The sequence below is a fragment of the Python bivittatus genome, unplaced genomic scaffold, assembly GCF_059951505.1.
Source record: "Python bivittatus isolate LINGU-HERP-01145 unplaced genomic scaffold, Pbiv_v1 ctg000560_np1212, whole genome shotgun sequence".
NCBI lineage: Eukaryota > Metazoa > Chordata > Lepidosauria > Squamata > Pythonidae > Python > Python bivittatus.
The window spans coordinates 2,089,436-2,232,017 of record NW_028277083.1 but is presented as its reverse complement, the minus strand read 5'-3'; the positions used below and the strand labels follow the sequence as shown (position 1 = coordinate 2,232,017).

At 43.2% G+C, this 142,582-nt stretch overlaps 6 protein-coding genes across 8 annotated transcripts; 3 read left to right on the top strand and 3 right to left on the bottom strand.

The window, feature by feature from the left end:
- The first annotated feature begins 23,085 nt into the window (after positions 1 to 23,085).
- On the top strand, positions 23,086 to 28,163 carry ZFAND2A (zinc finger AN1-type containing 2A). The gene is made up of 7 exons (XM_007443035.4): positions 23,086 to 23,308; positions 23,873 to 23,964; positions 24,114 to 24,208; positions 25,216 to 25,347; positions 26,559 to 26,710; positions 27,118 to 27,186; positions 27,736 to 28,163. Exons 2-7 carry the CDS (start codon positions 23,910 to 23,912, stop codon positions 27,752 to 27,754), a joined length of 522 nt encoding a protein of 173 aa, XP_007443097.1. The 5' UTR covers positions 23,086 to 23,308; positions 23,873 to 23,909; the 3' UTR covers positions 27,755 to 28,163.
- A 2,632-nt stretch (positions 28,164 to 30,795) lies between these two features.
- CHLSN (cholesin) lies at positions 30,796 to 120,128 on the top strand. Its single transcript, XM_088147952.1, has 5 exons — positions 30,796 to 30,943; positions 35,173 to 35,332; positions 104,222 to 104,427; positions 118,807 to 118,888; positions 119,751 to 120,128. Exons 2-5 carry the CDS (start codon positions 35,201 to 35,203, stop codon positions 119,928 to 119,930), a joined length of 600 nt encoding a protein of 199 aa, XP_088004078.1. The 5' UTR covers positions 30,796 to 30,943; positions 35,173 to 35,200; the 3' UTR covers positions 119,931 to 120,128.
- GPER1 (G protein-coupled estrogen receptor 1) lies at positions 44,497 to 48,780 on the bottom strand. Its single transcript, XM_007443067.4, has 2 exons — positions 48,335 to 48,780; positions 44,497 to 46,263 (listed from the first exon to the last, which is right to left on the bottom strand). Exon 2 carries the CDS (start codon positions 46,014 to 46,016, stop codon positions 44,856 to 44,858), a length of 1,161 nt encoding a protein of 386 aa, XP_007443129.1. The 5' UTR covers positions 46,017 to 46,263; positions 48,335 to 48,780; the 3' UTR covers positions 44,497 to 44,855.
- LOC103057955 (uncharacterized) lies at positions 52,037 to 61,087 on the bottom strand. Of its 2 annotated transcripts, none has more exons than XM_007443068.4 (2): positions 60,869 to 61,087; positions 52,037 to 55,473 (listed from the first exon to the last, which is right to left on the bottom strand). In XM_007443068.4, the coding sequence occupies exon 2, from the start codon at positions 55,445 to 55,447 to the stop codon at positions 54,419 to 54,421; it is 1,029 nt and encodes a 342-aa protein (XP_007443130.1). In that variant the 5' UTR covers positions 55,448 to 55,473; positions 60,869 to 61,087; the 3' UTR covers positions 52,037 to 54,418. The 2 variants fall into 2 exon arrangements, with proteins under 2 accessions (XP_007443130.1, XP_025031961.1); XM_025176193.2 differs by lacking the exon at positions 60,869 to 61,087 and adding an exon at positions 57,592 to 58,264.
- On the bottom strand, positions 66,515 to 101,833 carry GPR146 (G protein-coupled receptor 146). Of its 2 annotated transcripts, XM_088147941.1 has the most exons (3): positions 101,428 to 101,833; positions 80,744 to 80,865; positions 66,515 to 70,129 (listed from the first exon to the last, which is right to left on the bottom strand). In XM_088147941.1, exon 3 carries the CDS (start codon positions 70,079 to 70,081, stop codon positions 69,080 to 69,082), a length of 1,002 nt encoding a protein of 333 aa, XP_088004067.1. In that variant the 5' UTR covers positions 70,082 to 70,129; positions 80,744 to 80,865; positions 101,428 to 101,833; the 3' UTR covers positions 66,515 to 69,079. The 2 variants fall into 2 exon arrangements, with proteins under 2 accessions (XP_088004067.1, XP_007443131.1); XM_007443069.4 differs by lacking the exons at positions 80,744 to 80,865; positions 101,428 to 101,833 and adding an exon at positions 72,903 to 73,184.
- An 11,231-nt stretch (positions 120,129 to 131,359) lies between the features above and the next one.
- LOC103060913 (cytochrome P450 2W1-like) lies at positions 131,360 to 142,512 on the top strand. The gene is made up of 9 exons (XM_015890347.3): positions 131,360 to 131,874; positions 135,993 to 136,155; positions 136,815 to 136,964; positions 137,073 to 137,230; positions 139,242 to 139,415; positions 139,976 to 140,117; positions 140,657 to 140,841; positions 141,058 to 141,199; positions 141,879 to 142,512. The coding sequence occupies exons 1-9, from the start codon at positions 131,659 to 131,661 to the stop codon at positions 142,064 to 142,066; spliced, it is 1,518 nt and encodes a 505-aa protein (XP_015745833.2). The 5' UTR covers positions 131,360 to 131,658; the 3' UTR covers positions 142,067 to 142,512.
- The last annotated feature ends 70 nt before the right edge of the window (positions 142,513 to 142,582 follow it).

Below are 142,582 nucleotides of genomic sequence, written 5' to 3'. Positions count from 1 at the left end.
AGGAACTCTGTGTGTGTGTGGGTGTCTCCATACATACTCTGTCCCTCTCTTTCTTCCCCCCCCCCCCAAATATTCTCTACTTTGGCCTTGGACAGAAAGTTACTAGTCAACGTTTTTCTTCTTGCAGGGCCCATTTTTGTGCAAATAAATCTGTTTCGCTCGCTCTCCCCGCCAGCCCCCATCCCGTTCCGAAGGGTTGCTTCCTCTCCAAGGGGGGGGGGGGGGAATTACTGTTTTGAAGTAAAAGAGGCGAGATCAGCCACTTTGGAAAGCACATTAACAGTTTCCAAAATCTATATCGCTACTTAATTAAATATGTTATCCTGTTTATAGGATCTGTGGCTAATTATTTAGAGTCATTTAATCTACTCAATTTGCACGTTAATTAAACAGCATCGAGTGGAGGGGGGAGCGCTCGCTGGCGGCAGCCGCCTTGCTTTAAAGGGGTGCAGCGCCCTCTAGAGGCTGCCCGCCCGCCCTGCAGCTCCAACCTCACCGAATTGTAAAACTTTGCCCTTCAAAGTGCTGTTGGTGGCCTCGGAAAACAGCAGGCAGAAATTAAAATACCTGCTCCTTGATAGATGTAGAGCCGGGGGTGGGTCTCTAAGCAGGACAATGAAGCTACATCAGAAAGCACTGCTTTTAGGGCAGGGTTTCTCAATCTTGGCAGCTTTGGGATGTGTGGACTTCAACTCCCAGAATTCCCCAGCCAGCAAGGCTGGCTGGGGAATTCTGGGAGTTGAAGTCCACACTTCCCAAAGCTGCCAAGATTGAGAAACCCTGTTTTAGGGGCTCAGAAGCAGGATGGGAATAGGGTGTGGCTGCTTTTCAAGCCTAAAAAGCTTCGAACTTGGCCTTTTCTTCCCCTTCCCCCAGAATAACCCCCCAAAGGAAAGTTCTCGAAGACATTCGAGGGGTCAACTTCCCAAGAAGGGAGTCATAATACTTTCCAGTCCAGTGTCCTTTCCAGGACAAAAGAAGGGATTCATTTCCTAAGTTCATCTGGTTCTTGGAGTTGAAAAGACGATCAAGAGAGAGGCTGCATGTCTGGGCCCCTCATTTCCTTTTTGAGTATTTGACACACACGCACACCTGCACGTATGCTCAGGGAGTATATTTTTCCCTGCTTAGTCGCCCATTTTACTCTCTTCTTGGGGAGGGTAGCTCACGATGAACCAGGGGCTGCAATGGTGCGGTTGGATTTAATGGTTCTGGCCCCGTCTCCCTCCCCTCCTCCACACACAGTGATTGGATTCCCACAAAACGCTTCTCCTTCAACTTGGCGAAACACCATTGTTTTATCCGTGGAAGATGTAACGTGCCTAAAAATAGCAAGGTTGTCTGCGGGGTGTGGTCAAAAAAGTCAAGATGTTGGCCATGGCAGGGTGATTCAAGTTCTGCCCATTTTTTATCTATGTTGTGGTGGCCATACTGACTTTTTGACCACGCCCTGGGTATCCCCTGAAGCCAAGAAGGGCTTAAGGTAGTGGTCTAGTTGACTGCGTGCTAGGAAAAGTGCTGGGTTCCCACAATTTTCTGAACCTGGAGGCTCGGAGGGGGTTAAGAAAGTCAACACGGTAGCTTCCATGGTAGTCAAAGGGAAAGTTCAAAACTATTTTAGGTTCAAAAAGCAGCCACACCCTCTTCCCGTCCTGCTTCTGAGCCCCTAGAACAGTGTTTCTCAACCTTGGCAGCTCTCAGACGCGTGGGCTTCAACTCACGAAGCCATGAGATGGAAGCCATGCCCTTCTTTATTGTAAATTGTGGCTGCCATCTTGACTTCTGACACACACACACTCGAAACTCATCCATCCATCAATGGATCACGTGGGCTGCATGATTGACTGCTCGGGCTTCTCACAGCACTAAGTGTCCAGAAGCGAAGAACATTAAGGCAGACCAGGGTTTGGGTTTGCCCAACATGGGTTGCTGAATCAAGGAATGGTGGCACAACCACAGTTGGGTAAATTTCTATTGCCCGCTAAGCCAGCAAACCATGGTTTATAAGCCACAGAATGTGCTCTGCTGCCTTGGCTGAACTCAGATGCTCCTCTGCAGCGTCTCAGACCAGAATCTCCAGGCTTTCTCAGGAAGATGGTCCCGCACTGTGTTGGACTTCAGCTCCCATAATCTCCAGTCGGTCTGTGGATGTCTGCTGGCAGTACAGTTCAATGGGCAGCTGCTATGCTGCCTGGGGAATTCTGGGAGTTGAGGTCCACATATCTTCAAGTTGCCAAGGCTGAGAAACACTGTGTTAAGGTGTGTTGACACCCACAGCTGAACTGGGTCTGGGGAGGGCAACCCACAAAACCTGGTCAACCCCCCTGAAGGCGGCACCCCCACCACAGAACCCCAATGGACCCCGAGACCCAGCTGAGCTGAACCCTTTGATGACTCGCCGGGTCGCCTGGAGCTTGGCAAGGTAGAGGTTTGTCCCCTCCCCAGCTGGCAAGTTCAACCACCGGCAGAGGAAATCGTCTCTGACTCCTTCCCCTCCCCCCCACTGCTTCCGCCTCCCTTGGAGGCTGGAGGGGGCGTGTCTCCCCTCCCTGACCCCCCTCCCCACCGCCTTTTGTTTGCTTTGATGCCAGGGCCCATGTTCGGGCGTAAAAACCTGTCCACCCCCAGCCTGATTAACTGATAAATTATAAAGCTGCCTGTCTCCAGTGCCTCTTAATTGTTTTCCCCCATCTTCCACGCCCCCTTCCCTTTCTCTTTCTTTCTTTCTCTCTCCCACCCCCCACTCTCGCACCCCCCCCCCGGCCGTGCTCCTCTTTCGCTCCCATCTGCCTCTCCGGGTTTCGCTTTTCTGCCTTTGTCCTCCAGTTCACTATTGACACTTCTTCATCGCCTCTCCCCCCCAGACCGCCCCCTCCCCATCCGATGCTGCTACCCGGCCTCCCATCACCTTCTGCCCCATTAACCCATCGGCACGAGCTCACAATGAAGAGCAACCTGCTTGCGCAGCCTTTATTGAATCCTATTGTTCTGCAGGGCTGGCTGTCAGAGGCGGGGGTGGGGGTGGGGGTGGGGGTCCCTCCATTTTAAAGGACGTTTCTTCATTTCATAAAAATGAGCCACCAAGCAGGACCCTTTTACTCAAAAGGAGGTCCCCCCAAGGTCAGTGGAACTCCATCCCCACCCCGTCCATCCTTTAGGTCTTGAAGGGTCAGGTTCTCCTCTACCGCTGTCAATGCGAACCACATCTGGACCTGGTCTGCAACAAAATGATAACCGTGACTTAAGAAAAGGGACAAATTAAATCAGGCACAAAAATATATTTGTTAAAGGAGAAGGAAAAGAGGTAGAAAGGACATTGCTCAGTTCAGTGCTGATCTGGGGACTTTTGCTGGCATCTCCAAGAGGTCATTGTAGCAGGATGTCCCGAAGGATAGGTGCCACCACTGAGAAGGCCCAGACAGTGGTCTGTGGCACTTGGCAACTACAGTGAGATCAACCCAGATGGTCCCTGTGATCCTCTCAGTCTGACGAGAGGGCAGACCACCAGGCACTTGAGGGTCCAGGGGTCAAGGTCCTTGGCAGCCAATAAAGTTGCTTCTGCAGAGGTGGGGTATGCATATAAATGGGTGGTGCAATTCCTCAGCATTAGAAACCAATGCAGGAGAATCCATTGAAGTATATTGTCAGCTAAGGATGAACAACAGTAGCCAAATCTGGCTTTGGACCTAAATCAGCAGCCCCAACAGCTTAGATTCACTTAATTTAGGACCTTACTCCCCAATGCAGGCTCAGTTCAATTATGGTTTGTTGAGTAAACCCCAACTGGCTGGCTTGTACAACCCTCTAAACTGTGACTTGTGATTTACAAATGGCAGTTGGTTATATCAAAACCCAGTTAACCAGCCAAAACCCAACTTCCACTTCCAATGAATTCAGCTGGGTTTTCTTCAGCTCCCCATCTCTAGGAAGATTGAGGGAAGTCATAGTGGGAGGGTATGCAGAAGATCAGGAGCTGAAGGGTCACCGTCTCCAAGCTGAAAGAAACCAGTTGTGGGTGATGGAGGAGGTATCCAAAAATGGAAAAGCTCACCTTCTACTTAAGACCCTGTTACCAGTCTGACATGTCAGTACCTGGTCTGATGTCTTATGGTAAGGTGGAGAACTTCAAGATCTTACTAAACTACGACTCCCATCTTCTTTAGCACTGATTGTACCAGCTGGAAGGTCATAGTTCAGCAACACCTGGAAGTACTAGTTCCTCCACCCTGTGAGATTCAACTTTTCTAAAGGGAAGCATAGACTGGTAGAAGATAGAGTCAGGAGTGTAAGTCTGCAAGGCCATGGATTTGCTTTCCTCTAACTATCCGACATAACAGACTACAATCTGCATAATTTCTGGTTAATATAGTTGATGGCAAGCTGGCTGGGAATTATCTGGAGGGCAACTTTAATTAATGAGTGGCTTGTTCAATAAACCATTGTAACAAGCCATGACTTAGCATAATGTGCAAACATGGGTCAGTCTGTGGTCTACCTTATCTCTGTTACCAAATATGGTGAGAAAGCAGTAGAACCTGCTTTGTTCGTTTGGTTTAGTGGGTTGTCTGAATGTAGCCTGTTGGGTTTGACTCAAGGAACCATGATTAAATGCTGGTATAATCTGACAGCATGGCAGCCTTTCAGGCTGTAGGTAGGAAAAGCTATCTTTTCTAGCGGTTCTTTTGAGGAAAGCAAGAATGAAAAGAAGAAGAAGTGGAAATCAGAAAACGGATCAATGACCAATCGTAAGGATCAATCTTCCCTACCGGACGTACAAGTGGGCTGTTGTTTTCACCTGTGGGTTTGGGGAAGAGATTGAACGCCCGGCCCCCAGCAATTCAGAACTTCAGATTCAGAAGTAGCAAGCATTGTTCTAGAAAGAAAATAAACTTAGATGCATCAAAGGCAGCAACTCCCCACTTCAAGGCAGGCTGGCTTTGGTGGGAATCTATGTCTAGAAACAAAAATAACAGATTCAGTGCTTATCCGGCCCTTCCACCCCCCCCCCTTTGCAAATCCTTAATGCAGGCCAAAGACGGCTGCTGAATCTGTCCCTCTTTAACCCAGAACCCCTTGACTTTCTGGCCCTTGCGCGGAAATCTAAAATTATTCCCCTGGATCTAAGAAGTAAATAAGAAAAGGAAAGGCAGTGGAAGCTGGGGGAGGGGGAGGGGGAGAACGAGATTTAATTCTGCTTATCACAATTGGGGAACATCTCTTGAATTCCAAATTTAGGTCCAGGCGAAAAGAAGAAAGGGGGAGAGAGAAAGGGGGGGAACCAAGCCGAGTTCCCAAAGCCCCATCAAGGAGAAATCACAGAGCTTTTAAAGAAGGGATTAAGAAAAGTGGTCACTTTTGACTCAGTGGGAAAAAAAAAAATCTTTCCTGACAGTAATGAAAGCTTGGATGATATAAGTATCTTCTGATTCACAATAGCAATTAATATGGTAATATTCTCCCATTAAAGATGCTAAGATGGAAGTAGCAACTTGGATAAAACATTTAATGGGGGGCCGCGAAGGCCACTGCGTTTTGCCAGCCGTCAGGTAACAATGTCAAAAGAAAGAAGTGGCAGGAAGGGATGGGGGGGCTGTAAAGAGGACCCCTCTCTGTTTAAGAGCCATATTCTGCCGACTTTCTTCAAGGACAAGAAAGGGGGAAGCCACTCCTCCGAGCCCCTTGCTGATTTTATACCTGACGTCCTTTTTCTACAGATTTATTTCAGCCTCTGTTTAGCTTTTTGCTTTTTTTTTTTTTTAAAAAAAGTTCTACTCTATTTTTTGCCCCAGAACTTTTAATGTTAGAGGAACTCATCAACAGTCAATTGAAACGATCTAATTGCAGTGAGGCACATGATCATCAGAAAAGCATGTAAGGGTTTTTTGGGGGGGGGTTAATCATAAATTAATGGCTATTTATGACTACAGTGAGAATTCATAAATGCAGAGCTGCCCATCGGAATCCAGGCAGAATTGCATTAGAACTACCAGCTGACAAGCTTCTGGACTTCTGAAGCCTACGTGATATGAAGAACATCAGAACATAAGCCGTGCCCTGCTGGATCAGACCCCTAGCCCATCTCGTCCAGCAGTCTCTCTTCCCAATGGCCCACCAACTACCCAAGGACTGCCACCAGTCTCTCAGCAGATGGCCTTCGGAAGCAATCCCACTGCCATCAAGGCTGAGAGCCATTGATCTCCAGAACTTCCATGAACTGGTCCAGTCCTTTTTTGGTTCTAGTACTTTGCGAAGGACAAAACAGCTTCTCCTTGTCCACTTTATCCACACCATGCATAATTTTGCACACAGTTGTATACAATGTTGTAGCCAGTTCCCCCGGTCATGCCCATAATTTGCCAACCGATTGACCATCCTTGCTTGTTTAATCTGGGAGCTGGATTTTTCTGCTCCACCATAGCTGGAACAACCTCTGTTGGGTTGTCCAGCTCTTGATCTTGGAACATGCCTGAATCTTTGAACCTTTTGGTCTTTACTTCTCACCTACCACCCACTTTTGTCACCTCTTCTCTTTCTTGACCTTATTGCTAACCATTTCTCAAGATGCTTGAGAAAATTCTTCGACTCTTTGGCCTAATTTGTTATTACCCTTGGTCAGCTACTGGAATTTATTTTGTTGCTTGTTGTCCAGAAGCCCCTTAGAGCCAGTCACAGAAGGGGATATTCTTAATGCAGTGTTTCTCAACTTGGCAACTTTAAGATGGGAGGACTTCAACTCCCAGAATTCCCCAGCCAGCTGGCTGGCTGGGGAATTCTGGGAGTTGAAGTCCACCCATCTTAAAGTTGCCAAGGTTGAGAAATCCTGTTCTAAAGCACAGCTCTTGTGAACTCTCATTTCAATTCTATCTGCATTTGTACCATCTTACTTCCCCACCCCCACAATATTTCCTACCCATCTTGGTTACCTTTATGTTCTTTTCTGGACAATGAATGTACTTCCAAACAAAATAACAAGTTGTAGCTTTATCCATCATTTTTATTTTCAAGCGGAGGCATCCTTGAAAAGAAGGATGGATCTGAAGGCTGGTGTTTTGCTCTGCCGGCTTCCTATTTCTTTCTATTATTTTGTACATGTTCTGTATTAATTCGTCAGATGCTATCTTGCTTATTTATATTGTATTGTCGTTTTAGGTTGTTATTTGTTTGATATCGTGAGCCACCCAGCTTTGTTCTGGAGTTGGGTGGCACCGAAATCTAATCAAATAAACAAATTTGAATAAAAAGTTAAAAATAAAAGTCAGGCGGGGTGAAGAATTGGCCGGTGTCTATACCTCCCAACAGAGTAAGCATTCTATGTGACAGTTAATGGCGACCTTGAATCCTAGTCTAGCCCCAAGTCGCAAGGTAAGCGGAGAGCAGGCCAGCAGAATAGCACCTTGGACAGCTCCAGATGGGAGTGGAACCAGCAGAGATGTTGCACCACTTCAGGCCCAGGGTGAGCAGAAGGTTGAAAATGAGTTGCAGGAAACTCTGAGTTGCTAATGCTGTGGGAGGGTACATTTCCTTTCATGGTGTTCAGGACATGATCCACTGGAACATAACTGAGGAAGAGGAAGGAGGCTTCTTGATCCATCTTGTCAATTGTACTAGGCTTGGAGGAACAGGAAAGACAGAATGAGAATCTTGGGCCTCACTGTCTGGATGGATGTCTGTGCATGTGGGTGGGTAGAGCTGTCCTTGAAGATCTTGATGCAGTATGGCTAGACCCACACGCACACACACATTTTTCAGGCACATTGCCCCAAAACTCAAGGACCTTCCTGGGAAACAGCTCGATTTTCATTAGTCCGGCGTTTGTGTTTCTTTAGCTTGGTGGGAAGGCATTAATTATTTATATTTAATTTTCTGGGGCTTGAAGGGGCACCGTTGGCAGACACAAACTCTCCCCAGCCAGAACCATGGTTAAACATTCTTTCCCCCCTCTCCCCCTCCTTCGGCTTCCTCTCGAGGTTTCCATCACACTGCAGTGTAGCCTCACCTTCACCGGCCTTGCGGATCACCCCCTCGGCTCATTCTCACCTCAAATTCTTCCGGCTCGTAATTTCTGGATATTAAAAGCAGTTATCATGGATGGGCTTAGGTGAATGAAAGCCAGGAAGTTTTTGTGCCCTTTCCCCTCCTTTCCCCTTTAAACTCCCTCTCTGGAGGGTATCAGGAAGCTTAATTCATTCATAGGTGTGTAGTGCTTTGAAATACTACAAGAGGGCAAAGTGTTATTATTGTCTCTGACGAGTCTCTTGATGGTCTGTGTTGCAGTAGGAGTCCATTAGCTTGGTTAGGGGCACAGAAGGTTGGCCTTGCACCCACATGTGTGTTTTATTGATAAACATCCTTCTGCAGTAATTAAAGGGGGGCAGGAAAAAGGGGGGGTTAAGTCTCTGGGTAGTTCATCTGCAAAGGTGAAGCTGCGCCATCGTTAGATTCTATCAAGACCTTGCCAAGCTCTTTGCTGTAGCCTTCTATGTTTCAAAGGAAGGAAGCAGGTTATTCGGCGTATAATTTCCCATATCTGAACACCTGCAGGAGACAACGTCGCGGGAATTAAAATCCCAGCACTGGATATTCTTGGACCTTTACGGAGGTCACCTGTGGTCCCCGCAGGCTGGGAATTCTGGGGCTTGCAGTGCCAGCCACTCAGGAGGTCTCAGACTGACCCCAGGCATAGCAATAAACCTCAACTCTCCAAAAAGGCCACTCAGTATTGGAGAACTTGCTTGCAGCAGAAACTCACAGACACCACATAGCTAGATTAGCTACTGTACTACAGTCAAGACAGGAGCTGAATGTGCACAGATGTGCGGACTGTAGAACATCCATGTTAAGCTCTATTTTTCTGCTCCAGGATTTAAATCCTAGATCTTTTCTTCCTGCTTCTCAGGGCAATGTAGTTGTTCTCTTCCTGGCCTTGAGGTTCGAAGACCTCTGGGTGATGTTTATATAACGGTTGTGTCTAGCCTGAGAACCACTGGCTGGTTCCCACCTTCCTAGCTCAACCCTAACTCCAGGAGAAGGAGAAGGAGAAGGAGAAGGAGAAGGAGCAGGAGCAGGAGAAGGAGAAGGAGAAGGAGAAGGAGAAGGAGCAGGAGCAGGAGCAGGAGCAGGAGCAGGAGCAGGAGCAGGAGCAGGAGCAGGAGAAGGAGAAGGAGAAGGAGAAGGAGAAGGAGAAGGAGAAGGAAAACCAATACTATCGCCAACTAGCTCAGCAGTGTGGTGTAAGAGGAGCGAAGGCCATGCTGCAAAACCAGGTGGGACAAAATCCATTCTGCGGGAGAGCTTCAGGATTTGAAGCAGTAAAACAAGTATCTTCACCGTCTGAAGGGCTTAAGGCCCCCATTTCATTATTTAACTCCCCCAACTGCAAAGTAGGATTCCCAGTTTTGCCTCTGCCTACCCTGGGGTTGCTCTGGGTAGCGTAGAAGGAGTGTGGGTGAGCCCCATTGTTTCTGCAATCCTACCTTGGGGAACGTGGATCCTTTCTGGCCACTGTTGCCGGAACGTGGGGTACCACAGGCAGGCCTTTCTCTGTGCCTTCTATCCAACGAAATAGCAAGATCCTATTTCCCGATGTGGATATCAGCGGCCCCAACGTTAGGATATCACACGGGTTCATGATAGCAGAGTCAGCACTGGGAGGAAACAACAACCTGTGACTGAAGCCGTTGGATGGCGTAGGCAACCCGGTGCCAGTCGTATGTTTGGGACTTCAGCTGCCACCAGCTCTGGACAATCCGTCAGTGGCAAAGGATGGTGGGAATCCAGGATATCCCGCAGGGGAACCCCCCTTTTCGTAAAAACAGCAGCCCTTTTTTCCAACAGACCCTAAACCCTAAACCGTCGAATCAGCAACCTCCTTTTAATAACGTCTTTGTCACAAGGATGGCTCAGTCATTAAATAAACACATATAAATAATTGAACACTTTACCACGTTTTATTAGAAGCAGATGGCATTCATTGGGTTGACGCAAGACTAGCTGGAGAAGAAGGAAACAGCCTCCTCTTCTGCGGCTCTGCAGCTGAGTCGTGGGCGGCTGCCAGCTAACCTGAATCATAGGCACATGAAACGGGCCCAAGCCGGTTGATGGAAGGGGACACCCTACATTCCAAATGTTCAACATTCAGAAACTATGACTCTTTTCAGCCAGCCAATGGCAGTCGTACGGCTAAGTTAATGTATGGCTTATCTGGCTCAGTTTAAGGCGCTGCGCCCTTGTGAACCAGGATTTATGGCTTAGCATATCGCATTAACTTGACTTGTTGCGTCGTCTTCAACAAACCATGATTTAGAGACATTTAGACTCAGGCTAAATGTTGCCGTGGATCATTGCCTTAGCACAGCTTTATGCAATAATTGTTGGCCCATCAATGGGTATCTGTATTTTCTTTACATATTTGACTTACAGGTTGTCCTCATTTAGCGACCACAGTTGGGACCGGCAACTCGGTCATTAAGCGAAGCAGTCGCTAAGCAAAACCACAATGGTGCTTATGATCTTCCTCCAGCTTTTCCTTGCTTTACGGACCTGCAAAGGTCATCAATGCGAGGAGCGGTTGTAAAGATACTTTTTCACCCCCGTCATAATTGCGAACAGTCACTAAATGAGGCAGTCACTAAACAAGGACTGCCTGTATTTATTTATAAGACGTAGAGGGGGCCCCCGACTCCAGTGAACTCTGGGCGGCTTATGCTAGGATGTGCTTTAAGATAACAACACATGCCTCTCTTGTTGGCCCCACTAAGCCTGAAGCTTTTAGTGTTCACGGTGCCTCGAGCCTTGGTGAAACAGAGGCGATGGGGGCTCTGTGATCTCACCTTGGAAGTGGCCTGGCAGTGCATTCCCCAGGAAAGATCAAGTTGCAAGGAAGCCTCTCCATTTACTCCTTCCCCAGCGCCGGGAGGGGGAGGAGGCCCACCGTCTGAGCGCGTGTCCCACAGCCATGGATCAATTAAAGTTGTCGACATGTTGGCATCTCCCTTTTCAAAGATCCCAGTGAGATTTTCTAGGATCTGCAGACCGCTCCAAGCGAACGTGGCAGCCGCGCTCAGGACTGCCTGCGGAACCGCGTGCATGTTTTAATACTTAATTGCATAATTGCCTTTGAATTCCTAAGTAGCTTTCTCCAACGTTTGGAGCAGGCACTTTCTTGAAGGGCTCTGGAAGCAGACTCAGCAGAAGCCTAAATTTAAGCCCTGCACTGAGGGATCCTTCGATCTCTGAAGGGGTGCTTCATGACGGGAGTATGGTTTACTCTCCGTCGACCGTGGCATGAGATTGTCCATGACCCGGCATTTACAACCCCAATTAACATTCTGTTACGGGGGAGGGTCATATTTTTCCAGAAATCAGATATGGTAATTTGGGAATTGGGAAAGGCACATATTCCCAGCAAAAGGAGCACAGATTTTAAGGAACAAAGGCCTAGATCTGTGGGGGGGGTGTAATTAGACTTCTGAATGGGTTCTGAAAGGAAGAACAGACAAAAAGCTGGAGATGAAGCATGTGAACCCAGTGAACATCTTGTCTCCACCCTGAATTTTAGGGGTGGGTGGGCTGTGTCTGGGTTCAAACATCAAGGAAACCGTGTTTTTTAAAAAAACTATGAGTTATTAGTACACCACAATGGCTGGTTCTGTACTATATGCTAATCATAAAACCAATCTACCCTCTGGGGGTGCTGGTGTGATAATATTAAATTGTAAATCTTTCCCAGGAGTGAGATTTTCCTTCGTAGGTTTGTGTGTCGTCTTGGCTTTTTGGAGGGGCCTAAAGGCAAGTCTTCACGCATCTTCATCTTGTCGGTTTTAGACCTGGATTCCATAAAATCATACAACAGAAAGGTTGAAAGGGATCTGGGAGATCAACTAGTCCATCTCCCCAGTTCAGGAATCCATAGCTACGGCGTCCGCGCGGCTGTTTCAAAAAGAGTCCGCCGGCTCCTGAAGCACCCTAATGCAAGGTGAAACAGCTCCTATCCTTGGAAAATTATTTCTGTTAGCCAGTTGAAACTGACATCCTTCTAACTTGAATCCATTGTTTCCTGCTCCTCCAGAACAATTGTGAACCATCCAACCCCTTCTTCTCCTTGGTAGTCCTTCAAATTCCAATAAAAGAGAGTCTCTGTAGCTCAGGGTTGAACTTCCTGCTCTCTGTGCTTGGTTGTTTGCTTGCAGACGTTTCATTACCCGACTAGGTAACATCATCAGGGCGAGGGAGGGTGGGGTCTTCTCCCTGTTTATATACAGTCGCTTGCCCTGCCTTAATCTCACCACACAGGGACAGACTCAACCGCAGTTTCAGCTGGGAAACTGTGAGCATCCTAGACCAAGCTAAATCCAAAAACGCGAGGGAATTCCTGGGAGCCTGGCACTCAGACACATCAGCCATCAATTGACACACAGAGGTAAACCACATTTACACGCCATTCAAAACAGACTAACAAAAGCTAAGGAGGAAACAAGACCAGAACACATTCTTTCCAGCAGCCAACACCCGGATAAGCAGGGATTAACCCCAGACAAACAATCAAGGAAAAAACAATACCCTAATCAAGGAACTGCCAAGGAGAAAACACAGCCCACCAACACTGGCAGGGCTGCTGTATATAAGCTGCTGTATATAAACAGGGAGCAAACCCCACCCTCTCTCGCCCTGATGATCTTACCTAGTCGGCTCACAAAACGTCTGCAAGCAAACCCCCAAGCTCAGAGAGCACCAAGGACTCCACAGTCCTTCAGATGTTTGAAGACAGCTGAATCGTCTCCTGCTATCTACAGAATCATAGAATGAAAGGTTCAGAAGGGCCTAAGCCATGATCTACTTTAACCTCCTGTCCAGCACAAGAATCCAGCTATCTGAAGATGGCCCTCCAGCAAAGAAGAGTTCAGTATCCCCCAAGGCACCTGTTCCATTGTTGAATAGCTCTTACCAGTATGCATCCTTTTCTTACATCCAACCTTCCTTGCCATTTAAGTCTCTTGTTCCTTTTCCAGTCTTCTGGAACTATGAGCAGTTCTGCCCATCTTCTCCATGACAGTCCTTCAGAGAGCTGAAAATAGGGATCAGATCTCCCTATAGTCTTCTTTTCTCCTGACATACCCAACCCTTCTAATTATTCCTCGTTCTTCCTTTCAGGCCCTTCCTCACCTTGACACATCCTCCAGTTTGTGAGTGCGCTTCCTCAAATGTGGTGCCCAGAAGTGGAGGCATTTTCTAAGTGGGTTTGTCCAGAGCAGGACAGAGAAGATCAGTGACTCAAATCCAGCCAGTTGTTGTCCTTTTCAACCTTGACTGACTCTTCTGCAGAGTCCTAGATTGGACATATGCTCAGAGGCACCCTTAAGTTTAAGTCTGAGATATCCACCCTGTTGGAGCTATTCTTCGGTGGGGTTTAATCTGGCTCCAGGTAAAAGCTTCAGGGTTTTACTAAAAAAAGGTAAGATGTCCAACTTTTATGACTTTTCAGTAGAAGACAGGTCCAGCTGTTTGGCAGCAGGAAATGAGAAGTCTTTTTTTCAGGGCAATATTATTCTTTGTCTTGGGGGACACGCTCCACAATGTAGATCAGCCCAAGAGGAATGAGCTGCTGGGGGCCACGACTCCAACTGGCGGAATTTCATTTGAGTGGAATGCAAATGGCGTTACAATTTTTACCTAATTACTTTGCACACCGTTAGCCATGTCCTCTGCTCCCGTCTAAAACGGGGTAGTTTGCTAGCCGCTTTTAAGGGTCAGAAGTCCTGGACTCCTACCTTATTGAGATGCTCGAAAGAAGACTGCAAGAGTCTTGTGTAAGGTCACGCACCCCTACACGTGCTCAAGTGTGGCTCCCTGGCATTTGTGTCTTGGAGAAACGATTGCCAAGTTGGAGCCACACAACCAGTTATCTCTTAAAACACGGCGCATGTCCATCTACGTCTCTCTACATCCCAAGCACACCTGGCTCGCGTGATTCCATTTTGTCACGTCCTATATTTATTATATCCAAGCCCTGCAGCAAATTGCTTTACAATTCTGAGCATTAAATATAATTTGTCCATATTCCAGGCCGCCTTTGCCATTATGAATTTTTTATCTGGCGCGCGCTCTTCAAATTATCGGCCATCAGCAAAAGTTTACTGTTGTTGCTAAAATATCAATTTGGCACGAGACTTCCAATCCGACACTGTAATTGCAAAGTTACATTTTATGATTACAGGGAGACTAATAGCTAATAATAATGGCTAATAGGGGGGAGACGGTGGACCTCAGGATGAAGGAGGCATTGCTGCGCTCTGCTGGTAGAATTTTGCCCGGTTTTTGACAGCCAAATTCTTGCCCAGCTGAAAAGATTGGACGATTTTACCATCAATTCCACTAGCCCGCGATACGCCGCGTGTATTGCTTTTAAGGAAGAAGTAGGCTTTTTTGGCAGGGTGCAGACTCCACCGTAAGGCATCCTGGGTTTGTTTTATGTTGATTTAGTATGTTGCATGGAACAGCAACCGTGTAAGCCGCCATTCACAGGTAAACGTGCTGGGTAGACCCAGCCCAATGCATTTTGCTTAATAAATCACGGATCGGCGGATCGAGTCTTAGCACGATGGGGAGGTAACTGTTTGTTTAAATAACTTGTGATCTGTCTTTGAAGCGACAGTCTCCAAAGCTAAGCAAATAAGATGCGGGCTGGATTCACACAACTCACCAAGCCAGGTTTGTTTTAAGGATGGTCTTTTTAAAACCCCATCATTTGCGGCATTCATACCACACGCCAAGCCAGAATCAAAGATTTACAAACTAAAACTGGCTTTGCACAACCCAGAAAACCCTCCGTATGGGGGTCAGGCCGTTTGGAAGCCTGGGTGGGTTGATCTATGATGACACGATGATGAGTGTTATTTTTGGCTACCCGTGTTTTCTTTTAATTTACGTGTTGTGGGTTTAAGTTTCGATACTGTGGTTTTATTTTTAAACCTTGTCCGCCTCCCAGAGTTGCTGTGGCGAGAGGAGCAGCGGCATAAATCAAAATAAATTTTAAAAAAGGGCAAGCCCAGCGAATTGTGGTTTAGCATAGGAACGCTGACATCGTGGACTGAGCACAAGCCGAGGCTTGTCTTCTTCTGCTTCAAAGCAAGGCTAGCAGAATCAGAAAAGGAATCATTATGGAAGCAGGGAAAGAAGCAATAAATGAAGCCTCTCTAAAGATCCCACCTTTAGTCCTTTCAACTATCCTCTTTCACACCAACTTAGAAGCCGTTAGGTGAGATTCCTCCCCACCATCTTCTTCCTTGTCCCCCCCTTCCATTCCCCTGCTTTTGATTTCACCATTCAGGTTTTTTAAACAAGACTTTTTACTACAGGACAGTCTCCCCAATAAAGGATCTCCAGCTATTTTTCTTATTTTTTTGGACATGCACGTGTTTAAATGGATTTTTTTTAGGCATTAGCTTTATCTCAGGGGTGTCCGCAGGGAGGGGGGCAAAAAAGTCAAGATGGCAGCCCCAACCATGAGATCAACCCCCCCTTTTTTACAAGCGTCGTGATGCACCTAAATAGGGGTAGAACTTCGATTGCATGGGAGTCATTGCCCTCTTGACTTTTTTGAACCCCTACCTGCAGGCACCCCTGATCCCTGGGGATTCATCTGATGCTTTGACCCCTGGGAAAGTACCCGTATGCATGTGTGGACGCAGACTGGCTCATACACCCATAAGTTTGGGGGACCATGTCCTTGGCATAGAAATCTTTTGATACCTGTAAAAGAATTCCCTTCACGGCACATATTAGCAATCTCAAACTGAGGCACGCCGGGCAATGCAGGGGAGAGAATCGCCCTCATGTTGGCAATACTTTATAATAACCCAAACAAACCACGGTGAGGATCCGCAGCTTCGGTCCCGAGAAAATCCGGAATGGAAACTCTCTCCAGCGAGGAAGTGCTGCCATCTAGTGGCGGACGGGTGCAAGTGCAGCTCAGAGCTGGCAGGCCGCTGAAGGGGGGACCGCAGCCCCCGCCTGACTCCGTCTCAAACGCCTCTCCGAAGGCCTGTGAGGCTGTTAAGCAGGTCTTAATTCGATCAGAGGCTGCAGGTAAGAAGAAAGAGAAGCGGGGCAGACACGAAGGATGCTGTGGCTGGAAGTGCTCCTGGAAGGAACTATTTTCGCTTCTGGAACTAATTCGTTAATTCGTTCGTTCGTTAATGAACTAATGGATTGGAATGATTAGGAACGAATGAGTTGTGAGCCCGCGGGCTGATCCGAAGTGTGAAACATTAGAAGAAACCTGCTGAATTGGGCACAAAGTCCATTGAGTTCAGCCTCCCGTGGTCCAGGGGGTTGATTTCAACTGCCCTCCCTATCCAGTTGTTGATTCTCAGGGTATTCCCATCCCCTATTAAGGCTGCTGTTCCTCACCTGCTCCTGCAGCACAGAGCTCCGTACACTAAGAGGGCCCCTTCTCTTCACTCTGGCCCTCCTGCCTGTTTCTCAAACCAGGGGCTCAAATCCTTCTCCGTTTCATTCTCCCAACCCCGCGCATTGAGGACTGGCTTCATGATTGATTTGATTGATTTTGTGCCATCAAGTCGGTGTCGACTCTTAGCAACCACAGAGATAGGTTTTCTCCATGACAATCTGTCCCTAACCTGCTCTTTTGGGTCTTCCAACATTGCCCCCCTCGCCACTGCAACTGAGTCCACCCCCCCTGCTGCTGGTCGTCCTCTTCTTCTTCTCTTCTACCTTCCCCACCATCAGAGCCTTCTCCGGAGAGCTGGGTCTTGGCATCATGTGTCCGAAGTGAGTCTGGTCATTGGTGCATCACTGGGGAACTCCGGGTTGATGTGTTTGATGATCCATCAGTTTGTTTTCTTGGCTGTCCATGGTCATCTCAGGAGTCTTCTCCAACACCAAATTTCAAAGTTCCCCCAATTTTCAAACCACACTCATCTTCTTCCAGTCCAGCTTCCCTTAATATATATTCCGCATATAGTTCGAATAAATAAGGGGAGAGAATGCAGCCTTGTCGCACTCCTTTGCCAACTTAGAGCCACTGAGCCAAATCTTACAGGTCCACTTCTTGAAGGCAGGAAGGGACAACACTGATCACCTTGACAGCCAACAAATGTTGCCCCAGAGATTAACGGCTACCACCTCCCCCTGCCATTTAACCAATGCAAAGAAAGACAAATCAGGAATTTGGGCTCCAGAAACTCAAGTGGGTTGCAACAGGGATGTAGGATGTTTAAATAAATAAATTTAATAAATACATAAATTCCTGCTCTAACCCAAGGGATGGCAAAGTGGTGTCCGTGCAGATCTTCTGCCATGGCTTCACCGGCATTTCTCACCCAGCCAGCCTCTTCCTACATACACAGTAACAACAGTGAAAGGGTTTCATAGTTTAGTATCTAATACAAAGAGTTCCCAGGTTAAGAATGCCTGGTTTAAGGATGATCCGTAGTTAAGAATGAAGCCTATGGTTGCAAAATTCGAGTTAAATACACAATGATTCAACTTAAAAACGCAATGGTTCAAGTTTATTACACGATACTACTTATACAATATTATATAATAATACTGTTCCAACTTACATACAAATTCGACTTAAGGACAGACCTTGGGAACGGAACTTGTTGTTAAATGAGGGACTACCTGTAAACTGCAGAAGTTCAAGGGGGAAATTGGGTCTGGGGAAGAAACACATCTAGCTTCTGAATCACCACTTAAATCTGGGGTCTCTAGATGTTGCTGGGCTCCAACACTGTTAGCCATGTTGGCTGGGGGTGATGGGATATGGAGTCCAGGAACACTGGGGGAAGGAACATGGGGTTTCTTCCATAATGGTCTACCCTTTGTCACACTTCTGTGACAAATGTCATCTCCTCGTCCAGAAGGCTTCCAAGAGACTTGGCCTGTGAATTTGTGTGCATCCAGGAGGAGAGACAGGGAGAGAGACCAACAGCTATTTTCAAAATAATGAATCTTAAGAAGGCCATTAAAGTTGTAGACCGCCTCGTCATTATTTCTCTTTAAAGTTATTTATTAACCCAGAATTGCTATTCTCATATTTCTCTTTTATTTGCAATCTCCCTTGGGCTAAAGCGTTATATATTAATCTTGCAGGTTAGCATTTCTTTAATGGTGCTTCTGGAGTTATATACTGCCCTTAATTTTATTAGTTTGTGTGGTATATTAAATTATGGTAAAGAAAATGTGCAGAAATGGAAATAGAAGGATTTTCCCTCCCTCGTGCCAAGGGTGGATCTGAATCCTCTTATTTACCCAAAAGCTGGAGATCAAAGAAAGTGATTTGCAACACTGAAAAGGTAAAAGTAAAATCTTTTTTTGAGTCACATCTGGCTCCTGATGATTGTGTGGACAGGACTGTGTGGTTTTCCAACAATATGGAAGTGATGTGCCAATGTCTTCTGGGATGGTCTCTGAGTGCCCCATCTCACCTACAGTCCTGGGATCTCCTCGTGGCTCTCCTCCAAACGCTAACCAGGTCCAACCACTCTTGGCTTTTTTAAAACCAGTCAAGGTTACCTGGGCATTCCCCCTGCAAAAGCCGTTAGTGACTTGGGGAGAAGTGACACGAAGGGTCATCTTCCACATAACCCCAAACTGAAGAGGGTTTTGGTTGGTGGATGGTAGGACCTGTAGTCCAGCTCCAGGGTTCCAGATTAGGGAAGACTACCTTATGCTGTGAGTTTTACTATGTTTTGACATCTAATGATTGTCGGTTGGTTGGCTGCTTTGATTTTGTATCGGTTATATATTTATCTTGGCTAGAGCAAAAAATCAAAGAACAAAAGAAAGGAGCATACATTGCTACCCACTCTCCTCCTCTCTCTGAGAAAATAGTTTTGCAAACAGAAATATCCATTTCAGTGCCCTCACGTTCAGAAACTCTGTGAGATCCAGCCTTAGATCAACATTTACGGCGTCTTTGGAAGACCTGCTGAAGTTCAACAAAGGCAGGTTTGCTCTTCAGTTGTGCGCCTCGGTAGAAAACTCTTGCCCTGAAAATCCACGCATTGTCCTCCTTCTTTCCGCTCTTCTTCCACCTTCCCTTTTGCTGCAACACGTGAAGGATAAAATTCCAAACACGCTTATCTGGGAATAAGTGTCATGGAGCTCAGTGGGACTGATGGACCCAGGCTTTTGCTGTTAATTGGGCTTTAGGTGTTGAAATAGTGTATCTTTCTTTAAAAAAATAATTCCATCTCTTATTAAACAACCACTTAGGCTTGTTGTACAAGAAGGAAGGAGGAGAAGGTAGGAAGATAGGAAGGAAGGAAGGAAGGAAGGAAGGAAGGAAGGAAGGAAGGAAGGAAGGAAGGAAGGAAGGAGACAGAGGAAGGAAGGAAGGAAGGAAGGAAGGAAGGAAGGAAGGAAGGAAGGAAGGAAGGAAGGAAGGAGAAGGAGAAGGAGAAGGAGAAGGAGAAGGAGAAGGAGAAGGAGAAGGAGAAGGAGAAGGAGAAGGAGAAGGAGAAGGAGAAGGAGAAGAAAGGAAGGGAGACCTGATTTTAACTTTGCCCCCTTCCAGTATTTCTGGCTGCAGGCCTGGTTTTCTCCTCCTCCTCCCTTAATCCCAGGCTGCCAGGACATGTAACCTGCCCCCCTTCCAATTCACGCTGGCTCTTGCTAATTAAATTCTGCTTTCCGAGCACTTTCCCATTTGCCAAATCCCTGCAAATCATCTCTAACTCTTCCCACTCCGGGGCTGCTGAGCCAGCCGCTGTAATCTCTCCCCTCGTGTGATCTTTTCCGTGAGCCAAGCCAGGGCTGGCGCTTCCTTCCAGATCTCAGGAGCCCAGAACGTGTCAGGAGAAGGGAGGGGGTCTAAAAATAGACCTCTTAAGACCCGAGCTAATTTCTAATCCTCGTCCGCTTTTAAGAGGCCTCTGCCTTGGCCAGATGGGCTCCGTCTCTGTTTGGATTTAGGTCCCCAAATCCGCTGCACAAGCGTTGTCTTTGTTATCTTCCTGCGGGCCCCTCCTCTATCACACCGCACAACCCATGATCCTGGTCTCAGCCTGGCTAAGAACTTGAGCCAAATAGTGCTGCGGTGCAGGGTTTCCATTCTTCCCCGTCTCCGCTTTGTAAGGGACTCATTTAGGCTTGGCTCCCAGGGAGGGCAATTTAGGCTGAACCCGTTGTCAGAAGGCCAGGAGGGGTTCTGCATCCCACCACCATTAACAAGGCGGGTGGGACCCCCTTCGGAGGAGGGAGCTGGCCAACAGGTCAGCTGCACGCAGCAGCAGGGAGCTGTCCAGCCCAAGGGTCAATGTTCAAGAAGGCCAGGAGCTGTGTGGTCTGGTGGTGAAGGGCCCAGGCTAGAAACCAGGAGACGGCGAGTTCTAGCCCCACCTGAAGGAGGAAAGCTGGCTGGGTGACTTTGGGCCAGTCCCTCTCTCTCAGCCCAACCTCACAGGGTTGTTGTTGTGGGGAAAATAGGAGGAGGAAAGAGGGTGAGGTATGTTCGCCGCCTTGAGCTATTGATTAAAAAAATAATAAAGGCGGGATTAAAAAAATGGAAATGGAAAGCAGGGCAGAACGAAGGTTGACAGCTGACGGCTCTCCATCTTCTCCAGAAGCACCAAAGGGGTCCTGATTCATGGGTCTACTTTGTTTCCCAGCTTCTTCTCCCAGGCAGAAACCAGAAACAGGAGGCCTTGCGCTGGAAGGTGTGAGCTGGCTTCACGTATCGCACTGAGCCCACAATGGCGGGGTTCACCCCACACCCAGAGCCACAATGCTTTGTTTGGGTTTAGCAGGGCACAGAAACCCAAGCCCTGTGGCTTATTCAACCAGCTTGGGTTCAACAAATGGGCTTTGCGTGATGTGCGAAGCCAGGCAGATACGTTCACCACAAGAGGAGCAGATAAAGGGAGTGGGTGACCCCAGATAGCCAGGTGAGGCTTGGGCCTTAATCTGGGGTCTTATGGGTTCCACTGTGCACAGGGACTCCTCAGGTACCCATCAAGTTAAAAAACTTAAAGGATTCAGATTTGAAAGGGAAGCCCAGCACCGGCTCTTCTCCAGCTGTAAGAGTCCTAAAGCTGGATCAGGCCAAGGTTCCTGTTAGCTTAGCCTGTTGTTTCGCACAGTGGCCCCCCAGATACCTCTGGGGGGTTGCAAACAGTTGAAAATCCTGGCCACCATAAATTGTGCCCAACATGCCCTGATATTGACAGGAGACCCCGTCTTCGTCGTCTTCTCCTTCTCCTTCTCCTTCTCCTTCTCCTTCTCCTTCTCCTTCTCCTTCTCCTCCCCTTCCCATCTGGTCAACCCACACCCATGCTCCAGGGTGTTAAACGTGGCTTTATTCCAGCCTTTTAAACTCGCCTCTTTGACATTTTCATCAGTCCTGCACCTATTTTATATTTGATGGTTCTGCTTTACTGGGACCCCCCTCAAGAACATCTTCACACGAGCATGCAGGACAGACATTATAAACCCTAGCAGACTGCAGCATTATAGAAATGTAAATAACTAAATCTGGCATGTATCCCTTCCTTTCGTAGCAGGGGTAGCTTTATTTCTGATGCGCTTCGTTCAGACAGAGAGCAACACAACTGAAACCATCCAATTCAATTAGCAATGATACAATAACACAGGATGTAATGAAATAATAAAGTCAACAACTCAAAGTAACAAGGAAGGATTTCTTTTAAACCGCTTCATAGGAGAAGAGCAGGTCTGGGGCTTTTTAACACAAATTGTAAGTGATTTGCCATGATTTTTTTAGAACTGATTGTTACTGATTGCAGACAACAGCTGATGCGTCTTTTTGTGTGAATGTGACATCCTAGTTCCTTGTTCATGCGGATAAAGAAAAACATGTTTGGAAGGAACTAGAAACTTTGCGCACCTTGTTTATCCGGGTGAGTCACAACTCGTGTTTATCATGAGTCAGAGGTGGGTGAGCAGGATGTGCGGCAGAAAGCAGCAACTGCTTCGTCATCCATATGGTCCTGCTTCCTGAATTTATTGTCAAGTTCTCTGGCACTTTCCAGATGTGTTGGACTTCAGACACGCCATAGCTTTAGGCCACAAGGTTTGGCGACAATGACGATCTATCTATCTATCTATCTATCTATCTATCTATCTATCTATCTATCTATCTATCTATTTCTAAATCAAAGGTATACGCCGGCCATCTCACTATATCAGTGACTCTAGGCGGCTCCCAAATAAAAACGATAAAACAACAACAACAAAGTCTGGACAGTGGGCATTGCAAGACCTGGAGACAGCAGAAGAGAAGAGAAAGAACTGGAGAAAAATCACAAGAGAAGTAGAACGACTGTGGGAAACGAAAGCAAAGATTGTACCAATAGTAATAGGTGCCTGGGTGCAATCCCAAAACATCTGGAGCACCCTTGAAGACCATCGGCAATGACAGAATCACCATCAGCCCATTGCAAAAGGCAGCTTTACGTGGGACAGCTTATAACCTGCAACGACACCTTGAACACCATCGGACCACAACGTCTGCCTATCTCAGGCCCTTGGGAAGGACTTGATAAGAGGATAAAATGCCAAGTCCAGTCTAAACATCTGGCTGACTGGGCGACCAACAATAATGATATTATTATATTTTGCAATGATACCTTTAATATTATTATACAACGTCTGCCTATCCCAGGTCCTTGGGAAGGACTCGATAGGTGGACAAAAATGCCAGACCTATTTGCAGGTCTGTCAGCCACAGAAAGTGATGTACGCGAGATGGGCAGTTACAGAAATCAAATTAATTCTTCTTGTTCTTATTCGGGGTGTCCGGACTAGCGAGGATAAGCAAGCAAGGGCTGCTTTTTCACGGCCCTTGACCCACGCGCTAGCCAAACACGCGTCGCGGGGTCCCGGGTTCAAATCGCGCCAAGCGGCTCAGCCCGTCGGGCGGCCGGGCCAGAAGAAATGCTGACTCACGCCTAGGGCCGCCAGGAGGCGGGGCGCCCTGATTCAGCGAAAAGCAAAGCCGGGTTGGCCGCGATTGGCCGGCGAGCGGGTGACGTAGACAAGGTCTGCTCTGATTGGGCAACCGGGAGGCGGAAGTAAAATATGACTCAGCAAAAACGCGCTGGGCTGTATAAAGTGTTGGAGCGCGGCGGGGCTGGACACGGATGTTTGGTGTGGGTCGTGTGTGTGTGTCAATCTATACAGACGTCTCCCTTTTCTTCGGCCCCTGCGCAACTAGCGCCGATCCTGCGAGCTTCCGACCCCGCCCGCCACCCTCGGGACCTGGGTTGGAGAGAACAGGCACGGGAGTGCGTTCCCACGGCTTGCTAAGCCCAGTGGGGTTGGCTAAGTATGTTGTGTGAGCCCGTTCCTTGGGTAAATCCTGCCCCTTTTGGGTAGTTTAGTAAGCTGCGGTTAAACTACTTATGGGATGGTAGTCCTAGGTTGGGTTGGGTTGGGTTGGGTTGAGTTGGGTGGTTTGTTGAGACGTGCATTCAAATCTTGGTTTATTCCTGTTTATTAAGTGTCTGGGGCTGCCTGAAGCTGGGTGAGGGGGAATCAGTGGAACTTCTTGGGAACTTTGGGGGCTGGTCGTGGTTCTTTACCAGCAACGTTCAGCCTGGCCCTTGGTGGGGCTGGTCCTTCCGTACAGGAGTGGCTGCCGCTGAACCCACATTAGTTGGGTTTGCACCTAGCGCTGAGTTCTGAGGGGTTTTCATTGCCTTGATCTTACCCTACCCTGTAAATGATCACGGTGGGGGTTTTTGGCAAATGATGGCAAAATGAAATGATGGGTTAATGGGGTATTTGAAGTCAGCTATTCAGCAACCCTGGTTAAAGCAGTCGCACAGTGTGTGAATCCGGCTGCTCGTGTCCCGTGGGGAAACCAAATCTACAAAACCTTTCCTTCTAGGAGACCGTAATTCTGGGAAGTTGGGGGCTTCTGGAGAATGGAATTCCCAGACCTAGGAACACACTGCTGTGAGAAGACCTGCAAACAGCTGGGTGCGTGCCGATGTTTTCCTGCAAAGCGCCTTCTGTAAGGGGTAACAACGGCTGCCCGAAACCTTCGTGGTTTGGGGAGAGCAAAAGGCGCTGGATCTCTTGTGTTAGAACAAGACCCACGTTAACATGTTTGCTGTTTTTCTCCAAAGATTTTCTTCCTCTGAAATGTGATGCGTGTGAGAAGCTCTTCTGCAAAGACCACTTTACCTACAGCCGACACAACTGTTCTTCCGCATACAAGAAGGTGATTCGTATTTATGGCATTGGGAGTCTTGCGAAAGGGGACCGGAGTGTGTCAATGCACAGCGAGTTGTACAAAAACGCTGTTGTTGAAACCGTGTCTGAACTGCTCCTCGTCCGTCCTTGCGCTGGTGGGCTCTAGTTGGGTGTTAACGCTGGCATTATTTCAGGCTGGTAACCTAACTCCTGGTCTACCGTTCGAAATTGTGATGAAGAAGCAGAATAATAAAAAGTGGAGAAAGGGCATTTCTATAGCCTTGTGGTGGTGCTGGAAGACGTAAAGAAGTTAAAGTCTTAAATAAGGAAACAAGTTTATCTATTGCTTTGATAAGAGGCTTTTTTTCTTTTAAGAATGGTGTCCCAGGACCTTGCTAATTGGCAGAATGTAAACCCTAATGATAACCCTCTGGGGGAGATGGGCGGCATATAAATTTAATAACTAAATAAATGCCCATAGAGTTACTCCAGGGGGCATGCTAGGGACAGGTTGAAGCAAGGCCTGGGTTGGTCTACAGTCCAAAGAGGTGGGAACGTTCATTTACTCAACATGCTTTTTGGAGGTCTCATTCTGACACGCTGGTCTCTGTCAGGTGGTAGGTTGTGGAAACAGCTCCAAATGGAGTTACTGGCAAATCGAGCCAAACTCCGTTGGACAATCCATAAAGTTACTTCTCTTGCTGAGTGCTTTCAGACAGAATAGGGGTTAAAAGTGTGAAATGGGGTATCCTAGTTGATCTTGAGTTGGCATGCTTTGCCTCATCTGCAAGATGCAAATTATAGTGTCCAAACTGCATTGGCTTTGTGCTGGTCCTAAATCAAGCGAGCTAAAGAGGGTTGGCGGTCTTGTGCAAGCCCTGCTAATTAGCTAAAACTTGCACTCAGGTTCCTTGGCCTAGAATCCAGATTGGCTTGAAAGTGCCCCATCACTTCAAGCGGGGAAGGCGACGTTCGCCGTTCCCCCCCCCCCCCCCCCCGTCTTTGCTGACTTCAACCTGATGATTTTTGTTTTAGGATGTTCAGGTTCCAGTCTGTCCTCTTTGCAATGCTCCCGTCCCGGTAAGAAAGGGAGAGTTGCCAGATGTAGCGGTGGGAGCCCATATGGACCGGGACTGCAAACAGGATTCTGCCCAGCAGAAGCAGAAAGTAAGGAATTTCTTAGACGTGTGAACCTCTTGAAGGCAGTTCATCTTGTCGCTCTTGGTTCTCTCTTCCTCTTGCCTTGATGGAGCCTTACAAGATATCTCTCTGTCTTTAGAAAGTGATTTGATTTTGCTTAATGACTAATTTGAGCTAAGGGCCATGTTCCCTTAAGGAAAAATGGAAAGAGGCTGGAGGTGAATGAGCGCCCACCACCTTTTCTCTACATCCTTTACCCCATCTCCATTTGCTCCCCTAGACACCTTCAGAAGAAGAGGGTCAATTCACAGATCTCATTTTGGGGTGGTTTACTCAAATCACACTTTGTCAAGCAAGACTTGGTGACTTGATTTATTTATTTTTTATTTATACATAGACTTATCCCTGCCCATCTCCCCGCAATGGGGGACTCTGGGCGGTTTACATCAAGTTAAAACAATAAATACATGATTAAAATTTATAAGAAGACAAACACATCTACACAGATGGAAAGAAGAGGAAAAAAAAATTGATTCACACCTGAGCCTAAACTGTAAATGAGGATTGGGCACGATGACGTTACCATGCCTGGTGACAAAACTTCTGCAGGAAAACAGCCAAGCTCAGAGAACATCAAGAACCCGACAGTTTAGCCTTGAGCAGTGATGGGGAACCTTTTGGGCTCGGTGTGTCAAAAATTCAGAAAATGCCTAACTTGACTGCTGGCTTGTCGTCCCCCACAAACAAAAAAACAATTCTTTACATATTTATTTTAAAAATATGGTCCAATCGTGTGGTGCTATGTATTATATAAAGAAACGTCAAATAGTTACAAAAATGAAATATGAGTAAAACAAACTCAGTTTCTTTGGAAATTCAAACACAGAATAGTTTGGTGTGTCACCCAAAATGTTGTGGCATGTCATGTAAAACACAGTAGAACCCAAATGCCACAGAACAGGTGAACACAGAAGTCTTAAGATTAGGTGTGGCTGGAGGTAGCATTGGAAGCCAATCGATTTGTATTTTTATCTGGATTTGGAGATGTCACTGCTAGTGGCTGAGAACAGTTCTATGAGGATGCCAAATTCACATTGGGGTTGGGTCTGAACTCTGAAATCCCGGCCCTGCATTTTACTAGCAGTCCCACCTTCCTCAGTGGGCCTACTGCTCATAAGGTGTGCTGAGTAGTGGCGTTTCGCCCACCCTGGTTCTGATTTGATGCCCTTGGTGTTTAGATCTTCACCAACAAGTGCTTCAGACCAGGCTGCAAGAAGAAAGAGATGATGCAGCTGGTTTGTGACCAGTGTCACCGGAACTTTTGCCTTCGGCATCGGCATCCTTTGGACCATGACTGCCAGGGACGCGTTTGGGCTGCCTCGAAAGCTGGGTAAGGCTACTGAGTGGGGAGGCATGACAGCCTTCTTTCAGGGCATGTTCCAAGTGGCATCTCAGTGGTTTACAAAGCTGGTTCAGTCTTGGGAGAGAGCCATGGGACATGGTCCATCCAAGCTGGCTGAGGAATGGAAGGAGTCTGTTATCAGCGTGGCCGCAGGTTATCTTGCAGCGATCCTGCCCCAAACCTAGCAACAGCATCCTTGGATGATGGCACAGCTTAGTTAACGTTTATTCATTTATTTGTAGGTTGTGGGATCCTCAAAACAGCTCCAGGTGGTTTACGAATAATGCCCCCCCCAAAAGTAAAAACAATAGCATAAAAGTAATAGACATACCAGATAGCTCAATAATAATTATTAGGAAAATCAATGTCTTAAATGCGTATTAACTTCCTCTCAGGTGTGCAGCTGTGATGAGGTCCCTGGAATCCAAGAAGATTTCTCCCAGCTGCCAGTTTCTACAAAACAGGTAAGGTTTGATCTTCTCTGATCGGGAAGTAGTCCTATGCTCCGGACGTGCCCTGTTGAAACTTTAGTTAGTGCAAAGCGTTGTTATTGATTTCTGAATGTGCCCAAGTTAGCCGGCCAGTCTGTTTGATTCTGTGCCATCAAGTCACTGTCCACTCTTAGTGACAAACAGCTATTTCAACAGGAATTCAGCAGGACATTTTATGATCTTTCCAAGAAAAGTCAGCTGTTGGCAATAAATGGGCACAGAAGATTTCACTCAGTCTGATTACTTAGACAAGCAGCTCTCGTGGGTTATATTTATACACCTTGATTTGCTAACGGCATAAAACGGCAAGGACTTCAATGACCGGGTTTTAGTATAATAGAAACTATTTAAATTAATCCATTATGGTGTAACTCCTACAGCCTTCCCCTGTGAAAAGAAAATATTACACTTGTCTAAAATCCAACAGGAAGGAAATAATAGTGAGAATAGAGGTTATGAACTGTGCAAGAAATATTTGTTCATAGCTTCTGGCTCCCTAACTCCATTTTCGTTTTGTTTCAGGTGCGAAGCGCAAAGCTGAGGTCTACAACCTGGATCTAAACCTACCTCGAGCCTGTCTATTGCTGTCTGTCCATCTTTAGCTTTTAAAAATGCACTGTACCCTTTTGCACATTTTTGATTAAACTGCCTCCTGGTCTTGTAATGGTGGTTGGCTTGGATTCAAGTCACAGAGAACTGCTGAAACGGACCGAGGAGGCACATGTTTGAAGGAATTGCAAGATTGCTCACTTTGTCTTGCCCAGGATAATGGTCATCGCAGATTCCTTGGTCCCAAATGAAGTTCGAGAAAACCTGAAGCCTATAGGAGTAGATCTGGTCCATTCCAGTATTCTTGATGGCTGGAAAAAAAACCCCCGCATTTTCTAAACTTGAAATGAGGGCAGATGCTTATTTCTAAGAATCCTTAGCCCAGTGTTTCTCAACCTTGGCCACTTTAAGAGATGTGGACTTCACCTCCCAGAATTCCCCAGCCAGCCATGCTGGCTGGGGAATTCTGGGAGTTGAAGTCCACATCTCTTAAAGTGGCCAAGGTTGAGAAACACTGCCTTAGCTCATGAATGTTACATATTGCTCTCCTGAGCAGGAAGAAGCAGCATTAATTTAACTTTAATAAAATTTAGCTTTTGGCAAACCTGGAAGGAGCAACTGATGACTTGATAACTTGCATTTTAGTCAGGGCTGCTTGCAAATTTAATATTTTCAGCTGTTTTTATGTCTTTTCTTTAGTTCTGTGGGTCACCCAGAGTCCACTGCAGTTGGGCGGCCAATCCATTGAAATTAATAATAATACCAGAGAAAGCTCTGCCAAGGAAGAACTCAGGGGCTGGAAGAAAAGCAGGATGGGTGTCCCAGTCCTGCCAGGCTCATGGTTTCAGGACCCTGATTTTTTGGAAGGAGGTCAGCCTGGGTCTAACCGCGGCAGTTAGATCTGCTATTGCCGAATGGTGCTGAGGTGTGCGTAGAGCTGCGTGGCTCTTTAATGACATTTTCCAGGTTATTTTGCAAAGCCACAGCAGCTACCATTCAGGGTTTCCAGTCGCAGGGAGCTGGAATCCGTGGCAAATCTCGGTGCAACCCAAACCATGCATTTTGGATGACGGCATAAGCCCCGAGCTTGGGTAAAAACAGCATATGCTTTCTCGGTGTGTCACGCGAACACAGCGTGTTGCTGTGTTTGAGCGGCACGCTGACCTCTAGACCGGTGAATTTATTTTTGCCTGGCTTCGTGTACCAAGCTTCTCTGGGTGGTTGATTTATGACCATGTCATGCAAAGGGAAAAAATTAGGTTGAGTCAATGCAGGGCAGTGTCACGCAAGCCTAGCGTTGCTGTGCGGCTAACTCCTTGCGTGGTTCTTGGGGCTGAAGAGGAGGTACACCCTGTGTTGGGTTCACACGGTCAGTTAAATCCTGGTTTATGGAATTAACTGCTTTCTCTTAGTTTGTAAAATGCATGAGCCGCACCGCTTAGTTTGGAGGCAAAAAATGGGAACAGACGCACTGTAAAACCAGATAAGCTACAAGTAAGTCTATTTGCTTTAAAGATGAGCCGGTCAGAGTACGTTAAGCGCTCCCGCAGCACTTTCAGCTGGATTGTCAAAACCCAGTTGCTGTTTTCACGCAGCATTATGCTTATTAAGATTTATAACACTGCCCAATTCAATCAGTGTGACTGGGCAGTGTACGGCATAAAAAACAATGAATCGAGGGAAAATCCAAGCAATACATAATACATAGCAATAAATAATGCAGAATGTAAATAGATCAGACACCAACTTCACGTGGTAGTGTGAGGGGTGAGCTGAGATAAAGGCTACAAAGGGCCAATTTTAGCCTTGTGGGTTGTGCAAAATTGGCTAGTGTGTGTTCCATTACATTTAGCCCAGTGTTCCTCAAACTTGGTGACTTTAAGACCTGTGGACTTCAACTCCCAGAATTCCCCAGCCAGCCTTGCTGGCTGGGGAATTCTGGGAGTTGAAGTCCACAGGTCTTAAAGTCACCAAGTTTGAGGAACACTGATCTAGCCTGTTGCCTTCTACAGACCAGACACTCAAATTCCAACTAACGGGCATATTGAAAATGGCTCAAACGATACAAGGATTCCATGGATGGGAGCGGGAAGTCTCTTATTCAGTTTCACTGGATTTATTCTGGCAGAGGCATGGAGTGATTTTTCAGGTATGAGATCCCTGCTGAGTGAAGTCTTTCTCCCCAACTTGGAAAGGGGTTTTATTTGCAGTATTTGAATAATCCACAGGGTGTCACCACCCACAGAACCGGCTGATTTTCAAGCTGCTGAGTCTTCAAGCCTGTGCAAAATTCAGCCTCCCTCAAATACAGATGGTGGACAGGGGTGTTGAACTTCTTTTAAACTTGGTTTCCCCCCCCCCCCCCGGCTGCTGCTGAAGTCAGAAAGAGGTGGGTTAAAGGCAAAAGATTGGAAGAGAAACCATACTTATCTATATTATTTTTAGCAGTTTTTTCCCCTTTTTGTGTTTAGTATTTATATATAACACAGTGGAGATTTTGGCACTAAGTTCAGCAATGTTTACTTTTTTTTTATACCGTAAAAGCAATTCAAATTTAATTTAGATTTTAAATTCTGGGAGTTGAAGTTCACCCAGCTTAAAGTTGCTGAGGTTGAGGAACACCGCAGACTAGGGGGGGAAAAAACTTCTGCTACTGCTGCTTTTTCAGCAAAATAGGAATTTTAATTTTCTTTTTTTGGTTTGCTAAAAGGCAAACTAGACCCGGCTGTCGCGCTTCTCTTTCTGATGGTTCTCGGTCATTGATTGTAATTGCTCCGTCTAAAAGCTTATTCGGGTAGAATGTGCAGGACAGCCAATCAGAAGGGAGGGAGGGCGCACGCGCTCTCCGCCCCCTAGGCCTCGCCTCGCTCAGCCGCGCTGGCGTCACTCGCTGATCGCGTCAGACTCGTCCCCGCCGCGTGCCGGCTGAGGAGGAGGAGCAGCGTCCGTCCGGAAGAGTCGAGGCGGGGCGGGCCTTAAATCGCCGCGGCCACTCCTGGAGTTCCTGCCCGCCCGGTCGCGAGACGATGGACAGGTGGTGCACCCAGTCAGAGCGCGGGGGCGCACGAGCAACCAATCGGGGCTCGAGGGAGGGACGGTGGCGCCCAGAAGGAAGCTGGGCGGGAAGAGGCGGAGGAGCGGCTGCCGACGAAGCAAGGGAGGCGGCCGGGCTTGAGCCGAGGTGGGTGGCGGTGGCGGCGGCCTGAGGCCGTGCGAGCGGATAGCTAGGGGGTCCTCCGTGTCCCAGAGGCGCGGACCACAATCCCCATCATCCCCAGTCGCCGCCCACGTGCTCCTCGCGCGAGCACGTGGGCGGCGTTTGACGTTTCAGCTCGTTTCTAGCTCGTTTCTCTCCTCCTCAACCTTCACAACAGCCCTGCAGGGTCGGCCAGTCTCATTTTTCCAAAAAAAAAGAAAAAGGGTTTTCCTCTGTCCAAGCTACGAGGCAGCCCCGCCTTTGCGGGGAAAGGGGGGGACTCCCCTCCAGCAGAGGGGGCCGCGCCCGATACTGCTGGACTACAACACCCATAAGCCCCAGCCAGCCCAGTGAGGGAGGCCAAGCACACTGCCGCCCCTCCAGTATTTTAATTTACTTGTCGTTTCCCCCCCCCCGGATGACATTGTTACAAATCTTGATCTGTGGTACTGTTTTCATATAGGGATGTTTGTCTGTTTATATATGTTATGTATATAGAGATATAGGGATAAAATAAAATGGGGTTAGAGATGATTAACATTCTGTCATTTAGAAAGGTTAAGTATTGAAAATAGAGAAAGGAAAAGTAAAAAAAATGTCTGTCCATGGGAGTTACAATTTAAGATGTCAAAATTACAGGTGTAAAATAATTTGGCTTTTCATCCAAGTTAAGTATGACATTAAAAAAACTGCTGCCACTCACATCAAAGTATGGATTGTATAATAATAGCTTCTGTCTTAAACCAACTGCTTAATATTAAGACCTCTGTTGTGTTGTTATATATATATGTGTGTGTGTATCCACATTTATATATATAAAAATCAAATTTATGTGCCTGCCCATCTCACAAAAAGTGACTCTGGGCGGCGTACAACAGTCCAATAAAACATATAAACAATCGTTACATAAAACCATTATATAGTAATTATTAAAAAATTAAGACTATAAAAACAACACTAAAACAGAAAAGGAAAATTTAAGAGGTTTAAGGTTTTCTGTCTGCCCGCCATGTAGGTAATACTGCAAGCGCAAAAGAGTGCAGGTAGGAAGATCACGAAACCTCTTAGAATTGGGGCGTTAGGGTGCCAAACCAGGTGTACCCCAATAGGATGCCAACCTATTTTCATTGTAATGCTTACACTGGGAGAAACCTCTTTGCATTCTCCTGTGTGATCAAGTTAAATGCAAGTCTAAAAGCTCCATTTTTGTAACGTCTGGAGGGAATGGATATATGGAAAAGGGGACTGAACATTGTCTTGGAAAGGTTTGATTGATATTACATTGGAAATCTGGAATTAATTGTCCTCCAGGAAGATGGAGTTACTGACCCTGAGAGTAGCAGTCCTCCTTACATGATACACGTTACACAGCAATGGGGCTAGAGGCATGTTGATTAGTTTCATCATGCTTTGCTCCACAAAAAAGATAGGTAGAAAGTATCTTGCTGACAGCATGTGAAGCTGGATAATAACATAGACCCATGTATTGGAGGTTGGATTGGGGTCAACACAGCATCTGCCAAAAATAATTTTGAGGAAAAGGAATACATTACAAAACTATACATAAAAACTCATACCTTTTTACAGACCAGCATTAGTAGGAGCTGTAAATGAAAAATATTTCTCACAAGTCTGAAACATTTAAAAGGAAATGACATCTCTGTTTGTTTTTTACTAACAATACAGTGAGCTGTAGTTTTTGCAGAGGCAGCAGGTTCAGGTTTGACTGGAAACATTTTAATCCAACTTCTGGAAACCGAAGGAAGAAGTACAGTCAGGACCAGAAATATTGGAACAAGGATAACTGTTTTGGCATTTGGCCTCTGTACACCACCACATTGAAGTTGAAAGGAAACACCCCCAGATGGGAGCAAAGTCAGGACTTTCAGCTGTAATTCAAGGGGTTTGACAAAAGTGGGGCACTAACCATTCAGGAAGTACAGCCAGTGGCATACACACACACACACATACACATCGTTGGTGGCTCATAAGTGATGGAACGAATGGCTGACAAGCAGCTGCATGGCCAGGTGTGGCCTGTTTCCTGGGCACCCCATGACCAATCAAGCAGATAAAAGGCCTGGAGGTTCTGAGTGTTGCATTTAGTAGCTGTTCACGGGAACTCTCAACATGAGGTCCAAAGAGGTGTCCATGCGAGTGAAGGAGGCCATCATTAGGCTAAGAAGACAAAATAAACCCATCAGAGAGATAGCAAGAACATTGGGAGTGGCCAATACAACAGTTTGGAACATCCTGAAAAAGAAGGAATTAACTGGCAAGCTCAGCAACAGCAAAAGGCCTGGAAGACCACAGAAGACAGCTAAAGTGGATGACCGCAGAACTCTGCTCATGGTGAAGAGGAACCCTTTCACAACATCTAGCCAGGTCAAGAACGCTCTTGAGGAGGTAGGCATGTCATTGTCAACATCTACAGTCAAGAGACGGCTTTATGAATGTAAATACAGAGGCTTCACAACAAGGTGCAAACCACTAGTAACATTCAAGAACAGAAAGGCCAGATTAGACTTTGCCAGCAAACAGCTAAAAAAGTCTGCCCAGTTCTGGAATAAGATTCTTTGGACTGATGAAACCAAGATTAACTTGCACCAGAATGATGGGAAGAGAAAAGTACGGAGCAGGAAAGGAACAGCTCATGATCCAAAGCATACCACATCATCTGTGAAACATGGCGGAGGCAGCGTTATGGCATGGGCATGTATGGCTGGCAGTGGAATCGGGTTACTGGTGTTTCTTGATGACCTGACTGCTAATAAAAGCAGCAGGATGAATTCTGAAGTGTACAGGGCTATACTTCCTGCTCAGAGTCAGCCAAATGCTGCCAAACTGATAGGACGCTGTTTCATATTGCAGATGGATGATAACCCAAAACATACAGCAAAAGCTACCCAAGAGTTTCTCAAGGCAAAGAAGTGGGATGTTCTTCAATGGCCAAGTCAGTCACCTGATCTCAGCCCAATAGAGCATGCTTTTCACTTCCTGAAGACAAGGCTGAAGGCAGAAAGACCCACAAGCAAGCAGCAGCTGAAGGCAGCTGCAGTAAAGGCCTGGCAAAGCATCTCGAGGGAGGAAACTCAGCATTTGGTCATGTCCATGGGTTCCAGACTTCAGGCAGTCATTGACTGCAAAGGATTTTCATCCAGGTATTAAAGATGATCCTTACGTTTGTAATGATGTTGGTTTGCTCCGTTACTTATGAGCCACCAATGATGAGGGCGTGTCTATGCCACTGGCTGTACTTCCTGAATGGTTAGTGCCCCACTTTTGTCAAACCCCTTGGATTACACCCCCCTGATTTCGCTCCCATCTGGGTGTGTTTCCTTTCAACTTCAGTGTGGTGGTGTACAGAGGCCAAATGCCAAAACAGTTCTCCTTGTTCCAACATTTCTGGTCCTGACTGTACCTTCTCCAAGCAGATGGGGGAATAATTATACAAAAGTAAAAGATTTGCTGTGTTAAGGAAAAAAAGCAAGAATTGGCAGACCATAGAGAGGCAGAACACCAACCCTAGCTGATGAGGAATGCTGTCACTTTGGTTTAGCTACATTTCAAGAACCAGACATTTCCTATTCCTGCTGTATCCTGGTGAACTTGTAAACGCTTTTGAGAGTTAAATGCAACATTAGTGCAACCAGCCAATCAACGTTGCTCCCAAAGGCAAACTCAGTTCAGGTCTCATTTGGCAAGTTTGTGTACTTAAGTGGATTCTCCATATTTACTTTCAAATATGCATTTATAAATAATGTAAAAAAACAACAACCCATGTCTTTGCAGCAGTGGTTTTCAAATTATGTTTTGTAGAATCTTCACGGAGAATATTTTTGGCATACCGGATTTCCTGAAATAGGGTTTGCCTTAACACAACCAGGTTGCAGAGGGGGGTGGCTGCGTCCTTGAATCTGTACTTTATTATTATCCAGATTAAACTGAATGCATATTCTGGCCTGCCCATCTACTACCTCCACCGTCACACATAGATGCTTAAGACCTCATTAGCTAGCTGATGAGACAATTATTCTAAAGAAAGGGTTTTTTTGGGAGGTTCTTTTTTAAAAAAAGATGAGCTTTTAGAATAGGAACATTGATAGCGCAATTGTGCAGGGTTGTTAAATTTTTGGTGGGGAAAAGATTTGATTTGTTCTGATGATAGAGTAGCTGTCTTTAACAGGTATGATTTCTTTTATTATTTGTTCTAGAGTTGAGAGTCACAGGAAAACTGCTGTGATGAAGACAGAAAAGAAAAAGCATCTTCCACCAGAAAAGAGGAAGGCGGAACAGAAAAAGAAATCAAAGCGTCCAGAGCCACAAATGAAGCAAGAGACAGATGAACCTGAGCTGAAAAGACATAAACTAAAGGTAAGTAAGTAGGTATGAGTTCTTTGAACTTACAGGTATTTTCAGCTGCAGATGTAAATCCTCCTGGTTCGGAAATATAGGCATGCCAACATTTTATAATTTTTAGAATGCATTGGGATTATTGACACGCCATCTATGTTTTTTCCGTTTTCTAATCTGAATGAAGAGAAGCTGAAATGTAAAGTGGACTGGGGGCCCTGTTAGCAGCACTGAGGTGCTAAGAGAACTTGTAGATTAGCCTTAAACTTGTAAACAGGACCCCAGCTCTGACTTTAATATCTTTCTTAGCTATCTGCAAAACTCATGCACATCGTGTTTTACAGTTAGGTGAAAGAAGAGCAAACCAGACATCTTAAGAATATTATTATTATCTCTTACAGTATCTAATTTGTTCTATGCCTAAAGAGACTTTGTCTAGCAATCATTTAACAACATACAGTAGAAATAAATAGATGTATGTGTATTTAGGATATACATACGCCCACAATTTGTTAAAGATGTCTGTGTACAAATGAAATATTTGACCATCTCTGTGTGCATTCAAGTAAAACAAATGTGAGTAAGTTTGGTTGGCTATGTTGCTTAATGTAATTATGCACATTTACTTGGCATCTGTGTTACTAAAAGTTACACCTGAGATCACAGCTTTGTAATTTGCTCACTCTGGACTATTGGAGCATCTCACGCTTGCAGAACGCAAACGGAATATTTACATTTAAGTGTTCTTTGGCCATCTCATTTTCTGCATATTTGCTATGAACCTTTGTGTTATCCCAAGGTGGTATAATATTCATACAGTTTCTAGAACTTTTTTTTCCTCCGTGTGTTAAAAATGCGGCTTACAAAGCAGTCATCCGATGTACTTAGTCCCACAATCTGGCTTTTGTTAGCAGGACCTGGTTGACCAGTTCTGACTCTCCTGCTGGGACAAGAGGAAATGCTTGATATCCCCCCTGCTTCCTAGCCCCATAGGGACTGGGCTGTGCCTTTGCTGAGTAGAGGGAAAGAAGAGCTTGTGTGAATTTATGGCACATTGTTTGTTGCAAGTTCATGTGCGATAGAGTGGTAACACAGAGCTTTGAAAACTTCCAGGATATAGCAACTAAAGTGTGTGATCAGTTAAAAGGATGGATGTGTAACTGGACTTCTTGTCTCCTTATGGGAGAAGTGTTGTGCCTTGGTTTCTCTAAAGAATGTTCTTGCTAGATGGGCAGAAAACCAACGTTCTTGTTAATTTTGAAGCTAGGAGGTGATTTGGTCTATGTTTCTCTTGTTAATGTGGGAAGGGGTTTCAAGGATTTGTTGTTGTGTTTAGCTGAAAGTTGCGCAGCTGGGCCTGACTGAGAACTTTCACTAAAGTGCAGAATTCAAAATTGTCATGGATTTGGCGCAAAGCTGCATGAAAGCAAGATGAAATGTTTTGTGAGGAATGTTGACCATACGGCCTGTTAGCATAAAACTTTATGGTTTTAAGTTTCTCATTTTTTCTCTTCAACTCAGGATTTTGTCACTCCTGGCATTGACTAGGCATAATATTAATCTAATGAGCTGAGACTTGCTGACCAGTTTCAAACCAGAAGCCTTGTCTATTCAGAACTTCAGCTGTCTGCTGTCTGTAATGCTCAAAAATCATTATGGCTATTTGGAAAGCAAGAATTCCATGTAGGATTATCATGTCAAATATTGGCACCTATATAAGTTTTCTAAATAAATAAATAAAATTACCTCTCATATTGTGAGGTCAAGGCAATTGAGTGTGAGCATTGTGGTAGTTAGTGAGAAAGATCTTAAAATTTGTAATTGCTGATGGGTTTTTTGGGAGATAGATTCCAAAAAAGATTGATGTTTGGCTAAAACTTGTTATTCAAAGCTGTCCTGTTTGTTGTGAACACTTGCTTGCTTTTCAATATTTTGGCATCTGTAGGCTCGGTACTGTTCTCTGTCTCCTGTCAGCAACTGTTCAGGCTTTATCATGAGTATACTCTACCTGGAACTGCTGACAAACACTAAATTGGCCCAATTTCTTAAGAAGGGCAGCTAAATACAATGGTTTGGGAATTAGAGTCAGTTATTGCTTTGCTATGTTGCCTACTTAAGTGATCTGAGAAATTGAGATGTTTAAGGAAAAAAGCCTTGCGTCCTTTTGCGCCAGCAGAGCAAGATTGAATAACCTCATTTTCTATAACTTAATGTAGCTGGATTTGCAATGTTGCAGTGACTTTCTTAAAAAGTCAGCTTTTTGTGTTACTCTAATCGTTCTCTCCCTCCCTAAACACCTTTGGTTGTTGAACAATTAGGCCATCCACTGTATTAGACCTTCTCTCAAATTAGACTACTGATAATATTAGATCTTCTTTTAATACCACCTATCTTGCCATCACTGAAGCAATGAGCATGAAACTGAGCAAACTCCGGGAGGCAGTGAAGGACAGGAAGGCCTGGCGCGATATGGTTCATGGGGTCATGAAGAGTCGGACACGACTTAATGACTGAACAACAACAAAAATTTTGCCATGAGTGTATGGGTTTTGGCCAGTTGTTTTTTATTAGGGCATTTTTAGCAAAGAGAACTAATAGATCATTGCTCACGATTTTTGTGGGACTTTCCTCGAACCTCACATGATTCCTCACCCTTAGAATTATTGGTTATCATTTCTATCTTGATTTTGCAGGGCCCAGCTGTTCTCAAGGCAGCGTCACTGGCCACAGTCGGCCAAGTGTTGTGTGAACTCGTCCTGGATGGCAGCCCTACTCTTTGCATCAAGCAAGAGAGGAGAGGCCAAAGCCTGTGAAAAGAAAGAGTTGGAATAGCTGCACCTCTTTCATTTGTAGTCTTAAAGGTAGAGAATGAATCTCTAGAGCAGTGTTTCTCAACCTTGGCCACTTGAAGATGCGTGGACTTCAACTCCCAGAATTCCCCAGCCAGCATGTTGAAGTCCACGCATCTTCAAGTGGCCAAGGTTGAGAAACACTGCTCTAGATACTGTATGTCACAACCCAGTTTATCACTGATAACTTACCAGCCTTCTCATGGCATAAGTAAGTGCTTTAAAACAAGAACTGTCAGAGGCGGAACAACTTCCTGAAGATACTGGAGACATGAAGATGCTTGCTTTTTATGCATAACTTAACTATAAGGGAGTGTGATTCCTTTGCTACATAAAGGGACTACCAGTTTACCTTTGCTGCCTTGCTGCTAGATCGATACACCCTTCTGCAGTGGCAACAAACGCAAGAAAGTGTGGAAAGTTTTGTCTGAAATATTGTATATGCAGAGATTAGGCTGAATAATTTTGCATTCCTTTGAATATTTTTGTAATGGGCTGAACAAATTTCCCAGGAAGGCATATTCACAGCTGGGAAAACAGTTCCTACTTTGAAAATGGTTTTCCCAAGCGAAAGGCTCGCATCTCCAACTGTTTCTGATATAAACACAATATTTTGTGTACTGTTCAGCAGAGTTTCAAAAGGTTAGGAATTCAGGCTTTGCCAACAGACCCCACCACCATGTCTATAAACGTTGGGTTGTGTTACCATTTTGTAAATCAGACTGTTCAACATGCGGACCAGTGAATAGGAATGTTGGTTTCCATTTTGTTCTCGATGGCTGTTCCATCAACTATGATGGCAATGCATTTTGAAACGCCTGGCCCTGATTCAGTTAGCATTTGCCATTTCATTTGCATTGGTGTAAACGTTATGTGTAGTCTCTATTTTTAAATAAAACTCCAAATCAGACAATAGTGGAGAAGCATCAACATTAAAACTTTTGAAGTTCAGAGGCAGTAGTGCATCTCTCTTCGTGGAGTTTTGCTTCCAGAAAACAATCCACCACGTTGCGTAGAATGAAAGAACTAAGCCAATAGTTGGTCTTACCTGGTATAGACAGCTTCTTGAATACTTCTTTGCTGTATTTAGAATTATAAATTTGTGATAAACTTTGTGCTGTGTGATACGCGCAAGGGAATATTCCCCAAGACTACCAAAGAGTTCTGCTTGATATGAGCATGAAGAGGGAGACAATGAACTTAGAGCTAAATGATATTTTAGTCATTTGAGTTACTGTAATGAAATACCATAGGTGATCATTTCTTTATCTTAATAGCTTTTACTGCAGATCCTTTTCCTTTTTACCAACCAGCATAAATGATGTAAATAATTTCTCTGTTCTTTGTTGCTTGTACAACCACAGAGTTGTGACCTCTAAGCTCACATCGTTGGTTGTGTTAAAGAGCTGGGGTGTATTTCTGGCTTAGCTATGGTATATTTGAAAGTGCAGTTAATACTCGTTTCTTTCTTTTTCTGTTTCTCTTTCAAAACCCCATGGTTCTGTAGAGCTTGGGGATGAGCTGTTTCATTTGATCGCCCTGTAATATTTCTACAAGCTTTGCAATAACGATTTGTTGCCGCAGGTCACCGCAGCCACTATGAGATAAGGCGATAACCTGCCGCCTCTGTGCCTCAGAACAAAACAGAGCTGGCAGCTTTCCTTTGTCACCAACCAGGACGGCTTGATCAGCAAACTCATGTTTATTCTTAGCCTTTGGTGCTGCTGTATCCCTGAGTGAGGAAAAGGGAGATAAGTGAAGTGTAAAATAAAGGGTTGTCATCAAATTTGAATCTACCATTTGATGGGGGAGGACATACAGAGAATTGGGGACCGGAGGTAGCTTAGTTCTTAGTGACAGGGCCTTTGGTTTGCAGAACAAAGCCCTTAAGTTGAATTTGTTAGCTCCAGTTCCTCAACTAGTAGGCTAGTGGTCCAGCTGTTCAGTAGTCTTGGCATATTAAAGGGCAATGAATTAATGGGCCAGTATCTCCTAGAGTAAAAAGCATCTGGCGTAAAGAGTAAATAAAACCCTGGTAGCCCTCATTCTGATTAAATCGGAGCCTACAGAGAGGGGCTAGGGAGCAAGAAGACAGGTTGATGGCTGCAGCACCATGGGAAGCCTTCTCCAACACTTTTGGAATCCTCTCTGAGATACCAGCCTTCCTCTGTAAACTAGAACACTTTTAAAAGGGCAGGCCACTGTCCTGAAACCCAGCATTCCCTTACTCCTCTTTATGTACAAGTTTCCGTCCTGTCTGTTTGTCTAGGAGTTCATGTTGGGCCTGCCGTGGGCATTGATTCATTGCTTTTGTGGATCGTGGAGTTCTTAGAAGTGGCTCCTGGCTGTTCCCAGGCTATGGAGGTTCATCTGGGGTGCAGGATCAGATTCAGAGGGAACCTTCAGCATCTGAGATTAATGCAGTGTTTCTCAACCTTGGCAGCTTTAAGATGTCTGGAGTTCAACTCCCAGAATCCCCCAGCCAGCCATGCTGGCTGGGGGATTCTGAGAGTTGAACTCCAGACATCTTAAAGCTGCCAAGGTTGAGAAACACTGGACTAATGAGTTCTTCTGCAGTGGTCCTAGGTCCTGTATTGCTTCCATTGGACACACTCATTCCTCAGATCTGTATGTGTGTGTGTGTCCAGATCTGTGTTGGGCTTGGGGGAACGGCATTTACATTACCTTAACATACCTGTGGAGGTTGGAAATGAACTGCTTTATAGCTTGTACCCGCTGAATGGGAAATAAAATGAAGCTTTGTGTTGCTAGCGTAGTTCACAGCAGGCAGTGGCTGTGGTCTGATTGAGCACGGAAACTGGTGCAGGTTAAGAATAAGCACTTTAATGGTTGAATTTAGCTAGCCATACATTTCATTTATTGCTATTCGGGAAGTCCCGTTGATCCTTTTGGCTGAAGATCTTGAGAGACCGCTGTAGGGACTACCCCAGGAACCGTTGTGATTGCTTGATCGCTCTTGGGCAGTGGTCTTCAACTGCACTCCCTTGGCTTTTCTCTAAACCAGGCTTCAGTATATTGTTTTATCTTCATGCATAATTGTATCAAAAGTAGCCGCCTTGTTAAGTTGTCTCCTGTCATACCTTTTCAGATGTCTTCCGCAAAACCTGCTTTCCAGTAGTGTTAGATGTGAGTTGCTTCCCTGGCCAGGGGATGACTTTGAATCACTTCCCACATACCAGACTTCTCACAATCCCAGGCATCTTTCTGCAGATAGGTTTTCTCATGGGTTACTTCCTTACTGTGTTGTTCTTCGAGAACTGGGGGTGCCATTTGCTGCCTTTTCACAATGCTGTAACGTCTTTGTGTCCTTCACAATAGTTTCCCCATGGAAGAAAGTTTTTAAGATGATCGAAATGTATCTTACATTCGTTGTGAAATTATTGTATTTCTGTTATTCTCTCGTGATCAGCCCACCCTGTGACCAGCCCACCCTGGGCTCTTGACTATTCCCAAGTGTTCCACAAACAGCTTTGCTCAGTTAGATAACTGTAAGTAGAAAACAGAGCATGCTGTTGGTTTAACATTCATTCCTTGCAACTCTGGAAAGTTGCCAGACTAGGCTGGCTGAAGGCATCTTTCTGTTCCTCTTTTTCAGAAACTTTCCCACCAAAAACAAGAGGTTGCTTTATTCTTGATCGGGACTAAGCGACTGTAGTTGCACTTAGATCCCATTGAAATTGCTACAGGGTTGAATCATAGCTTACGTTCCATTTGATTTCATTGGAAAATAGGCCTAATTAGTTTGACCTGGATCTGGCTGTAGAATACTAACAGAAACAACCACAAATGATGCTTTAATGCAGTGTTTTAGAGTGTTTAAATCTTTGACGCTTCCTTATATTTTACTGTAAAGAGGGCAGTATTGCTATTCATATGACAGATGAAGTTCAAAGAGCAGAAAAAATGGTGGCTTGTCAAAGGCCATCAGTGAGCTCTCGCTGACTCTCTGCTTTTCATCTAAAGATGAGGTTAGACTGTAGATTATCTCTTAGTTCTAGACAATGCAAGCTCTCAGCTGATTGTTAAGTAGTAGCTGTGAATTTAAAAGTGTGTGTGAAGGCTGTTGAGCACAGTAAATGCTGAGTATTAAAAACACGTATGAAAGGGTGGTCCATAATGGTGGGAGTTGCACAAGTCTTTTGTACTTTGCAGTGACACAGATGTAACCCAAGTGACTATAACTGTGCACCAAATGTTTATTCCTTTTTGTAAACCTTTTCCTAAGGTTTTAGTCCAGCCTTAGCTTGGTATCTTTTTTGTAAGAAGCAGCAACAGCTTATTAAATGCATATGCTGATCTTACATTGCTGCGATACCCAAATTATTAACCAGGTTTGGACCTGCTTAGAAGATTTAGTGCCGTGAGAACACGTAGAGTCGCCCGATCACTTAGTGATTTTTAGGTTCAGATAGCCTATCAACCATTCCAGCTTTTTCTTTATGCCTCCTATCTTTCAGCATGCCAGCCATGCCTTTCATGAATGAGGACAGCAGTCAGGACCCATAATGCACAGACATTGAGAGTCCACAGCCCACGCTGGAGAAGAACCTTGGAAGGAGTTTGAAGTCTGCCATACAGGAATGCTCTGAAACCCTCCCCAGATCTACCTCCACCCTCTGCTCAGGCTGAGGATCAGCGGGGCAGGCAACTTCACTTGTGCTAGTATTACCAGAGATGCTTATAAGCCTCCACGGAGGGCCATTCTCACCACCCCCTTCCTCAGAAGTATTTTCCTAGCTGCTGTTGGGGCCGTGCAGTCCATTAGTGAGAAATACGAGGAGGTTGAAATCTGGGTCTCGAAGTCCTTAAGGAGCCAGTGAGTTTTTTACACAAGGGCCCACCAAGGTTCCCTTTTCCCTTACATTCCAGGTCTTCAGTAGAGTGGCCAGAAGGAAGGGATTCAAATCTAGCCGGGAGCGTGCTGCATTTGCTGTGTCAGAATATGCTGAAATGATAATGTTGTGTAAACAATCCTTAAAAATAGCTTAGTGTCCAAAGAGGAAAGTGGATCTGGTACTGGCCTTTCAGTCTGTGAGCTTGTTCGCATGGTATCTTCTGGAACGTCTATTGTAGACGTCCATGTGGAGATCCAAAATGTGCTTCAGGTCTGTCTGTCTCCTCTCTACTTACAATGCAGCCCCTAACCCAGGAAGTGTCTCATGCATTGGCACACGGTATTGATGCCATGATCCCAAAAGCAGAGTATGGTGGCAGGATCCAGGAGAACCTGAAGAATCTCCTGATCCAGAGTCTGTACAATATTTAATCATCATCACCATTGTGGGGATGGAGACCAGGAACAGCTGCTAGAGGAGTGTTTTCATTAAGATGGCCTGAAGCCACCACAGAAAAACCCACCCTGAAAGGTTTGTTTTCCTATTCAGGCCTCCCAGGAAAACTTGCAAAGAAGCAAAGTGAAGCAGGACCCCCACCTAGACATCTTTTGCCATTCCAGTGCTGCTGCAAAGCTCTTGTTGACCCTGAGCATTCAATTAAAGGAGAGGGAAGTATTCTGAAGAGTGACAAAAGATGTGTCCTTTGTCCTGGAAAATCCCAAGCAGTGCAGGGAAAACAGTGATTTTTTTTTTTAATCTCATCGTGTACTCTTTGGGCATACTTACTTCTGGATGTTGTGTGCTTGAGCAATTCAGTTCTCACTTCTGCCCCCTATTTTGCCTCTCCCCTTCTCAAATGTAGGCTAACACAATGGCCTTGCACTCTCTTCCCACCTTCTGGTACCCATTTACTTTTAATCAAGGGATTTGAGGCGGAATTGAGACCTGCTACAGAAAACAATGGAGAAAGCCAAGATCCAGCATACGTACAGTTCTCCCAGTAAATTGCTCCCATCAGTAAATTAACAAAAAAGATAAGAGTTTGTATTGTGTATTAAATATGAACCTGGAATGTTCCACTCAAGATAAAATAAACCTTATTTCCACGGATGCAACTGTTAACAGCATTCTGTAAGTCCAGTGTACAGGTGGTCGTTAGATCATTTTTGCATCTTTTTCGTTTATTTTGCAAAATGTTGTTAACCTGGTATGTATGTAGAAACAGTTACCTTATTTGGTTTACAAACCGATCCATGTTTAGAAGGAAGTTGGGAGAACTGGAAATCAAAACACATCGGCTAACCAGTTTTTAAAATGACCACCGGAGAAGGGCTCCACTCTAAACCTTGATTGCTTTTCTGTTTCCCTTAATTCAGTTTATTCCACCAAATACATCTGTCTAGGTTTTGGATCATGTGTTGAACTTTATAGCTGCTTCCTTAACTGAGTTTGCAAGATGATATATATGAATGGAAAACCACTGACTTCTCTACATCTTAATATCAATACCTTCTATTGAATTTTTTCCAGGGTTACTGCAATTTTATTATATTTTCTAGGGCATCTAACATAGATCAGAAAGGTAACAATATTCGAGAATTGTATTATAGTTACATTTTTCCTTAAGTAATTGTCTGTTCCCTTTTCCTTGCGTATACAGATGCAACTGACCTTCTGTGAGGCTTTTATTCTCCTCCATAATTAAAGCAGTCCTGAGTACTGTGTAATGTTTTACATGTTGTTATAAAAACATTGTGGATAGGACAAAGTGAGCACTTTTTCGGTTAGTAAGAAGCACGATGGACAGGGTCTGTAATGGTACCTTTGATACAGGCTAACCTAAACCTCTGATTGCTCAGTGCTATCCGAAATCACCGATTTCAGTGTAGCGTGACAAAGGCGGTTTAAAATGGACACCTTGGTTTTTTGTTCAATATACAACTTTAGTTTGTCTCTGAAAGTTTCACCTAGGAAACTATAGATAAGTGGGTTCAAACAGCTGTTTGAGAATGCTGCAAGATTGACAATGTGCCCTGTTAAGGGATAGTTATGTCTGAAAGACTGGCCCCTTGATGAGGATTCCTCTGTCTTTTGGAGAAGTTGCACGCTTATGAAGACGTTTTCCGGAAGCCAACAAATGAAGAAGACGAGGACAACAACAAAAATCATGCGGAGAGCTTTCTGTCGGCGAATGCGCAAACTCCTGTGTTTGTGGGCGCTGATCAGAACTCTAACAATTAATGAATAACAAAGGCCTATGATAGCGAAAGGTATGATAAATCCTAAGGTGATTTCTAGCCACTGAATTTCCGCTACATCAGCAAAGCAGAAGTGGATTTCCCCGGAGTGTTGCAAGTGGACAGCTGTGAAGGGCACTAATGCTGCAGAAATGGAGGCCAACCAGATGAGGCCACAGCTCAGCCTAGCGTGCTCCATGGTGCGGAACAAGTTGGACTTCATGACTTTGGCTAGGGCGATGTACCTGTCGAAGCTCATCCACGTTAGGAAGAAAATGCTACTGTACATGTTGATTTGCAGGAACAAGGACATGAAAGTACAAATGATGGTTATGTCATAGTATTTTTCATCGAGATTAAAAACTTCAATGAGGGAGTCAACAACTAAAATGAGATCTGCTGCGGCAAGGTTTATGAAGTACAGGTCTGGAATGGTCATCTTCTCGCGAAAACTGATGTTCACCACTAAAATGAGGATGTTCCCAACAAAGCCAACGGGAAAGAGGAATATTGTGTACAGGCATGATAGGAAAAGACCTATAACGTATTGCTGCTGTTCTGACTTGTCGACAAGGCTGAGTGTTTGACTTTCGTTGCAAAAACGTGAGCCATTGAGTTCAAAGTAGGTGCTGTTACAAAGCACCGGAGATGCAGGTCCTGCGTAAATTTCTGTGGTATGATTCTCTGCGAAGTAGATAAATTTGGATTTCTGTGCCAAAGCGTTGAGATTGGTCGTGGTTCCAAAGAGATCTGCAGAGATCATGATTGCAGCATTTAAAGCCAAAATCAGTTAAGATCAGACTGTTCAGAATTTCTTTGTAAATGTACTAATCCTCAGTATGATGAGTGCCTGTGAATTCATGTTCTGTAACACAGGAACTTTTTGATAGCCATGGTGGTGGCTTCGGATACGTGCATTTTTTCTTCAGTGGAAGACTTTCCTATTGTTTGAAAGATGCAGAACCCCATAGGGCTGTTTCCTTCTCTTTTGTACGCAGGGAGTAGCGGACCTGCAATTAATGAAAAGAGAAACTATTAATCTCATATCTGGAAAATTGAAAGCATCCAACATATATAAACATAAATGACCTTGGCATCTGTTCGTGTAAACTCAGGGTATTGTCTTTGTGCATCTAGTTAGATGAATCACACACGGCGTGGATGTGCGTGTTAAGTGCAGAAAGTGCTAGACAAACAAGCTTCTGACGCTTCTAGGAGTTCCACTTAGCGGCAATATGAAAATTTCTCTCTGTGTTGCTCTTTCAAGGAAAGGATAACAATCAGAAGTAAAGCAGATTTTGGGAGAAACAAGAGATCAACTTTCTGCTGAACTGAGTTGTTGTTGGTTCTTATAGATAATTATATAACTGTTAACAACCCGTATTATCTCCTGCTGTGGCTGAAAAAGTGACAAACCTTTACAGACCAGAGAAAAATATGGGGTTTTCCTGTTTTTTTACTTTTTTTTTTTTTTAACTCATCGTGAATCTGCTTTTTTTTTTTTTAATGGAATTTGTCTCAGCGGTGGACATTTTTAATTGTGCTTCAGAGACTACCTGGAATCCATCTGAAAAGGTATCTTAAGTAGCTGCTGTTTCTATTAAAATCTCTCACTCTTTTACTGTTATTTTGAAAAATTAAAATTTATAACAAAAGGAGCTATCCAGACTACTAAACTTTTCAACCACAGCATGCAGAGTGTTTCAGCAAAGACACTGAGCAACAAATTTTGCCAGCAAAAACATCCTTATGGCATTTCAAAGGAAGAGAAGATTGTTTTACTTGGTATATTCTGTTTGTCCTAAATGCATCTGAGCTACAGTTAGTACTTAACTGTACTTAAATACTGCTAGTACTTGTTGATTGGGACTTTCCACCTTGTCCCTCTGAAGTTATTATTAGATGGTGGAATATTGTTTGTAGTTCTGATTTCTGGCCGTGCCTTGCTTGGGAAGAATGTAAAGTAGGTTCTTATCCTATTATATAATGGCATGCAGAAAGTAGCTTCATGGTGGGCGGGTTTTTTCTGCTTTATTTCAAGAAAAAAAATAACTTTCTTACCTAAAAACTGGCTGTAATGTCTGAATTACTATGGAGCTGTCAGTGACCCAGTTTTTAGATGAAGGCATTCTTCCAAAAATGTAAAAACCTTGTAAAAGCTTGATTTGCTGACAGAGGGTTGAAGAATAGCACATCTATATTTTAACCTGGTTTTTTTTTTTTTTTGGTTGTCTTATTCCTGAAAGGGTACCATAAATCCTTTTTATAAACAACTGTAAAGTAGACTAAAGTACGTGTTGTTTTTTTAAAAAAAGAATATGTCAAATAATGCTGCTTCAGTGACAGTCTGTTTATGCACATGATGTGCAAAAAACCCCTGCCATTTCAGTAATGTTCCTTACTTCCAGCTGTCCTTATGTTCATTTATTTTTGCATTTATTGTACACTGCTGGGCATCCATAAATATTAGCTGATCCAGAGCTGGTAGGCTGGTTTATATTCAAGGGCAGCATCTCTGCATTCAGGTAATTGAAATTAATGTTATTCAGATGACACGGGAGTATACAAAGGTATGGTTCAGCTAGAAATGAAAATGTATCTTATGTTTTGTTTTTGTGTTTTTAAAAAAACATGCTTCAAAGCGCTGAAATGGTTTATGGCCACAAGTTAATATCTGATACCAAATTCTACCAATAAAAAAAAATGTCACAGACGTTTTGGTTTCTGCCTTTTCTCTCCAACTTAGAAAATCCTGCTGAAATTTAACTCTGTTTCTGCTGACCAGTTTTTTTTCCCCTCATCCGTTGAATATGTTAATCTGATTTTTAAACTCATTTCAAGAACCGTGAGCTGTTTGCATTCCTCCTCTCACTTTTCCTTTCTGAACGCCTGTTTCAAATAGAAAGATAAAGCCAGATGCCATTACACCGACTCTTAACTAACAAAGTAAACTTCACTTTAACATCTGCAGCTCTTTTGCGGTATGCAAGTATCGCACCCGTGGGCAGAAGGGCCACGAAAGCGAGAGGAAGAATGCTGATCAATACCTGAAAAGGAACAAGTCAAGTAAGATTGTCCTACCCTCGCTCGTGCATCCAGTTTCCCTTCTGGATCGCTGGCATGTTTCCGTGAACTTGAAAGGTGACTCCAGATCAGGGGTTACTTTTCAAACCCGGCCGTTCTCGAAAATCCCGACCTCATCGTTCCGAGCGCCAGCCGCGCTTCTAAATCCTGATGCAGCAGGTGGAAGTTGCTTCCTCTGTCTGGGGAGGAAGCCGGTTGACAACTGCATGACCCCCACCTGGTGGCTGCCCAACCAGGAGCGATCCGCTGCCTGTGGGAAAAGAAGGGTTGAGCAGCGAGGCTGAATCCTGCTTTCTGAGTGGAAGAGCAGCCAAGACTGAAGTCCACCAGCTCTCTCTCTCGCTCCCTCTCTTGAGAAAACGATGCTCCCTTCTCTGTTTGCCATGCTTGTGTCAAATCCCTCTTTTCTTTTTTTTCCCTCTTCCTTCAGCACAGCAATAAGCTTTCTCAGGAAGGCAGATGTCAATGAGGTTTCCATACGCAGTGAGAATTTCAGGCATGCTGACTGGAAGGTCTTTTCATCAGGAGCCCCCTTATGCCCAGGTAGAACCTCAGATTAGCATCCAGTATTCCGCAGGGTTGCACCCCTCCTGCAGATCCACTAAGGTCACCCAAATCTGGGCCATCAGTAAAGAGGCCATCTACTGGCTTTCTGGATTTTTGCAAGCTCTGAACTGGTAGCTGATGGGTCCTGCCTTGACTAAGCTGTACTGTATCCTTCATCACAAATGGCATCTAAAACGAAGGGGACCTATAAAAGCAATTTGGGGTACAAGGAGGAGGGGAAGCCCTGTGATGCTAAGAAGCCCAAATCCCGCTGGGTATGTCTCGCTCCTTATGCTATCACTGCAGTTTCTCATACCCAAGTTATAAAGTTGAAGACAAGAGTCAGATTGAGGATTTGGGGGAATGGAGAAAGCACCCCAAATTCTATTTGTCTGTTTGGAAGGACGAGAGAGAGAGAGTGTGCCATTGAAAGTTTCAGCATCCTTTGAAGTTATCTTTCTCCTTTTCTCTGATTTAAAAGTGAGGTTCTTAGTTTGAGGAATGACACAAACAAATGCAATTGCGCATTTAATTTTAGCTTTCACAATGCCTATTGACCAAAGCCCACTCCCTCTTCCACCTCCGCCCTTTTGGGCTTTAATTAAAACTTCCCTCCTCGGGCTGTGGTCTAACTGTTAATGCAGATTTCGGAGAGGTAGCCATGTAGGTTATTGCTGTAAAAATAACAAATGGTCTTGAGGCACCTCAAAGACTAACAAATGTATTATTGCATAAGCTTTTGTTGACTAAGATCTATGAAAGCTTGTGCAATATTACATGTGGTAGTCTTTGAGGTGCCTCAAGACCATTTGTTTTGATTAATAGACTGTATAGTTTCCATTATCTGTATTCATAATGGAGGAACTTTCATATCCTCCGTTCTTCTAGAGAGATGGTTGTGAAGTTTCCTACTTTTTGGAAATCCTTTCTGTGTTTACCCGTCTGCCGGAGATGATTTACTATGAAACTTCTGTTCTTTTTATAACATTCTGAACATATTCTGGAACGCACTATCTTGGCTTGTTGGATCTTACTGCTATCCCAGTTGAACTGTGGCCACATCCAAGATGTCTTGGCCTGCTACACGTTATAAAAGAAAAATTAGTAATGGAAAGGACCTGATTTTCAGTACAGTTTGTACTGTTAACTTTTCTTATTGAGATTCCTGACAAGCTTCTGAAGAAATTCAGAATCCCTTGTTTAGGGACATTAAAATATACACTTTTCATATCTGTTTCATACCTGGCTGTAGAAGATGATAATTCTTGACTATGTACTTTTTTCTAAAAGTTAATTGGTTTTACTTTTTAAATAAAACCCTTTAAGACAACTAAAAGTAATGCATATCAAAGGTATAAATTGTTTTTGGTTAGAAAGTAAAAGTTGCTGTTAAGACTTGGTAGCATGCCTTATTTATACTGCATCTTATATTTTAATTTCTTGATTATTAACCTTTGCTCAGTCTGCTCTGAAAGTGGACTTTCTAAAATTCAATTTTTGAAGTCTAGCCATGTGTGTATTTTCCTCTATTTTGTCATATATATTAATTTTGTCCATGTCTCTAGCAAGAAAGGCTCTGCTGTTTGCATGAGTGGCCACTTGGCCAGGTCTCAAGATCTTCACTGTTGCTTAGGAGAGTCCAGAGGTGGGCAAAAAAGTCAAAGAGGGCAGCTACGTGGAGCAATTGAAGTTCCACCTGTCTTATATGTCCATTGCAAATTTTCTTTCTGGTATTTGTATAATGAAATGCAGGGAAATTAAGTCAGAAGCTCCATTGTGAGAGGTCCATTTGGGCCAATTAGCAATCCGGTGTGTAGTATGTCTGTTCTCATTTCCCAAGTGTTAGTGTTTTGGTTTTCTGAAGTGGGGGAAACTTTCAGGCTCCTTGCCATGCATTGATTTCCATTTAGTTCTCTGTAACATGTGAAGCATTAGACCCGCTCACTAGGTGTAGAATAAGAAGGAAGAACAACTCCATGGAGAGCAGGAATATTCAGGACTATAAATTCAGAAGTTCTGGAGAAGGAAGGCCATTGGGGGACCCAACTTTGATGCTTTGGCAGATATTCACTTAATGCTGCTGTTGTGACTGATTTGGTGTTCACTAGTGTGAAGGCCCCAGGTCCTGCACACAGTGTAACTCCATGTCTCTCAACCTTGGCAAATTGAAGATGTGTGGACTTCAACTCCCAGAATTCCCCAGCCAGCCAACTCAATTCTGGGAGTTGAAGTCCACACATCTTCGAGTTGTCAAGGTTGAGAAACCCTGGTGTAACTGGTTGCTGAGGTTGTCAGAGCAGATGTTCTTTGGTCCGCTAACATTAAGATCGTGTTTCCTTGAACCCAGCCACGCTAGGGGTGGCTCCTCTTTCTGGAATGCTCCCCCGCCCCCTGCCCCAAAAAACCTTTAGGCCTTAATAGTAAGAGACTAGCAAAGACCTGTATTTTCACCCAGACCTGTAGGAACTTGGGATGAATGGTTCCTATTGAGTTTTTCCTCCCCTGCCCCTCTTTTTTTAAAGGAGTATATTTTTTCACGTGGCTCTACAATATAAAATAACCTCTAATGGGCAATAGTGATGGGTCCAGAACACAATACCCTGCTTGTATTGGCTGCAGATAACCGTCGCAGCTGATCTCTAGACCCACTGAAATGTACTTCCCAGATATTTATGCTCCAGACGTTGCAGGGAAAATGGGATATTAAAAGAACATAGGCTCCAGGTAAAGCACTAATGCGAGCTCACTGGGCTGTTGGTGTACTTAGTCTAGTAATTCTCACTCATCTTAGTTTGGATATGGGATATGTTTTTTCCCATTTAGCTTATATGTTACTATAATCGCATTTCCTTAATTGCCGCAGGAAAAAAAGCCTGGCGTATTTGAATTGTAGGCAGCTCCTCTTTTTTTTCCCTTTTTTTTTCCATGACAGGGAACAAACATCTGAATGCTAAGAAGCTTCTAACATCCTGTTTGTGCTTGCTAGAAAAATGACTTCTGGGTGGGTGTGACCACTGAAAAATAGTATATTTAAATTCACAGTTAAACGTCGGCAGAAACATTTGTGTCTTATTTTTAATCGCATTGGCACACATGGAAGCCCATTGTTTGCACTCCGTTGTGCAGGATAGCAAAGCAGAAGTTACGCACGAGCTGAATTCTCACTGGGATCTCGAAGTAAAAGGAGCCTACTTAATTCCTGCCATGTTAATTTTTAGTTTTATTTTACTTATCTTAGAACTTCTAACCGGTGAACAGCACCTCCCTGACAGTCTTTGTCATATATGCCCTTGCGAGTTGCATGAGTACGAATGACATCTCAGAAGCAGAGGCAGGATTTTGCTAATTGAACAAACTTCACTTTTCTGACAGGTTTTTAAAGCTCCAGGCCCCCTCCTGGCATACACACTTACTACACCACAAGCCTAAGATCGTCAGATACACGAGATTTCACAGCCTTTTGCTCTCCAGGTCTGTTTGCCATGCTGGGGAATTTGGGAAGCTGTGAATAATCCCAATTTATCTGGAGGACAACAAGGTGGGGAAAGCCGCTGTGCAGGATATATGATAAAGTGCAGGGGTAGTTTTAGTCATAACCCATTTTTAAGTTGGTGTGGGGACACAAGATTAGTAATGATAGTAATGAATTAATGAATACTTGCATAGTGTTATAGCATATACTAGCATAGTAATTGATTAATGCTAGTAATTATAATTAATTAATGTGTAGCATATGGTGCTGTCCCCGTTTGTAAAACTTTACAGAGGAGCATAAGACAAAATGGAAAATTACTGCTTAAAAGTTAAAAGTGCAAGGAGATTTATTTGGACTGTATTTTAGCTGGGGCTGAGGAAAGATGCCAAGCAAAAGAATTTGTGGAAAAGCCAAAGTTTAAGGAAGCATCTGTCCCACAAGGGTCCTGATGAGGTTAGGAATTATCTAACTTTATTTTTTTTGTAACCAACATTCAAGTTCTGAATTTTTTTCCATGGGGGGGAACACTTGTTTTTTTTTTCTCTGTGTGTGTGTGCGTGCGCTAATAATGCACAGATCTGCACTAAGGACTGTGTCAACTGGTTCTATAATATTTACTGAATTATTTAGGGTACACAGTGGGAGGAGAGAAGAGAGAGAGAATGAACATCGAAGCCAGTCAACGTTTGCAATAAAAAGAAAGGGTTTGATCCCTTTATTCTGCGGCTAAATTTTTAGCGGTGCACTTACACTCAACCTCGCGTAAGTGGTAGCATGATCTTCTCACACAACTCTCTGAACTGCATCTAAAACACTCAGCACCAGCTGACTGCAGCGTTGGCCATGCTGGATGGGGGTCACCCAGGGCACCAGGTTGAAGAAGGCTGATGCTAGACCACCCTCCATGCCATGTCTCCCTATTTACCTCCCTGCAATGCTGTTTATCGCTTCGCTTAATGAAAGAGCCCTTGTCCTGATCGCCTTTGGGTTTTTCTAGCCGTAACTCCTGGCCCGATTTCCATTTTCCCTCCACGATCACTTTTAAGGATCGGAAGCCCCATAAAGAGGTCCCGGGCTCCATTTTTTAGTAGCTTATTCCATCTTAGCATGGCATTTGCCTTCATCACATCGGTTGGGCTCTTTATCCGAATTTAGCAAATATACCTAAGCTTGTTCTCATCGCCGAGAATGAGCCTTCAAGCCTGGCACCAGCTTTTTCTTTGTAAAAGCGATGCGCTTCCCCCTCGTCCCTCTGCAAACAAGATTTTTCCTTTGTCGTTGACACAGCGGTATGGATTTTCTCGTCGTCAAGCTCTCAGCCGCGTACCGGCAAATGACAGTGTCCTTTTTGCAGTGGGCAGTTAAGTTTCAGCTCCTTTTACGGTGCTCTTTACCCTGAACGACGTCTTATCCAACACAGCTGCACGCACATCTGTTTTACAGGCAGCATTGCTTGGCTTTGCACGTCGCAAAGCCTTTTAGAGGCTTACACACTTTCTCGGAGTCCAGATTTTGAAAACTGGGCTCTTTCATGGGCTGGCTTAGATTTTTTTTTTTTTCCAATTTATCAATACTCACTGAATAAAGGAAAAGGGCTGTTTTTATGGGTTGAGGGGACTGAGGGTTCCTGGCGGTGGTTGATGCTTCTCAATCGAGTGCTATTAAAGGACTGTGGTCATTCTTTAGGGAACAGCCTTTCTCTTTCTGAAGCTTGTCACCCCTTTGGTTACGGTCATGTTCATTCACTCCGTCTTATTGATCCTGAAAACAGCCCCTCTTAAACTTCAGTAAACTCCCCCCTGCAAAAAAATTGATTACACAGAAATGAAATGAAGGCAGATTTTTCTTCACGAGCTCAGTTTGTCCATCGACCAGCCTATAGGAACAAAACCCCAGCATGTAACGAAACATGAGCAGTGTTATCGGGATGGTAGCCCTCAAAAGCCCCACTCGAGAAAAACATCAGGAGTTGAGTCCCACGTGACGAGACAGGAAGACCTTCCATTTCTTTCTGTTTTGTATACATCAACTGATAACGTTTACTATTTTGGAGAGTGATGTCAGTGGGATCTAATTTCAGAGGGTCCAGGTTGAGTTTCTTGAATTTCAAGAGACCTGTTGCTCTCGCGTCTCCTCCTACACGTGGTGGTGAGATTTTTTAGGGTATTCAGTAGGGTGGTCCTGTATGGGCGATGCAGGCAGAGGAGGATCACCAAACTCACACAGCTTTCGCCAAACAAAACCACTTCCGCAATATTCATGACCAGCTCATTCTGGGGTGTCCCTATGTCTCCCTTGATCTTCAGGCTGGTCCTGGAGAGGATCATGATGTTATAAAATAGATGGCACACCAACCTAGTTGTCACCATAACTAAAATGGCGGAAAGAGGATAAGTGTTTTTTCCTGAGCGATGGCTATCCGGCCGAGTCTTTTTAACGAACGCTAGAACGAGGCAGAGCAACTCGAACAAAGACGGCGCACAGAAGCCAAATGTAAATTTAATAATCTCATATTCAGGCCATACGAATAAAGGATCCAGTTGGCAGTCTGTTTCTGCCTGGTAATTTTCTATGCCCAGCAGCGCACTCGGTATTAACGCAAGACAGGAGCTGCACATCAGTACAAATCCGACACACACCTTTGGGTTTCGGTACACTTTGCTGATGAAAGCGTTCTGGGGCGGGTGTCTGCTAAGGAAAAGGTTGAGCACCATTAAGACGAGCAGGTACTGGGAGCAGAAGTAACCCAGGCTGAAAAAAAAAGACAGCGTTCCACACTTTATGTAGGAGAGCTTGAGATAGGCAGGTCGCACGGCGATTGTGAGCGATAAAAGGATGAGGAAGATGCTGCTGATGGTCTGGGGGAAAAACAGGACATCTAATGTCTCTAGGGTGCGACTCCGGTAGTTCTTAATGCAGATCCCCAGGATAACGATGCCAGCTAGCAAACCAGCTGGCACAAAGCACGCAATATACGCGTGCATAAATCTCGATATGACTTGTTGTGAGAATATAATATCTTCAAAATTGGTGGACGGATCTTTGCTCAAGCTTGGGTACTTCATCCACGTCATATTGTGTGGCAACATTCTTGGGACTTTGGGCAGCTCAGGAGCTGGAATGGAAGAGAGAAGGTTTTTTAAAGGGTGTTAAGCCACAAAAAACTGGGCAAATCTGCCCCAAAGCCCCCTTCCCTGGGAGGAAGAATTTCAAAATGTAATTCCAAAGCATTTCTAAATGAAGACAGTGGAGTTACGTGCCATCTCCGAAAGGGAAGGATGATTTAGAAATATATAGCTGAGGCCCTCCTTGCAGCATGGAATCTATATTAATTCTGTTTCCAGCTCCAAGACTGATGTAAATGGCTTAACGTTTAAGACAAATAGAGCCACATTGGAGCTCCAGTAATAGAATGGCAACAGGACGTGGATCCTGGAAGAGTGAAATTTGTCTACCTTTTTCCTCTCTGTTTCTGTGGCCGTCCTGGATTTACTACACTGGTGGATCTTCACATTCCAGCGGTACAAATACTTTTAATACAGATCCTACCCTTCCAGGGCATCTCTGCTGAGTTTCTGTGCTGATGGTTGGTGTTTCAGAATAATATAAAAAAAAAAATACAAATCTGTAATAACAGAATTTTAGCATTACTGATCGGTCCCTACCATTTTAAATACCACGTAGGCCTCGTCATGGAGTTATTAGGTGTTTTTTTTAAGGTAATTTATATAAACCAAAAGCTTTTACCTGATTATGCTGTTAGTTGCTAACTACGTATATGCGTATTTATGCTGATAGCCGTTATAAATTCCTAAAGTTAAGAGTTTCTTTAGGTGAAACTGGCAGAAAAGACACGTAATGACTCAATCCAAAGGCGGCCATCATGATTCTGTTACCCTGAAAAGGCAACCCATTTCCCTTTAAGCAAATAATGGACTGTACAAAAGGATTCATTAGCTGTTTGTTCTGCAGCAAATGACTGCAATAAATACAGAATGCCTAATTTTATAGGCCACCTAAAAGTGCCATTTGTTCGTTATCAAAAGGTGATATTCATCTACTTCATTAGAAGAAATTGGTTGCCAACATTAGTTTAGTTTTTTCTTTTTTTCTTTTTTTAACAGTATGGCTTGTGGTGCAATAAGATGAGCATTTTGCATTTAATACTGTGTGGTGCTTTACTGAGTAATCAATAGCATCCTCTTCTCTTCTCTTCTCTTCTCTTCTCTTCTCTTCTCTTCTCTTCTATTCTCTTCTATTCTATTCTATTCTATTCTATTCTATTCTATTCTATTCTGTTCATTTTACTAGCCAGTTCTGCTGCCCAAGCTTCATACCAGCTTTAGAAAATGACTTTGAAAATCTGTTGTTGAGAGGTAGCGTCTGTTGGCGTGCCACCGTACACATGCCGCTACATCCGGTAAGGGTCAAAGCAGCTTCCCTAAACCCCAAACCCCAAACAATGCAACATTAAAATAGAAGCCACCATAACCACAAAACAGGACAGCTGCCCCCTTTGTCAGCTTTGCCCTTTCGATTTCTTTCTGTTTCATAACAAGCGTTTTCGTCTTTGCGTCCATCTGCAAATCTAAAAGAGGAGTGTCTTCACGTTTGCTCAGCGGCATGCAATACTGATTGGTTCAAGCAGAGCCTAGCCATACAATACATCTCAGGGGAACCGTGGTCCGCCGTCTTATCACGGGTTTCCATACAGTCTCATCTAATAATGGAAGGAAGTGCCTGTATAATGCTCATGTTCCTTGAGTTCTGTCACCAATCCTGTGCTGCCCTAAATTAAGTCACATCATTAATTTAAGCCTTTAGCCCAACGGGCATTGAAGGACATTGATGAAGACCTCAGCTGCTTCAGGGCAGGGCTCGTGTATGCAAACCTTCTGCTTCTCACAGCGACCCACCAGCAGAGCATGAAAAGAATAACCATCTGCACACACCTGCTGCCTCTGAACTTGAACGATTAACTTTGAAATAAGCCCTGTTCAACCCAGTGGGACTTCTTAAACGTGCAGCCTTGCACAGAATTGCGCTACGAGTATGTCAGCATTTCGAAATATTGTTTTATGCGAAAATATGTCCAGCGAAAAATGCCTCATGGTGACTTTCAGCAGCTAAGGCCCATCATTAAAAAGGCAAGATCAGGGGCACCAATTTTCTGTTGACTGAATATGACCGTGTATGTTGGTCTTAATTGTCCTTGAAGTCCCATTTCTCTTACCTGCACAGCAACCTTTTGTGGTGCGTTGGGATAAGGGTGAGCAACCCAGGTTCTTCAACAAGGCCGTCTAATAAGCTTTGTAGGAAATTGCCTTTGTATCTCCCCAGTCCACGGACAGCATTTTAGCCAATCTGACTCTCTCAGTCTCCACAGAGGGAAAAGGGGATTCACTTTCTGGTTGTAATAATCCCTAGGCAACCCTTGGAACAGTCCCTGTGGTTGCCCTCTTGCTCTGCTTCACAGGGTGCTTGGGAGGAGGAAACGCAAGGCTTGGCAAGTTCATTGGCAGAGAGTGGATGGCGTCTATGGAATAGTTTGGCGTACTGTGGATTCCGTTGATAAGAGTTTGAAATAACTGTCTGCAGTAAGATAAAGACCTGAGCGGCTTGCTAACATCAGAAGGGCAAAGATAACTAAAATTGGCCTGCTTTTTGGGAAGAGAAACCACACGCAGCAAATACAAAGCCTTGTCTGTTAGGGTGAGAGCAGTTTGGTTTTTGCCCTGGAGTAGAGGTGGCCTAGATACAGGCACTCCAGAAGTACCGCTCTTGCCATGAAAGACTAAACCCAATGAACACGGGCTTTGTAGCCTGTTACCCTTGACAGGCATGGAGACTAGATTGGGTTGATCTGCCTCCAGAAGCCTGATGGGCCTTGTTGTGTTGGACTCCAGGCAGTTCTGGCTGAGGTCTTCTCAAATATGGTTGAGATTTGGGGGGGGGGAAGTGTTATGGGTGCTCTGTGAGATACTCAGCAGTTGTGAGAGATGAAAAGGCAGACAGCTTGAGCGATTGTTGTGCTGGTCTAGAGGAAATCCACTTTGGGATTAACAGAGAGATATCTCTTCCCTCACTGCATCCGTGGGGACCCTTAACGGTGCCAGGGGATAACTTGGCCTAAAGCAGTCCTAGCTTATGCCCTGGCACCGTTCTGCTGCAGTTGAGTGTGTGAAGGCACAGAATCTTACTAGCCCAAAGAGCTTGTCCCTATGGAATCATAATGTAAATATTTGCTTAACTAAGTATACTTTCTAAAGGTTATTATTAAACAAAGTGATTCTCTGCCATTTCATTGTGATTTCATATTCATTCTGGAAGCCGCCACCCCCCCCCCTTCTTTTTTGTTTGGAAGCGGAAAGCTTTCTACAAAAATATATAGCTGGAGAAAATTTTCCACTTCCCATCCCTCCCCTTGGGCGCCTCGCCCTGCATTTCTCTTTGACTCAGTCTCTTCTTGACTGCGGGCTTGAACATTAAGACAGATTTCAGAAGCCGCTCGGGGTACAGAAGGCTAATTAAATGAGTAGAATGTGAAAAATGATTTCTTAACAGAGGATGATGAACTCTGGAGGAATTATGAATTTGAATGCGTCCTCTGGAATTTGGGCCTTAAAAGTTTAGGGTCTCCTGGGGTCCGAAAATCATGCAGCGTGCTTCAACCGTAGCAAAGACAACATCCCAGAGTGGTCTGCGGCTGCTAACAAAAACTTAGATGGGGAATTCTGTTCATAACTGAAGAAAGTTGCTTTTATCCCTTGAAATAGGAAGAAGCCATGAAGGCACCCAGTTTGTTAGGTGGTGCAGGTTGCATTACTCTTTGGGGAAAGAAAATTTGCTTTCTTTCTCTGATTACCTGGCATCACAGCCAATTTTATGGCAGCAATTCACGGGGTATTTGCATAAAGCTACATGGCTGCTGCATTGCTTTGCTTTATTTAGTGGCTTCTGTAGAATTAATTGCTTTAGAAGGTTGCCAGTCCTTGGGAAAAAAAATGGAATTTATTCAGAATACAATGAGGCACGGCTATACTTTTAAAGATATTTCCCTTCCATGTTACCTAAACTGTAGAGAATTCTTTGTGCGTCTTGCATTTAAATCCAAGGATGCTGCAAATTATTCTGCGAAGCATCATAAGGTGGGCCTACTTATATGCTCGTTGTACCCTTGCCATTTTCTCATATCAACGGTGTTTTTGCACACAGTCAAACTCAGGGTTGTTAGGATTGCAATCAGGATACAGGAGATGACAGGCAAGCAAGTTCTTTGTAATTACTGTCATCTTCGTTGAAGACCTTCTGCTTTGTTTTGCAATTAAGCTGAAACAGCATTCAGTCCTGTTTTGACAAATATTCTCTCACAGCGTTCTCTTACAAATCTTAAAAAGGTCTTCTCCTTTTTTATTAAAAACATTTTTTTTAACTTCCTTTCCCAGCTTCTTCCTAATCTTTTTTGCAATTCATGTTCTTCTTTCTTCATTCTCACCACGTCCATATTTAACAGATCCCTTTTCAGTCTTCTGCAGTTACGCAAGGCTTGGGCAGCGATACGTTCTGGAATCCGGTTAATAAATTATTCCTTCCTGCCGATAGATGGAGTCAAACTATTCTCCGCAACGTGCCAGGAGGACGGCAAGTCTCTCGAGAAGACTGAAATTATTGTCCCCCTATTTGTGTTTACCCCAAATGCTCAGATCAGAAGACTTCAATTTAAGATTTGAAACTGATGACTTGAAGCCTTCCAAGTCACCTTACTGGCTTAGGGATGATTGTTTTTGGAACCAAAACTATTTTTTTTCGCAGGTTCTTCCCACCCACCCGCCCACCCTTTTGCTACAGAAAATGAAAGTTGCATTCACCCAAATAGCTTTGTGCATAACCAAAGATCTGTGGCTAGCAGCTAATTATTACTTGGTGTCATTTTAAGTGCTCAGAGCAAAGGAGTTATCATTCTTAGCAGTAGATGCTTTAATCATTCTTCCCAGGTGAATTTAGGACCAGGAGTCATAGAGGTAGAGAAATGGAAGTTATTACACTAATACTTTAAGTTAGGAAAGGCCATTTTTACAGAAACAAATTTAGAAACTGAGAGCCGAAGAATGTCAGCAATGCTGCATTTGAGATCTGGGATGGGTGTCACTCCTACTTTGTGCTCAAGCATCAACATTTCACTTTAGTAAAAGATTATTTCCCTGATCTCCCTCATAGAGTAGTTGAAATCTAGCTTCTTGAGCATTCAGGAACTACTTAACACTTTCTTTACGCTTTGTAAAATTATTCTAACATAAATAGAACAAAAAAAATATTTTTGCTTGTTCATAGCACAGTTTTCCAGACAGGATGGATGGATGGGTATATAGATAGATATATCTGTCAATTCAGTTTTCAACATATTTGAATAAGGGGAGGAGGCTGGATATCGAGCGTTCTTTTTGCACAATACTTTGGGTCTTTCACGGGGTAGAAAAGATTTCTTATTTAAAACAAAATCGATAACTTACCCCACAAATCCAAACGTTCTGAAGATGCGAGAGGTCGAAACTCCCTTTATGGTGAGATTGAAAGAGAACTGCTGTTCGACAGAAAATAATCTCCACTGTGCTACTTCCTGTAGCTGGTGACGTTTTCAGTTACCCAGCTGTAAGACGACAGAAAACCTATAGTTCTGTAGGGAACAGGAGCTCGGTTTCGCATAATTCAAACCATACACGTTGCGGGCGAAAGGCTCAACCACGTGACCTTAAAGTTGACTTAAGCTGAGGGATATTTCGGTGCTCCGAAACAGAAAAGTAGTGTTTAGCTCTATATTTCTGAGTGTGTGAGGCCATCCAGTGGTTTCTCTCTTAGAGAAAAAGCCCTTCCCTCTGTATTCTCTACTTTCCAACGTTTGAAATTCCATTTTCCAGGACTAGACGTTTAGCCCTTGAAATGCCGCGGTGGCCTACTGTATCCTGAAGAGCTAATCAGAAAATCCTTGTCTTTGGTTGACCAAGGGCTAGGAAGGACCTAGGCATAATGAAAAGCGAGCCCTTTCTCCATCATGCTTAACTTGCTACGGGCTTTCTCTTCTGGGTCTTCAAACAGCGTTGTCCGTCGCTACCCTGGTCTCAATCCTGCCTCTCTGTGGCCACTTTCTGGTGGAACCGCTCCTCACCGTTGCCTAGCCCGTGAACTAAACCCTGACTGCACCACGTCTTGACCTTTTGGGTTCTTGTCTAACAAGCCCTGGTCGTCTTCTCTTGGTGGATAGCTCCTGCTTTGGAGACTCCCAGGGTAATTTGAAAAGTGGCTTATGCACCCTTTTTACCCCCTCAAATCTCCTCCTCTGCCTTCCTCTTCTTCTGTACTGACATGCAAAGGTGAATTGGCCAGAGGGAAATATGCTAAAGATCTGCATGGATTCCTGAGGCGCCTTGAAGTGGTGCATGACTTCGGGCCTCGATGGAACCTGGGAAGGCTTCTAACTTCTTCAGGTTTGCCAGTTAAGCTTGTTTCTTTGGTAAAAAAAAAAAGTCTCCTAGAGCTTCTGGTTTCTCTCCTCTGTGCTCTCCGCCATACAAAGGGTCCTGTTCACCAGTCTATTCCTGACGTGTTTGTTTATTTTTTTACATATTTAAGCAATTTACCCGGCTGCCCAACTCACTTGCGGTGCCTCCGGGAGGCTTACAGGAGTAAAAATCCCAAATATAAAACCCAATACACACCCAGCGTTACTGCTGGAAACGTGCTGGCAGGTGCCTCTGCATTTCCGAACTGTCCCAGGGTAACCTACATGCCTTGCGAGCCCAGCAAACACCAGTCCCAAACTTTGGGGGTAATTGTAGAATAAAGGCAAGTAGAATGGCCTTGGGTGGCATTCTCCAGTTACCCACAAGGGGGAGCTTTTGGAGAACAAACACACACTTTCCTAACTCTGAACAGCTTTGCCAAGATGGAAAAAATTCAATCGGTGTCTTCCTGGAGAGGGATAAATATGGCTTGCAACATAGTTCTTTCCGTCCTCCCGCAATTAGTTTCCTAGCTGAGCCTGGCTGGGAGGACAGAATCCTCTATAGGTGCCCCTGAAGTTCTGAATGACGCATCCCATCATCCCCAGCTAATGTTGCTTTGCCTTATTGTGACGAAGCTGCAGTGAGCGTTTGGGTCTTCTCTTTCCCCTTTGTGAGCAACGAGGAAAGAAGGAAAACCTTTTTCTTTTTCTTTAGCCAAAGGACAGTTCGTCTCCTTGCATACCTCCCTTCGTTAGGAACCGTGGTTTCGTCATGCCCCGGTTAATTAAAAATGACGCAGACGCAACTTGGCTTGATGTCCTGGCTTGTTACACAGAATGACTCAGGCAGGAAGGTTTCTGAAAATGGAATTTTGACGGGATGCCGTTTGTCAACGTGCGCGGGAATCACCGCTTTTGCAGGCGGTTTCCTGCAATTGGATGCATAACGGGATACATTTTTTTAATCTTGGGATTTTTACACTCAGAGAAGTCAATACTATTACACGTGGAAATCTTGAGATGCACAGTCCTAATTTCCACAAAGCTAGAATTTACGGAAAAATAAATCCTGGGCTATGCTCATCTGTGCCCACCTTCCCATGGCTGCAATTCCTTTTATATTTAATTTGAGTGTTTAGTGCAGGGTTTCTCAACCTAGGCGACTTGAAGATGGGTGGACTTCAACTCCCAGAATTACCCAGCCAGCCATGCATGGCTGGCTGGGGAATTCTGGGAGTTGAAGTCCACCCATCTTCAAGTCGCCTAGGTTGAGAAACTCTGGTTTAGCACATACTTCAACCAATATTGGCTTGCACATCCTAGACCTGTATCACTGGCCTCTCTCTACAGCCTGGGCACATCCTGTGAATATTAACTGATCACAAAGGCAACCGAAGTTCGTGGATTTTGGTCTTAGGCATTCCAAGGACAGCAGACTATTAGCAGACTTTTCCTTTACTGCGGCGTCACACGGATATGCCAAAATCTCAATCAAGATTTGCAGTAGACTTCCATGTATCAGTGCCTGGGCAGTGGTTTCCTATAATTAACATTTCTTTACTACATTCATCTCTTTTGTATAAAATCCGTGAAAGATGCTCCACATGGTGCAGATCGGTAAAATCTCCCGAAGAGTGAAACAAAGCTTGTTCAACTTTTTTTCCCCCCATGTCTGGGACAGAATAACATTGGAGTTGGCCCCACCCTATTTTTTTTTGCTAGAGGGAACGCCTCTCTTTGGCATGCAACATACCTACTCCGGCGGAGGCACGGCTGCCTGACAGAAGCACACCTCTGCGACCCCTAGTCTGAAAGATGCATACAGGCTTCAACCTGCGTGATGCCAAGCAGTTCCTTTCGAGGTTTAAGGATAATTGCATTGGTTGAGCGCGTCACTATATCTTGCACCCCTGAGCTTTCGTCATGAGGATATCCAAACTCTGCTTCTGGACAGAATATTTGCATCCTCCTTGTCTGTTCCTCTGAATTCTGGTTCTGCAGGAGATTGAACCTTCAATGCTTGTTGGGCATCGATGTCCCCATGGCCTCATCAGGTTTTGATAGGGTTTCCTTTCCCTGCTATGGGTTCCTCTCTCTCATGCTGTCCATCCTCTGTGCTGTTTTGATAGTCTCACATACTTCCCTTGTGCCTCTGATGGTTAAAGGCCCCTTGCTTTATTTGACTTTTTTTTTAATCCATTCAGTCATGTCCGATTCTCGGAGACTGCCTGGACCAGCCCCTGCAGTTTTCTTGGCAAGGTTTTTCAGAAGTGGTTTGCCCTTGCCTCCTTCCTAGGGCTGAGAGAAAGTGACTGGCCCAAGGTCACCCTAGGCTTTGTACCTAGGCAGGACTAGAACTCAGGGTCTCCCACTTTCTAGCCTGATGCCTTAACTACTACACCTTATTCTGTCCTTTTCAACCCAGCAGAGCTCAGGGCATGCAAGAGATGCAATTTCACATGGTCAACTGAAATAGGACCCTCTTCATACTATTTGTATATGATATTTCAAGTGGCTATCCCATAGTTTACAAAATAAATTCATTCCCATCCAATTGAAAACCCCGAACCCAGTTCAAACAGCAACATAAAAATAGCAGCTAAAACTTTTTTTAAAAAAAATCTTATACACATAATGAAATTCCCACTGCAGATTGAAAGAGAATAATGCAGGCATCTGGTGTACATAGCTAGGGAGAGTGCTCAGTGATTTGGGCACCACCAAAGGAAGGGCCTTTCTCTCAAGTAATTTCCTACTTTTTTTCTGAGTTGGAGATCCACGAGAAGAAGAACCTCTGAGAAAGATCTCAACTGACTGCCAAGCTTATGCTGAACAAGAGAATATTTTCAGCTGTCTAAGGGACTTCAGAGGTCAGTACCTCATTTCCAAAGGCAAACCAGAAGCAACTGCAGATGTTTCACCATTGTGGTCAGGATGTCTTCCACCCAGAAGATGTTCTTCTTAAGCTCTGTCAGCCTGCAGCGTTCCTCATAACGGACGTTTGTGGGTTTTACAAAGACAGCCCCTTATAGGATTCTTTACAATTGTATTGCGTGGATATTGCTTGAAGTTGGATAACTGGGGCCACTTTATTCCAGAGAAATTGTTCTTCTTCTGCCTTCTTTGCTTAAATCCAAGAAGAAAAAGCAACTCTTGAAATGGTTAAATTGATTGGAACAATGACACAGATGACTCAGAAGTAAACGATTTATCAGTTTATTGATTTGACATAATTGCCTCCCCGGTTAAAAGGAGACCTACAAATCATAAATCATTTTCAAAAAAATACTATTCTGAAATAATACTGTTAATAACAGCACTCTTGTGCTGAATTTCTGTATGTATGACCAGATACAGTACTTTTATTGAACTAGAGAAGCTTATTCTTCAACCGTGATAAATCTGAATCTTAGGAAATAATTTAATAAATTCTTTTAAATGTTCTTTTTACATCAGTAGACTGTTTTTCGGCATATGTTCAGTGAGTAATGGCAGATACTTTTATTTACAAAAGTAACTGGAAACTTTTAGAGGTCGAAACGGAAATGTCCTACCTGTGATAGAGTTCATACGAGAACAGGTTTCAGATCTTATCTCCTCAAGTTCTGTATCTCCACTCTTTGATAGCATTTTCCTTATAATACGTCTCTTATTATTTGTATAAAAATTGCCTACCTGTTATCTCTTTAGAAGGAACCCAAATTCTTGCCTGGGAAATACTCCTAATTCAAAATTTATGAAAGTGAACACAGTTGTTGCAATTCAGATATGACATTTTAGACTTAAGAATAAATACTGGTGGTTTTGTGGAACATTATCTGGAAGCCAGCTAAGAGGTTAGGTTCATACTGGAATTTTTTCTTCTCTCTAATACTGACTCAGTTTAAGTGGGAAAAGCCACACCTCTAGAATAAGACATGTTAGAAATGAGTAAGATTTTGGTGGAAATATGCAAATATTTTGAACTCGAGTGGCTTCAGATACAGGATATTGGCAACGTATAGATTTAAGTTGCATGAAGAATGAGTTTTGGGTTTCTTGTACAAAACATTGCATTGTCTTTTAACCTAGCAATGCTTAGTTTTGGAGAGAGAATGTCCCACTGGTGAATTTATATCCAGTGTTCGCAACCTGCAAGAAATCCAGTGGGAAGCCAAGATTTAGTTCCTCAGCCCAGGCTGGAACAATCCACAGACCTTGTCCTGTTTGCTCATCACAAGGGGAAGAGTTGGAAGAAATGAGAAGCTGTGCCTGTTGGGTTGATGGGAGTTACAACGTGGTCTCTCTGGAGAACACAGGTTGTGAAGCATGGCTTTCCCGCTCTTATGATAGAACAGTGGTTCTTAAACTGGGACAATGAGGGTGATTTGGACATCTCGTGGGGCTAATGGAGCAATTGGTAATGGTTTGTGAGTTGAGCATCCAGTTTGGGACACTTGTGTAAAACAACGGAGTCTGGGTTTTTTTGTGGGGTTAATGATATTATTTGAGACCGGGAAAAGGGGTAATTGGGTCAAATGGTTTAAGAACTGCTGTGATAGAAGAATGGTTAAATATCACCCCTCTAAAGCAGTGTTTCTCCACTGTGGCAACTTGAAGATATGTGGACTTCAACTCCCAGAATTCCCCAGCCAGCCATGCATGGCTGGCTGGGGAATTCTGGGAGTTGAAGTCCACATATCTTCAAGTTGCCACGGTGGAGAAACACTGCTCCGAAGAGTTGTCAGTCCCAGATCCAATGACTTAGAAGTATCTTCCATGATTAATTTGGCAGATATTACCATGTTGCGACATGCGTATAAAATAGCACAAGACTTTATCGCACTCGCCACATATGCAGCTCAAGTAAGGTACTCAGGTGAGAATTGGGGCAACAGGCTTTTTCATTAAAAAAAAAAGCTCCTGCCAGAAGAAGTCCCAGGCGAAGACCCAGTGCCAACCTAGAGTTGTGGGAATCTCTTTCCAAGGCTACTGTTTTCCAGTTAGGAGCTGGAAGTAGAAGTCATCTGAGCTTGAAGACCAAGGTGTTGACTGTGCTTATATAAACACGATCTCAGACCTGGCTAATCCCTGCAGCTTGGCAAACGTAAGGTCTATTGTTCTGTTCCTTACTTGAGGAAAGCCTTGGTAACTCCCTCAACTAAATTAGGCTTTCTGGTAACTCCCAAGGCTAAATTAGTGTCTCAGCTCCTATAACCTCCAGATTCAACCCCCAACGCCTCTTACAGAAGTCTCAATGTTTGTTCTACAAGCATATCTTTCGGAGAACTTTGCATTGTGTGACTGCAAAATGCCAGACTGAGCAAATAAATTGCATTAATTCAGGTTAGCAAAGCAGGCCAGCTACAATTTCTGCAGTCAAAAACTCCTGCTCTCACCTCTGAAGAGGTGAAAAACCCCTCCTGTATCGCTTACCCTGTCTCCCCAGCATGGTGACCCCCAAATAAGCTGGGACTTCATCTCTCATAATCTCTTTCAGCCAAGGAACATGGAGAATATGCCTAGGAGGGAGTCAGTTACATGGAAAAGTAGCTTTGGAAACTGATTTTCAGCAAAGCAGGTTGCAGAACTTGAATACAATGGGAGAGCGAGCTAAACCTAAAACAGAATCACTGTTCTTTTCTTGCACTCGTTTATTGCTGAAAATAGGAAACATACTCTCTGTAGTATTAATATTTTGATCCTAACGTAGAGTGTGGAGATGCAGTGGGAGTTTGGTGCTCCGTGGGAAATACCAAACACAAGATTGGTTTGGAACAATAAACAGGGGGAGAGAGAAAAAATATACTGGGATCTGAAAACCTCCAAGTTGGTAGAGTCTGCCAGATGACCTTTTACATACAGTATTCAATAAATTAATTTTAAGGACAATCAAATTAGCAAGGGTGCAAGGACTCAAGTGTGGGAGAACCGTAGATAGTTTCTGCATCTAGTACAGTGTTTCTCAACCTTTGCGCTTTAAGGTGGGTGGACTTCAACTCCCAGAATTCGCCAGCCAGCCTCTTTTTCCAGACCTTGTTCCAGGGGATGCTGACCTAGGGGATCTCCTGACCTCTTGGACTGGTGATAATGGGGTGCAGCCAAAACAAAACTTTGTGCATATGTGTGTATGTAGGGTGATGTGGTATACATGGCTTTTAGTATCCTATCCTAGACTTGTTCTTCATGCTAGCTTGTTGTTAGGTCCAACCGAAGGGATGGAGAAGACATGGTGCTATTTACCCAGGGAGAGAACTAGGATCCAAAGCAGCATAAAACTTAGGGCCAGAATGATCCAAGTCCTTGTTGTTCCCTGTGAATCTTCCATCTCTTCAGTCAATTAATGTCTTGCAAACATCCTTTGAGTGATAATACTTCTAAAATGCTGCACATCTATTCAGCCATTAAAAGAACGTTGTAGGTCTTAACAAATACTTGTGAGTGATTTGGTGAAGTGCCCTTTTTAACCCGATTGGATTTTTGGTTTGCACCTTAAACGTGACTTCATTTTAAACTGTCCTTCATTTTACGAGATGCAGCAACATTTTTTTTTCTTCTTGCTTTCTACGAAAGTGCATACTTTTGATTGATTGAAATGCTTTTTTACAATGTAAAATAAGGAAAATGGGGGGAAAGCCCTTTTTGTTTGTTTGTAAATGTAGGAAAAGACGAATGCATTCAAACAAAGAGAAGTCTTCAAATAACCTGCTTTAGAGTTAGAAATAAAGATTTTGTTTAAGTTGTAATTTTGTAGATTAGGAAGAATTTAGTATCATACTAGGCTGCTACACAATTTGACCAGCGTGATTATTAATGGAATATTACCTTAACTGAAAAGGTGCTGCTCTGACCTTGAAATAAAACTGCTTTGTAAATTTAAAATTCATATTATTTTATACGAAACATAAAAATACCTCTCTTTTTTACCTCTCTTTTTAATTCTACAAGATTACAAAGTGCTAGGTGTTCTGTCAAAAGCCTTCTGTGGGTGATTTTCTCCACACACGATTGCTAAAACAAAGCTTATACTGTAAAGCTGACTCAGTGCATTGAAACCCTTGAAATCAAACCATTATTTTAACCCACAGACAGATTCTCAACAGTTTTCTCAACAGCTTCCACTACCTGTGTAGGCTAAAGCGGCGAGGTGCTGATGCACAGCGTCACCCCCCTTTCAGCACCCTTGCTTGGTGGGGTCCGGAATCCGCTCGGCAACCCGGGGCCCACCAGCGTTCCTTCATACCTACGTTACAACCTGCTGAACCACTGTGTGTTCGTGCGAGCATCGTTGGTTTCCACAGTGCAGTTTTTTCAGCAGCCTTTGCAGTTTGCTCGGAAAGTTTTTGCTGATATACCGATACAACAGAGGCATGACAAAGCTGCTGGAGAAAGCCAGAAGTTTGGACAGTCCCTTGGTAAAATGTAATCCTCGACTGTAGTTTTCGTCCATCCCTTTTCCTTGCAGGTTGGCTAGCGTGCTTACCAGCAGAGTCACGTAGTAGGGTGTCCACAGGGTGAACTGCGCACACACGGTAGCAATCAAAAGCCTGTGCACAGAGGGGTCTAATCTTCCAGTGTCTTGGTCCAGTGGCGTTGCCTCCTTGCGTATTCGCAAAATCAACACAAGCGCGTAGAGGACGGCAGTGGCTGGCACGATGTATCCGATAAAAACCATGATGGCGTCTGCGGCTTCTTTGTTCTGCATTTTGGAGCATTCCATTATTTTCGTGGATACGTGATTGCAGACGTAGAACAAGAGAGAGGAAAAGCTGGTGAGCATGGCTCCCCCCCAGATGAACCCGCACACGTGCTTTGTGTTGTACACGCTGGACATGTAAGTCCTTGGCAGAGCACGCTCAATGTAGTAGTCCAAACTGAGTAGCGCGGTGGAGTACATGGTCACCAAGGACGACACGTTGAATAAAATAAGCAGGGTAATGTAGACTTCGTTGCTGAAATCCCAGATGGCCCATTTTGTGCTGGTAGGTCCTAGCAGGTACACGGGGGCCACAGCGTTGATGATGAGGCCAGCAATGGCGATGTTGACGAAGTAAACGTCCGGCATGGTCATTGTGCCTTTGTTGCACAGGTTGACCAGGACCAGTAGCCCATTATAACAAAGGCCAATGGGGAAGCAGAGGACGAGGTAGAGCAAAGAGAAAATGGAAATTACAAGATGAAAATCGTGGCAGAGGTTCTGGTCGTCTGTGTTTTTGGAACCATTGAATGCTTCGCAGCGCCACATAGTGATGTTCCCGGGGTCGGGAGTCTTTTCAGCTGGTTACCAGCTTTTCTACAGGAGAAGAGAAACAGAGAATGTCTATATGCTTATTTTAAGAGCATGAAGTAAAAAAATAAAATCCTCTCTCTTTCTTCAGTGCTGAATTGGATCAGGTTTGAGTTGCGTTATGGGGCAACAGAAATATCAGTTAGGAAATTATTCCTTTGGGGTTCCCCTAGGCCATGGATTTCATAGATCCACACTCAGTGTTCATGTCCTTAAAATAACAACAACAACAACAACAACAGCAATAATAATAATATCATCAGTAGAGATCCTGTGATTCTGATGGGTTAGTTATCAATACAGCTTAATTATTAAGTAGTTTTTGTTACTTTGGGTTAAGGCAGTCCTCTCTCACTTTGCCTTCTAACCATTACAAAGGATGTATTATTCTAATCCATTTTTGCAAAGTAAAATAAAAGTAGATTGCGTGGCAAATCTTTCTGAAAACTTTCTTTAGAAACTTAACTGAAGGATTAGTTGTGCTGCTAATCTGGGCAAAGACATGTTTTTTCTGTAACACAGAATAGCCTTAAAGGCAACTTTTTATATGGACATGCAAAACATTTCTGTGTTCCAGTTATTAATAGTAGAATTGAGTCAAGAAGCACTGTACTCTTAATCGCTTTCCAGTATTTTGCACTGTGACCTTCTGTTTTCTACTTTTAGACACATTTTATCTGCCAGAACATCCACATTATTCCACATGTTTATAAATCCTTCCTAGAATTCATCCCTTATTTATTTGGCATGAGTCAACCTTCCTAGATCTGGCCATTTTCATTTGGAAGACAAGACCTTGGCTTTTTTTTTTTTGAAGGACACCACACCTAAAGAGAAGAAAATTCTGCGATTGCAACTACAGATATTCATCCTCAGCTGTCCTTACCTTTCTTCTTCCAAATTTTGATTGCATCCCTCTGTGGTTCAAGGAGGCTTTTTTACAGTATACATAATTTAGGAACACACCTTCATTTATTTGGAGGGGGTGTGTTTCCCCATGAGAAAACAGTCATCCTAATAAAAGGATAACCACTGAAATGAAGAATGATTAAGGACCAGGTTAAAGTGAGTGACCTTGATGGATTTCAATTGATTCGAGGGTACGCACGTTCAGAGAAGCTTGAAGATTTCTCAGCTGCATGAGAATCATTCAGCCGAGGTGTCAAAAGAGCTGCGCTGGTGTGTGTAGATCGAAAACCTGGCCTAGGATCAACCTTGCACTGTGTGCGCGTTTTAAAGCACATGTTCTTTGTTTGTGTTCCAGTTAGGACTTCTCTGACATGTCAGAAAGAAAACCTCAATGTCTTTATCAGAAATAAACATGACTGGGTAATTTCTAAAAATTTGCTTTCCTCATGTAAGACAATTTCTTCCGCCCCCCCCATTAATGTTTTTATAATTGTGCCAAATTAATGCTTTTGTCATTGCTTTCCTCCTAACTTAATGTAAAGGCGTGTTTACTGTAATTTCTTTTATTAGACTGAAGGATTAGCATTACGACTTTTAGATAGCATCTCTCTCAAATCTAGAGCTGTGGGCGCAAGCGCATTTCCTTCAAAACCATTAAAATAAAATGTAATGTTTTAAAAAGGCACTTCAGGCTTTTTCCAAAATGAGGTACTGTTCATCTAACTGGATCGTCCTACTGGGTTTGCTAAGATCTGCCCTCCCTTTTATCAAAGCAGCAACTGGAGATAAAACATTTTTTAAATCTGGGACCTTCCTAACCCCAGGTTATGCTGCATTTTCTCCAACATGTCGCCCTTCAAATGTTTGGATCTGCAGCACCATGAATTCTCAGTCAACCTGGACAGTGGTGCGCTGGCTGGGAATGCTGGGAGTTGTAGTCAAGCATACCTGGAGGATGTCGGTTTAGAGAAAGCATCTGTGGAGATGGGGACCTTACTGTTGAAGCCAACAGGGTTCTAATAGTCACTGGGGTCATTGCAATTTTGATTCTCCCTGCACCACGTTGCTAACTCTTATTTGCCTCTTGGAAGTCAAGAGCCAAATGTCCATTAATTCCTGGGGACCCCGTTCCCGTCCCACTCATTTAAAAGGTGCTAACTTTGACCAACTTTTTCCCCATAAAGTGAGAGCGGGACTCCCCAAGTTGCTGGGTTCTGTTGCTATACACCCTCCTGTGAAGACAGCAGTGCTCTTTGTCTCCATGTTCAATCTCCATCCATGCATTCCTTTGCATTACAGATCAATTCATTGGGAAGGTCGGGATGAGAATCGGTTAGAAGGCAACCCCGCATTTCTCTCGGCTCCGTAGCAAGGAGAGGACTGCATTTGTCTGATTAAGCTCCACATCAAACCACATGCTCTTTCACATTTTTTTTTTAAAGTGCTATAGTACAGCCTCCCCTCTGCCGTCAACCAACACATATGTTGGGTTTTAACTCTTTTTTCTCCCCCAGACACCACAACAGTGGGAAAGGCCGTTCAGGCATGGGGAGCACCCAAGTCCATGGATCTTTTCCGGTTGAACACAACGGATACGTTCACCTTAAAGCAAGTCACGTTACAAGGTGTAAACCTGTACTTTGAAGCTGATGACCATAGTGGGAATGTGCTCCCACCCCCCACCCCAAAAAGTTTATCTTGACATTTAAGCAGAGTTCTGCATCTCTGCCACACTTCCAATTTCTCTTGGTGCAATCTCCCATTCTTTTATTTGCTTTGACAACGTTTTGCCAGGGATGTTTGCTCTGCTCCCCCTTCGGCAAACACCCATCCCCATTCCCGCTGTTACCCAACCTTTCCCAGCGCCTACCTTCGGTCCAGGTCGCATGTTCCTTTGTACTTGGGAGTCAAAAATGGCTGATAAATAACATTTCAGGTGAAGAACGGGTGCCGAGGGGGGCTCACATTTCCCCCCCTTCGCGTCGCCTACCACGGTCCTAGACCCTCGGGCCCGGCGACGGAGCGTGGTGTTTTTCCTGCATGTGAGGTGCACTTGTTTGTCCTCTAGTAAATTACTCACAAAGTTTCTGCTTCTGTTGGCAGAGCCAGTGTGTAGCTCCTCCCTAGGTCTGTTTACAGCCAGTTGCAAGAAATAGGAAACTGTCTGATCTGAAAGGGGAGTGGTGCATGACATTACTATGCTCTGAGCCTTCGCTTGCTTCCAATTGATTGGTAGAAAGGGAGATATTCCTGGAATAATCCACTTGGTGTTGGGTTACAGTTGCTGCCTCCCCCCCCCCCCCCACAACTCTCTCTCTCTCTCTCTTTTTGTTAAACCCACCAGGCTAGTTTATTGCATTCCCATGAAAAAGCAGTTTTGCCATTGGAAGATTCCAGGGATGGTATAAAAGGGCTCAGTAAGAAAAAAAACTCTTCTGGAGGTACAGTTTCATGATTGGATTTTTGGAAAAAGAGGCTCCAGGCCATGTGCTTCTCCCTCGAGGAGGATCACCCAATCTATCAGCCTGAAGAGCTTTGGTTTGGAATTTAGAAGTATGTTGTGTTATTTCCAACGTTGTAAGAGGAGAGCTGGGTTAGGCTCTGGTTGCCCCAAATCAGGAGGAGTCTGTCAGCACCTTTTCCGGCCAACCATTGTCATGAAAAGGCATCAACATTCGTGGATGCTCACGCTTTTTAATGACATTAGTTGGTCTGGAAAGGTGCTACCAGGCTTTTAGTGGAAGATCAGCTTAGCATCGTTCCAAACGTTGTTAGGAATATGGCAAGGCTAGAAGTTGACGGGCTTTCCCATTAAGTGGTGGATGCTGGGGGCAGAGAAGATGACGTTGGAGGCGGGGGATAGAAGGGCCACTTAGCTTGGCTTTTGACTTGCTGTTCTCTGTTGTGGTGGGACAGCGTCCTCTCACCAATACTAAAATGCCTTTCAGTTGGCACTAAATAGGATCAGGGCACCATCTTGTCCTGAGCCACAAAATAACTTTTCCCAGCCCTTGAATAAATCTTGGAAATCGGTAATTTTAGTTCTTTAGTCAGTGTTTCTCAACCTTGGCAACTTTAAGATGAGTGGACTTCAACTCCCAGGATTCCCCAGCCAGCATGTCTTTAGTAATCCCCATGCTTACTCATAAACTTCTAACATGTTTCAAAAGTAGCATTGAGTGTGTTTGAGGGTATATGAGTGTGCATTTGTGTGTATAAATGCATGAGCGGCTGTTTGAAAGAAGCAAGTCTAGCAAGTGTTGTGATCGTTCATATCTTATCCAATGAGAGTTGACATTGGCATTTGCAAAGCCATCGTGAAGCTTTCAAAGAAATCTTCCTTGTCGTGTGATTGAAAGGTTTATAAAATGGGGCATGCCTACAGAGAAAGTCAGGGGCACAAAATTTTACATGAAGCTGTTGTTTCCTTTATAAAAATAAAAAGTGTCAGCCATTAGAAATAGTCTGTGCAATACTAATTCACAATGCTGTTATTAGCATTATAATATTTCTCATTATGTTGAGTTATATACCATCTTTCTTCCCACGGGGCAGAAATGGAGCTGCAAGATTTACTATTAAAAATAATGCACGTATCCCCTGCTCTTCGTTCTGTAGAATAATAAAGAAATATCCACAATTTAATATCCAGTATTTATTATATACCACATAGACCATTTTCACATTTGATAGCTTTTTAAGCTAAACTTTTGGGGTTTAGCTACACAGCCCTTTGGGCTTCAACTGTTCGATAGGTTTGGATAATTCATCAGCAAATTCAGAATTTAAGCAGTAGTCTTAGAACTGGGCTTTAGCCTTTCAAGTATTCTTATTCCCTTCCAATCTCCTTTCTTTGTCTGGACTTAAAAGCTAAGCAGGGTCAGGCCTGTTTAATACTTGGAAGACGGAAATTCCAAACCACTTCCTCATTGCTTCCAAGAAAACTACAGCCACGAGGAGCTACGCTTGTACTAGGCCTTAAGAGACCTGGTCCTACATTTAGCATTCTGTGATGGTTAATATCTAATGGTGTACGGTAGGGCCATTGCTCAGCTATAAAAACTGAGTAGATGTTCCACCTGTAGAAAGTCCTAGTGTTGGTTCTCTTCACTGAGCAAGGGCTCCCTAAGATGGTCTTATATACTGGAACTAAATCTTCCAGCATTCCCTAGGAACATGGTCAACAACCATACGAATCGTCCATGTGTATTTACTGACAGAAGTTTGGTTACAACATGACTTTCAGACTCTGTGCAAGTGCAGCGATACAGTTCACTGAGACCTCCAAGTCATGGACTACACCGATTTTGAAAAATCTAATCTTTCAAGTGTCAGATCCTGTTGAAATCTTTGATAACTTGAAAAATCAGGATTGAACATGCCCTGCCAACTACTGCCGAAATCTTACAAAGAAAGCTTCTTTTTTTGCTTCTCAGCTTGAAAATATTTTTGGTGCTGCAGTACGCTTGGCTCATAAATTGGAATGTGACACCTGCCACCTGTGAATGGCCACACTGAGTCAAACAGAATAATATTAATCCAGCGAAATGGTTCCAAATCGGTACGTCAAAGGAAGACTTGGGATTCCAGAGAGAAGAAAATGTAAAGTACTTTCCATATTTCAGTGCTAATATCCAGGATTTGTTTAGGGTTATGTGCACTAATCAAACCAAGCATGAGTATTCTTGATGTTATCATTGAAATAGGAAGGGCTAGGTTCATCATGGGCTAATCTTTCAGTTGCACATGGCTGAGTCATCGCTATTTGTAACACAAGTATTTGATTGAGCAGAGATAAAATGTTTTTTGGAATTAGTATAGAAGAAAATCCAGCTTGGTCAAGGGTGTTGGCATGAATAACCTACAACTCTTTTTTTCAAATACTGTCATTTATGATTGAACAGCGATGCCTTCGACTAGTTTGACTAGTGGAAAGCTTGCAGTTTGACTACCATTGGGGGCTGTCAACTTATTGCTGCATGGCATGAAAGCAGATTAGATATCTTCAAGTGCGCTCCTGATTTTTAAAAATATGGACAACATATGTCCTCTCCTGCTCCTCCCCCCCATTTTCTTTTCTTTTCTTTTTTTACTTTTCATGAGTCTCCAAACACATGGAACCAAATATGCTTCTGGAATTTTCATGGCATGGCAGATACTTTGGGGGGGGGGGAGGAATTGGAGTGGACAGGAAGAGCTAATTAACAGCACTAAATTTCCTTCTTCTAAATTGCTTTTCATTTTGAAAATTAGTAATGGGGCTCAGTTACATATTTGTATAATGTGTGGTTAGGTCTTAGAAAATCAATTGTCTCCTTGTTTTTATCATCGATCCAGCTAGGTACCAACATCTAACCCCCATTGGTTGATCTCAGAAAGCAAAGCAGGGTTTGACCTGGTTAGTACTTGGATGGGACATTACCGGGAAAATAACAGGGATATAAGCTAGACTGAGAAGTTGAAAAAAATATCCCTGTTATTTCCCAGTAATGTCCTATCCCAGTAATGTCCCATCCAAGTATTAACCAGATCAAACCCTGCTTTGCATTCTGAGATCTACCAATCTGGGTTAAATGTTGGTACCTAGCTGGACCAGTGATAACAACAAGGAGACAATTGATTTTGTTGCCAAGAAATTATTTCTTGGACATGTTTCATGAGCTCATAGATTCAAATTTTTATAAACTGGGGGTTTGCCCTGAACCTCTGCATTTTCTGTGTTAATTTTATCTCTTTTCTCTAGTGCAACTTCCGATCAGTCCTTTATTCATTGGTCCATTTCCATATATGGCCTTCAGGTAGTATTTTCAGGACCAGCCTTAGGTCTCGCTATAATGATCGCTCTACAAAGATGGATAGTCTGCCTTTACTATTTGCTTTCGCTGGATGGACTGATTCCATTTCATCAACTCCTAATCATTAACAGAGCAGAAGTGTCATATAATTATATGTCAACATGTGCTGTCTGTATGCATATGTTACTGTACCATATTCAGTCAGAGCCATCTTAAGTGTTACAAAGGAGTGGAAGATAAATGCCAAGGATGCTTTTGATCTTCTTTCTGAATTGGGAAACTCAGAGAATGGAGTTTTCTACTGTTATGCAATTTGATGCTTAAGGCTCATAGGAGCTTACAAAATACAGATAATTGCTTTAGGGTAGGGTAGCAACTGAGAGGAATAGTCTGGAAGCCTGCAGTATAAATTGATTGAGTAAATAACTGTCTGGTATCAAAACTGAATAATCTGCATTGTTATATTAAGGATCTTCTGCCCTGGATTCCATCCAAGAGGGAACGACTGAATGATGATTTACACAAGTAGTAGGAACCTTGAAAGAAAGGAGCCAGTTCGTTCTAGAATGGTGGATAGCAAAGGCTCTGAAACTACACAGAGGTGACCTTCTGGAAAGTAGCAGAAGACAACTCTGGGCTGCCCTGGCTAAAAATTCTGACAGAAGGAGAACAAGAGACACAAAGAGAATCATCTGAGAACATTGTGAGGCTGAGGAGGGCCACCAAAAGCTGCCTCCATGACTGAAGAACGTCACCGCGTCTGAGATGAGGTTCTCTCCCTGCTTGCCAAAAAAGATTTTGGATGCTGTAAGCCAGATTTAGCCCTTGTGTGAGAAAATGAGGTCCTGTTAATTCTGTTGTAGCTTGCCTGTTACTTCAGAACTAAATCTGTCTGGATGAATTTGGCAGAACAGAAATAACCGTTCGTTCTCTAACCCAAACTCCATTTGTTGGAGTCATTGGCACTTAGACTCTCGGACTTGGGAGGGATGGAGCGGGTGAATCTTGGCATCTCGTCTCTGTAGAGATTTCTTCTGCCAGTTGGATCAGCCTGACAAGAGGCCCAGATGGTGCCTCCTACTTCTTGTCAATAAAACAAGTGAAAGATGACCTAGTCGCTTATCAGCACTGCCTTACGCCAACTGCCCAGGAGGTCCCTGTAGAGACACAGACTTCTCTGCAGGGAAGGTAACGCGTGAACGTCCCCAGGAGGTGGATTGAAAGAGAATGTTTTCCCCCACTGATGCTCGCAACAAGGACAGGTGATTTGCTCTGCATTAACCGTCCTGAATATAAACATCAGCGATGTATTTGGGGAAGTGATGCCGTGGCTTAAATTACTAGAAACTGAGGCTAGTGCCTGAACAAACTGGATCCTCTTTACTTACTCCCTCATGGAATTCGCACAAGCCTTCCTTGTACTTGATTTGGGGTCTTTATTTGGGAATGCACATGGATGATTTCACTGGACTGTAGTTGCTAACCTATTTATTTGGGCCACCGCCTAAATAACTTGGGAGAAGCAGAATAGAAATCTCACAAAAATAAATAATAGTTAATCCACGTAATTTTCAAAGCAGCCATTACTCATTAAATAATATCTTTAAGAGAATAAAATGAGCAAGCTGTAGGCAAGTGGATCTAATTCTTTCTCTGCCTCTCTTTTTATGATATAACCTTGAGGGAGAAGCAATTACACAGTGTAACTTTTTTCTGTTCCGTGTTACCAATCCCCTCTTTTATGTATTTATTCATCAATGTCCAAGGCTGCCCCCTCGTCAGCAACACCGGATGGCTTACAACAGGTTAAAAACCGTAAAGAACCCTGTGTGGGTGCGTATAAAACAATATTGTGGCCCACAATAAATGTTGCCCAGGAATGCTCCTTTGACTGAAACCCGCAGCTTCCAAATTGTCAAGGATTTGGGGTACATTGTGCATCCTCTTTTCTGCTACGCAATTGGGTTGGGTTGGGTTCCAAAAGAAGAGCACCGATGATGTTACCTAGTTGGGTAATGAAACATCTGGAAGCAAACCACCAATTTCAGAGAGCACCAAGCACTCCACAGTCCTATAGGGTTGCTGAGCATGAGTCTCCTAACCTCAGGCTGGAAAAACATCCTGTGGACATCTTCACAGGTACCCAAACATATGTCAATGACTTTATCATTTCCTGAGGTGTTCCCTCAAAATAGAAAAGGACAGCATTTCATTCACATGACAAAGCAACCTTTCCAGGTGCCCTGAGTCTGGGCAGCTTGCCATGAATTCTGTGTGATACTTATGAAATGGCCCTGTTTGTCACTTTAATCTTTTGTGGATGTCATTAAAAAAAAAAAAGCATATAAATTTTGTAATTTTGAGGGAATTCAGCTCTAGAAGATGAGAACGTGTTTGCGGCACCTTGGCAGCATGCAAAGGCTTAATTAAATTAACTAGATGTTGATTTTGGACAAATACCTGGCAAACTTTGATTTAAGGTGGATAACAAGCACTATAACCATACACGTACCCACACCTAGAAGCACTTAAGCTGACTTCCAGCAATATCCTTATCCATATTTATATATCTACACACACTTACACACACGTACACACACACAAGTAGCTAATCCAGTCCATTTATCTATCTTTGTATAATCCGAAACAGATCAGTTCCTAACATTCAATAATTTTCTGCACAATTGGACTGTGCCATAAGGAAAAACAACTTTTTCCTTCTACATGGTGCCTTCGAAAGTGTCATAACTTGCAGAATTTGTTGCTGTCATGGCCAGGTTGAAAAAGATTAGGTTCACTTCCATTCAGGCTGTACATTTATATTTAGTTTCTTGCAAAAAATCAGCAGATCCCCTTGAGGGAATATCAAGCTTCAAAGTTTCTATGCTGTGAACTTCCATGAATGGGGTCAGGCTGTAGACATTCTCATCGCTGAAATCAAACTGTCCCATTGATTTTGGGGTGTCGTATCTTTACATTTTGATCTTTTGAACCCAGACATCTCTTTTGGTTTCATTTCACTCTTGTTGATGGGGCTGGTCAAAAAAGTCACGATGGCAATCACCCAATCAAAGCCCGGGCTGTTTTTAACATGCATTGCAACCAGGCTTTGATCTTGTGATTGCAACCACCATCTTGACTTCTTTTGACATCTCCCCATAGATACCAGACTATTGGATAGTGAGAAGCTATCTCTCTCTGCATTGTGGGTGTGTAAATTTCCTTGTTCTAAAGATCTATTAGTTTCAGAGTACTAAGCCATGACTAACAAGGATAGGCTGGTGGCAATCTGTTTTTTGTTCCACTTTGTGTTGGAGTGGTGGGAGGTAAGGGGGGTTTTGTGACTCCCAGATCTATGGTGGCTTCACAGTTGGGGCCCTGCCTGATCAGTGTGTTCTCCAGCTGGTCAAGAGAAGGGAGCACTGTTTGACTTAGGATGTTCACCATCTCTTCTGCATTTGCAGGCCAGCTCAGAAGCCCTTTGGTGGGGTTGCGAATGGAAGCAGGGCTGGTGCGCAAGCGCCCGTCATAAAAATGAACCCTCAGATAAAAAAATAATTCCTTGGTCACATTTTCCTGGGCCCTGTGTTCCAGTATGTCGTGAGTCACAAAGGAAAAATGATTATATGAAGCGCATGGATATCTTTGGATTTGTGAGTTTTGCCTAGAAAAGTGCTATTAAGGAAGTTGATTACCTGAGGATTACTCAGTGCTCAGATCTCTGCTTTGCATTATTTTCTCCATTTCAGAAAACCTCACAAATAAAACAGCGTCCTTTGGAGTTGTGAAGCATTTAAGGGTCCTCCTTTCTACCGTTCTGTGTGTGTGTACTTAATAATTAGGGTTTGTGGAGGGGGAGGTTTGTTGTTTGTGTTTTTACAGAAAAGTTTACAAAACGAACCCATTGCGCACTCACCTGGCGAGCATCACCATGCTTCAAAGCGATAGGGTCCAGCAGCTGTTTGGCAGCATGCGGGAACATTTTGCTTCTCCGGTGGGAACGATGAAGTTCAGCATAAATTCAGGTGTCTCATCGCTCTGGAGGGTAAACAATAACAGAGCTTAAGTGATGAATGCTGACTCGACCACATCACTGTTCTTCGTGGCACCAAACTTGATGTATTCACATGACCTTCCCCTGCATGTAATTCCCAACATAATCCTTTAAGCTCTGACAATCTTTCGCGATTGGTGGAGAGGTCTCTTGCAACAATCCGGCCTTCCAGAGAAATACCTCTAGTGATTAAATCAGGAGGGTAAAGGGGCATTAATCACAGCATCTGATTATTGCCTTAAAGCTGATATAGCGGCAGTGCAGCAAGGATGAACTCTATCGAGGGGGTGTTAGAAATGCGCTCTGTTAAAAGGACAGGAACCATTAACCCTTCTAATACAGTTTATTAATACGCTCGCTCGTTTGTCACAACATAAAATAAGCTTATGAAATAAAGCAGCTGAATACAAAAGTAGGGCGATATACAGGAACAACCACCTCTAAAACAGTAAAGAAAACAATTCTCAATCTGGCAAAAAAGTACAGTTTAGGTCACCAGTTTGGGGATTTAACCAATGCTTCCTCCTCGTTTTCAGAGATGAGAAGGTGAAAATAGCCCCGTGCCAATCAATTACACGTTCAGCCTCTGTATCAGAAAAGGTGCGAATGACTGTCCTGACATTTTTTTCCCCCTCTCATTGCATCATAGGAGAGGCCATGAAAAACATGGAATCCTTCACCTTTCCTATCCCATGCCACCAGGGCAAACCCTTAAGAAACCCGCGTTCTGAACAGGCCCAGGAAATGCAAGCTAGGAAATATTGGGGTAGATGATCTTAGCATCCTGGCCAATGAAATGCTCAGCTTTAGACTCTGGAATTAACTCTGCAAAGCACAGCACAGCACAGGACAAATCAAATTCCTTTTTGCATTTATTGCATTGTTCCTTTGGAATAGCCTTACTGTTATTGTACAACTTTTCATTGTTAAATATATTACTACTTTTGGTTGGGCTAGGTCAGTGTTTCTCGACCTTGGCCACTTGAAGATGGGTGGACTTCAACGCCCAGAATTCCCCAGCCAGCCATGCTGGCTGGGGAATTCTGGGCGTTGAAGTCCACCCATCTTCAAGTGGCCAAGGTTGGGAAACACTGTACTAGATGCAGAAACTATCTATGGTTCTCCCACACTTGAGTCCTTGCACCCTTGCTAATTTGATTGTCCTTAAAATTAATTTATTGAATACTGTATGTAAAAGGTCATCTGACAGGACCCTACCAACTTGGAGGTTTTCAGATCCCAGTATATTTTTTCTCTCTCTCCTTGTTTGTTGTTACCAAACCAATCTTGTCTTGGTTACTACTTTTGGTTGGACTAGGTCAGTGTTTCTCAACCTTGACCACTTGAGTGCACCCATCTTCAAGTGTCCATGGTTGAGAAACACTGGACTAGGTCATAACATTGATTCCCAATTCTTTTCTGCTGTATTGGATTTGCATAGGGAGAGTTTAAATGTGAGCATCCATTTTGTACTGTAGGCAAAATCAGTTGTGTGGTAATAGCTCATCTTCAGTTTATTCACGTCAACATTAATTATACCTGATAGGCTTTTAGACATATACATACATACATACATACATGTGTGTGTGTGTGTGTGTGTGTGTCTCTCTCTCTCTCTCTCTCTGCCCTGTTACTGTACTTCAAAATTACAGATGGATTTTAAACATTGCCCAACTACACCCTGGCACCATATTTTGAAATAGGCACATTAGAGTAAAAGGTGCCAGTAGAAGTAAAAGGTGTTCTGAAGATCGAGATGGGTGGTGTAGCAATGTTGACCTGAGTAGGAAGAGGAGTTGACGTTTTTCATGGGGTTACTTTTTCCCCCTTCAACAAAAACATTGTGGCATTTTTATGGATTCTTATAGGGTCTTTTCTTGTCCTAAATATCCAGTGGATGCTTTACCTCTTGAACCGCTTGCAAGAATGAGTAAATCAGCATCACTGGAAATAGACCATTGCCTCAGTGGCTGCTGGTGGAAATGGCCTGCTTAATTCACCCTGTGTGAGAACAGAAGCTTTTTGGGGCCAATGGTTCTCCTGATCCAGGACCACGCTCCAAAGCGGGCAAGCTTAGGGCAATAATTGAATTTGCCTTCGTTTCTAGGAAACTAAATTGAATTAAATGAATACAGTGGATGTAATTTCTCTCCATGCATTTGATAATTTGCCCCATCTATTATATGAAACAAGACGGTTCGGAAGCCAAATTGGGAGCCTCGTGAGAGCTACCACCGAACCCTTGAAGGCTCTGCAGCTGGTTTCTCCTGGTCATAGACATTTGGGCTCTGTAAACAAAATTACATATTTTGTGGTCTTCCCTCCATTACTGGTTTTCAGTTTTTCCTGTAAGTAAGTGTATGTCTGTCTGTCTGCCTGTCTCTGCCAGCTGAGGATAATTCTTCATCTCTCTGACAGTCAGCTCTAATCTACCCAAGTTGATGCCACCATAAATCAATTAGGCTTTGAGGTGTATTAAGGCGGTATTATTAGTCTCCATCTAAGCTGGCCTCCTTTATTATGGACAGTTCTCAGATGCAGCTGAAGGCAAATCTTTCTTTCCTAGGGCAAGCTAGGAAAATCACAAATTTGACATGGTTTTTACATGTTTTCATTGCAAAGGTTTGCTTTTTTTTTTTTTTTTAAACCAGCGTGGAGAAGTAGGAATGTTTCCATTTATCATTTTTACAGGAAAAACATTCAGGTTTTCCTGAGGATTTATTGCATGAATAATATATGTAAATTTCCCTTCAATATTACATGTTCTGTTCAATAGTGGGAGTGAAATGTAAATTCCTTTACATCTCCGTAAACTCCTACAGAACACTCTACAGGAGATTTGACAGACTCATCGAGTAATGAATCCATTTTCTGGAGGTAAAAGCTACTTCTGAACAGTTTATATGAGTTTATAAATAGCTGACGTATTAGCTCAAAATTAATTATAGGCTTATATTCCCTAATTGGGTACATGCACAGTTTTAGTGTAGTTGGGAGCAACTGAAGGTGCATGTCAGAAAGAAATGTCACTTTGCAGGTTGTAGTAGCAAGAGTGTGGCTTACCACATGGAGCAAAGCCCTGTTTCTCTTCAGTTCAGAGAAATATAGATTTTTCTAGCCTTAAGAATTAGTGCAATCTCAGGTTTTTGTTGATTATTACCTTTCACCCTTTAAAAAAAATATATTTCCTTCTGAATTTTGTTGATGTGAATGAATGCAAAACTGCAGAAGATCTGAGAACCTCTATCTGTAGTGCTTAAAATACTTAATTAGGGGAGTTTTTGCATTTGTAATCTCGATTGCTGCGTTGGGACTGATGGTTCAGAGCAGTGTTTCTCAACCTTGGCAGCTTGAAGATGGGTGGACTTCAAGTCCCAGAATTCCCCAGCCAGCCATGTCCACCCATCTTCAAGCTGCCAAGGTTGAGAAATACTGGTTCAGAGGTTCTGCTGGCCAGTCAATACCCAGGTGAAGTTCTATTATGTGTTTTTACAATTTAATGTTTTGTTTCTTTGTTTTTTAATATTGAAAATCTTTGGTTAGTCATCAAGGAAGTGTCCAAATAAAGTCTATATGAGAAGTCAACATCCTTTCTGGAAAGAATAAAGTCCTTTAGTAGATGTTGAAGTGGCTTCTTAAAAGAAATCTGATGATCAAGTTGGTCTTTCTGTTGCTGTTATTGTTATTTTTTTTGACTCGAGTGTGATGTTTTCTGCTTGTACAATCTTTGGAAAGGACTAGATATGAATTCTTAATGTCCCGTTCTTGCTGTTTTTAAAATTGAGTATTTTATTGATGGATGCGGCCATCGGAGAAGTCAAATATAAATTAAATATAAGTCAAAAGCAATGTAGGAGAAATGGCATCTCCATTAATACGGACTGGGGAGGAGAAAGTAAAAGGAGCTTGATGATTCTTCAGCCCTCTTGCAATGGAGAAGCCTTATTGTGGTTACGTACAAAAAGAAGAGATTTGCAACAGGGCATGTCTCTTAATGGTGCCATTTCGTTGTCTTCTCCAAACAACAGCAGATGCATTCTAATGATTTTCTCATCTGCTATATAGATTGGGAAAGAACATGAAAGCCATAAGAGATCCACCCAACTCAAGGACTTTCTTAATGCGCAACTCATTATGGTTCTTGCAATCCAGCAAAGCAGACAGAGCAGGGATCTCCACTTGGAGGAACTGAAAATGAAGTTCGTTACAATTGCACCGTATGCAGTTTCACTCAGCCCCGGTGATTTTCCTTCCTCCCCTGGCAATCTCCCACTTTTTCTCTTTTCCTCCCCTTGGCCGACAGGCAGGCAGGAACGGTTTTGAAAAACGCTGCTGTTGCTGTGGGAGATTAAAACTCAGGACTTGTCATCTCAGCTGTTCCAAGCGATCAGCAGAGACAGAACTTGGTAGCCCTATTATATTATATACTTGGAAGCTAGCACAGCCACGGTGCTAAGAGCCTCGTGAATCAGGAAATCCTGGTTCAAACCTTGCTTCACCTGTGAACTTGCTGCATTAGCTTAGTCAAATCTCTCTCCTTCTCAGTCCACGTGCTGTAAGAAAATAGTAGTGGTCTACTTCACAGGGATGATTTAGAGAATCACAGAGTTAATGTATGTGAAAAAGAGCTATATTGAGATGATGATGATGATATGTTAAACTTGTATGCCACCCAATTCTCAATGACTCAACAGCAACATTTTACATGGGCCTTCATGTTCCCCCCCCACACATACTTTTTGCATTCCTTGGTGCAATTAAGTATAGCATTAATAATTGAAGAGGAAGAACCATAAATATTTAAAACAAGTATTTGACATTACAAAATGTCTTGGAGCAGCTTCCATCCACCTTTACTTGGAAGTGTGCCCCATTTAAATGAGAGGATTTATTTTCAATTAATGGAAACAGTCTAAATGGGACATGTGCTAAGTTTACTACTGTTGTAGTCATGGGCGGTGAGTCATACTGATTTAAAATGTCCATTTGCTCATTTAACTTGTGAATTAACGCCTTGTAAACACATGCCCAAACCTGCATCTCTGACCCAAATTTGTTAGCCTAATCAGGGCAAATGTCTCTATACTGTCTTTCATAATACACTCCTTATTGTAATTATGGATTGTTAATAGTTTTTCAATATTGTTTAATTACTTATAGTCAATTTTAGATATGAAGCAACATATTTTTTGGGTACAGCCTGTGTGCTGACACACAGGATATTAACAAAATAGCTAGTTCCAACTTCCAAATTTTATTTCATTAGAAAATTTTAAAAAATGCATTGTAAGTATAAACACCCTAATTATTAGAATTAAAACATAGCTTTAAATGCCACGCAGCGTAATTAAGGTGTGCATAAAAAGGGGTATATTTATACCTACATTAAATGTCTGTTTTTCATTTACATTTATGACACGAAATACAGATAAAGGGGAACTGCAATGTGGTACTTTTTTAATTTTGCAAGACCCATAATAAAAGTTATAGTGTGCAAAGCAAGATCTTTTATTTGTTTTGACACCAACAGCTGACTTCAGACTAATTTTAATTCTTGGCTTTCATCAGCCACAGTTGTTGCGGAACGTCAAATTGAAATGAGGGGGGGAAAAAGATTTTTCTTGGGCTTTTTCGTCTGTCTGTCTGTCTGTGCATGTCAGTCCCCAAAAGAGCTGTTTCTATATTGTCGGTAGGCAGAGCCCCCCCCCCCCCCCCGGATTTAAGATGTACTGAAACATGGAAACGGGAAATAGTGATTTTTGTTCTCTTTGAAGTTCTGAGGTCCAAACCTGCGTTCAGACATTTGGGGGCAGTGTGAGGCAGTGAATGATTTCTAGCTTGCAAATGCACCATTTCAGTTCAAATCTCTCGTTCACCCCTTCGGCTTTCCGCATGCCTTAGACACATTGGATCTATCACGCGCTGCTTGCAAGAACCCCACTTTGACACGTTAGGTGTTTGTTTGGATGCTAACCTTCTGATCCTGGGTTTAGTGGCACGTTATCATGAAGCCTATTTGGTCGGATGATGACTTCTTTTTACATTGAACTGTTTTTAATTATTGTGTCTTCAACTACCACAAGGAACAATTTCGGTTAATTGATCTTAAGTAGTAAATAACATCTATCTAATGAGAAACGTAAGAATGACTTAGCGTCTTGTGCATTTAAAAGGGCAACATGCATAAAGATGATGGGGAGGCTCTGCTGACTCTAAAAGGCTGGTTATATGGAATAAGTCAACATTCACTCATCTGATGTCTTTTATTTAGATTAAAGCACAAATTCTGTACCTGCCAGCCAACATAGAAAAAGAGTTGCATTCTCAACATATCTGCATGACTAGTCCAGGCCTTGAAGACCCCAAAGCAGTGTTTCTCAACCTTGGCAAGTTGAAGGCATCTGGACTTCAACTCCCATGGCTGGCTGGGGAATTCTGGGAATTGAAGTCCACCCATCTTCAATTTGCCAAGGTTGAGAAACACTGCCCCAAAGAGTGGCCGCTTCCCATATATACACTTTCTCTATTCCTATGCTTGAAGATATCTGCAGATGTCCTGTTGCACCTAATCTTAATCAAGTAAACACTAAAAGCATTGCTTTTTTTCTGGCTGCATCGGCCCTGTGAAACTCACGATCTGATTCAATCAGTAAAAACAATGCTAGTAATGAACAGCAACAATAAAACAGAAAAAACACTGGCCATTAAAGCAATAAAACTTCACTACGGGTGAAAAGGTGAGTTAGGACCAAGTTCTGATCAATCAGATCCATAGGCTTGGCTGAAGCCCGTTCTTTCTCTAGTCCTAATATGAAACCAGCAATGTCTCAGCCTGACTTTTGGGTTGAGGAACTGCATGGTTGGTCATCATAACCAAGGAAGTCCAACTCATTCATCTCCAGGAAGAGACCACTGAAGGATTCAGAGGAAACCCTCCTAAGCACATCTTCCTTTTGGGCAGCACTCTCTCAAAATAAATAAATCAGGGTTCAAGTTGTATAAGGAATTAAAAAGATTTAATTCATTGTTGTTCGTTAACCAAGCCATCAAAAATGATAAACCGAGTAAACAGAAGTATAGGAACTTTCTTTTAAGTCTTGGAAGAGATTATGAAACCTTTTTCTGGATTCTATCTCATATGTTTAGGAGACAAACATCCTCTTTTTTACCGGTTGTATTAATACACTAGAGCAGTCAGGGATGAGGTCAAAAAAGTCAAGATGGCATTGCTACCTTTTAGATGACCTTCGGGAACATCCTTGGGAACGACTTCCGTGTTTGTTTGTTTAGCATATTTGTAAAGCCACACAACTCCATCATGATTCTGTCACTGATCTATCTCCCACATCTTTTCCGCAAAGCCTTGCACATGACGGAGGCTTTTGAAGTTATCCAGTTCTGCTTCTTGCTCTGTGTGATTATGAAATCACCTTAATATGCCCAGCCTTGTGAATTTGTATAACCGAGAAGCATCTTGAGCTTCAGCAGGGCACCCTCAGAGCGATGCCAGATTCCTAAAAGTAAAGTCTGAGTTATGTGTAAGTGGTTGGCTTTGTGCACCCCCTGTTCCTTTTCATATTAAATTAACCCAAGAGGTTTCCGCACTAAGATGTAACCCCATCATTATTGCTCGCCGTATTCCATTTCTTTGCGAATATTTGATAGGAAAAGCAAATACAGAATCTAAAACCACTAGCAGCCGTATTGTTTCACAGCCACAGGTAAGGCATAAATTCTAGCAATAGTTAACAAATGTTGCCGTGAACTGTAAAAAGTCTCTCTCACAGTAATACATCCATTTTTCCCCCCACTAGAATTAAACATTGGCTTAGCTCCTGGTTGCATTTATCTCTCATAGGTAATGCCATTAGAATTATTTATTCTCTATGTTAATAATCCCCATATGTTCATTTTTAGCAGAAATATTCTTGTAAATTTGCAGTATTGAAGCTACTGGTATCAACTTCCGTTCGTTTTTTTCTGTTCCTCTCTCTTAACATGCCATGCACGTACATACCCAGATGATACAATGGTAACAGAATCCTATTCTTTTTTTTTTTTAATTCTATTATAAAGAATCATACCTTTGTTTTCCTTATGCAGGTATCTGCTGCCCCTGAATAACCCTATTACCACAATTTAAAATGTATCTGGATTGTTTTTGACATATTTGCAGTGTTTCCTATACTGTAATTGGTAGTTAAATCTTGGTTTGGAGTTTTCCTTCTGCAGTATTTCCCTAGAAATGCAAATATGTGGTGTTTTTGAACATATGCGTATATATTCAAATATATACATAGAAATATAGGTATGCAAGGACGTGATGTTTGGAATTTATTAGTATATATTTTGGTATATAGTATATTTTGTATTGGTCTCTGTGTGTGTGTGTGTGGGTGTAATCAATATATGGTCACATATGTGAGATGGACAATTATATAAATAAAATAAATAACTAAATATATAAATAAATGGAGATTTCAGACAAAACCATGTTGCCCTCTTAGAATCTACTCTAAAGCAGCACAATTAAGGATTTTGAACAGTGCTTCAAAAAGGGAAAATAAATGGATTAATTTAAGTTTGTCGCTTTTACTTAATGTTTGCAGTGGGTAGACGGGGAGGGAATGGAAAATGACTTGGTGTCCATCAGTTGGGGCAGATCATCTCTCGGTTATTGGAATCATTGTGCAATGTACTAGGCTCCCAACATGTTTGTACGGTTCAGGGCATTTCCTGTGCAAGAAGGCAGGTTAAATGTAATCATCTCCATAAAGCATTGTGACTGTCTAGCTTGATTTAGTAATGTCATAATTGTGAAGAGGGCGTGAAGGCACCCCCTTGCTCTATCTCGGCATTTCTCAACCGTGTCAGCTTGAAGGTGTGTGGACTTCAACTCCCAGAATTCCCCCGCCAGCATGGCTGGCGGGGGAATTCTGGAAGTTGAAGTCCACACACCTTCAAGCTGACACGGTTGAGAAACACTGTTCTATCTATCTAACACTGATGATGGGGGAAAGATTCTGATTTTTTTTCATTGTTTCTAAACATGTTGAAGAACCCAAGATTGAAGCCAAACCACCCCGTAACGTTCACTTCAGCCTCAGACATTCCTAGCAGCGTTCAGACATTCCTCCCAATACCGCAAGGGGAGCTCAAAGACGCTTCCCATTTGATGTGCAAAATACATTTCATGCACTAAGGGACTGTATCATTTAGAAGTGCTTTGAAGTAAAAATGGCATTTTTCCCAGCCAGGGTGCCCGTGCCAGTAGTCATTCATGGGGCTGGGCAAGCTGGCTTTTCATCACCCGTTCCATAGCCTGGAAAAGTTGGTACTTAATGACCCCAACCAATAGTGTTCGGGCGAAAGGATGATATAACAAGTCCTTTGTTGAGAACAGAGAAGCATTCAAATTTTGCCTCCTCCGTTTGTAACAGTAGAAAATTGCCACTGATTTCACTCTACTGGCGCACTGAAATCCTTCTTGATAAATGCAAGTCTTGGCATTGGGGCAGGACTCAATGATGATCTTTGTACAATGTTGAATTGTCCGTATTTCAATTGACGTATTTTTCTGTGCCCACCAAAACGAAGTGCATTTATGTTTGCAGTTGAGTACCATCAATTGTGTATGGGTGTTTTTCCCCAATATTAGTCGTGCAGATGGTTCTAAAGTTCTGTTGGCTTTCAACTGTTTGTACACATTAATGGTGGGAAACAATTTTGGAATGGAAATCAGGAAAATGTGAAACTTGGCTTTTTGGACAAACTTTTGGTGAGCTAAAGCTTTTAAGAATGTTTTGTTCTTTTTAATCGACAGACTTGGATCATTCCTATTCCTAGGAATAATGCCTATATTACAGTTTTCTATTTTCATCCCTTTGCATGAGAAGCCTGTGAGAAGGACGGTTTTGAAAATCATGACTTTTCTGAGATGATTCAGCAAAACTTGAGGCTAAGCAGAAATGTGGAATAGTTGCTGATACAGTCAATCTCTCACAGAGGTTCTCAGGAAAACATTAACTTTGGTTTTTCAGTATTTTTAAAAGGGATGGCCATATTTCTGAAACAATTCATGTCCAACGAAATTCATGTGGATGCAGGCCATTCTCAGAAATGATTATTTCAAGTCTCAAGCCATCTAGGTCTTTCTAAGCCAAAAGATCTAGGACTTCGAACTGGATCTGGACATGGAGGGAGAGCCAGTATAACTTGCATAAGGCTTGTGTTGCAAGTTCTGATTGTTTCTATCCACGTTCACTTCCGAAGTATGCTCAGAGGCAGCTCTGTTGAGTGTGGGCAATTGTTGCCGGATTTGTGACTGTCCGCTTGCGCTGTCGCTTCCCTGCAGATTTGTCACCCTAAACGCCATTTCTGTTCATTTCATTTCAGCAAGACATGCTATTCTGGGAAATGCCCATAAAGCTGTCTTTATAAAACTCCCAGGTTGCCCTGAATGGAAGGCTCCCTTTTTAATAGTCTTGGCAGACACGCACACGGGCGACGTTGCGGCAGCATTGTAGGGCCTCTCCACCAGAGTTGGAAAATGTTGTGGCTGCTCTAACCAGCCACAAACATCTCCCAGCTGGGGGACCGGAGAAGTGCCAATCCTGTAACCACATCTGTCTTCTGGATTTTCATGGGATTGGCTGGATGTGGGCTCTCTGGAGCAGTATACAATGAAGAAAGGGGGCTCTTGTTCACCAAGGACTGTTGCCTCCTGCATTCAGAGCCCCTAAAGATGCAAGTACCTGAACTGGCCATCAGCAGGAAATTCCCACAGTTGCATTGCTTGATTTGCATGTGCTCTGGGTGAATTTAATATTTACTTGTGCATGCGAACAGGCTAATGAAATGACAAGATGAGTTTACTAGAAAAAAGAGATAATAGTTTTAGAATATCTTGGGTATGAGGAGAGATGGTTAGAGTTAATTTACACTTGTTATGAGAGGTATTTAAGTAGCCTGGTTTGTGTTGGCAACATTTTTTTGCATAAATAAAAGCTAATAATATCTTAAAGGCATTGGTTCCAATTTTACATTTACATTTGTGTCTCACTCTAAGGTACAAACAAGGGTATGTGGTTATTAAGGAATTACTTGATGAATTCTAAATGTGCTGATCCACTGGGAGTTTTTCTCATCCCGTGACAAATTCTTCGACGGGTTCATCTTCCACTTTTGGCAGATGATTTCTCACATAGTGACACCATCAAACTAACACTGTGACTATCATAGTGAAAATGATCCAAGTGGAAATGAAAATTATTTTTGGATTGCCCAAGTTATCACCAGAACCACGCAAAATGTAAAGCTATTAGGAAGAGGCAGTCTGCTCAGGAATATCATTAAAGATTAGAAAAAAGATGCATGAAAAGAATTTTCCTGGATAAGAATTCCATAAGAGAAAGCAGTTTCTTTCAAAACCAGGATTGTTTGAATGTGGTAGAAGATGCCTATCCATTTAAAATTGCAGTTTGAAAAGATGAAATGGAAATTGATCATAATGCCAGAAATAGCTTAGGTGCAGTGCCAAACTGTATTCTGTAGTTATGTGAAGAGGCAGGCAATGAATCTTGGGTTTATGCAGTTCGTCATCCGATCTCTTTCCTTGCTATTCTCCGCTTCCTTTCCCAGAAGGAGAGCTTAACTCTGCACAAGTACAAACTCTCATTTTCTAGTCTCGACAAAATGGCAAATCATGCTTTGCTTCAGAGAAGGAATCATGGAGAACATCTGTCTATGTCAGTGTTGTCCAAACTTGGCCACTTTAAGATGAGTGGACTTCAACTCCCAGAATTCCCCAGCCAGCATGGCTGGCTGGGGAATTCTGGGAGTTGAAGTCCACTCATCTTAAAGTGGCCAAGTTTGGACAGCACTGGTCTATGTGGTCGCTAAGAGTCAACCCTGACTTGATGGCACATAGTCAGTCATTCAGATCAGAAAAGGAAAGGTGGTTAGAAATCACTTCTCAGCATCAGTTGCTTTTCTTTTTTCTTAAGTATCAGGAACAAAAGGTAGAAACATGATGGAACTTTGCTTGATCCACATCAACAGACTAATGTACCGGAAATCAGTCGTATGTCCACCACAAAGGGACATTATTTCCTTAAGCGAGCTTGGAATTCTTGTGATCTTGTAACTTGTGGGGCTTGTCTTTCCTGAATTTGTTTAGTTGTTCTTTATGAACAGGAAATAAGTACAACTGAAGAATGCATAAAAGGAGCTAGAAATAAGAGCTCGGGCAGCCAAAACAGGTTACATAAAGGAAAATGCCCAGAATAGGTTGTAGCAGGGTCATATCACAGCACAGGGCTTAAAGTGGTAATTTGTGGGTTCTTAAGTTATTCTTGCAACTTAAACACCTTCAATAGCAAGTGGAATATAAATAATTTAAGTAGTAAATAACTTAAGATGTGGGTAAATGTGAGAAACATGTAATTGATGTGCATGGTTTTCCCAGCAGGTGTCCTCTAAGGAGAAGTGTCTCTTTCTTAAGCTGGGCTGACCATCTCGACTTTGGAGAAGTCCCAATATTAACATTTTGAAAAGGTTTCTTTTTCAGTCATTTGTCAGATGATTTCATTTGCTTTTATCATTCATTTCCCACTTTTTACAGTCTGTTTTGGTTTTTAAAAGTTGTGCCCTGCTTTGAGTGCTCACCAAAGCACTCCATTTATTTATGTTTATAAACCTAATCAGGGAGTGAATGAAGAAAGATTGCAGCTCTTGGTTCTGGGTTGATTCCGGCCACCTTCATGTAGCCTATTGATTCGTTCTCACAAGTCCATGTTTATACAGCCTAATACTCTTGACCATTTCTAAGGTCAAGGATTTCTGAGGATGACCATTCAAGAAGCTACCTGGGATTGAAAGAATAATTTGTCTTGATTTGCTTGAATGGAAGAACTTTCTTCAGATACCTTCCAGAGCTGTTCCTGGCAGCCTTCACATGCACAGCCGTCTCCTTGATGGTCCCAGCAAAGCGTTGTCCGTACATGAACCCACATGTGCAGCTGTCTGAGCCTTGCAGAGGACACAGCTGCAAATACTCCACTTCGTCCACGCTAACAAATGGTACAACACTCCTTTTCAATGCTTTGTGCAGCCATTTTAAGTGCACAGAGGCACGTTAGCTCTTCAGGGGAAACTATAAACTGTAGTTTGGCCTGTATCAGGGCGAGAAACCTGTGAATTTAATTCCCACTTGGACACCACAGGCCAATGATTCCCCTCTGTTATCCTTCACCAATTACTTGAATATTCTTTTATTTTTACATATTGACAGAATACTTCCTTTCCAGTAGAACATGCTGTTTCTGACCTGAACCTACTTTTTTCTTATTAGAAAGCATTTACAGAAGAAAATGTTGCATTTAGAAAATGTTGCATTTTGAAAGTCCAGTTCCCTTAGTTAGGTTAGTGAGAATCCTGTTTGCTCACGAAGATGCATCAGACCAGCCGTATGTGTGGCATTCACCGTGCTGTCTGTCTATTTGTGTGCGCATGCATGCAATTCCTGGAATGAAAGAAAGTTGGGTTTTTCCTTTAGTGCACGCACATATGTTGCTATGAGTGTAGGTGTAGGGAGGGAGATAGGAAGATTAGAGCTTCTGCGCCAATACTAAGGCAGTACTGCTAGACAGCTAACCTCACAGCTGTTTAACATATGCCCCTTGGTTGAACTTATTTATGCCCTGACACTTGTGATCTAGCATCTCTCCATGCAGGAAAAAGGTTTGTGGAATGAAATACATTTCATCACCAGCCATCAGGAGATGCGCTATAAATATGCGGCTTTAGCACAGGAAAGCCAGAGAGGAACGTGTGCCCATGTGTGGGTGTGCATAAAACCATTCAAGAAGCTAATTCCAGGCGCCACATGCTGTGTTCGTGGGGTTAGTGGTTTTCTGTGGAATAATTATTCCATGATTTGAAGTGCCCATCTGATTGTGGGGTTGACTTTTATTTGCAGAAGCCACATGGGGCTCTAGAATGGTCCCCTTCAGAATATTTATATGCATGGATCGCATGATTCCTTTTTATGTAGTACTGTAGTTGCATCTTTGTCTGCATTTGATGGTTGATGGTGCGCCATGTTGTCTTTGGTTACGGTGGAAACCATGATATAGAATAAATGGCTGAACAGTAAACTCCCCACAGAGAAATAGCTGGAGCCACTTCACATGTAACGTTTCTTTTTAGGCATAGGGGCTTGGTTTACAAATTGCACTAAACTGTGGTTCACTCTAATCACAGTTTGTTGAACAAGCCGTGGTGGCTGGATTCAGTAAACCAAAAACCAAGCATATCATGGCTTAGTCTAATGGGTGAATGCAGTTGCAAAGTTGTAAATAAAAGCTGTTCTTGACTTCTCCAGCAACAAGAAGAGCTTTTTAAAGTCAGAAATCTGTGTGTATGTGTGTGTGGCATATACTTAATGTTCTCTTAGTGTTTCCAGAGCTGCCAACCACTGTGAATATTTTGGGACTCTACATAATAGTAAAAAATGACTTAAAGTGAGGTTTTGCCTTTGAGAGTTGCTTTCAGCCAAATACTTCATGCATTCTGAGGAGTTTCCTTGTTTGCACATTGTATTTTCCTCTTGATTATTCTTTATGGTTGCTGTGCAATTCTGTCCCTATACAGAGCCATGCTCAGAATTTTCTAGCTCAATTTATACCCATAGATCTGCCCACTCAGCTCTTTCTTGAGGACCACAGTGTTGCATCCTTCTTGACAACCTCTTTTCAGCCACCAGTCAGAATTGGTGTGGCAAAATGGAATTGAGCAGGGCAAGTAGCAAAAGAAGAACAATTTAAAAAAAAAGTCCAGGCGTGCATTTCCATGTCTGCATCATACTGTTTACAGTTCTTTGGAGACTTCATCTGTTAGCATAGAGGACAAGTCTGGCACATTCCCTAAAATATGACATTGACCTAGATTGAGAGAAGTACCATCAGAGGTTCTGCTTGTGCACCATCCTCCTTGCTGCTTTCCACACTCTCCAGAGTCAATCACACGATGTGAAATAAAGTTTGGCAGTTCTGCAGGCTGTATAAATATGTGTTCATGTACACATCCCTCTTGCATAACTGAACATGTCCTGGCTCATGGAAGGTTTCTCTGAGTCCAAACCTAGTGTCTGTTTCTGAATCTTACACAACAGAAAGATGTTCAGCTTTGGAGTTGGCTGATCTCTAGCATTATGCGTTGGTATTTATGAAGTACTACGGCAGGACTCTGTCCTAGACTGGCATCATACCATTGTTCAGATGGAAGAGCGGTTCCTTAGAGCCACCTAGCAAGTTCATGGTTGAGATGAGATTTAACCCAGGAGTTTTTAGTTTACAGGTGCGTTGTTAGATTTCACTAGCTACATTTGAATGAGCATTCAGTGCTATTTGAAACTGAAAGAAAGAGTCTTTAGGATACTAGTGGTCATTTGCTGCATTTTCAGGAAGGTTTTGCTGAAATGTGTCTGTGGCCAATGTGACTCCAGAGCTGAGAACCAGAAAAGTTTCTCAGAAAAATTGAAGTCATTTACGTGACTACAGTACAAGAGAGGGCATTTCCATTCTCTCAAGCAAAGCCAGTGGTAGGTTTCCCCAACTCAACGCTCTTTAGATGTGCTAGACTCCAAATGCAATCAGACCCAGTATCTCCATTGGCCGTGATGATTGGTGATGATGGGAATTGAATTCCAGTACTGGAGAAAGTATCCAGTTAGTATGTCTCTGCCATTGGTTTATCTATATCTGTTTCCTCAGTTGAGTAGGAAACACATTTTGTAGCATAGGTTTGAAATGCAGCTGACAGGTTTCAGTTCAATTTTTTAATCTTAAATCACAACAGATTTCTGATTTCCGGGGCTGCAGCCCAGAAGTGCAAGAAAGGAACACCTGTCGTGATGGAAAGCAGATGTGCTTTTAATGTTCTGTTACTGTAAATTAAGCAGCTGCATGTGCTTATGAGACTAATGGGTATCAGAGAGATCAGAAGAACTGAACATAAGAACTTAATTCTCTGAGAAAGGATCCCTCCTCTCCAGGAAGCAGGTTCACTTTAATTTCAGAAACTCAAAAAGCTGAAATCCCACAACTTGCTCTATAGCAAGCAGTGATCTAACACTTCGTGGTTTTAAATTAGATGCCTTGGTGACCTAAAGTCCACAACTCTGTTTAGAGCTAGGCCCTTGTGTTTTGTGAAAACAGTGCCCCTTCTTGACAAGCATACTGCAGCAAGTTGAAAGAGAAGGTAGCTATCGTTCTTAAAAAGTGAGAACTTTGTAAAGAGTGGAAACAAGAGCGTGATCTTCAAGAGAAAACCTAGCACTGGCCTTTTGAAATATCTCAACACACCCAAATCACTAATGTTCACAAAGTGCAGACCTGCACGTATGTGCTATTTCGCCACCACTGACTCCTGCTATCTGCATCTGTACTGAAATTTGTAGGAACCTCAGTAACGTTCATGCATGAAGAAGCTTTTGGACACTATAACAGCTTATTCAATTTCAGTGCAAATATTTATGTAGCTATTGCAGCGCAAATCAAGCATTTCTCTGTAACTAATAGAGCTTATTTCTGTAACTCCAACCTTCATCGCCTTGTGGATATATTTCCACCAAGACTCATCTTTGAGTATTTCCAGTATCCCCAGTATAACACTATCTTTTAAGGATCTTTGATACAAATTAGAGTTCTCACAGCCCTCTTTAGTAATTAAACATGGGCCAAATCTCTTGGATAGGACACAGTATTTTGCAAAATTTTTAGAGGCTGCCCCACTGCTACCAGGCCCTCCCAGCCCACCACTGGCTAGGAAATTGAATGAGAGAAAAGACCATAATTGGAGGTTTACAACACAATTTTTACTAGGTGAGAATAGCATATATGTCTGCTGTGACTAGAAAATGGAATATAAAACCACGTATCCTTCCACCAAGCTTTTTCTTCTGATCTAGAATATATTCAGTAAGACGGAGTGGCTGTGGGTTAATGGCTTCTCGGTATCCAGGACTTTGTCATCTTTGGTGCTGGATGGGGTGGCACTGCCCCAGACAGACCCAGTGCGTAATCTGGGGGTCCTCCTAGACTCACGGCTCCTGCTTAAAGAGCAGGTGGCAGCCGTGGCAAGGAGGGCCTTTGCACAACTTTGGGTTGTGCATCAGTTACGCCCTTTCCTGGATCGGGATGCCCTTCGAACAGTCGCCCATGCCCTTGTTATCTCCCAGATAGACTACTGCAATGCGCTCTACATGGGGCTACCCCTGAAGAGTATCCGGAAGCTACAGCTGGTCCAGAATGCAGCTGCCTGGGCTATCTTTGGAGCCCCAAGAAGGGCCCATGTAACGCCATTGCTCCGCGAGCTGCATTGGGTACCAGTCTGCTTCTGGTTCCAATTCAAGGTGTTGGTTATCACCTTTAAAGCCCTACATGGCATGGGACCAGGTTACCTAAGGGACTGCCTCTTTCCCATGACTTCAACCCGTCCCACCCGATCACACAGAGAGGGCATGCTTCGGACCCCCACAGTAAGAGAACTTCGATTAGCAGGGTCCAGAAGGCAAGCCTTCTCTGCAGTAGCCCCCGCTCTCTGGAATATTCTGCCCCTGGAGGTGAGATTGGCCCCCTGGCCTTCCGGAGGGCTTTGAAGACCTGGTTCTGTCACTTGGCCTGGGGTGGGGAAGGAATACTTCAAGCATGGGGGTGGCTAGCCCCATAGAGGCTTGCTGTTTTCAGCCCCATCATCTTCTTGGACTCTTTTTCTCTTTTTTAGTGATGTTTTTAAATTTTTACGTTTTATGTATTTATATGTATTTTTTAATGTTTTGTGTGAACTGCCCAGAGTCCCTCATTGGGGGGAGATGGGCAGGGAGAAATTTAATAAATAAATAAATAAATTCAGAGCTACTTGGGCAGAATATCTAAATGATGTGAGTTAAACCACACTTTCTACTACTCTGTGTTCTTTTCTGCAAGTCAGTCTAAACCACATTTATACAAATAAGTTCCACTGATTGCAAAGGATGTGTTTCTGATGAAACCTGGGACTGCAGCTTGGAGAAATGTATAGTCAGCCAGAGGACCTGGCCATTTTTCCCCCCTAAAAATTGTTTTAAAACATCAGTACTTGTCGGGAATCAGCATGAGTGAAATTATAGTGTCAAGAAAGATGCAGAAATTGGGCTCTACTGAAGGATAATGAATGGCTGACCGTGTTCTCTGTTATTGTTGAATCAGGCTGCAGATTCAGAATAGTGATTTAGAACCTTGTGGTCAGCACCAGACTGAAGGGAGAATTTCATCCTTGGATGAAGAGAAATGTGGATTAGCTAATGTTACTTGACAGCATTTGGCATATATTCCCTCTTTTTTTTTTTTTTTTTTTTTGGTGAACGCTAGAGGCGTATCACCTAAAACTTGAGTCTGGTGCCAAGACAAACCCAAGGGAGACTTTGTGCAGCAGGAGAACATTGAGGATCTGGCAATATGTCAGCCTGAATGACTGGACAAAGTATGTGACAGGTGGAGAGCCCAAAGCTGGCTGGATGTTCAAGGTCAAGGAAGCAAACTTCTATCCAGGCAGGCTTTAACCTATCAAGCTTAGTCCTGTCCACACAAACCAGCTGAGATCCTGCAAGAGTCATTCCCTCAACCCCATCTAAAGATGCTGAGAGGGTTGAACCTAGTTTTTTTTGCATGGGGAGTAGTAGTTCTCAATGAGCTAGCTAAAAACCAGCTAGAGAAAAGACTCATACAACCTAAGGGCTGGAAAGACCCCTGGAGATGTTGTGTCCACCTACCCCAGCATCCCTGACAGACCATCCCCCAAGGCATCAACATTTGAGGTTTTTTTTCCTCCCCTGATAATCTAACCAAAATCTACTCTCTTGTAATTAAAAACCATTGTTTCTTGATCTGTCTTCTGGAACAAAACATCATAGCAATTCCTAAATCCTCAGAAAAGATAAAGGTTGAAGAGAAGAAATGGTTGAAGAGAAATCATGAACGTTTCTGATACGGACTAAATGGCAAGGAGACAGAGTCTGACTGGGCAGTTTTTAGAATTATTCTCCATCTCATACAAGGAACTCAAGGAAAGCTACCATCACCTCAGAGAGGTGGTTCCCATGGACCTGATAATGGGTAGCAGAATCAAGTCATGATGGAAGGCAGTATACACATTCTGTCCTTTGTCCCCTGTCCATGATGTCCATCCATATATGGAGGTCACCATAATATTTTAGTTATCCTACAAATTTTAGACCAATCCAAAAGATGGAAGCCCACCAGTGCATTGATGTAGAACAAATTTTGCTACCGAGGATGGGTGAACAACTGTTAGGATTTCTAGGCCCAAATTAAACTTTCCTTGATGATATGGATTTACAGTTATGGATGTTCTAAACAATACAAATACTTTTATATTGTTTTATGGGACCTCTTTGCCAGGGGGGATTTTTATTTTTGTCCTGCTGGAGAGGTCTGTGGAATTCTTGGTAAGTGTGAGATGCCAGACTGCTCATTCTTCGGATCTCAGTTCCTTCCCCACCTCTTGATCAAACGATGGATGACTTTTCCTTCAGCACCAATGCTTAGACATGTTTGTGCACAAATGCTAAAGGCCCCATGCAGTGCCCACTTGACTGTTTCACACCCAGCAGCTGCTGCTGTGTCTTCTGAGCTATTTATAAGCTGGCGCAAATAAAAATGTTTTGCTAGCTCTGCTAAACCAAAGGAGCTAGCAATCTCTTGGCATTTATAGAGGTTGTGATGGGGTTAGAGAACGTAGCAAGTGTGATGTAGGGTCTTCAGCAAAACAGTAATATGTCTTGCTGAAACAGGTGGTCATATAACAACGCATGCTAGAAAAGAAAGGGGCGTTACATGCATGCCCCTGTTTCAGAGATGGAAAGTATTCTGAATTCTGCAAATGCTACGGTCAGCCAGGTTTCCAGGCATGCAGCAATCACAGTGGCTGGCATCAGAACTTTCTGCTCCTGCTGCTTTTCCCATGCGTTCCTCAATTTGCCCTCCAGCCCAGTCTGCCTGTCATCCCTCTGCTTTAAGCTCCAGGTAGTGGCTGTGCCAGTTAAGGGCTCTGTGAAATGCCTCAAATAGACCCGTGCTCCATCATTATAGCAACCTTCATCAATGCAATTCTCTCATTGCACGTCCTCCACAACATTCCCCAATGAAAACACACTGGGCTTCCTAGCACACAACACCCAAGCGTTCTTTTGGCAGCGGGTGGGTTTACGTAGCGGCCGAGCACTTGTCAATAGCTCAAATTAAAAACAGGGCGAAAATGAAGAGATTAATTCCTTGGGGGTTCTGCACATACTTGGCCGTTCCTTCCGATGACAGATCTCTTGGCCCAAACCCTTGCTAAAAATCTGCTTTGTTTACACCGTTAAGTCTTTAAAGAGCGAAAAGAAAGAAGGTGCGTGGAAAGCATGTTTAGGTAACCATAAAGGGGTCATGCTGTTGGATTTCAGGCTTTTGGACCCAAAGGCGAAAAACTACGAAGGGACTTACCAGAAGCAGATATTGAACTCTTTAACACCGGATGGTTTTCTTGCTCTGCTTTGGGCTGGATCACCCCCTCCAGCGCATTTTTTCAGCCATTTTAGCATTCACCACACCAGCAACTGTGAATTCTATCCAGGCAAGGCGCATTCTGCTCAATAAAATTCCGCATTTCCCTTCCTTCATCTCTTCAATAGTGGTTGTGGGGTTTGGGGTTTGTTTTTTCCTCTCCCCCCCACTGGTGTTTCCCCCCCTCGCTCGCTCCCGAACAGTAAGATCGAGTCAGGAATGTATCCGGAAGTGTCCGCTTGGGCAGGTTCCTGGTTCAGAACAATTCTTTCATTGCTTTCCAAAAGAGAAGGAAGGGGGTTTGCTGGACGGAAGCTTGGGAAGACTGTCCATTTACCAATCCTTTAGACCGAAAAGCAAATGAAAAACCAACGGAGGGGGTGGGGGGAGAGCAGCTTTGGAGCATACGCAAGCGCATCGTTTATCGGAGTTTAACTTTTCAGGGAGAGGAGAAAGTGGGAAGTAAACTGGAAAGCTGAAGTGGTGAATGGTCCTCCCCCACCCGGGCCCCTCGCTGACTGTTTTTATTGATTTCAGTCACTGGAGGCTGGGTCCGCTCTCCGAAGAAACCCTGGCTTTCATTAAAGCAACTCAATGCAGCTCGGTCACGCTGTGGAGCTCTCGCTTGGCAGACGGCCTCCTCTCTGTGGTCCTCCTCCTCCTTTCCTTGGCGTCGGTAGTGCTCTCCTTCCCTTCTCCATCTCCAGACCTGAAAAGCGTCCGATTCCCTCTGCCTGGGCTGGTTTTCTAAGACTTGAAGCCTTCTAAGCTTTACCACCCCACCCCACCCTGAAAAGCAAATTGGTCCGCGAAAGTTCAAAGCAAGGCGCTCCTGGTAGCCCCACTTCACGTAATCGACCACACACATGAAAAATGGCAAAAGCGGGACCAGCATCAGATGCGGGCCAAGCACGTAGTTCCTGGCCTCCCTATTCAAGCCCGGATGCTTGAATTCAAGAGCTGCATGCTGAACGAAGCAAGAGTTGGGGTTGAATTCCCTCAAAGGGGTGGACAAGGCGCGTCACCCCCTCACCATTTAGCCTACTTCAGGGACAACAGAAGGGGAACTTCTGCAGATGTCCAGATGGCCAGCGCTACTATACTTCAAAATGCCATAACTGTTATACAGAATAATGCAACTCAAATTTAACAAGTTAAATGTAGACCGTACCGAATCACACCTTCCAGTCTTTTCTATCTGGCGATATAAAAGTCATTGAAAGGTGGAAGGTGACAAATTTTGTTAAGCCAGTTTTAACAATCTAGGGCTCCCACATCCTTCTAGGAGTGTGTCATCACTTTGGTGGGGGGGGGTCACAGTTGAAGAACCTAGATCCAAAGATCCTCATAGAGATCCAGATTTGTTAAACTTTAACTTCCTCTCCAGAACCAAGCTGACCGTTCCATGAATGACTTAATCAGAAAAGGAATTATCGGTGGATGTGTATCATACCTGTTAAAGGGACTTCAGATTTATTAAATCTCTAACAGAGGAAGGCTGATCACCCACGCTTTTTAACCATCTATTGGAGAGTCCAGGAAACTCAAAATTGAATTTCTGTTCTGTTTTTGTTGTTTCAAACTTGAAGCCAACAGCTTACCATGTTTTTCTCCCTTTTCCAGTACATCTGCTTAATTCCTTTTAATGAATATTCAGTGCATAGAGCATATAATTGATCAAGCTCCAGTTTTACAGATCTAAAGACACAGCATGACTCCAACGTATTTGTAACATAAGCTTTCTTTATATCCTTTTCTCACTTTCTGTAACTCTTCTGTTTTTTTTTCTTTCCCTCCAAAAACGCATAAGCTATTGTCTCACTACATGTAACTACAAGCTGCAATGGAAAAGTTCATCATCAATTCAAATATAAATAAAGCTTTTTGGTGGTATCTCTGCTGCTCTGGAATTTCCTCAAAGCTCAATAGGATGGCTGGTCTACTTCCAGCCCCAGATATTTGATGAAGGTCTTTGGACGACATGCATCTCTGTCTTTCTGTCTGTTCTTCTTTGTACCACTAGTCATTTTGTGGTTTCTAAAGAGGGTTTGCAGGATGCTGCCCTCTTTACCACAGCCTGGGTGACCCCCATGTTGGGACTCCATACCTCAATGCAGCCTCAGGTCCCCCTCCAATGTGGGTCTTATCCTGCCAGGGATAGACGAATCAATAACTTTATTACAGGTCACAGAGTCACCAGGCATTTCACAATAAAATTAAATATCATAAAATGAGATACTACTGTAAGACATCACACAAATTGGCCATTAGCAAAACACAAGCAAACTTAGCAACGGCTTGTGCTGCTGGTTTAAGTCTATGTTTGCCAGACATTTCACATAAAATTCTTCTGGTCATGCAGGGAAGGGCCTAGTGAGAGGTGTTAGGAGTCTTTCCATAGAAATTCCAACAGAGGAACACCTGTTCTCAGGCTGACAGGGACAGTTCCTTTCTGCAGGAGGGTTTTCTGAATCTTGCCTTCCATACACATGACAACAAGGTGTCAAACCGTAGCGTAAAGGTGCTATGGAAATGCTACCCTGGATTCAAGAACCATTGTGGCCATAACTGCAGTTGTCTGTTCTGGCATGAATCCTCTACCATTGCCTCAGTAGTCAATCTAAGGTAAAGGAGTCACCAGCCTCTGTACAGATGTTTGTTCTCACAAGTATGGGTTGTGTGTAATGACTGGTGGGTTATGAATGGTGGATTACGTTTCTTCTCTTGTTCTTAGGGGAAAAAACAAGAGGAGCAGGAGGAAGAGGAGAAGGAAGAAGATCAAGAACTTTCTCCAGAACAGAAGAGGACATTGGAAAGAAAGCTGAAGAAGGAGCGTAACAAGGCACAAAAGAAATTAATGCGAGAAGCAGGGATTGTGGCCAAGAAGAAAGAACCTAAGAAGCCATCTGGGTCAGAGTTGGCTCTGGACTACTTAACTACGTAAGTTTGACTCTTTGTGATGATCTCTCAAGGGCAATTGAGTAGAATCCCACTGAGTTACCACAATTTGCCGCCCTCACTGGTTCAGTCCTAGATCACAATTTGGAATTAAATTCTATTCATTTTAGTGGATCTTGTTTCCTGGTTGTTATGCCACATGGGAGGTTGAGGAGAAAAAGCTTATGGAAGAGGAAAATCAGTCTAAGGCCGTCTTAGGATTGTGCAACTGGACTTGGTCTGTCTACTTCACCCGGCATTCTGGATTTATGGCTTCCATTTTATTTATTTCTAGTCCACTTCTTTTCCACCATAAAAACTCAACTGAGGCTCCATTTTAGAATCCACAAGACTAACGTCTTACTAAAGACAGGTCAAGATCACAAGTGTACATCCATGCAGTCAACAAGATTCAAGCCTGCCCCAGTGGGATTTAAGTAACATGTTGCCATATATAGATTTCACAGCTGGAATTCCTCCAGCTTCCTAACTTCCTATCTTCCAGAGTTCCTAGAACCGAAATATGAATTCTTTGAATTATGATTTACTACTATTCAGTGTGGCTAGAGGAAATTAATCGCCTTCCAGGCTGAGAGACACGTGATTTGGGGTACGTGCCCCATATAGCGGAGCGTCAGCAGAATACAGCAGAATATTCTCAATTTGGAGAGCAGCTGGAGTTCTTCTCTGCTGTTTTGAAGTGCGTTGGGATGTGCAGTTATCTGTCATGTGTTGATAGGTATTCTGGAATGTACATTAGTGATCATTGCCATAAGAGCTTTCTGGTTTGAAAAACAAATGAATAAATTGTGGGTTTTTCTAGCCAGCATCTTTTCATTGCACAATTGGAGTAGACAAATGCAATATGTATGAACTGATATGAGATTTATTTTTCTTTGCATGCCAAGCGAGCAAAGGCAAGTAAAAGAGTGACCTGTCCAGACCATCATAGCCGAAGCCTGTAACAGAAGCGGCACAGTGCTGTGGTGGCTTGACTTACTCTCTGATCCTTCTCTGCAAGGACTTAGAGCAAAGGACAGTTTATACTTACGACACCCCTGTGAGGTGGTTGGACTGAGGAAAGGTAGAATCTGGCTTAACGTTGCTGAATGAGCTTCGTGGTTAAGCAGGGTTTTGAATCCAGTTCTCCTGGTTCATACACCACCTCATTTTAAACTGTACTTTTGCCCCAAAGCAAAAGTTTTATCTGCTTTTGTATCAGAGAGGCTCAGTAGACTGACAATTACGGGAGCTTCAACCAGCATGTTGAGCACTTAACTGCAAAAGGAAGCAGGGCATAAAATATTTAAAAAGTGAGCTGGGAGGCAAATATTAAATTAATTAGATAGGGATGATTGCTTTTCATTAACTTAACTATTTGTTAAATTTTTATGCACACACACACACTAACCCTACCCCCTTATGTCTCAACTGAGCCTTAGGTTTAAAATTAATTATGAAAAGGAATGCCATTCCCTCCTCCACCTTCTTTTCAGCCTTTCATGCACAAACACACATTCACAACTCTCATACACAGCAGCAAAGGCAGGAAGTTGGGGGGGGGGGCGACCTGGTGGCTGCAGGTTGAGCATCAGTCTTTTACTTTCATGGCTAATGTGGGAAGATTTCATTCTGTTTTGAAGCAGGTGCCTGTTAATTTATAGAAAGCAGTCAGGTACTCTTTGAAAGATCACTTTACCTGAAAATTCTGCATGTAACATGAAGCTTCTTATGGGTTGTATTTTGTCAGTTGTGGATAGGGAGGATTGCAAAGTAAATAATGTTCAGACTACCCAAATGATGCAATTGCAATCCACTGCTACAGTAAACAGCTATCCGCATAAATTTAACTAACAGAGGCTGCATTGTTGGGAATCTTCTTCCACAGAGAGCTGGGAGCTGTAGTTCGCTATAGCAGCTGAACATCCTGTTAGACATTCTTAATCCCCTCCCAGAACAATCCTTCCATGCAGTGGGCAATTCTTTTAAGCTAGATTAAGTTTGTAGCACAAATACAGTTTCGTACATGCCAATAAAAGATCATGAGTTGTCAGGGACATGGTGAGCATCCTTTTAACTGACATTAAGCAGGAAATAACTCATCACTTAATGAGATATTCATTCCAAATATTCACAATAGGTGGAAACGCCTTCAGGTGACTTCTGATGCAAATAACCACTTGCAATTGAAGGAGGCTAAGTAGATGCAGAAGAACATGTCACCATATATGATAATACGAAAGATGACATTGTGGCTCTTGTTTTTCAGATTGGGTGGGAGGTAGGTCTATTTTAAATATCAATGATCAACCCAGAATAAAAAGGAGACAACTAGAACTTAAGGCCAGCAGTAAAAGTCTTCCACAGGACAAGACAAGAAATAGTTCAGCATCATGGAAATAAGGCAGTCTACCAAGCCAACATGAGTCATGCACAGGGATATTGAGCCAGTGCACCCAGTTGAGAGGCAACATTCATGAGTCTGAAACCTGCACAGGCCAAAGTGGGGCTGAGCACCGGAACTGAAACTTCAAGGCTTGCAGCCAGGAAGAAGACCTTTCCATGGAGTGGGGAGCTCAGCAGAATGGTCACTAACTCAGTCGTGCCCCTGGTGTGAGCATGAAGCCTACCAGCCTCTGCTTTCAAGGGCCTTCACTTTCTAAAATCTGTGAAAGGCTCTTGAAGATGGTCTCTTTCTGCTGTGTTGTCCACAACACTGTGGTCTTGCCTTTGGAAGTTGTGAAGCTGCTGATCCCTCTTGGCCTGATCCTGTCACTTCCCTTCCATTTCGGAAGAGGAATCCTCAGGAGCAGGCATGAAGTACGACTAACTTTGCAAATTGTGATAATTGTAAAATAGGGAATGGGATGGGTTCATAGCCACAGTAGAAGTTCCTATACTTTGCTTACCTATATGTGCCTTGTTTTAATTCAAGAAAAGAAGGTGGGAATCTTCTAAAAGCAAACCTTGCTTAGATTTTCTAACCTTGCTTAGATTTTCTAACCTTATTTTGCACTGCAATAGGAAGACTCTCCACTGAGGAGAAAGAAGGTTCATATTTCTATTTCTGATCTGAAAAGAGCCAGGAAATGCTGTTCAGTGAGAACATCAAACAGGGTAGCATTTTTCTCCCCCTGATCTTCCAAATGCAGTGTTTGTGATTTGAATTGAGACTGCTGGATCAAGATGTATCCATATGGCAAATATATGTTTGAAAGTTTGTAGACCAGCAGCCGGGGGTGATGGTGGTAGTGGCAGGAAGCATCGTTGCAGATATTAAGCCAACTAGGAAATTGAAGATACACAGCACAGTTAAAAATAAACACTGAAGTTGAAAGTGCCACTGCCAACAACAATATTTAAAAGCCTGAATGAATAAATTAGTAGCCCAGCACCTTAAAAATCATCATATTGGTACCAGATGTGTTTTCTTGGTAGAAGACTTTCATTTCATTTCATTTCATTTCATTTCATTTCATTTCATTTCATTAATAATAATGAATAATAAGCTTTTTTGTCTACATATCCCACATTGCCATGGTTCTTACAAAGGGAGAAGAAGGTTACCCTTACAGGATTTCAGAAGTGCAGAGTCTAGCTTGAAGGTATCACCCTGCAGGAATATAATTCATTTTAGCTTGAAATGAAAAAGAAGGTCTATTTCAGGAGAGAAGCATTTGCAGAGGTTTGATCGGCTCTTGGCAAAATCAGAATTCTATACATTCAGTTAATGTTCCATGAATATCTGCTTAAATAACCAGCTTTTGCATAACCTGGTAACGGGCAAATCTTCACAATATGCCTTTTTCTAATTTGCTAATGTCCAGCTAAGGTAAGTATTAACTGTAAAGTGTTAATTGCAAACTTTCAATAGCTAATTTGTAACATTGGGTGCAGTTGGGGACTGCTACTTTCACTCATGGTTCATTTGCACTTAAGGTGTGTGAGCAAGGTCTCAGCAGCTTCACCTGAAGCATTGAAATGCATGAGGGAAGCTGCTGAAGGATAAAAGCTCACAGGTTGGATGAATTAGAGGCTGTTCCTAAGAGCGGGTATATGGAAACAGTGGCTGAAATAGCGAGGTCTTGATAGAGAAGCCAAGGTGAAGTTTTGTGTGATAGACCTGTGGATTCACCCTGGTGCAAATTGCAAGACTGAACAAAGGCTCCAAGATGCTTGTTGTTTTGCAGTTGTACCCTGGTCTGATTTGTGGGCCTTGGGATTCTACTAGAAAAAGGCCCACGTCAACCCAGCCCTACTCTAGAGTCCATCTCCCGTTCATACGGTGTCAGTTCTTCAAGGTAGACCAGATAAGGAAACCAAAGTCATGTAGGCCAAAATTACTTTTATTGTAAGCATATAGTAGCAGAATCTTGCAAGTCTGTGCTTCCCCCCTCCCTTGTGAGAACTAGGGAAGGCCTTGTTTGAGATGTTTTCTCAGATTACAGTTCTGCCCAGATTCAGGTTTCTTTTATCTGATTGTTGTCTTGTTAATGGCTCTTCCTTCTGTCCCTCAAGGCCGTTCCCTTATCCCATCACACACAGGAGAAAAGAGACCAATGTGTTGGTTTGTTTATTCACCTACTGGATTTATATGCCATTTTAATCATCACTGACCATGAGCAGCTTATATACCCTGTTCTGTAAAATTAAGGTTAAAAATTATACGTAAAGACCATATGAGTAACAGGAAACTCCCAATTCCATGCTAGAAACAATGAATGTCATTCAAAAATCAGAACAGCACACTATAAGGAGGAGGAGTTTGTCACCCTTCTGGCCCCGAAGTCTGCTTGAGAAGCCAACTTTAATGGCCTTTCTAAAGTCTAGTATGGTGTTTCTCAACCTTGGCAACTTGAAGATGTGTGGACTTCGACTCAACATGTTGACTGGGGAATTCTGAGAGTTGAAGTCCACACATCTTCAAGTTGCCAAGTTTGAAAAACACTGGTCTAGTAGAACAGGGCCCATAGGGATCTCCATTTGCCAAGACTAATTTGTTTGACAGTCTTTACTATCCCCCACCTCTCTTCTTCAGAAGTCAGGTTTCCTAGTGTCCAAAGCAACAGGTTACTGTGGAATAGGGGGCTTCTGGTTAGAAGCCATTCTGTTTCAAATCAGATCAGAACTTGATTATGGTCATAAGACAACATAACCATGGAGAAAACCCCTCTAACCATCTTCTTCCCCTGTAAGAAAGGACAGTTCTTCCCCCTCTTCCCCCTGTGCAATGCAACACGAGGTTTATTCAGAGAGTCTCCATGATGGTCTCTTTGCAAGTTGTTTGCATTACGAACTGACAATTGGAATGTGACAACCATTGAGGAGGGGAAGATATTTTCAACTCACTTAAAAAAAGACAGCTATTTATTGTAATTAAGGGGGAATTTGTTGTATAGGAAGAAGGGGGAAGTAGGAAACCTTCCAAAATGAGTTAAGATTACTTGAAAGAGCTGCTTATTATGTGGTAGCATCTGCTGGTGTTCGTTAACAGTGTACAATCTAGGCATAGGATGTCTTTCAAAGATGCTTCTGGTGGTCTGGTTAAATTTTATCAAATCAGTTACCAAGCTTTGTTAGGCCTACTGTGCAATCAGTGCCAAGTCTTTGAAGAAGTAGCAGGCTCTGTTCTCATGTGGCAAGGACCTCTTCAAGCTCTGCTAGCAAGCTGTGCTTCCCCAATGTTACTGTCCTCCTTTAAGACTGTGGCTTCCTCAGAGGACCATCTCATCGCACCACAGCAAAAAAGAAGCCAACAGAGATTAACACCAAGCATAACAGTCTTGTAGCAAGCAACTCTAATGTTTCACTGGTTAATCCATTAAATTAGTTGACGAAAGATGTTGATGAAGAAGCTGCTGCAGAGCACTTGAGCAGATAATTATAATCCAGAGATATCTGCAGGGCGGGAAGTCAGAAAGGTCAGGATGGTGGCCTCAATCATGGAATTGAAGCCCTGCCCTTTTTTCATGGCTGTCACAACATAGGCTGATAGGAAATGTAGTGTCTTGCAGCTGGTACTGAATTTCCTCTTGCAGTGGTTTCAGAGGACTCTGACCATGAAAGTGCGGGAACGTGAATTAAAAGTATGTTGATTTTTTTTGTTGAAAGTATTATGATTTTTTTTTCTTTTTCTTTTTGGCCCAGTATCATGCTGTCTTGAATTATTGTTGTTTATTTACACACTTGACTTACGGAAATTTATTGGATGCTATTTGTCTATATTTATATATGACGTCATATTTTCAAACATGGCAAGAGTTTATATGACAAGTCCAAAGGACCCATATTGTGAAAAATCTGGACTTAATTATGTAAAACTAAGTGAGTCTCAGCAGGTGTGTCTAACAATTCATATCTATCAAGATTTTCGAATCCCTGTGTGGTTGGTGCTTTCTCCGCTGCTAAGAACATAATATTTTCTGGCTCTGCTGACATTTCTTAATTCAAAATAGTCACTGGGGAGTTTCATATAAAATATTTCAATTTCTTATATTTGAATATTTTAAAAAAAAATTCCTAGATTCAAGAGAGCCTTTATTCTACAATAGGAAATTGGAATGTGAGTTAAATCTTGTTAAAACTGCTATTGTAATATGTTGTAATATATATATTACAATACATATGTAGGACTGTGGGACTTCCAGATCCAGACGGACAGGAGGTACTGGCCAGTCAACCAGACGTCATGGTAGTAGACAAGGACCAAAAGACAGCAGTGGTGATAGATGTAGCAGTGCCAAGTGACAGCAACATCAGGAGGAATGAGTGTGAGAAGCTGGAAAAGGACCAGGGCCTGAAGGAGGAACTAAAGAGAATGTGGAAAGGAAAGGCCAAAGTGGTGGTAGGAGCACTCAGGGCTGTGACTCCTAAGCTGGGAGAGTGGCTCCAACAGATCCCAGGACATCAGAGCTTTGTCCAGAAGAGTGTAGGGCTAGGAACAGCCAGGATATGGTGCAGAACCCTCAAACTCCCAGGCTTCTGCTAGAGGACTAAGGTTGAGGAAGACACATATCACCCATAGGGGTGAGAGGGGAATTTATTTTTTATATATATTGTTCATCACATAACCTGTGCTATCAATTATTTGCAAACTCATTGGTGGATTTTTAAGTTTTCTTTATCCTGCAGATTAATTATCTCCATTTTGAGATGAAGGTAAGGTTCTGTGAGTTTCCACCTTAAATGCTCTTTGAAGAAGATGGGTTGCCAAAGTAACAAAAAAGAAAAACACGATCTCTGGGAATGGGGTTGTTTTGAATTAATGCACAACCAGGATGCCTGACTTGCTGGTCTCCTAACTAGCTAGAATCTGAAGCTGCAAACAATCCTTGACTTCATCAACTAACTTCCTAGTTGATTTGCCAGTGAATTTAGAAGGCTGCCCTTGATGTAGATCATCTGAACTGCAACCTTTGATGTACCATGACAATGATGTTGGTGTCAGATTAATCCCTTTTCATTTGTCAGCACACAAAGCATAGCTTTTCGTTTATGGGATTTTAACTTGCTTATGGAACCAAAGCATCAAAAGAAACTAAAAAGATCAGAATTAGAAAGCTTGTTTTTCCCCCCGTTATTTCTCTCTTAATCTCTGTCATGCAGAAATAATCTTAAAGAGAAGTAGAAACAGTTTAAACAGGCAAGTAGGTGATCTTCCCTTTTTTCATTGAGTGTGACAACATGCTAGAAATGGTGGAATGTCTTGGATTCCGTGCTGTTGAAAGAAGCTCAGGTGCTAACAGTGGTATAAAAAAAATGTTTTTAATCAACTGAGGATAATCAGCCAGTTGTGACTTTATTTGGACCTCTTGGACCCAATCCAGCAATCATTATTTCACTTCTATAACATTTGAGACAGCTGTTAAGTTTAATGAAAAGCTATTGAGAAAGACAGGAAGTTCACATCAAGGCAACTGAGCACTGTCGGAACTTTTTGAACCCCCACAACATACAACTGTGATTTAAGCAAATGCAGTCACTGCATACCCTGATGCTTAATTCATTGTGAAGAAAATTCACTTAAAAAAACATTTTATTTGACCAAGCACCATCAAGAAGAGATTATTTGCTATTTTTTCCTCTCCTGGAATTAAATTTTTTTAATTAAGTAGGTGTTTACAGGAAGGAATCAGGCAGAGAAACATGAGCTTTGTACTCAAAGTTTTAACACCCATTCTTCTTTTTATTCTTTTTTTGAACCAAAGGAAATGGCCATATTAGGATGGTTGGCTTCAGTATTAATCCAGATTTTGCATCTGTTATGTTTTGTCAGAGAATGTTTATGATTAAAAAGAGCCTTGGACCAGAGTAAAAAGGAAGAAAAGGAAATGTTTGGTTTACTGTACATTTGTTGTAAATATTGTGAGTCCCAATAAATTAAGATATTTTTGAAATGTTTAAGATAATGTCATGATGATTTGGTCAGCACAGACATCCTCAGAGCCTCTTTTACAACAACAACAAAAAGTTGTGAAGCCTTTGAGAAAGCAACAGGGAGGAATAAGTGGTGGCCTGTATTGTGGCAAGCTATGAATTCTGTTGTAAAACAAAAAACATTACTATCAGACTATTGTAATGTTGCACTGAAAGGCTTGATGTACGTGGGCATCCTTTTTCATGTCATATACAAAGCCAACACGCTCTCTTAATCTGTTCATACCTTCTGTTCATCTCTACTCCCACCAACCTATTACATTTCCAACCTGCCCGATCTTCAACATTTAGAAAAATGTTCATGGTTTCTTCAGAGATTTAGATTCCTTAGAGAGGTATGTGACAAGTTCCCATCAGCAAGCCATCAGTTGCAATCCTGCAGAGGCAAGTCCCCAACCCCTTCCCTCTTTGAGGCAGGAAGTCTCTGAATGTTCGTTCCAATGTGGGGCATTGCTGGGACTTGGGATAGGAGAAAAGAGGTCTGTGGCTTCTCTCCTGTAAAGTCTACATGACTTGCAGCAGCCGTTGAAAAGGGATCTTCCCTTGATCTTGAGGTTCCCTCCACAGGGGACCACAGGTTCTCCACAGGGAGCCATTGTCATTGATGGACTCCTTTCTGCCAATTAATCTGTCTTCTACATTCTTCCCCAAAACCTACTACTGATGGTAGCTCCTTCTATGGCTGGAACTTGCAGGATTGGCCTTCCAGGCAACGGGGCTTCCCCCCATTATTACAAGGCTTACTGTACTGCAATCCAAAATCTAATCTAAAGAAGGCCACTATCTGAAATGGGATCCTCCTAGGGCCAGATGTTTTTCCCTGGAAAGAAGCGGAAGTCAGGTTTTTCAGGGAGTCAGTGTTTTTCAAAAAGGAGCCAACGACCTACAGTAGCGTTTGTGTATCAAGGAGTCTAGCTTTCTGAATCCACTTCAGCAGCCACAAATTTCAGCTTCAACCTCTCCACAAGGCCCAGCACCTCATTCCATCCACCCTGGTCTTGGGGAGATTGGCGGATAGACTTTCTGACCTCTTTGGAAAATGTATTAATTAGGTCATTGCGGGAGGAATTCGGCTGTCGCGCAAACTTTAACTCGGACGGCTGACCCAGATAAGTAACCTAGGAAGCTGGTAGACATAAATGAACTGCCCCCATGTTTTCCAAACAGCTTCCTGGGGGGGTTAACTGACTTTTGAGATGGGGTTGGAGACAAAGTCTTAGAGCAGTGTTTCTCAACCATGGCGACTTTGAGAGGAGTGGACTTCAACTTTAAGTTGCCACGGTTGAGAGACCTGACAAAAGCAGGACAAGTTTGGGAACTCGGTTGTCATCGCCATTTTCGTTTTCACCCTCTTCCTTGCAGCCGCGCGGTGTACAGTATATATAATTCAACCTGAACTTCAGCTGACATCTAAAAAGCTGCTTTACATTGCCCAGGGAATTTTTTAAAAACTTTTTTTAAAATATTCATTAAGTTGTAGTCCCCTCCGTAACTTACAGCATGCTTAGGCATTCTGCTCGTAAATCAGTTGCTTACCGTTTGGAATATTTTGCCATAGGTGATGACTCTTTCTTGAAGATGGTGTTTAAAAAATGCTTCAGAAATTTGCCCTGCCTGAATGAGTAGGCTTTTTTTCAGCTTTGCGTTTGTTTCTTTTCTAGAAGCTAATAAAGAGCTTCATATTGCTCCTTCCTGCATTTTTGTTCATTCCAGCATGCAATTTTACTGGTTTCTTTATGCAACCTGAAGCAGTAAGATATCCCTGTTTTTCTGTTTATGATTCTTTGGGGCTGCTCCCAGTTCTTGTCCATTCCAGTCCAGAGAAGGCCCAGTGTCAAGATGGGATAATATTTCTCGAATCTGCACCAACACATCCACTAGGTAAAAGAGACATTTATCTGGGGGGAAAAAGTACTTGTCGCTTTAGGGTGATATACACGCATTTCCCCGATGGCCACTTTTATCCTAAATCTTGCAAGGAAATAAGAGCACTGATTTATTCTGGGAAACATGGAAGCTGCCTGGTCGAAGCACAAGCATGATAAATTCGCATTTTCTTGCACCAGAGAAGCATTTAAGCCTGCCAGCCAAAATGTAAATAGCTAAACATGAGGATTAATCAGCTTGTTTCAGGAATTTGTTAGCGCTTCCCAAACCCAGAATTTAAAAAATCAAGAATATAAAAGGAATCTTAGTTCAATTATTATTTGTCAGAAATGAAATGGTGCCAGGAACTATGTAACCGGTTTTGTGTAAATAACATTAATTTTGAAATACTGAACCAGTGCGTCCCCCATTATTTCTCTATAGCTGTGTAGGAATATTGTCACGGGTGGAGAAACCCACATGTCTTTTGGTGTCATCAAATTCTCTGCACAATTACTTCTCAGACACTTCAGATGGCTTGGATTTCTCATGTTCATTTTCTGGAGAAGCCTGAGCTTCCCTACTTATTAAATAAGCCATCTTTTGCCCTTTAAAGACCAAACATTTCTGGTTTGGAAGAGATCAAGGGGAAGGAATAGCACCAGACTGTTCAGAAGCCCCTTAGATGCCAGACAAACAACAAAAGCAAATTATTTTGCTCATGGGGGTCTTAACGAGAGCAGTTTTCTCTTGTATGCTTCCATCTCACTGTGTCTCCTAAAACTCAAATGAAGCAAGAGCAAAACTGGGGAGTTGGGGGGGGGGGGTCCTCTCCAAATAAAGAAGTTAGGAAAAAAATTAAAACAGCTAGAAAACACTCTAATCCATGAGAACATTGAAAATTAGTTGCCAGGCTTCACCAGGCTCAGATCCTTTAATGCTAAATTATCAGACAGTTTGTGACATTGTGGTATTGTGGGGAAAGAAGAAAATGAGAAGTATTATACTTTTTCTTCCCCTTCCCCTTCCCCTTCCCCTTCCCCTGAGGCTGGTAACATTTCACCCGCCTGATATATGAATGAGACAAGGATTAGCCACCCTGTTTGTCAATGATCCTGCATGTTTGAGCAAGGCTCATCCTGCCAACAGTGGAGGCCTTCTTTTCCTGTCCCCGCCACCCCCCAAGATGTTCGTCGAGGGAGGGAAACGAGATAACTTACGTTTCCTCTTGCTTCATCGGCGTCGACCTCGGGCAGGGGCAGAACTAAGTGTAAAAGCATGGACATCTGGACACAAACATGGGGGACATCTGCATTGTGTAATATTCTACAGAGGAACAGCATAGATTTGACTCTAACATTGTACAATCTTTATGAAAAGAGGCAGTGGGGCTATATTCAACTGTGCTAGGACCCATTGGGTAGGGCTGTCAAAAAATCCAGAGAGTGACTGCGACGATGTGATGGAACCGCCACCTTTTCTTGAATGTGCCTTGTGTTGCTTCCATCACACCATTGGAGCCCTGAGCTTGCCTGTTTTGACCATACCTTGTAGACAGCCCTGCAATGGGAATAATATTCATTCTTACAGAATTGCCCATATTATGGGTGGCCCATTTCTCCTAAGTTTCCTCCTTCCAATTTGCTGTATGTGTGTTGGATTTTTTCTGTGTTGACTTCTGTTTCAATGTGTGGTTCAACGTGTAGTGATTTCCAGGTTGGCTTGATGCAGCGGGCTCTGTAATCTTCATGCAGTAATGCCATGAGCATGGTGTAAGCTGAAGGACCAACCACTGGAGTAGACAAGCAGTGCCAGCACCCAGTAAAATACTGCTTTTGCAGTGTTATTATTTTCCCATGCTCTTTCATGGTGACGTGACAAGCTCTCCTCCTGAGCTATCACTTTACAAAAAAAAAAGTGCTTCACTAGCCCTGAAGAGCTTGCATTATAAGCTCAACCTGTATTGAATTTTTCATTGTATATAATTCAGCTTCATTACAATATGGCGTGCTCACTAAAGAGTTGGGTCCAAGGCTTCTTCAGTTAGGAAATGAGTTGGTTTTCCATGACCGGGACGGGCAGAAGCTGGATCTGGATCCATGTGTCAGTCTCTGGATTTATAGTTGTGTAGAGTTGTAACTCTGGATGACCACCTGTAGCCAGTGATTGCTGAGGATGAGGGGAACTAACACAGTGTTTCTCAACCTTGGCAACTCTAAGATGGGTGGACTAACTCCCAGAATGCATGCTGGGTGGGGAAATCTGGGAGTTGAAGTCCACCCATCCTAGAGTTGCCAAGGTTGAGAAGCACTGGCCTAACACATCTGAAGGTAACAAAGAAGATTGCACTAAGGCTTCAAGTTTCTTTTTTGAGTAGCTGCTTATGCTGGCAGAAGAAGACAAGTGATCAGGCAGGGAAAGGAATGCTGCTCATGATTCTCCTGGTTGGATTTTTATTGAAATTGGTTATCTTGTTTTGTTCCTGCTTTATTGTATACCACCTGGAATTGCAAAGTTAAAATTGGACAGCCATATAAATGATTTAAATACATAAGCCTAGCTTCTCGTTGTATTTATCTGGTCCCTGGTTTCCTTTATGTCTGCCAGAGTTATTTAAGACATTTAATCTCTTGATACCTGGCTGGAACATGATCTAGTTGATTGATGTTCTCCAGATTCCAGGGAAGTTTCATTCCAGGAAGGAAAATACATTTGTGATTGTGGCTTATCCATTGAGCAATGTCTTTGCTAAAGCAGGACGGATTTAATTTGTGGTCTGATTTCACCGTATCAGATCTGATCGCATTTGGACTATAGTAACATTTGTAGCATTTCCTTTTTAACTGACTTTTCAGCCAGAATCTTGCTAAGTGAAGAATCCAGCCTGTTTTCTACTCATTGCGCTGATTTTCCTCTGAAAGAAAGTTTCAGTGAATTGACATTCACATTTCTAATAAAATAATGTTCATAGTACCATTAAACAGTGAGAAACCTTTATGGTTCTTTTCATAATATAATCAAGAAGTCAATCGTACTTTAAAAAAACAAACCAAGGGTTCAGTTTTATAAGGAAAGTAATTTTCCTGTTTACACATTTGTAACAAACTGCATTAGATTTTATGTCACATTCTTCAGTTACAAATTTTGACTTGGGAAGCAGTTTTGTGTTTACACAAATAAAGCCAGCAACTATTTCTGTATATTTTAAGTTTATGGGCGAGGTATTTTGGAAAACATTGGCAAAAATTGTTGATGGCTGGATAATTCCTTAGGCCATGTTAAAAGCTTTGATTGCAGCGTGGTTCAGTTACGCCTAAAAATTGCCGTGCAGATCCAACAGAAATTTCATCAGGCTCCCCCAGTTTGGATATCACATATTGTTGGCCATTACCAAGCCTGTTTCATAAGCGTGCGTGATTTGAAACATACAGATAACCATGAGGTCAATGCATGATCATTTACCATTATGTCCAAACCTGGTCTAAATATCCAATCAGAAGCAACTAAATCCTACGTTTGGTTAGTCATAACTGTGGGCAATGAAAAGTTGGTTTCATAATCCCTCATTTCAAGTTAACCTATCTTTATTAACTGTAGTTTAGACTAATTTGTTGGGTTACAACAAACAGTGATTTGTTTCCAAGCTCCTCAACACCATGCCAAAAGAGAAATAGTGAACCTGCGCAACCAGCTCTTACGGTGGCTTGTCCTCATAACACTGTTCTGCTTTAGGAAACCCAGGGTCATCCAAACTAGTTAATGGACATACTTGGAATGAAATGGAAGGTTTAAAGCAGTTTTTGATATAAAGGTTGCATCACAGAGACTGTAAAAGAATATTCCCGGCGCACAGCTTTCTCCTCCACCCACACCGGACTTTTGTTACCCAATACAGCCATTGATATAACTCTCTTTGTTCATGTGTTCCTCCATACTTTTTTCCAGGGCCACCATGCTCTGAACAAAGCCAATATTTTGACAGCTTTGAAAACAGTGAGATATAGCGTGATGGTGGTGGTGGTTTTTCCTGTCACATTATTGAATGTCTTTGATCTGCTTTATTTTCTGGCTTTGCTACAGCTGGTCTGAGAGTCCCCAAGGCTGGAGATTTCAAAAGACGAGGCAAACGTGGCTTCTTCTGCATATGTATGACAAAGACCAGGTAGGCCGTCCCTAAACTTGAGGTTTGGCAACGCAGCCCTGCTACAGCAGCTGGTTAACCCTCAGATTTGCACGCCTAGCTTTTCTGCAGCCAAGCAGAATGATGTGTCCCAGTGTGCATGACAAACTGGCACCCGACACCTTCCTTGCTTTTGTGTAGGCACCTGTGATCTGAGCACCCATCCTGGACGCTGATGGGCATGGATACTCTCCTAAGTGGTTGATCAGCAAGGGAACCAGCAATTCATGTTTCTGCCCATCCTACACGGTCCAGCAGAGTCGGCCTGTGCGGGTCCCATCCATTAAACAGTATCATCTGATGGGACCCCAGAAGTGGACCTTCTCTGTCATAGCACCTGCTTCCTTTGGAATTATCTGCCCACAGTGGTTTGTGGAGCCCCCACCCTGACCTTCTCTAAACGAGCCCTTCAAACCTGGATTTTACCCCAGGCCTTGGGCTAGACCAGATGGCAGGCCCTTTGTGAGAATTATGGATTAATCAGAACATGGGTTATTTCTCAAGATTTGGTTTTCATGTTGTCTGGGCTGCGTTGTTTTCATTGTTTTATTCTCTACACCATCCTGGGTTGTCATGGGGTCAGATGGCTTGTTAAATAAAATAAATAAATAAAGGTGCAGCATGAGTTGAGGGTAGAAGAGCCAAAAGCTGGAATTCCTTCTTCCATATGGAACAGACCATCCTCAAAAGGAAAGGAAAAGGAAAGACATGCTTGTTCTGTGGGGAAATTGGTGTAGCTTCAACATCCATCTCTCCAAGTTGCCTGTGTCTTTTATCAACACAACTGCATAGTTTATTGTGGTTTGGTAAAACACTTCACTTTCCCCACCTACTCCTCTTACAGGTCCCCAATCAATATTTTTCCATTTTGCTGCGGTATCTTGAAGGACTTCAAGGCAGTGCCCGAGACACAACAGTGCAGAAAGCAGAAGCTCTTATGAAGGAGTATGACAATTCTGAAATGGACGACGACCTGGAAGAGAAGTGTGAGCGTATCCGGAAGGTTTTGCAGTTGCTGTCATGAAAAAACTTACCTTGTCCAGATTTCCTAGATCCTTATATCTGCATAAAGTTAGAAGAACTGAATATAATTCCTAACCACTCTTTAAAATTCAAACTCTTGGTCAGAAGCATGGCATTGCTTTGAAATCTCTCCCGGGGTTGCAAAGGAAGTGGAAGAAATAGCTAAATAAATCAATAAACTGGTCAGTATTAAAAACAATACTTGGATTCCTCTTTTCAGAATTAGTTTCTCTTCCCTTTTTCATTGGTAATTATTAAGAATTGTGCATCTTCCAGTAGGAATTTTTCCCCGTCTTCCCAAATGGACCTGAGACTAGAATGACACTCCTCAACTTGGGAATTCTAGAAGTTTGATTCCCGACACATCTCAAAATACCATATTGGGGAGGGCTCAACAAGAGCAACCACTTCCATCTTTCGCTGCTTATCTGTTTCATCGGCCTCTAGTTAAATTGTTTAGTTTAAACAAGTTCTGGAAGTGGAACCTTTGTGTAGACTGCATTTGTTTACCCTGAATATTCTGTTTCAGTTAAATGACCTGAGAGCTCACAACATTATCCAGTTCCTCAGCATGTTATGGTTGGCATCCTCCTCCTCCTCCATGAGGTGGGTCAAAAAAGTCAAGATGGCAGCCATGACCACGTGATTGAAGCCCTACCACTTTTTATGTGCATTGCACATACAGCACACGACAAGAGATGGGGTTTCCACCGTATGCTCATGGCTGCCAGCTTGACTTTTCTTACCAACCCCCACGGATGCTGCTTGGTTACCCAAAGGAATTTTTTCTGCCATTTTGGAGCACTTCTCCCTTTCCTGTTATCCTGATGGGGTGATTTTCCAGTTGGGCAAATCTTGCATTTTGTATTTTTTTGCCTGTTGGACTTTTTCAGTTTCGAGAGGATAGACTTCTGCCGACACTGTTGGCAGAAAAAATGAACTCTGAGATTTGTATTTATTCAAACGTTGGAGCTGTTAATTAAACTGTGGTCCAGCTCCAATTACTGGATTCTTGACGCCTTTTGCTCTTATTAAAACTAGAGGATTTGTCTGGGGTTGTAACAAGCCAGCATTCGCTTAACTTGCTAGAATCTTGGAAAAAGTATGGAAGTCATTAGTGATTCCAAAAGTCATTTAAGACAACTTCATCTAGGCGGCCAAATATGTAAGCAATCCAATATGTGTTACGCTAACACAATTCTAATGGAATTTATTACATGGGCAAGAGCCAAGATAGGATTGGGCAAAGCAAAACATTTTACACACATTTGGAACATTCTGACAATCTGCTCATTATGGTTTATGGCTGCCTGTTTTGGGTCATCTTGGGTGTCCTGTTGCTGCTGCCTTGTTTAATTTTTTTTTTTTAGGGTTTTTTCCTTGTCTAGCAGTCATGTTGGTCCTCTCAAGAAGGCTTGGTTAGCTGGTGGGCCTATACATTTAATAGATGATGATGATGATGATGACGACGACGACTGTGAACTCTAAACAAGTCATAGCTGCTGGCGAACCATGTAGGGTTAGATTGGGAATCCAGCATATATGATTAACTGTGTCCACAAAGAACATAAGCCATGACGTATTGTTTGTATCTGTTTTGCTGGGTAATCTGATGCTCCCCCCCATGTCTGCCACTGTCTGATATCTTGTCCCTTTTGAAAGGATTGCTTGTTTAAAGTGATCATCAAAATATATCAAAACCGCAGGCTTTCTCTCTGCCCAATCGGTCCCAGTCTTGACTGGAGATCAAATAGAGAGCTCTGCAACAACCATATCCTTTCAGGGGTTGCGGGAACTCCTGCAAAGTTTGAAGCGATTCTTTTTATAACATGCAGATTGTTGATTAAGTACAGAAATGCTGCTTACGACTGGTTCAGAAACAGAGTTTCAGTGGATTAGGATGTTCAAGTTTGGCAAGATGTTTGCCATCCATACAGGCCAACTTGTTATTTCGCCTCCTCGAACATCGATGACCCCACCGTTTCCTTAATGATGTCATTTAGAAATGATGCACCGTGTCGCCACAAAGGAAGCACTCTAGCAGCCAGACTTTCAGTGACCTGTTCTGCTTGGTTGCCCATGGGCGTTTTGCTCTTCTTTGCTTCAAACTTGAATTTTGGAGGAGTTCCACTAAGTTGTGTGGTCTCGCAAATCAACTGATTATGTTCATAGTAAAGCTACAATCTAAGACAAAACAGCAGTAAACTAATTGTAATAATACTCAACCCAAATTAACTTGTTCTGTGTGAGATTGACTAGAAACTCTTCAAGATGGATGTTGGGCTAGATCTTTCACAGAGAGCAAAAAACACGTTGGAAGTTACTCAGTGCTGGAGATGTCCTCTAATGGTGGTGGTATTTGACAAAACGTGAAGAACAGCGGCTTTTTGTTTCACTGAGATCTCGACACCACACATCATAAAACCACAGAGCACTCTGGTATCTCATCTCCATCTTCATTTGCAATCAGAACTTTATAGAAACATGTGTCATCTTTCCTTGAGAAAAATGTTGTGTCTGTGTTATCTGTCCTTCAGGAAGATCTGCCTTGCTGCCATTTGCTTAATCAAAAAGGGAAAATAAAACTAGTGGGGCCTCTCACTTTTTCAGTCACACTTCATATTTAATACACTTAATCAGAATCATTCTAAACCAACAAGCAAAAATATTTTAAAAAATTAAAATCTTTGCAACGATGTAGACCTCCCATAACTTGCTAAGCTACTTTATATTATGTGAATGCCAGTACTGAATGCTTTGAGTAGATTTCTAAAAACTATAATTGTTTAGACTTGTTTTCAGAGATACCGTTGGAAGCTGGGACTGGTTTTTTTTTTTTTCAGAAGTCAAGAGTTTGTTAATTCTTGCACTGCAGTAACACGTGTATGTCCATCCTGTTGGATTATGGAGGCGCAGTCAACCATGCTCTTCTTTATCTCATCCAGTTGGTGACCCATTTCAGTAAGGCCATGCTGTGGCCAGTCGTATCCAAATCCAGACACAGAATGGGTGTTCTCCAGCAGCTGAAAAACAGCAAACCAAGAGTCCTTTTCACCTGTTGAATTAATCGCACCAGAAGACTGGTCATGAGGGCCAATGTTGCAAGGAATGGGCCTCTCTGTGCCTAGAAAGCTCCTGAGTGAGGCCTGAACTCTTCCTGTTCAGGAAAAGCCCAGATCTTTTGATGAGATAAGGACACAGTTGCAGGATTATCAAGGCCTTTCAGCACCCATTCCTGGTCAGGCTGAGCAGCCTTGGAGTTGGGACTGTGGATCGTTGCCCTCCGTAGTTTCCCTTCTATTTCTGTCTGCAGGAAGCAACCCAATAGAAACCCAAGGCACATGGGGATGTTTTATAAGCTAAAACCTGCATCAGAAGGAGACTGTCACAAAGCCCCGCTGTTTTCCAGTCCACTTTGGTTGGAGTCCTAAGCTTTTGATGTTTTTCCTAGTTAAAAATGGCCCTATCTTCCCTGAACCATCTGAAGAGAAATATGCGGGATGCAGCCAAGATTCCATGTATGGGCATCACGCATGTGCCAGGGGGTTGGAGTTACGGGGAGGAATGTTATCCCTTACCATGCCATGCTTCAGGCAAGATTCTTGGCTATCGCAACTTGTAAAAATAGAGAGAAGCCGGTTTGTGCAAAAGCAGAGATTCTTATCTTGTTTAAGTTGAGATGACATCTTCTCGAGAGCAGACATCGTTTATACTTCACTTTGATTCCACTCTGCTGTTGAAGACGTTATGGAAAGTGTCAACCTCCCTGAACCCCATAAGAAACTATTATGGGATGCCTAGCATCAGCCTAGAATCTAATCTATTACTGCAGTTGATAGCATGTTGCAAACTGGAGGGGAAAGCATTTTACTGGGCATGATGTTGCTTGCAGCTAATTATCTACCTGCAATCCTTGCTGTGGAACCTACATTCTCCACCTTTTAATCGTGGCTAGAAGGGCAGCAGTGTGTATATATGAACATTTATTTCTTAATAAGCAAATTCCAGTGTGAAATGGGGTCCCTTTGCCCCACGCTGTCTTCTTCCCACTCTCTCATAAATTTCCTTTATTTAGTTAACCTATGCTTTGCTAATACAAAGACGTTGCAATTCTCTCTGCTTCTGCTAACCAGAAACCCATGCATTTTGTCCAGGGCAAGAGAAGGATCCAAGTGACATGCGTTGATTTTTTTTCCCTTTCAGAATGCTAGATTGAATCTGATTTCCAATTCATACTCATTGCTCACGTCTCATTTTGAATCTATAAGCTGCAGATCTCATGGCCACTATATTGAGTGTAACAAAATTATTGCTCAGTGGTGGGGTTTGGATTTTAGGCAACCTTGTTGAGAAGTAGCCACCTTAAAGATTTTTGAGAAGTATCCCAAAATAGCTGACCCAGCTGGGATTTATTTAGCAATGAAGTGGCTGCCATGGCTGGTATAGCTGGCCTCCGAATGCCCATTTACCAGAAAATCGAATAAAATGGCTCTTTCAGTTACCGTATTTTTCCGACTATAAGACGATACTTTTTTCTAAAATCCTTACCCTAAAAACTGAAGGGCATCTTATTCAAGGAAGTCAGCCGAGAATCGCGCGGTTGCAAAACTGCCCATACTTTGCTTCTGGAGAGAGACTTCCTCCTATTGGTAGCCTCCAATCACGAGTGAAATAGCTTGTCTCCCAAACAGACTTCCTCCAATCACGAGCCTGATGTAACTGACGTCAGCTGATGCTGAACAAACCAATTAGAGGAAGGCTGATTGCAGAGACAAGCTATCTGCAGTTTCACTCGTGCTTGAATGTAATCAATTAAGCAAAAGAGCCTGGAAATAGAGCTGCAGAGAGACGGTTTGGACCTCCTCCCACCGAGTGTATCAGGTCAATGTTAACTAATTACTAAATAAAAATGTGTTCTGCACTATCTTTAAAATATTGATTTTTTAATTTTGGGCTGGAAAAGTGGGGGTCGTCTTGTACATGTGGGCGTCTTATTGTCGGAAAAATACGGTACTCCCTGAAGCCCTCAAGATGCTCTCCGACAACGCTTTATGTCTTTTATCTGGATAGGATTGCTTGGGTGCAAAGTACTGAGATATTTTTATTTTCTCAGAATAACTCTGAGGGTCAGAAGCCTTCTTGCAATTAAAGACTGTATCAAAACAGAGGTGGTGGGCCACCCACAACTCCTTAGCATCTGGTTTGTGACGCCCAGAGCACCCCAAGATTGTGCCATAGAAATTTGGCAACATGATTGTTTCAGGCCAAAACTGTTGAAATGAAAACAGTAAAAGTGGGAAGGGGACGAAAAGTATCTGGGGTGAAATAGCTCCACCCTCTCCTTGAAACCCCTCCCCAAATTTCACAATACGTCAAGAAGAGGCTCTACATGTGTAGCTCTCCACCTTCACGCCATATCACCAAGAAGGACTCTTACGGGTTTGCCACCACTCTGTGCTATAGCTCCCAAGCTATAAGAAGGTGGCCAGATGTTAGGAGCTGATGTTTGAATCGGCTTCTTTCTTTAAACATGTATATGGTGGTACACGTGTATAGGCTGGACAAAGGTGGAGCCTGGCGTTGGGTTGTCCATCTCCCACCAAGATTTGGTGTTTCCACGGGTATAAGAGAGAGGCTCCGAGATAAAGTTTTTAGTTTTCTCCTGATCTTTAGCCACAGCTAGCAAGCTTCATGCCAACATAATGCTGTACTGTTATTTTCCCAGGAACCTTAAAAAAACAGCTTCCTTGTGGATTTAGTGTCTGTCCATGTGGAGGGATATATACAAAGGGAGGAAAAGCCTGTAGGGGGTTATCGGAAGATCTTAACACTTTCAGCTTGCCTTTTGTTTTAATACAATGGGGAAAATTTTGACAAGCGGATGACCGCGCAGAAAATACGGCCTGTCTCTTTTCCTGCCTTCCTTTCTGTGTCAGAATTTCCTGAACAAATTAAAGCTGAGCCTAATTATTATGTGAAATAATTTATCTCAGCGAATTAACCAGATTTTCTTTTTCCTAAAAAAAATCAAGGTTATGGAATAATCTTAGGTCTCAGAGGCAAAATCGGCTTTGACCTCAGTATAGCCTGAAGAGTTGTTTAAATGTTAAACCTTTAAAGAAAAATGGAGCTGAAAAGTGACCGTTTTAAACAAATTTGTATTCTGCATTACAGTACAGTGGTTCATTAAAACAAGAATGGCAGCTTTTTATATACATAGTGAAAGCGATGGTGATTTTAACTATTATTATTTTATTTTTACTTCTGTTTCAGGGTGATTTTTATGCCGGGTGATTGTTTTGTAAGTCTGTTTGGATCTTGTTCTGGCCAAGGAACAGCTACAACATAACCCAGCTGCTCATGGAGGGAGTGTAGTGGTTTAACCAAACCTCCATAAGGACCTAAGGACTTCTTTTAGATTTCCCAGTGAGACTTCACCTAGATAGGCTGCTAGATCTGGAAGCTGATGTGCAAAACATCTGGAGGAGTACCAGTTGAGGAAGAGGATGGGTTGAACCATGATTGCAGACTCTGAAGGCATTTGAAAGGAGAGGTGGTGCTCCAAAGATGGCCTGAGAGGACACTCTGAACATTAGGCCAGAGGGAAGAACATATCCCAAATCAGATTCCATTATGTCTCTTGGCCTTTGGACAACAGGAGCTTGTGGTGATGATTAAATTTTATACCCTCTGGGATAAAAGGGGAGCCTTTATGTATAACAGTCTTCTAGCAACAGGAATGTCTTAAAGGGAGGGGATGGGGGGGAGGCCATAGTGCTTTCTTCCTCCCTTTTCCTAGAATATGCCCAGTGAGATGACACTCAGATCCAAAATTTAGAATTAATTGAAAATTTGGCTGACATGCTAAAGAGCTCAGGATGGATCCGTACTGACCAGGAGAACATTTTGTAATTTCTCAATCTGAACTTCATCCAGTCATGCTGGATTTTCTCCTGAGATTCCTACGCTTCAAGTGCTGATTTAAAACAATGGATTTCCATGCCAACATGGTTAAACTGAAGCAGTCTAGGACATATCCTTTCTCTTCAACTGCCACCATTTTGAAATGAGGAATTTGTCAATCGCGTCCTCAAATGCTGTTCTTTTTTCTTGTTTCAAACGCATACAACTGTCTGGATTACTAACAGCATATTCTTTTGCAGAGGTAGTTTTTAATTCTGTCACTTTCAGAGACGGATTTCCCTGATTGATCTGCCATGAAGCATCTCTAAATTATGCATCTTGGAAGAAAAACTTGGAATAACCCAAAGATCAACCTAGTTGACGAGATGTATCAAGCAGCCTCCACTTTGATCCTTCCTGGCAGTTGTCGGGGATATGTCTCCTGTAGACATGGAGATTCCATTGATCTTATAGTAACGTTTGGCTGATTGCCTTCTTAATCCCTAACAGATCAGAGCATAGGTTTTTCTAACCAAAGATTCAGCTGCTTCACATAGGATGTTTGGAAGCCCTCAAAGTAATCCTTCTGAACTGTTGTCTGCAAGGAACCAACTTTCAGTTAGCCTCCTGCTTCTGAACTTGGATCTCCCTTATATCAGTCTCTGCCGATAGCCACAGAAAGCACCCTCTCTATGAATTTGCTTAAATCTCTCTGGAAGCCATTCTGCACCCAGTCTTGGCAGAATGAAATGCTTGGTTGAGATGGTAGACATCCACGGTTTCTTGTTTTCCTCTTTCATGCAACCAACTCTCTGTACGCTGTTAGCTGGGCATTTATAAGAGGGGTTCAGAAGAACCGTCTGTGTTTTGGTGGATTGGTATGGACAGAGCATATGAATTACTTGGGCTTTGGAATCGTGTGCAACCGTGTCCCCACCCTGATGGGCTCTGGATTTGAGTGTGAGGTTAGTCAGCCCCTCATAGAATCCCCAAGTGAGCCCCTTCCTCAACCTGGAGCCTTCTAAATGTGTTGGGATCAAGATTGAGAGGGTATCAGGCTGAGGCTGAGAAAGGTGGGCTGGTTTTCCTGTACTTCAGTAGTAATAAAAGTACTCCAGGACGGAGGTGGAGGTTTTCCGGAGTATATAAAATTAGAAACAATAGGGCTACAGAGCCGCTGCTGGGAGCAGGGGAGGGACATCCTCCCATGCAGCTGCCTAACTGGATAGCTTACTGGTTGTGTGTGTTGCAAAGCAACTCAGACACCCACGTTTTAATTACTTCTTGATAGCTGAGGTCGCAATATGGTAGTGACATCTGGTGGCTGAAGGAAAGAGCCAATCATCCAGAGCAGTGTTGCTCAACCTCAGCAACTTGAAGTTATGTGGACTTCAGCTCCCAGAATTTTATGTCCACCTAGTTTGTAACCTCTGGCTCATATTACAATAACCATGAAAAGAAGCAGAGGGATTCCTGAGAATTTGGGTGCTTCTTAAAAGCTCATTGAATAAGACCCTTCAGAAATGAAGAATCAAAGAAAAATAAAATAACTGCCATAACTTCTCTTAACTCAAATACTTGACTTGGAAGCCTTTGAACATTTGGCCAAGCTATCAAGATGACCGCATTCTACCCACCAGCTCTCTCTTTTGGAATTGTCTCTCTTGTGGGTCTTCCTGGTTGACTCAGCTTATATTTTAAGCAAGCTGAATTCCCACTTGCCTCTGTTGTATTGCATTAACACTGAATTCTCCTGGAACATCCTCCGCAGTTAGAAGATACAAGTTTTGGAAGCGACCAGGCAGAGTTGGGCCACTGATCTGCCTAGCCCTATACACAGTAACAACAGGGAAGGATTTAAGTCAAGGCGGACAATACATGAACTGATTCAAGTTGGCTTCCAAAGTGCCTACAGGTAGTCCTCGATTTATGATGGCAGTTGGGACTGAAACTTTCAAGTCAAGTAAAGCACAACTGCATCGCTTAAGCGACAGCAATTCCTGCAGTCCCAGTTGCTGTCGTTAACCGAATCCCAAGGTCTTAGGCGAGGCAACTTCCTGCCAGCTTCCCACAACCAAAGTCAGTGGGGAAGCCGTCAGGAAGTTGCAAGTCCCAGGCCCAGAGGCAGGTAAGTGGCTGCTACTGGGTGGGGGAGGGAGCGAGGGGGTCCATGCTTATGTTAATCATGATAGAGGACAGAGGAGTAGAATTAAACTTAAAGCATGCTAAATCCCATCAAAATAAACTTTGCTGAGTCTGACCACGTGTGGACACCTCTAAATAATCACAAGGACTTAAAAACTACAGCAGATCCATTTATCTTTGAGCTTAAGAAAACTCTATTCTCTCCGGGTTATGCAAAGAGAGGAAAGAGGATTTGCCTCTGACCTGATCAAAAGTAGATCATTAAGCCTGCATTACGGAGGTAGAGATTTACCAAAGCTGCATGTCCTACTCTTCGGTTTGAAAAAAAATGCTCCTAATTCAACAGCGGACTTCTTGGTGAAACACCAACTTCACAGATCGGCCATCGCTTGTAATGCAGCTGTGGTCATTGTTGTAGTAATTGTCAGTGTTGTAAACACTTCGTTTAAATGATCCTCTCAACAAGTCTGTAAAATAGCCCGTTTTTATTCATTCTCGTTTTGCAGAAGAACAGGAGGAAAGGGGACAGAGAAAGACAGAGAAGGCTATTCTGTACGTTCGCCTTCCCCAACCTGGTGCCCCTCTGCTCTGGCTGAGAAGTCCAAGGCTTTCGGTGCCAGCCTGTTTGGAGGCCATCCTGAATCCTTGTCCCAGACATCATTCCACTGTGCGCATGCTTAACCTCAGTACTATACTAATTCCTTAATGCCATTTTCTGCCAGCAGTTAATTTTTCACAGAGGTTGTTGGCTTTCAGGTAAAACGTTACATCCCTCCGTTTTAATTTTTAACCCGCCCCTCCAGTTCAGCGGATTGTTTTGTCCGTAAGTCAGCCAAACTGCCGTTCTTCCAAGTGAATCGAGTTCAGAAGGCAGGCTCAGAATGGTTGAAGGCGACTGTGCTGGAACAGCCTTGTGATCACGCTGTTAGTTATAAATTCACTTTTTATTGACCGTTCTCAGCTGTTGTTCCAGGCAACCTAAAAGCTCTGAAGGGGACACTGAGCATGTTTTGCCTAAAAGTCTTGAAAAGGGAAAGTCCACTGCTCTTTCCCCCCTCAGTTAGTTCCAAACCCCACATCTGTGAACGCCTGCAAGATCTGGATGTCTTGAGAAGGGCCTTTGTGGTGGCCTTGCTTTCACGTGGAGAGTCCCAGATTCAGTTCTTGGTGTTAAGCATTATAAAAGTTGCAGATAACAATTGGTTACAGTGGAATTCTGCTTGCTAGTCTGGATCTCTCTCTTTTAAAAGAAATATCTGAACCTCTCCCTTTTTTTAAAATCCTGCCCTTCGTTCATGGAACACACAGCCCCATCGTGGCTTTTCCTGCATCTTCATCCATTACCCTCTCCAGAGTCCTGCTCAGTGGGAAATAGGCTGGGTCTCCCATGTCCGATTCTGAGGCACTAACCTCTAACTGCTATTCAGAATCTGGATTTATAAAATGACGGTTGAGAGACGTTTCAGCCAAAAGGCAACAGATAGAGCAAGGTGGTTACACCAGCCTTGTTCCTTTGATAGGGGAACGTCATTATGTGAACCACTAATAAATAATCGAGGACAAACATTTGGAAATCAATGTTGTTTCAAAAAGTCATGGGGAGAGGAAAGGGTTAAATGGTGGACAAGGGGAACAAGAAGCGACCATTGCTTGAGGCTCCAAGCTTGAACACTCAATGACAATGGTGTGCCTTGACTTGGAGACCAGGAACCAGTGAGAGTCCATTTGTAGAGAGATTACTGTTCTATGAAAAACATCCCCTATGTGAGAAACTTTATTTATTTATATGATTTATATGGCTGCCCATCTCACAATGGGAACTGTGGACTTCAAGATATGGAGGAGGCCTCGGATGGGGGACCTCCCATTGCCCCTAGATGTAAGTATGCTGAGACCTTTTGGATCCTCTGTGCAAAGCAAGGGTCCTGCAGGATCAGGCATGCAAGTCATTGATTGAAAAAGTCAAAATCCACATCCGAGCGTAAGTTGGGTGGAAGTTACGTTTTCTGCATCAGAGGCTGCTCCGAAAAGATGGAAGAGAGGAAGCCATGCACAGAAAGGAGGAGTTTGCAGATGAAGAAGATGGAAGCACCTGTTACATAGCCACATCCCTGCGGATTCCCCCAATTACTGCTTGATGAGTTACAAAAGTCCAGCATCTCAGAAGATTCTGCATTTTTGCCAACATGTGTACCTCTTAATCCTTTGTCTTGAGGATTTCACCTCTCTAACACTCCCCTGTCCACTTGGCTGAACGTGCTGTTTTTGATAGATGGGCCTTGTCCAGTTTCAGATGAAATGAATTCTCTGAATTGTTTTTTAAAAATGCAAATGGAAAATGGAATGTGCCTTAAAGCGTTACATTTAATGACCTAGGTCTTCATTCTGAAATCTCATATTGAAAACATGCATTGAATCCTGACCAGATTTGGGATGGGCTCTCAAGAATTTGACTAAGTCTCAAGAATGGCGGAGACCTCTTTTGAGTAACAACATGATTTCCAACTTTAGACTGTTGCAGAGACTTTGATACTTTGAGGTAGGCAGCCAAGTTACTGGGGAACAATTTGGAAAGAGGACTGGAATGCAGATGTTGGCAATTTCACAATCATCAAGCAGATTGCTGACCAGATAAAAATACTTTTTCAGCCTTGATCCATCAGAGCTTCTCTCCATTCCTCATGTCCAAAACCTCTCTCCACATGGCTCCTTTGGTGTTATTCCTCCTCAACCCAACCATAATCTTCTCCTTGATTTTACTGCTACTATTAGCAAGGCTGTTTCTGAGCAACCTTAAGGGGTCATCTCAACGAATGCCTCCAGGACCCACACCACTCCCTATCATCGGCAATTTGCATTTGATAAATATTAAAAGGCAAGATGTATCGTTTATGAAGGTAAGGGGCAAAGGGGTGGTTGTAAAACCTGTCATCGGCGGGAATGACTTGGAATGTAAGCTAAGACTTTGCAGTGATAAAGTTGAGAAGTAAAGTTATGGAGATGTAAAGGTATATATGGACATGTTGAACTTTGGTTTAAATCATATTTAAAGGCCAAATTTCTGCTCCTATCCATATTGGCCTGGAAATAAATTAAATCTGTGTGCATGGATAGAGTTATGCTACAATTATTTTATAGACACAACCTGTTTGCTCATGTAATCGGTTCTAAGCACTGAAGAAAATATCGCTGCCAAAATCAGTATTGTCTAGCAGAGTTGTCTGTAACCTGGTTGCTCTTCCATCCCAAACTTTATTATAGGGATCAAATAATATTCTCCATTTCTTCTGATGTCTCTTTTCAGCGCATGATGTCAAGGAGGGTATAATAGATTTTAAGGGTTGTGTCGGGGAGGGAATTTTGGCAGATGGTGATTGTCCTATAGGTTTGAGGAAGTCATATCTACCAAAATACGTTTGCTTGCATAGGATCAGAAGGTTCCCAAAAGGGGAAGGCAGCAAGTTTCATCCTACCTTAAACATGAACAGCTTTTCTGCAATAGGGCTCCCTTTTATCAGAAGAATAAAGTGTTATTCTCTTTTTTTTTAATAATAATATTTTATTGAAATTTTAAAATTACAAAGTTAAAAGTTAGAAATGAAAAAGAAAATGAAAAATACAAATTATAAGGAAAAGAAAACATGAGATAAAGTAAAGGAAAAGAAGGCATGAAAAATAGCTAGCTTCCAATCTATCTCTGGTCTTGAGAATAGTAAGAGTGTCATAGGTGCTAGTTTTTAATGCATTAAATAAGAATAATTCTTTGTCAAAATATATCCCATTACCTTTATAATCTAATCTTCAAATCCCATGTAAGCTTCGCCCTGCCTACATTTTGCAAATAGTCCATCAATGGTTTCCATTCCTTAAGGTAATAATTATTTGATTTTTCTTTTAATAAACAAGTCAGTTTATCATTTTCTGCCATTTCCATCAGTTTTAGCAACCATTCTTGTATTGTTGGTAGTGTCTGGGTTTTCCAAAATTGTGCATACAAAAGTCTTGCTGCGGTAATCATGTATTGAGTAATTCTGATAAGATGCTTTCCGATTTGAAAGTCCATTATCCCCAACAGGAATAGTTCTGGTTTAAATGGAACCTGTGGAATGGAAATTTGTAGTATGCTCTGCATCAAAGATTGTATTTGAGTCCAAAATTTCTTTGCAATTTTACATGTCCACCACATGTCCATCCATGGTAGAATGACCCTTCTTGTTGGTTACATTTCCAACAAACGTTGGAAATTGTCCCATACATCTTTGATAATCTTTGGGGTATCATATACCATCGATACAACATTTTATAAAAGTTTTCTTTCAAATTATAACATAAAGTAAATTTTAATCCTTTAGACCACATATTTTCCCATTGCTGCATATGTATATTATGTCCAATATTTTTTGCCCATTTAATCATGCATTCTTTAATTTGTTCTTCAACCATTTCTTCTCTCAACAATAATTTATACATTTTTGCTATTAAGTGCTCATCTGTTTCACATAGTTGAATTTCAAATTCTGATTTATTCTGTTCAAATACAAATTCTTTTTTATCAGTTTTTAATTTTTCTTTATATTGCATATAAGAAAGCCATGGAAAAGTATGTCCTTCTAAAACCAATTGCTCTTTTGATTTGATTTTATATTCTCCTTGTTCTTTTTCTAATAAGTCTTTATATCTCATCCATTTATTTTTATCTCTTGTTTCAGTTCTATAAAATGCTTCTTGTATAGAAGTCCACATCGGCATCTTAGGGCATAAAAGTGGTCTGCATTTAGTCCAAACTTTTAATAAAGATCTTCTAATATAGTGGTTTTTAAAATCCACATTTACTTTGACTTTATCATACCACAAATATCCGTGCCATCCAAATCTCAAATTATAACCTTCCAAATTTAATAGTTTTTCATTTCTCAAGGTAATCCATTCTTTAAGCCATATTAACAGCAAGCTACATAGTACGATTTCAAATCAGGAAGACCCAAAACCACCTCTTTCTTTCACATCTTGCAAAACTTTATATTTTATTCTTGGTTTTTTCCCTTGCCATATAAACTTAGAAATGTCGCGTTGCCATTGTTTAAAGGGTGCTTCTGAAGTCAGTATTGGAATTGTCTGGAAAAGATATAAGATTCGCAAAGTGTTATTCTCAATGACAAGTGTATTTTGTTTATTTCATGATGAGCTTTTTTTCAAACTAACAAAAAGACCCAAAACAACAACAACCCAACAATTACAAAACAACAATCAGAAACAAACTATTAGCCAAAGTTTAATAAGAACATAATTAATGACAAACAATAACAAGCAGAACAGAAACAATTTTTAGATATGATGGAGAATCTAGGCATATCACCTGTATATCAAGTACTAACGGGTGAAAAATTCAAATTAAAAACCCATGGATGGCTTTCTAAGAAGTGAAGCTAGATGGAAAAAAACACTGATAATCATCTAATTAAGTCAAGGTTCCCCAAAGTGGTCAATGTCAACCCTCAAGGCTCAGTGGGACTATCCAAGGGATCGATGTTGTTACTCATACTGCTATTACAGTAGTTAAAGTAGTATTTATTAAATTATTTTCATATAATCAATGGGGGTCGATGAACAATCTGAAACTTCATGAAGGGGTCGATGAGCTGAAGAGGTGGGGGATCCTTGAATTAAGTTTTCAACCTGACCACGTTTTCCCCAATATTGCATGGACTGTACAATATCTGTTCTTCCCCCTCTAGATTTTGCCCCTTTTTTATTTGCTCGGGGAAATGAAAGAGTAGAAACACTAGTCACTGTGTTATTCTGCACATATATCAGAAATCACTGGAGCAGTCCCAGTCGGAGCCATTTTTGCACATCAACTGGGAGGACAGCTGTTTTTCAAAGCTCTTGCATGTGGGTTCTCCTCCCCGCTCCTGTGCTAAGACTAAGAGCAGGCAGGTACCTGCTTTAAAGTTTGCTTTTGCGTTTCAGTGGGTTTTAATCCCCCCTAAATGTTGGGGATTGGAGCTCCTAGTGTTGATGACTCCCTCTGAAAACCCAACTCTGATGGAGTTTCACAGGTGGTCCTGTTGTTCTGACAGAAGGGTAACGTATCTTCTTGAGGAATCTGCCGGTTGTAGAAGGGTGTGTGTAAGGCAGTGTGGTATGTCGCCTGCCTTAGGAGGGTTATATGCCAAATCAGTACACAAAACAAGGCTGGTTGTGCTTAAATGTATCTGTAGATAGAGCACATGCAGGGGATTGCAGGTTCAAGCTCTCACTTAAAAGAGCAGCGAGCAAGTGTTGGAAAGATGTTTCTCCATCTGAGACTTTAGACAACACTGGCCTGGAGAGGCCAAAGTCTGATGTGAGATCACACGGCTTTCTGTCAGTGGGACTTGGGTCCATCTAATTTTCCACAGCAGCGTCCAGGAGGTTCTTAAGACAGTGTGACAACCAGAGTCCTTGGCTGTACTTTCTCCTCAGTGCAATGAACTCAGGGGTACCTTTATCATGCCAGAGACTCTGTCCTATGTTCTTCTCCCCAGAGGGGCCCAGGAGGTGGATACTTCAGAGAGGGCCTTTTTGGACCCTGGAGGTGGGATCTTCTCCCAAGAAACACAATTGGCTTCTTCCTTGCATTGGTTTAGACTGTAAGGACTGTTTTCTTTTACAGTAGATCTTGTAGGAGAGGAGCCAAATCTCTGAAGCAGTTTGGTAACCCTTTTTCCAACTAACACATTTCATCTATCTTTGGAAAGCTTATTTATTTATTTTTATTTATATTTCAAATTTGTCACTGCCCATCTTGTTGAAATGACTGGGTGATTTACAACAGAGATAAAATCAATTAAAATACAATATAAAAACAATCTTAATAATAAATAAATTCCAGGAATGATGCCTTTTAATAACATTTGTTAGTCAGAAAGGGGCTATCAGATTCCTCCTGATTTTCATTTCACAGGCTTCAGATGCTCAGCAACAGTATGTGATTGATTCTGAACTTCATCGTCTCTTCCGCTTCCTCCTCCAGCTTTCCAAAACATATGGCCCAGTCTTCACGCTCCATTTCGGTCTAGAGAAGGTTGTGGTGCTGGTTGGCTACGAGGCTGTGAAAGAGGCGCTCCTGAGCAAGGGAAATGAGTTTATCGATAGGCCTGTGATCCCCATATTCTCACGGATCCAGCATGGGAACGGTAACCGTACTTGGGAATAAGATACCTGATCTTTAGATTCCATCTTTCCAAAGATGCAGTTGAAGTTGAGTAGGGGAGGTGGCAGAATTTGGGTGCTCTTCCTTTACATGTGTTCTTTTCTCGTACTTTGTTTTAAAAAAACATTCCTGGAAAGCAGAGAGAAGTGCTTGAGAGACCATGTTTGAGGAGCGCTCCGACTACCAGGCAGCTCACCATTGCTGCTGATCTGTCTTCTGTTCTCACCAGCCTTGAAGATGCATGCGTGCACACACACACACACACACACACACATTTGGTCTTACCGTCAAGGCAAGGGAGACAGGAGAAGCTGGTCAGCCAAGATGCCTCTTGGACAGGAGGAGTTGGGCTGGAGATCACCCTGCATTAGCAGACAGTCTTTTAGTTGCCATTCCCCACTGTGGTGCATCAACAGAGGATACATCCATTCTTGGTTCCTTCTATTGGTGAAAGGTTCCTGCTGACCGATAGGCTTGAATTTCTAATCAGCTTCATTCATATTTTTTTCTCTGCCCCAGGGAGCTAGGGAAGTGAGGGTGATCAGTTAGGAGACCTTTGAAGGAATTTTCTTCTGTGGGTTATGATCCTCCTTTGGTTCTGGGTCCAAATTGTGTTATGAATGAAGGGAATGTATTCCTCAGGTTTATTCTTCTCTGTTGGGGAACTGTGGAAGCATACCCGTCGATTCACCTTGACTACCGTACGGGATCTTGGGATGGGCACCTCACTGATCGAAGGAAAGATGCTCGAAGAGCTAAATTTCCTGGTTGAGAAGATCAGCTCCTTTGAAGGTGAGGCACTTCTTTTGCCCTTCATCCTGGTTTCTTCTGTGTCCATCATCTGTTCCTCTAATCGTCTTCTATTCCTTCTTTGTTTTTGTTTTTTTGTTTTTTTTTAAGGTCGGCCTTTTTCATTGAAGACCTTTTCTGTAGCTCCAACAAATATCACCTTCATCATACTGTTTGGAAACAGGTTTGACTACGCTGACCCAACTTTCATTACTCTCTTAAGACTCATTGATGAAGTGATGGCTCTTCTGGGGGCTCCATCTTTACAAGTAAGATGGCCTCTCCTTTGCTTTTCACAGCAAAAAACATCTGGGGTTGGTTTTCAGTTGCTGGTGATTTTAGAAACAGTCTGGAGCAACCTCCATTCTGGCCACATTTGTGCCCATCCACTCTGCTCTTGTCCCGGATACATCATTTTGCAGCAGTAAACCTAGAACAATCTTAAGTGAGAATATAGGTGTGGTAAAAAGGCAGTGGGGAGGAAGATGGTAGGATAACCAGAAAGAGTCAGATAACTTCATGAGAAACATAGGTTAAGATAGTGAAATGGAACCTCAGTGTTCATTAGCAGTTCATTTTCCAATACCAGATGATGGGGACCATCTGAAAGGTCATCAAGGTCATGTCCAAATGGGAAGCAACTTGGCGCATCTGGAAATAGCATGAGGAATTGAATAGTCTGGTCCGTCAAAACAAGACTTACGTTTTCATACCAGGCACCAGGTTCAGAACCACCACAATTCTCTTTGCCAAGGAATCAAGGAGCATCAGCTGCCTGCGATTGGCATTTTTCCCCCAATGGAAAAATTGGAACCATCTTTCCATGGAAGAGGAAAGCATGTTTTGGCCTGGAGCTAAAACAGGGGTAACCTTCCGCCTTTTGCTCTCCACGCGTGAGCGCGCTCCCAGTTCCTGCCAGTCGGTCCGTCGGTAGAATTGGGTTTGCTCTGGAAGTCTGCGCATTCCTCCCACGCAGATGCAATGGCACCGCCCCGCCTGATGTTTTTAAATGAACATGTGGCAAAAAGGAACCTTTTTCGACTGGGGTGAAACTTGGGTCCTTTCCTTTGTGCCACAAGGCTCCAGACGGGAAAAATCTGCCTCCAGGGCTGAAATTCAAAGAGGTTGCCTGGTGCTCCTAGATTCTGATAGCAGACTCTTTCTCCAAGTCTGCCCCTGAGCCGTGCCAAGATGGCAGGGATCGTGAGGGGAGAGTCAAAAGGTGCCTCCCCCTACAGTATTGGGGTGCCTTATATTGACCTATAAAGCGGTCACATCTGGAATAATTTGCATACTTCTGGTTCCTGCATCAGAAACAGGATTGTGGATGGAGTAATAGGCAGGAAAGAGGAACCAAAATGAGGGGCTTGGAACAGCTCCCTGTTAGGAAAGTAGAAATGTTCAGGGCTTTTGAAAATAGAGGAAGCAGCCCCCCCCCCGTGTAGGGCCTCTAGATGTGTTGGCTTTGAGTCCCATAATTCCCATCCAGCAAGGCAGAAAGAGAATTGCAGGAGTTACAGCATGCCAGAAAGACATTTGGCAGGGAGGTTGCCAAATGCAATTCTCTACGGTTATGACTCTTCCTTTTATTGATAGAATCCACATCTGCTTTGCAGAAGAGAAAGGCAAGTCATTCCAAGCTTTTCCATTTGCTCCTGGTTTAGTTTTATGAGGGTTAAACCCCACTATCAAGTTCTGGAATTTCCAGAATGATTTTTTTAAAAAATGCTAAAGATTGCGCACAAAGCTATTGCACTCTGATATTTGGCTTCGACAAATTTGGGTCCTGCCAAATTTTCAAAAAGGGCCACATAAGTTCTTGGGGGGCTGGGGGTTGATTTGTTTTTTTAATTGCTCCCTTCTCAAAAGGAGTGTCACTAGCTGCATCAGCTTTTTGTTGTTTTCCCTTAATTGTTTTTCAAATTAGCATTTATGGGTTGTGCCTAGAAAAGGCCAGTGGCCCCCGTTCACTTATCTGGAGATGTATTTACTTATTTTTTTAAAGATAAGGAGAATAGCTGCCCTTGGAGAACTTGAGCCATACCTTCAAAACGTTGAATTCCAGTTTTAGCATTCTGATAGCTTTTGGAACGATTTCCATAGTTAAACCTCTGAAGCACCTGGTTTCTCTTGGGCAAACCTTGCACGAAGAGCCCAGAAACATGGACTAAAGAGATTCCTTTTAGGCACAACTTACATTCACAGGCACGACTGTGATGTAATGACTACGACATCCTTCTCGCCTAGAAACGTTACCTTGACTTGCTTGCTTGTTTCCAGCTGTTTAACGTCTATCCGTTCCTTGGGCCCCTCCTCAACCCCCATAAGATGATCTTGAAAAGAATTGAAGAAACGAATGTCATCCTACGGAAATACATCCAAGCCAGCAAGGAGACTCTAAGTGGGAACCAGCTACAAAGCTATATTGACTCCCTGCTGTTCAAACAAGAAGAGGTATGGGGGTTTTGGTTCCTTCCATGCTTTTCCAACTTAGTCGTCTCCATTAGGCTACAACAGAAAACTTAACCGCGCCCTAAAATAATCTTTTCCCATCTGTGTCCCTGAGATGTGCTGGATTACAATTCCTGTCACTCCCCCTCCCGCAATCTATTTTCCCAGTCCACCAGTGGACTTCTTCACACCCCCTTACAGGACAACCTTGAGCAGCCACAGTGCACCTCCTCAACAGTGTGGTTGCAGTTCCATACGTCAAGAACGTTCTCTCCTCAGAAAGCTCTCTTGCTCCATCCTAGAAGCCTCCTGTTGCTTCCCCCACCCCACCCCACCCCCCAAAAAACCAGTAATTCAGACATTTCTACTGCCAGGTTTTGTGGCATGGCTTTATTGTTTTCCATTCCTTGAGACAGTCTTCCAGATAGGTGGAACCACACCCCCAAAGCCCTGACAGTTGGGTTTTCAAAACTCTGTCTGAGCAGTGTTTGCTTTTTAAAGGAAACCATTTTTTCCCCAACTCCCGCGTCAATCAAGCCCAAACATTGCCTCTTGTGTTTAAGGAAAAAAATGGCAAGAAGGACATATTTCACAGCACCAACATCATCAGCTCAGTTCTTGACCTAGTCATGGCTGGCACGGAGACCACCGCTACCACTCTGCAGTGGGCCTTTCTGCTGATGATGAAGTACCCTGAGATTCAAAGTAAGCTGGAATTCTCTTTTTGCTAAGCCCCCTGGTTGGGCTGAATCGGGTATGTGTGTGTGTGTGTGTGCATGTGGAATCCCCACTAGTCAAGGATAGCCTAGGAGAGGCTGTTGAGCTAGGTTTATCCCTCCCACTATTTTCTTCCTTCAGACAATGGGGCTTCCCCTCCCACCCCATCTGTTAATGGCACCCAGGAGAAAATTGCTAATCCAAGTGGCCAGAAACAGCTCCAAGCTAGCCAAGAACCACAGAGTTGTTGGCCTAGGGCAGGAGAAGCATAGGTAGCAGTCGAGTTCCTCAAAAGTTTAGAAGGTGGTTAATAAGGGCTTCTGGTGGCTTGGCAGGGGCCCTTGGAGGCCAGCAAGCAGAATGCTTTGGGCTTGCTAAGATGTGGAAGAGCAGATGATGTCTTCAGGCAGCAACTTGGCTTCCTCCAGTTGAACGACAAGCCAAGGAACACAACTGCCTCGCCGGGGCTGATGAGGGAAAGGGGCTTTACCTTTCTGGCCCTCACTCTCAGACCACTCCTCTGGCAGGGAAGGTGCAAGAAGAAATCCAGAGCGTCCTTGGATCGGAACGTTTACCGGTCTATGAAGACAGGAAGCGGATGCCCTTCACGAATGCCACGATTCATGAGGTGCAGAGGTTTGCTTCTGTTGTACCACAGTTTCCACGCTGCACCTCCGTGGACACACACTTCCAAGGCTACTTCATTCCAAAGGTAGGTGCGAGGCTCAGAGTCCCAAGCTGCAGGAGAGAAGTTTGGGCAGATTAAGCTTTGCTGAGAACGGAGCTGTACATGAATGCGCAGGTCTAGGTTTAGTTCAGTTGTCCTGCCATGATGTCTACCTTGAACCTTTCCCTTCTCCCCTGGAAATGCAGGAGATGGAACGCATTCATTCCTGAACTGATTTCCCCCAATTTGCTCGTGTTCCAGGGAACAGCAGTGATTCCTTCTCTCACATCCTCACTTTATGACGAAACCCAGTGGGAGACTCCTTACCGGTTTAACCCCAACCATTTTCTGGATGCTGAAGGGAACTTTGTGAAAAAAGAAGCCTTCATGCCTTTCTCAATAGGTAGGTAAAGAAGACCATTTCCATCCTGTGGGTCAGGAGGGACTGAAGTTCTAGGAAAGAGGAGACGAGGCTGGCTGGGAGATCAGTCTATAGCCTGTCTTTTGGCGGAGGAACCAAGAGAAGGTTTCTGGGAGGAAACCTATCTCTAGAGGATGAAGAAGCCCATGGTCTAGATAGCTTGAAGAGCACAAATTGCTCTGGTTGGAGCACCAGGATGTTGGACAGCACCATGGATGTCTAACTGCTCCACCAGGATCTGGAACCAAAATAGTTATCCAAAGCTTTACCCTTTCTTGGAAGAGTTAAGACATTTAAGGGGGCTTGGACCTTTGTGCTCCATTGCCACCCTTAATCTCCTGGTATGCTGTATTAGCTTCGCCAGTTGGGGACAGTGAGTAAGAGGACAGGGGCTGCTTCCCACCTTCTGTGAGCCCCAAAAGCTCTTCAGGCTAGTAGGGAGTCTCGACCTGGACATCTATCTCTCCAGAACTTTGGGACGTCTCTCGCGTGAGTCAGTGCCTTAGCGCTTCAAGTCCAGGAGCACCGCGGCATGCTCCACGATGCTTCAGGGAGATACGCAGCAGCGAAGACAGAGCTCAGCTGACAACAGTGCAGACCTTCTGTCTTTTGTTTCTCTTCCTTCTTTAAAATGACCCTTTCGGCGGGGTGCTTGTTACAGGTCGCAGGAACTGCCTTGGAGAAGGCCTGGCCAGGATGGAACTCTTCCTGTTTGTGGTGGGAGTGCTCCAGCGGTTTACATTTCGACCCCCTCCTGGAAGGAACGAAGTGGACTTGGAACTTACTACTGAGCCCGCCTTCACTCGGCGGCCCCAGCGGTACTCGACCTGCGCAGTGCCCACCTTCTAGGGTGGCCAATTCAGGGGGCAGTCAGTGGCTTCCAGGGACTGAGAGAAAAGCCCCTCCATGCACCCAGAGGGCATTCCTACCATAGGGCTTTGCCAGTGGCCCCTGCCAACTTTCTTATGTTCTTCGCACAACCCTGAGATGCTTTACAATCCGCTCTTCTCATTTGAGCATGGTAGAGCAATGCCTCTGAGCACCCTTCACCCTTCTCCTTCCCACAGAAATATATTACAAAGCTTGCCAGGACACTAGCTGGACGTCCTTATCTCAAACATCGTTTACGATCCTTTGCTGAATGTTATGTTTATAGGGAGGAACGTGAACTGCCTGATACCCTCTGTAGCACCCTCTGTAGCTTAAAATGGCACAGCTCAGATGCTGGTTGAGAATCGCTGATCTAAAGAGTGGAAGTCCCAAAACCTTGCATATTAAACTGCTAACTAAACCCACATTTTAGTTGCTATCTAGTGTCCAATCTGAATCCCACCCACCCAAAGTGCTTCTTAAATTTCCTGGGAA

Bases quoted from the DNA above. Each gene is read 5' to 3' on its own strand.
- ZFAND2A (XM_007443035.4), top strand. From the start codon at position 23,910: ATGGAATTCCCAGACCTAGGAACACACTGCTGTGAGAAGACCTGCAAA. The intron at 25,348-26,558 runs GTAAGGAATTTC...CTTGGTGTTTAG, and splicing joins CTGCCCAGCAGAAGCAGAAA to ATCTTCACCAACAAGTGCTT. The intron at 26,711-27,117 runs GTAAGGCTACTG...ACTTCCTCTCAG, and splicing joins TGGGCTGCCTCGAAAGCTGG to GTGTGCAGCTGTGATGAGGT.
- CHLSN (XM_088147952.1), top strand. From the start codon at position 35,201: ATGAAGACAGAAAAGAAAAAGCATCTTCCACCAGAAAAGAGGAAGGCG. The intron at 35,333-104,221 runs GTAAGTAAGTAG...TCTTGTTCTTAG, and splicing joins TGAAAAGACATAAACTAAAG to GGGAAAAAACAAGAGGAGCA. The intron at 104,428-118,806 runs GTAAGTTTGACT...GCTTTGCTACAG, and splicing joins GCTCTGGACTACTTAACTAC to CTGGTCTGAGAGTCCCCAAG.
- GPER1 (XM_007443067.4), bottom strand. From the start codon at position 46,016: ATGATCTCTGCAGATCTCTTTGGAACCACGACCAATCTCAACGCTTTG.
- LOC103057955 (XM_007443068.4), bottom strand. From the start codon at position 55,447: ATGTTGCCACACAATATGACGTGGATGAAGTACCCAAGCTTGAGCAAA.
- GPR146 (XM_088147941.1), bottom strand. From the start codon at position 70,081: ATGTGGCGCTGCGAAGCATTCAATGGTTCCAAAAACACAGACGACCAG.
- LOC103060913 (XM_015890347.3), top strand. From the start codon at position 131,659: ATGTCCAAAACCTCTCTCCACATGGCTCCTTTGGTGTTATTCCTCCTC. The intron at 136,156-136,814 runs GTAACCGTACTT...TGTATTCCTCAG, and splicing joins ACGGATCCAGCATGGGAACG to GTTTATTCTTCTCTGTTGGG. The intron at 137,231-139,241 runs GTAAGATGGCCT...GCTTGTTTCCAG, and splicing joins TGGGGGCTCCATCTTTACAA to CTGTTTAACGTCTATCCGTT.